The sequence below is a fragment of the Schistocerca gregaria genome, chromosome 4 (genome assembly GCF_023897955.1).
Source record: "Schistocerca gregaria isolate iqSchGreg1 chromosome 4, iqSchGreg1.2, whole genome shotgun sequence".
Taxonomy (NCBI): domain Eukaryota; kingdom Metazoa; phylum Arthropoda; class Insecta; order Orthoptera; family Acrididae; genus Schistocerca; species Schistocerca gregaria.
This window is the reverse complement of record NC_064923.1, coordinates 102373233-102497751: the sequence shown is the minus strand read 5'-3', so window position 1 is coordinate 102497751 and position 124519 is coordinate 102373233. Positions and strand designations below refer to the sequence as shown.

The 124519-nt window shown below is 45.3% G+C and overlaps 1 protein-coding gene across 1 annotated transcript; it reads left to right on the top strand.

Annotated features, from left to right (window-relative positions):
* The first annotated feature begins 46558 nt into the window (after positions 1-46558).
* Positions 46559-124091, top strand: LOC126267961 (uncharacterized). The gene is made up of 5 exons (XM_049973295.1): positions 46559-46686; positions 64853-64948; positions 84409-84695; positions 101921-102103; positions 123761-124091. The coding sequence occupies exons 1-5, from the start codon at positions 46621-46623 to the stop codon at positions 123777-123779; spliced, it is 651 nt and encodes a 216-aa protein (XP_049829252.1). The 5' UTR covers positions 46559-46620; the 3' UTR covers positions 123780-124091.
* Positions 124092-124519: the final 428 nt, after the last annotated feature.

Below are 124519 nucleotides of genomic sequence, written 5' to 3'. Positions count from 1 at the left end.
AGAGGATGTAGATGAAGACGAAATGGGAGATACGATACTGCGTGAAGAGTTTGACAGAGCAGTGAAAGACCTGAGTCGAAACAAGGCCCCCGGAGTAGACAACATTCCATTAGAACTACTGACGGCCTTGGGAGAACCAGTCCTGACAAAACTGTACCGTCTGGTGAGCAAGATGTATGAAACAGGCGAAATACCCTCAGACTTCAAGAAAAATATACTAATTCCAATCCCAAAGAAAGCAGGTGTTGACAGATGTGAAAATTACCGAACAATCAGTTTCATAAGCCACAGCTGCAAAACACTAACGCGAATTCTTTACAGACGAATGGAAAAACTGGTAGATGCAGACCTCGGGGAGGATCAGTTTGGATTCCGTCGAAATGTTGGAACACGTGAGGCAATACTGACCTTACGACTTATCTTAGAAGAAAGATTAAGAAAAGGCAAACCTACGTTTCTAGCATTTGTAGGCTTAGAGAAAGCTTTTGACAATGTTGACTGGAATACTCTTTTTCAAATTCTAAAGGTGGCAGGGGTAAAATACAGGGAGCGAAAGGCTATTTATAATTTGTACAGAAACCAGATGGCAGTAATAAGAGTCGAGGGGCATGAAAGGGAAGCAGTGGTTGGGAAAGGAGTGAGACAGGGTTGTAGCCTCTCCCCGATGTTATTCAATCTGTATATTGAGCAAGCAGTAAAGGAAACAAAAGAAAAATTTGGAGTAGGTATTAAAATTCATGGAGAGGAAGTAAAAACTTTGAGGTTCGCCGATGACATTGTAATTCTGTCAGAGACGGCAAAGGACTTGGAAGAGCAGTTGAACGGAATGGACAGTGTCTTGAAAGGAGGATATAAGATGAACATCAACAAAAGCAAAACGAGGATAATGGAATGTAGTCAAATTAAATCGGGTGATGCTGAGGGAATTAGATTAGGAAATGAGACATTTAAAGTAGTAAAGGAGTTTTGCTATTTAGGAAGTAAAATAACTGATGATGGTCGAAGTAGAGAGGATATAAAATGTAGACTGGCAATGGCAAGGAAAGCGTTTCTGAAGAAGAGAAATTTGTTAACATCGAATATAGATTTGCGTATCAGGAAGTCGTTTCTGAAAGTATTTGTTTGGAGTGTAGCCATGTATTGAAGTGAAACATGGACGATAAATAGCTTGGACAAGAAGAGAATAGAAGCTTTCGAAATGTGGTGCTACAGAAGAATACTGAAGATAAGGTGGATAGATCACGTAACTAATGAGGAGGTATTGAATAGGATTGGGGAGAAGAGAAGTTTGTGGCACAACTTGACTAGAAGAAGGGATCGGTTGGTAGGACATGTTTTGAGGCATCAAGGGATCACAAATTTAGCATTGGAGGGCAGCGTGGAGGGTAAAAATCGTAGAGGGAGACCGAGAGATGAGTACACTAAGCAGATTCAGAAGGATGTAGGTTGCAGTAGGTACTGGGAGATGAAGCAGCTTGCACAGGATAGAGTAGCATGGAGAGCTGCATCAAACCAGTCTCAGGACTGAAGACAACAACAACATGTCAAGGTATATGCCACGAGGTCGACGGGAGTGTCTTTTTATTGTGAATATTACGTACCAACAATTGCGAAGCGTCTCGCATGCTCCACAAACAATGCGTCGAATTGTACGTTCAAGAAATGGAAACATAAATCGATTGAATTTTCTGAAAATGTGTTCAGCCGGGTTAATTTATAACCTGGTAATACCGTCAAAGACGTGCTCAATACTACCGCACAGAATAAGAACTTACGCTAATACACAACACACACGATGAACTGAATCTACTGAACCGCTCAAAAACATTGTAAATAATTTATCTATTGACACAAAATCATGGATAGCTGCAGAATAACTTAATAACAATAAGGAAACCAACGACTGGATGAACCCATTGCTACCTCTGCAACTAGTGTATTTCCTTATATTTTCTTTCAGAGCAGGTTCTTCTTCAGGCAAACACTGATCAGGCCAGACGTAGAAAAAGAAAAGATACGACAAAATGTTAGCTCATGTACTCTACTACTCCAATCTCAACCAAAATATTGCTGTTACTGTTTCTCCAACCAAATTCTCTGCTTCACAAAAAGAAAATAGCAAATATCAGTTACGCTATACAGGATCGTACCGAATAGTCCACACCCAGCTAGTTATCTTTTGGCCTTTTCTAAAACTGATAAAACAAAGGTTGGTATATCTACTGCTTTCTCAGATCAGAGAACAGGGTCATTATTGTTACACATGTAGATGTGTTCTCAGATCCTGCTGACAGTAAGATGTTTTTATTTTTATTTATTTATTATTATTTTCTTTACAAATGACATGTATGAAAACTAAAGTAAAGAAGGAACTAAACCTATGCTTTTATACTGTGACTTTCAGATTAATCAAATATACGTAAGAAAAATAGAAAAGAATAGATCACTGCTTAAGATAATCCTGCTGTAATACGGACAGATTTTGTTGATTGGTTCCATAGTAATTCGTTCGGTAAATGAAAGCTATATTCGCTCCAGAGACCCTGTGAATCATTGCATGAAACACTATATTTGTAAAGAAATTACTTTACGACTCATCTTATCTTAGGTGCAGTGAACTTAAATGTGGCATTAACGGTAAACTTAGCTGACCTCAGAAGTTAAATCCCACAGTGCTCAGAGCCATCTGAACTTTCTAGCTTGACACTCAATATTGTTCATCAGTCCCCTAGAATTCAGAACTACTTAAACCTAACTAACCTAAGGATATTACACACATCCATTCCCGAGGCAGGATTCGAACCTGCGACCGTGGCGGTCGCGTGGTTCCAGACTGTAGCGCCTAGAACCGCTAGGCCACCCCTGCCGGGAAGCCAGAAAGTATGATTATGGAAGGATTCACATTTACTTCAGGCAAACTCCAGTAAGTAACCCTCACTTTTCACTTAAAGACTAATATGTGCACATAAATACTACTAAATCATTAGTGGAAAGTTAGTCTATGAACGTGCATCCATGTATAAAATTTTGTACTTACAGAGAGCGTGAATAGTTACAATTGAAAGGAAACAGCCCTCGGTCACTATTTTTAACGTATTAACCGGGTTTCAACACTACTAGGAGTGTCTTCCTCAGAATACATGTACACAGAATTATGACTAAAAACGGAAGTCCGTTTGCAACCTGTAACCACACAGGCAACGAGCAGCATTTAGTGGCTCGCCATTACGGGTTTTTATCTTAAATATCTTTGTGACAAATGTCCTTTTGGCTGACTGAAGCGCCTAGAACCGCTCGGCCACCGCGGCCGGCTGGACGGTGCGAAACTTACGACAATCCCAGTGATACATCGCAGACTTTATTGTCGATACCTACTGTTCCCTATGCAAGGACGTTATAAAAATTCAAACAGCATAAATAGAATGAATACAAAATGCAAACTTAAGATAGACAGAGACGGCGCTAATGTTAGTGTTCGTAAGATGTTAAATAAGCCCTGAATTAAACTGAGGGGATATTCTAAAATATTTCCAGTCTCTTACTTATTTATCAATATATGTTCATGTTGTATCAGGAATGGAAATCTTGTACCCATGGAATTCTAAAACGCTTTTGCACAACTCAAGACAGTGTTTTATAATTGTTCCATTACCCAGGCCTTTGTGGAAGATTTGAAGACTTCCTGGATATACGGTTGAGAAACTCACCTCTTAGTTCCACTAAGGGGGGATGGGATCCGTCCCCCAAGCTGTGCTGACTCCTGTCATCTGACTTGTCTCGGCGTGTCGTCTACCTTTTCACCAATCAGTGGTAAAACAAGCTACATCAGTTAATCTTATATTTACTTAGATGCCGCGCGGAGTGGCTGGCCATGACACGGACTGCAGGGCCCCTCCGCCGTAGGTTCGAGTCCTCCCTTTGGCACGGGTCTGTGAGTGCTGTACTTAGAGTAAGTTACGTTAAGTTAGGTCTAAAGAGCACAACAACAAACTGGTTGGTTGGTTTGTGGGGGTTAAAGGGACCAGACTACTTAGGTCATCGGTCCCTTGTTCCACGACCATAATAATACACGAAGAAAAGTCCAACAAGCAATAAACACATAACGGAGACGACAAGGGACGACACAGTACAAGAAAGACATAGACGAAGACCAGAGAAAAGAGATTAAAAGACACACAGAGTGCGACGGTCATTGGCCGACCATGAAAATAAAACTGGAAAGGCCAACAACCAAGGGACACATTAAAACACCACAAACTAAAACCCCAGGCCAAAAGCCACAGTCGACACTAAAAAAAATAAAAAGGGACTCTCATATTGAATGATAAAAACCCCCTGCTCGAATAAAACGGAGAACTAAGTCAGCCATAGTAGAGTCATCGGTTAAAAGAGCAGGGAGTGTATCAGGCAGCGCGAACGTCTGCCTGAGGGCAGTTAAAAGTGGGCAGTCGAGTAAGACGTGTACCACGGTCAGGGCCAATCCGCAGCGACAGAGAGGCGGGTCGTCACGGCACAAGAGATACGCGTGCGTGAGCCGGGTATGTCCTATGCGGAGCCGGCAGAGGACGACAGCGTCCTTGCGAGACCCCCGCATGGAGGAGCGCCACACACTGGTTGTCTCCTTGACTGCCCGAAGTTTGTTGGGAGAGGGCAGGGTGCGCCACTCATCACGCCAAGCAGCAAGGACCTTCTGCCGCAATACGGATCGGACGTCACTCTCTAAAAGACCGATCTCCATGGCCGGGGAACTGACCGCCTGTTTCGCCAGTTCGTCAACCCGCTCGTTACCCGGGATGCCGACGTGATCCGGGGACCAAACAAAGGTGACAGAGCGGCCGCAACGGACGAGAGTATGGAGGGACTCCTGGATGGCCATCACCAGACGGGAACGAGGGAAACACTGGTCAAGAGCTCGTAAACCGCTCAGGGAGTCACTACAGATGACAAAGGACTCACCTGAGCGGGAGCGGAGAAACTCTAGGGCACGATAGATGGCAACCAACTCGGCAGTGTATACACTGGAGCCAGCTGCCAATGACCGTTGCTCACAATAATCCCGTAGAGTGAGAGCGTAACCAGTGTGACCAGAGACCACCGAACCGTCGGTGTAGGCCACCGCCGCGTTCGGAAACTCGGCCAGGATGGAAAGAAAGCGGCGGCGGAGGGCCTCCGGAGGCACTGAGACCTTCGGACCCTGTGCCAAGTCGAGCCGAAGGCACGGTCGGGGCACACTCCACGGGGGCAGACGGAGATTGGCCCGGAAAACAGGCGGCAGAGGAAAAAAGTCAAGGCCACTGAGAAGGTCCCGGAGGCGAACCGCACCCACCCTGACCGGGGCCGCCTGTCTGGAACATGGACGATCGAGCGCGGGAACAGGAGACGGTAGTTTGGATGCCCTGGCATGCTATAAACGTGCGCGGCATAGGCGGCCAGAAGGCGGTCACGCCGGAACCGCAATGGAGGGACACCAGCCTCCACAAGTATGCTGTCGACGGGGCTTGTCCGGAACGCTCCCGTGGCGAGGCGGATCCCGCAGTGGTGTATGGGATCCAGCAATCGCAATGCTGAAGGCGAGGCAGAACCGTACGCCACACACCCATAATCAAGGCGGGACTGGATCAGCGCTTGATATAGGTGGAGGAGGGTGGACCGGTCGGCACCCCACCTGGTGTGGCTTAAGCAACGGAGAGCGTTTAAGTGCCGCCAGCATGTTTGCTTCAGCTGCCTAATATGGGGCAGCCAAGTCAACCGGGTATCGAACACCAGTCCCAAGAACCGATGCGTCGCGACCACAGCAAGAGGTTCACCGTCAAGGTAAAGGCGCGGCTCAGGGTGAACCGTGCGACGCCGGCAGAAATGCATAACGCAGGTCTTCGCGGCCGAAAACTGGAAGCCGTGCGCTACAGCCCATGACTGCGCCTTGCGGATGGCACCTTGCAGCTGCCGTTCAGCAGCGGCGATGCCACTGGAGCTGTAATATAGGCAGAAGTCGTCCGCATATAAAGAAGCCGCGACGGACGACCCCACCGCCTCAACGAGCCCATTGATGGCAATTAAAAACAGGGACACACTGAGGACAGACCCCTGTGGGACCCCGTTCTCCTGGACCCGGGAGGAACTATGCGACGCAGCTACTTGCACGCGGAAGGAACGATACGAAAGAAAATTCTGAATAAAAATTGGGAGCGGGCCCCTAAGGCCCCACCCATGAAGTGTGGCCAGGATGTGATGGCGCCAAGTCGTATCGTATGCCTTCCGCATGTCGAAGAAGACGGCAACCAGATGTTGGCGGCGCGCAAAGGCTGTACGGATGGCAGACTCCAGGGAGACCAGATTATCGACGGCAGAGCGGCCTTTACGGAACCCACCCTGAGACGGAGCCAGAAGGCCCCGAGACTCGAGGAGCCAACTCAACCTCCGGCTCACCATACGTTCCAGCAACTTGCAAGGAACGTTGGTGAGGCTTATGGGGCGATAGCTGTCCACCTCCAGCGGGTTCTTGCCAGGTTTCAATACGGGGAGGACTATGCTTTCCCGCCATTGAGACGGGAAAACACCCTCGACCCAGACGCGATTGAAAAGATCTAGGAGGCGTCGCTGGCAAGGCACTGAGAAGTGTTTCAGCATCTGGCTGTGAATGCGGTCTGGTCCAGGAGCCGTATCAGGGCAAGCAGAAAGTGCGCTCTGGAATTCCCATTCGCTGAAAGGAGCATTGTACGACTCCGCGTGGCGCGTGTGAAAGGAAAGCCTCCGACTTGCCAACCGCTCTTTCCGGGAGCGGAAGGCCAACGGGTAGTTCGTTGACGCGGAACACTGAGCAAAATGCTCTGCTAACCGGTCCGCAATCGTGTCGGAGTCGGTGCACACTGCTCCATTCAGCGAAAGCCCAGGGACAGAGACAGGTGGCCGATAGCCTTGGAGTCGCCGAATCTTGGCCCAAACCTGCGATGCAGAGGTACGGACGCCAATGGTGGAAACATAACGTTCCCAGCACTCCTGCTTCCGTTGGCGAATAAGGCGTCGGGCTCGGGCGCGGAACTGTTTAAAAGCAATGAGGGTCTCCAACGACGGGTGCCGCTTATGGCGCTGAAGAGCCCGCCGGCGATCTCGAATCGCCTCTGCGATCTCGGGCGACCACCACGGCACAGTCCTCCGCCGAGGTGACCTGGATGTACAGGGAATCGCAGATGCCGCCGCAGAAACGATGCTGGTGGTGACCGACTGAACCACCGCATCAATCGGATCAGTGGAAGGAGGTGCGATCACTGCGACAGATGTAAATAAGTCCCAATCAGCCTTATTCAGAGCCCATCTGGAGGGGCGTTCAGAAGAGTGACGCTGTGGCAGTGACAGAAAGATGGGGAAATGGTCACTACCACATAAGTCGTCATGGACCCTCCAGTGGATGGATGGTGAAAGTCCGGGGCTGCAAATAGAAAGGTCAATGGCCGAAAACGAGCCATGGACTGCACTAAAGTGGGTCGCCTCTCCCGTGTTTAAAAGGCAGAGGTCAAGCTGTGACAGAAGAGTCTCGACATCTCTGCCCCGGCCAGTAATCGCGGCGCTACCCCACAAGGGGTTATGGGCGTTAAAGTCGCCCAGCAACACAAAGGGAGGCGGCAGTTGTCCTATCAATGTAGCCAACACATGACGAGAGACATCACCATCTGGCGGAAGGTACAAACTGCAGACAGTAATAGGCTGAGGCGTCCACGTCCTTACAGCGACAGCCTCTAAGGGTGTATGAAGAGGCACACACTCGCTGTAGATAGAGTTAAGGACGTAGACGTAGACGCAGACGCAGACTCCACCAGACACCCTCTCATAAGCTGCCCGGTTCTTATAATAACCCCGATACCCTCGTAGGGCAGGGGTCCGCATTGCCGGAAACCACGTTTCCTGGAGGGCAATGCAGAAGAAAGGGTGACTGCTGACGAGTTGGCGGAGCTCAGCAAGGTGGTGGAAAAAACCGCTGCAGTTCCACTGGAGAATCACTTTGTCCATGGGCGAAATAGGCGTGAAGGGACCGAGGAGGCAGATCACGTCACTGGGTCACCTGCTGTCACCGATCGAGGACCAGTACAATCGGCGTCCTTGGCGTCTGAGGGTATGGCGAGATCCAGGTCCTCAGCGGACGCCAGGATCTCCACCTCATCCTCAGACGCAGAGCCTGTATGGAGCGGTGGGGTGGATGCCACCGCGCGTTCCTTGGCCTTAGAGGCCTTCTTCTTCTTCTTCGTCTTCTCTCTCTGCTCCTTGGGCTTTACTGGCTGGGAGGGCTCCACCGAGTCAGTCTCCGGGACGGAGGAGGAGCGGGAAGCCCTGCGACCAGCCGCTGGCCTGCTTTTCAGCCATTGGCTGACGTCACCCTTCCCAGAGGTGGAAACCTGGGAAGGGAGGGACCCGAGGGATCCCTTGCGAGAGAGAGTCGCCGAAGAAGTCGGACGCTTCTCCGGCTTAGAGTTGGGGACTTGTGTCCCCGATGGTTGTGGGGTCGTTGCTCCTGAGGTAGGTGGTGCAGGAGCAACAGATGGGGAAGTGCCCCCCACCATCAAGGGGGCAGGTGTAGTAGTCCGGCTCAGAGTGTTCAGTGGAATCGGTGCAGCAGATGACAAAACTACTGTTTTGGCAGCGGTGGCATAGGAGCTGGTCTGAGCCACAGGATGTAGCCTCTCGTATTTCCACTTAGCCTCAGTATAGGTCATGCGGTCCAGGGCCTTATATTCCATGATCCTTCGTTCTTTCAGTAGAACCTTGCAGTCTGGCGAGCAAGGGGAATGGTGTTCGCCGCAGTTCACACAGATGGGAGGCGGCGCACATGCAGTATTAGGATGTGAAGGGCGTCCACAATCTCTGCATGTCATGCTAGAAGTACACCGAGATGACATGTGGCCGAACTTCCAGCATTTGAAACACCTCATCAGGGGAGGGATATAGGGCTTCACATCACATCGGTAGACCATCACCTTGACCTTTTCGGGTAGGACGTCACCCTCGAAGGCCAAGATGAAGGCACCGGTGGCTACCTGATTATCCTTCGGACCCCGATGGACGCGCCGGACGAAGTGAACACCCTGCCGTTCTAAATTGGCGCGTAGCTCGTCGTCTGACTGCAAGAGTAGGTCCCTATGGAATATAATGCCCTGGACCATGTTGAGACTCTTATGGGGTGTGATCGTGACGGAAACATCCCCCAACTTGTCACAAGCGAGTAACCGCCGTGACTGTGCAGAGGATGCCGTTTTGATCAATACTGCCCCAGAGCGCATTTTGGACAAGCCCTCCACCTCCCCAAACTTGTCCTCCAAGTGCTCGACAAAAAACTGAGGCTTGGTCGCCATAAACGATTCCCCATCGACTAGTGTACAGACTAAATAGCGAGGTGAATAAGGTTCGCTGCCAACCGTAGCCTTTCGTTCCTCCCATGGTGTGGCCAGGGAGGGGAACGATCGTGGATCATATGCCTGAGCGTTGTATTGAGGCCGAGAACGCTTAGAGACTGCTGACGGCTGGCCGCCAGCAAGAGATGATGTACCACGCTTCATCGCGGGTCATCCGCCCTGATGCCACCTACTCCGACCAAGGGCCCTCCCCACGGGCGCCACCCAGCCTCAGCAACGACCACCTGGCGGGATGGCCATTGCCGGGAGTCCCGATGCCCCAAGGAGACAGGCATCTACTCCTTGGCATACGCGGGGAGTTAACGGCGCAGGCATCAGTAGAGCGATCCCTGTGTTGTCAGGGGGCTACAACCGACAGGGTACATGGCGGCCCCACCACAACGGACTGGCTACCGTGCTGGATTTCAGGTGAAATGTAGTCCATGATCGTCATTGGCGCATAAAGCGACACAGCAGAGCAGACTGCAAAAACCGCACCCAAGAACAAAGCCACGCCATAGAGATGGTGAGTGGGCGGGACAGCTATGCGACGACGACCAACCAAGCTAGAGATGGTAATGAGCGATGGACACATTGCACCTTGTAAGGCGCCCTTCCCCAATCAGCTCGCTCTTCGGAAGAATTTAGAAGATGGAGGTCAAACCCGGTAGGGGACCATCACATAAGGCCGAAACGTTTGAGACTCCTTTTAGTCGCCTCTTACGACAGGCAGGAATACCGTGGGCCTATTCTTACCCCCGAACCCACAGGGGGGACAACAAACTGGTTCGATGCAACTCTCCATGCTACTCTCACTCTATCCTGTGCAAGCTGCTTCATCTCCCAGTACCTACTGCAGCCTACAGCATCCTGAATCTGCTTAGTGTTTCATCTCTAGATCTCCTCCTACGATTTTTACCCTCCACGCTGCCCTCCAATACTAGATTGGTGATCTCATAATGACTAGTTATGTAATCTACCCATCTAATGAGGAGGTATTGAATAGGATTGGGGAGAAGAGAAGTTTGTGGCACAACTTGCCTCAGAGCATGTCCTACCAACCAATCCCTTCTTCTAATCTTCAGCATTGTTCTGTAGCACCACATAGCGAAAGCTATTCTCTTCTCGTCCAAACTATTTATCGTCCATGTTTCACTTCCATACACGGCTACACTCCATACAAATCTTTCAGAAACGACTCCCTGACACTTAACAAATTTCTCTTCTTCAGAAACGCTTAACATCGAATATAGATTTTCCTTTCCATTGCCAGTCTTTATTTGATATCCTCTCTACTTCGACCATCATCAGTTATTTTGCTCCCCAAATAGCAAAACTCCTTTACTACTTTAAGTGTCTCATTTCCTAATCTAATTCCTCAGCATCGCCCGACTTAATTTGACTACACTCCATTATCCTCGTTTTGCTTTTGTTGATCCTCCTTTCAAGACACTGTCCATGCCGTTCAACTGCTCTCCCAAGTCCTTTGCTGTCTGACAGAATTACGATGTCATGGGCGAACCTCAAAGTTTTTATTTCTTCTCCATGGATTTTAATACCTACTCCGAACTATTCTTTTGTTTCCTTTACTGCTTGCTCAATATACAGATTGAATAACATCGGAGAGAGGCTACAACCCTGTCTCACTCCCTTCCCAACCATTGCTTCCCGTTCATGTCCCTAAACTCTTATAACTGCCATTTGGTTTCTGTACAAATTGAATTTTACCCCTGCCACCTTCATATTTTGAAAGAGTCAACAGAGTATTCCAGAGATCGAAAGGCTATTTACATTGTCAAAAGCTTTCTCTAAGTCTACAAATGCTAGAAACGTCTTAGAAGCTAGATTAAGAAAAGGCAAACCTCCAAGTCGTAGGGTCAGTATTGCCTCACGTGTTCCATTATTTCTACGGAATCCAAACTGATCTTCCCCGAGGTCGGCATCTACAAGTTTTTCCATTCGTCTGTATAGAATTCGCGTTAGTATTTTGCAGCCGTGACTTATTAAAGTTAGTTTAAGCAGTGTGTAAGTCTAGAGAGCCATGACATCGGAAGTTTGGTTCCTTAGGAATCCACACACATACTAAAAGTTGTTCATACACAGAGCAAAAGGCTTTCGTCTTTCTTTTGAATGGATAGTTTTTCATTTTTTTCCCTTGCGATTCAGTATGAAGGTATAAAAAAATATTTAAATATTTGTTGGTTCATGTGTGCGATAAAAGTGCGGATTTCTTTTAGGCAGGTAAGTGTTATGTGAGTTCAGGAACCAAAGAAATTATTCATTCCGTTGTGTTAACTTACACTGCTAATTATGAATAATTAGACATTGTGTAGTGACTTGTTGAATAGCGTATCAAATTCATGGTGAAACATTTTGCCAACGCCTTTCAAGGGGGCTATGTAGTCCCGCAATTCATCATCACCACCACCACCACCACCACCACCACCACCACCACCACCACCACCACCACCACCACTTCCCAATCTCAGAGATAATTTCAGAGTGAAAAAGAAGTAATAGGACATCGTACAAGATGTCAAATACTCACTACTCTCTTCCACTCTTTTTATTCCATGCATTCACTGAGACAGCTACGACAAAAGTGCTGTCTAGTGATGTTCGTTTATCTAGGGCGAAATACACTATTCTGAAAATTTACTTTATTCATCTGCATTATTCAATTTACTCCTTGATGTCATATGATACTTTTTAACGCCTTTGAGCAAATATTCGTTGTTGGTCGTCTTAGTACGATGATGCAGTAGATCAGTCGCCATTGTCGCAGCCGTAAGTGCTCATGGTATCGTGCAACTGAATGAAGACAGGTTCGTTTTCTGGAACGTACTGACGTCTGATACCGATTTATAAGCGTCATTTTAGGCAAAATTAATTCAGTTTTCGTCTTTCGTCTCATCACTATAATAATCCTCTCCCCCTTTGTGATGATTATATAAGGACAATCAGTAGTATCAACTTACTAAACGGAAAGAGCGATTTAATACAATACAATACAATACAATCACATACACATACACATACACATACACATACACGCGCAAGGTCGTTGCCTGTATCGCCCCTTTATATTTGGCATGAATTATTCAGTTATTTGGATGGTTGTTTAATATTTTCTTGATGAACAGTTGACTTGCCTAACTCGCAAAACTCAACAGATCCACACAAAAAAATCAACCGTTTGTGCCCCATGTCAACCTGGTATTGTACATGTCCATGTTATTGAGAGAATATCTATCTGACTAGCTTTAATTCCTGATCAGTGAATTCAACATTTCCTTAGATGGAACATGTAACATACGTATGCATAAGAAACCCACAGGTTTGGTGTAACCATACTGTGCTTCCTGCCTGTCACTCCCATCGTCCTCCATCTACGAATGCCAACCTGAATTGCTATTCATGTACAATTTTGGCAACATAAATATTATATTCAACGTTTTCAGCGTGTAGCCAGATTGCACAAATGAGTGCAAAGATTACGCTGTATAATCTTGACAGAAAAGTAGGTTTGTTAAATTGGGAGGCTTCACGAATACTCATTCTCTCAGAGGTATCCACAATGGCTTCCTCCGAAATAATTTTGTTCTGCTATGTGTTCTTTGTACTCTGAAATAGTGCTTGTGTTTCGCTATATGTTCCTTGCACCTATAAGTAACTAGACAGCATGTTTGTTTACAAAGCGTGGTAATTTATATGTGATGTATTGGGACAGAGAAGAGAGACTGTCACCGCTGGTGGAATTCTGTTCTAGTTGTTTTATTTGAACATTTCTGAAATAGTGAATAGTTGCTCAAGCGATCTACGATAAATTACTGCTAGAAGGGGAACAAGTTCTTTGTCATAATCTTTGTAGAATCTTATAGATATCTCATCTGGTCCTGATATCTTTCCGTTACTAAACGATCGAAGCTGCTTTTCAGTATCGGAATCGGCCATTTCGACGTTCGCACGACGATTGAAAGGAGGGACAGTGGTCTTCCGAATTTCTTTCACCGTAAGATCGTAACAAATTCAGTATTTCGGCCTTCTCTCCGTTGTCTTCCATTTCGGTGCCGGTGTTGTCTCTGAGAGAATGAGTAGATGTTTTTGACCCACTAAACCGGTTTTACATACGACCAACGTCTCTTAGGGTTTTTACTCAGGTCGATTGACGACGTCTTTCTTTCAAAATCATTGAAGGGTTCTCTCATTGCTCTTCTTACGCTCATTTTCGCGTCGTTCAGCTTTTGTTTGTCAGCTAGGTTTTTACTTCTCTTGAATCTGAGAGTGCTCTTTGTTCACGCAGTGGTTATCAACACGGCTATTACACCATGATGGAAGATATTCTTCAATATTCCATGGACAAATGTTTGAAGGTATGGAAGAGTTCCAAGTAACGTGGAGAACAAATGGAAAAATTCAAAGACATCTTCATCCTCTTCGCCGAGTATTTGATGCTAACTGCTGCGATATTTTGAAATTTGTATCCTGTCACCCTTGCTGAGCAAATACATCTTCCTACCCTTCTTAACATTCCTTGTAGGACCGGTCGTCATAGATGCTGGCACTGCCTTATCGAAGCAGTTAACGTAGAACAACTCATCAGTGATCATAAGTTCAGGTCTGCTTGTTGCCAGGAAGTCTAAAGCGTTACCCTCACGAGTTGGTTCTCTGTCTATCTGCTTACCGTGTAAAAAGCTTAGATACAAAAAAGTTTTGCCTATAGCAACATATGGAAGCATGTGCCTGTCAACTGAAACTGAAGGAGGGCTCTTTTACACTCCTGGAAATGGAAAAAAGAACACATTGACACCGGTGTGTCAGACCCACCATACTTGCTCCGGACACTGCGAGAGGGCTGTACAAGCAATGATCACACGCACGGCACAGCGGACACACCAGGAACCGCGGTGTTGGCCGTCGAATGGCGCTAGCTACGCAGCATTTGTGCACCGCCGCCGTCAGTGTCAGCCAGTTTGCCGTGGCATACGGAGCTCCATCGCAGTCTTTAACACTGGTAGCATGCCGCGACAGCGTGGACGTGAACCGTATGTGCAGTTGACGGACTTTGAGCGAGGGCGTATAGTGGGCATGCGGGAGGCCGGGTGGACGTACCGCCGAATTGCTCAACACGTGGGGTTTGAGGTCTCCACAGTACATCGATGTTGTCGCCAGTGGTCGGCGGAAGGTGCACGTGCCCGTCGACCTGGGACCGGACCGCAGCGACGCACGGATGCACGCCAAGACCGTAGGATCCTACGCAGTGCCGTAGGGGACCGCACCGCCACTTCCCAGCAAATTAGGGACACTGTTGCTCCTGGGGTATCGGCGAGGACCATTCGCAACCGTCTCCATGAAGCTGGGCTACGGTCCCGCACACCGTTAGGCCGTCTTCCGCTCACGTCCCAACATCGTGCAGCCCGCCTCCAGTGGTGTCGCGACAGGCGTGAATGGAGGGACGGATGGAGACGTGTCGTCTTCAGCGATGAGAGTCGCTTCTGCCTTGGTGCCAATGATGGTCGTATGTGTGTTTGGCGCCGTGCAGGTGAGGGCCCTGTGCGCCACAATCAGGACTGCATACGACCGAGGCAAACACCCGGCATCATGGTGTGGGGAGCGATCTCCTACACTGGCCGTACACCTCTGGTGATCGTCGAGGGGACACTGAATAGTGCACGGTACATCCAAACCGTCATCGAACCCATCGTTCTACCATTCCTAGACCGGCAAGGGAACTTGCCGTTCCAACAGGACAATGCACGTCCGCATGTATCTCGTGCCACCCAACGTGCTCTAGAAGGTGTAAGTCAACTACCCTGGCCAGCAAGATCTCCGGATCTGTCCCCCATTGAGCATGTTTGGGACTGGATGCAGCGTTGTCTCACGCGGTCTGCACGTCCAGCACGAACGCTGGTACAACTGAGGCGCCAGGTGGAAATGGCATGGCAAGCTGTTCCACAGGACTACATCCAGCATCTCTACGATCGTCTCCATGGGAGAATAGCAGCCTGCATTGCTGCGAAAGGTGGATATACACTGTACTAGTGCCGACATTGTGCATGCTCTGTTGCCTGTGTCTATGTGCCTGTGGTGCTGCCAGTGTGATCATGTGATGTATCTGACCCCAGGAATGTGTCAATAAAGTTTCCCCTTCCTGGGACAATGAATTCACGGTGTTCTTATTTCAATTTCCAGGAGTGTATAATTGTAACGGTATACAGGTCCCCTTCAGGAAACTTTCATTTATTCCTGGAGAACTTGGATGCCATGTTGTGCTATCTGTCAGATAGAGGAAAGCAAATCATTATTTGTGTGGACTTCTAGGTCATTCTTCCTATTACCCTCTTTCAGGAAATCAACATTGAAGTCTTGCTCAGTTCTTTCAATTTCACATCTGTCAATTTTCCTACTCAGGTAGTAAAGGACCGCTCCCTGCCGCCGTTTGATAAGCAGCTGCCCGCAGAAAGTCGTATACTCCTAGCTCACGTATTTGAGATTTGTAGCATCGCGTTTTAGTACCTGAATAGTGTAAAATCGCGTATACTAAAATACGCCCGAAATTTATGAATTAAACAATGCAAGTACCAAAAACACGCAATGAAATTAAGAATTAAACTATGGAACAAAGTCTCCTTCCGCCGCGGAGCTGTGTGTCAGCAGTGCGCAAGTAGCAGCAGTACTGCATTTACTAGGCGATCTTGTATTTTAATAACCGTTTAAATTTTGTGTCGATTTGTTTGTGCTCTCTGTTGTGCAAAAAACGTCTGAATTAATCTACAGTGTTTAGCATGGATAGGGACTGCAACTGCTGTGTTCGGATGCAGGCTGAGTTGGCATCCCTTCGCTCCCAGCTTCACGCAGTGTTGGCTTCAGTTACACAGCTTGAGGCTCTTGCCAATGGACATCACTGTGGAGGTCCGGATGGGGGTTTGTCGGGGACGGCCAGCTCGTCCCACGCATCCCCCGATCGGACTACGACTGTGGCTGTCCGGGATACTGCCCACATTGAGGCTGATCCCTTATCTCTGGGAGGTCGTCTCGAGGTGTGGCAGGGGGCGAAAGACAAACTGGAGAGGCCTTTTGTTCAGCCCTCCGGAATATCTGACGAAACGGTTCTGTCTCAGGCTGATGCTGATACTGATCTTCGGCCGGACATGGCTGCTTGTCCTGTTCCACAGGTTACCCCTCAGTCTGCAAGATCTGGGCGGTCACAGAGGGTGGGCTAACTGGTAGCTGGGAGCTCCAACGTCAGGCGCGTAATGGGGCCCCTTTGGTTTTCTTCCCCTCTCTTGCTGCCATATACCTATGTGCACTCCGTGTCCATACCGGGAGGAGTCATTCCAGATGTGAAAAGAGTCCTTCCGGGTGCCATGAAGGGTAGAGGGTGCACCCATCTGCAGGAGGTCGCTCATGTCGGCACCAATGATATGTGTCGCTATGGATCGGAGGAAATCCTCTATGGCAGTCTTCACCAAATCAGATAGCCGCCGGAAGCCAGTCTCGCTAGCGGGATGAAAGCAGAGCTCACGATCTGCACCATCGTAAACAAGACTGCAGCAGACACGGTCGCAGAACCGTCTCAGCCTCTGACTGCGGACCTTTGGTACAGAGCCGAGTGGAGAGTCTGAATCAGATTCCTCGACTTGCGCCATAGAGTAGTGGGGTTTCGGGTTCCGATGGATAGGTCAGGAGTCCACTACACGCAGCAAGCGGCTACACGGGTAGCAGGGGCTGTGTGGCGTGGACTGGGCGGTTTTTTAGGTTAGATGGCCTGAGGCAAGTACAGAAAGGGCAGCAGCCTCAAAGGGTGCGGGGCAAAGTCAGGACATGTGGGGACCAAGCAGCAATCGGTATTGTAATTGTAAACTGTCGAAGCTGCATTGGTAAAGTACTGGAACTTCAAGCGCTGATAGATACCATCGCAGAGTTGTCTGGTTTGATTTACACCTTGCACTCTGCTCCAGAGACTCAGAGGACCGCGATCCACCCTGGGTATGAGGCTACAAGTAGACAGCTTAGCGTTGCTAGTTGCCTCCACCAAATGAGCTAGCCGCCGAAAGAAGCCGAGGATGGTCTCAAAATCCAATCGACAGGCGTCATTCGCGACGACATTATGCCACTACTTGCAGCCGGTGGCACCCAGTGCGCTGGATAGCCGCCGGCAGGGCCTCCTCCACATCACGAATGAGATCACCCAGAAAATATATCGAATGCACTTCGGGTATGCTTGTCATCAGGAGCTCCAAAGTTAGGCGGGGGATGGAGCCCCTCAGGGAGACAGCAGGCAAGGGGGGAAAGAATTCCACCCTCTCCACCTGTCCGGACTGGGCAGGAAAAATCTATCGCTGGCCCGACAGGAGAGGCATCCCTAGCCGTCTCGGAGTTTTCGTCAACACTGGGTAGCGCCTCGTACCTCCTGGTAAGACATAGGGAGCCAGCCGCACGGCCTGCTCCCCTTTTCGCCTTCCGCTCAGTGACACGCAAAATCCAACTAGGCCGTCCTCACTCCAGAGTGGATGGCAGACACTAATGGGTTCGCATATTAGAAGCCGCAGCGACTTCCGGGTCGCAAAGGGACTCCAGTGGTACCAAAAGTGCCGCAGGTCTCGTGACTGGCGCCCCGACGTCATTGCAATTTCGAGCATTAGCTAGAAGCTTGTCGACGGTAGCCAAAGCAGTTTCCAGCTCTTTACGGAGAGCAGCCAGCTCTCCTTGGGTCCGCTCACAGCAAGCACAGTCCCTGGCCTTATCGTTCTGTGTATAAAATAGACATAAGGTCTCAAATGGTGCAACTGAGTTTAATGTATTTTGTACACATTCCAAAGCAGAATAAATTCATTTCTGTTTAAAGTTGCTGTGCCGATTTCTCACTGTACTCTGAGACCGCAAGTTATTAGTGTTACTGCACTAAATAAATATACAATTTCAGTAGAGAAAGTAACTTTGCTGTAAAGAGGATTTCTAATAACAGGTATCTGTAAACACATCAAACTAGAATGCGCTGATCTAAACTGTATGCTATCTACTAGCACAAAATTCAAACTTCGTGGCGTGACGGTATATCTGGTGACGTGAATATTTTTGTTTAGGGCGGCTTCTTAGTGTAAATTTTCCCAAGACTTACGCAAAAACAAAAACTACGATTAGTTTTCGAATCACTAGTCCACACAATGATATACACACAGTTTACTGCTTTGCAAAGACACGTGAAAAAAAGACTAAATTATTCTACTGTTTATCAGACAAGTACTGCTGCTACTGCTGCTGCGCGTCCTCTCGGCTCGGCGGCTGCACACACCTTATTCAACACGTAAACGTCACTACAGATATAGGTTACGACATGCTCGATACGCCTGCCATTACTGGCGATTATGTGGCGCAGACGAATAGCGAAGTATTGCATGCTATTTTGTCAAAAGTTACATTTTGAGCCCGTGGCTATCTACAAAACATTGTTTGGCTGCTGTTATCTCCTATGTAAGAATCAAACACCTAAATAAAGAAACAGCACTGTAAAAAGTAACGCCGTTACCGGTTTCGGAACCGACAGGTTAATGGAAAACATAAAGTAGCCGTCTGAAGATGAGTTTTCGCCTGATGAATTGTCCTGGGCTGATGTTTTGGTTGTAGGGCACCAAGATTTGAGGGAATGCCTTTAATAATTTGTTTACATCCCTTAATATTGTTGTTGAGGACAATTGGGTATGCTTGTCATCAGGAGCTCCAAAGGTAGGCGGGCGATGGAGCCCCTCCGGGAGACAGCAGGCAAGGCGGGAAAGAATTCCACCCTCTGCACCTATCCGGACTGGGCAGGAAAAAACTCCGAGACGGCTAGGGATGCCTCTCCTGTCGGGCCAGCGATAGATATCATCAACACTGGGTAGCGCCTCGTACCTCCTGGTAAGACATAGGGAGCCAGCCGCACGGCCTGCTCCCCTTTTCGCCTTCCGCTCAGTGACATGCGAACCCATTAGTGTCTGCCATCCACTCTGGAGTGAGGACGGCCTAGTTGGATTTTGCGTATTAGAAGCCGCAGCGACGTCCGGGTCGCAAAGGGACTCCAGTGGTACCAAAGGTGCTGCAGGTCTCGTGACTGCTTTGGCTACCGTCGACAAGCTTCTAGCTAATGCTCGAAATTGCAATGACGTCGGGGCGCCAGTTTCCAGCTCTTTACGGAGAGCAGCCAGCTCTCATTGGGTCCGCTCACAGCAAGCACAGTCCCTGGCCTTAATAGCACCATTTGAGACCTTATGTCTATTTTATAAACAGAACGATGAGTTTGAGACCGCAAGTTATTTCTGTTTAAAGTTGCTGTGCAGATTTCTCACTGTACTCTGAAATGTATACAAAATACACCAAAGCAGAATAAAGCAACACTAATGAATTTCTCTACTGAAATTGTATTTATTTCGTGCAGTAACTTTGCTGTAAAGAGGATTTCTAATAACAGGTATCAGCATACAGTTTAGATCAGTGCATTCTAGTCTGATGTATTTACAGTCTACTAGCACAAAATTCAAACTTTGTGGCGTGACGGAATATCTGGTGACGGGAAAATTTACACTAAGAAGCCGCCCTAAACAAGGATATTCACTAGACTTAAACAGAATAATTTAGTCTTTTTTTTCACGTGTCAGACACACTTACAGTTCACTGCTTTGCAATGTCACTGTGTGGAAACCAAAAACTACGATTATTTTTGCGTATCAGACAAGTACTGCTGCTACTGCTGCTGTGCGTCCTCTCGGCTCGGCGGCTGCACACACCTTATTCAACACGTAAACGTCACTACAGATTTAGGTTACGACATGCTCGATAAGCCTGCCATTATTGGCGATTATGTGGCGCAGACGAATAGCGAAGTATTGCATGCTATTTTGTCAAAAGTTACATTTTGAGCCTGTGGCTATCTACAAAACGTTGGTTGATTCTTACATAGGAGATAAATAAAGAAGTAGCACTGTAAAAAGTGGTTGGCTGCTGTTATAAACTAGCCGTCAGAAGATGAACCTGTCGGTTCCGAAACCGGTAACGACGTTACTTGTTTAACTGTAATTGTCCTCAACAACGATATTAAGACATTTCCATTAGTTTTCGCCTGATGAATTGTCCTGGGGTGATGGTGCCCTACAACCAAAACAAGATTTGAGGCAAAGTGATGTAAACAAATTATTAAAGGGAAGATTGGATTGGATTGTTTGGTCTCTTCCCCCAAACAGCGAGGTCATCGGTCTCATCGGATTCGGGAAGGACGGGGAAGGAAGTTGACCGTGCCCTTTCAAAGGAACCATTCCGGCATTTGCCTAGAGTGATCTAGGGAAATCGCGGAGAACCTAAATCAGGATGGCCGGACGTGGGATTGAACCGTCGTCCTCCCGAATGGGAGTCCAGTGTGCCACCTCGCTTGGTCTAAACTAAAGGGAAGACGTTTCGGTTACTTACGACGAGAAATCCGCGCAATTACGTTCCAGTGCTGACTGCTTATTATCTCGCAGCAGAAAAAACTGTTGCTTCAAGTTATGTATGCGAAGACGGCGATATTACAAGCATACCTCCATGTGATGAATCTTCTAAGTGTGTGATTGTATTCTTCACTTTATCTCTGAAAGTGGAAGTCTTTGGCACTGTTATGTACATAAACACACATATTCCATTACATACATGTATGTGACTGCAACATTAGTTGGTTCTGAATTTCTTCTTTGTCCGCAGCTCGTGGTCTTGCGATAGCGTTCTCGCTTCCCGCGCACTGGGGTCCCGGGTTCGATTCCCGGCGGGGTCAGGGATTTTCTCTGCCTCGTGATGACTGGGTGTTGTGTTGTTCTTCATCCCCATTTCATCATCATTGACTCGCAAGTCGCCGAAATGGCGTCAACTAAAAAGGACTTGCAATACGGCGGCCGGACTTCCCCGCATGGGGCCTCCCGGCTAACAATGCCATACGATCATTTCATTTCATTTCAATGTGCACCTAAGTTTAAATATTCGTCTGTAGCACCACAAGTAATGCAACATCTCGAATGCTTCGATTCTCTTCTGTTCCGGTTTTCTCACAGTCCATGTTTCACTGCCATACAATGCTGTACTCCAGACGTACATTCTCAGAAATTTCTTCCTCAAATTAAGGCCGATATTTGATATTAGTAGACTTGTCTTGGCCAGGAATGCCCTTTTTGCCACTGCTTTTCTGCTTTTGATGTCCTCCTTGCTCCGTCCGTTATTGGTTATTTTACTACCTAGGTAGCAGAATTCCTTAACTTCATCTACTTCGTGACCATCAATCCTGATATTAAGTTTTGCCTTTCTTCGATTTGCTCTCAATCCATACTCTGAAGAAGAATTACATGATCCACTGTACTTATTATACTGTTCATTCCTTTCACTTTCACGCAGGATAGCAATGTCATCAGCGAATCGCTCCTGGACCTTTTTTATTTCCCCTCAATGCTTCCTGGATGTACAGATTAAACAGTAAGGTCAGTAGGTGCGAACGACTATATACTTGTCTTGCACTATTTTTAATACGAGCACTCCGTTCTTTGTCGTCCACTCTTATTATTCCTTTTGACTGTAGTACTTATTGTAGATGACCCGTTTCTCCCTATAGTTTACCAGTATTTTTCTCAGAATTTCGAAAATCTTACATCATTTTACATGGTTTTTTCTTTAGTCTTGCTTCCATTATTAACCGCAGCGTAGGAACTGCCTCTCTGGTCGCTTTACCTTTCGTAAAGCCAAACTGATTGGAAAAGAAAATTGAGGATGTGCTAGATGACATTCTTCTGTATATTATTCTTACCAGTAACTTGGATGCATGAGCTGTTAAACTGATAGTGCTATAGTTCTCGCACTTGTCACCCCTTAAATCTTCGGAATTGTGTGATGAAAGCAGGCATGGCAATGTTGAGGATTGTCCTCGCAGTGGCAGGCCTAGTACTGCACACACTCCAGACAATGTGCAGTGAGTTAACCGAATTGCTGACTGCTGACAGACGCATCATAGTGTACGAATAGTCACGCTACGCTGGGATGAGGGGAGGAAGTATTTGGAGGATACTGAAAGTGTTGTCAACGTCCTGGGAACCCATCTGGCCCAAACCTTTTTAACGCCAATGGCTTACAAGGAAAGAGGAAAAACTGCATGCAGCAAACTTTTGGAACAGTACGAGAATGGTGGAGATGAATTTCTTGGAAGAACTGTGACAGGTGATGAAACACGGCTCCATCCAAAGACGAAGAGGCAATCAATGGAGTGGCACCATGCAAATTCACCCAAGAAAAAAAAATCCAAAACCACACCACCTGCTGGAAAAGTTATGGCTATGGTGTTTTTCGATTGCGAAGGACTGTTGCTGTTGCACGACAATGCACGGCCACGACTCAGTCGAGCCTGAAGTTTCTTCAGTGTCGTCACATATGTATCAGAATTTATGGTAGTCCACTTGGCATGATGGCCACAAGCAAAACATCCTGCTTTTGCCGATGTGGTCGAACACATCTCAGACAAAAAACCATGGAATCAATCACATGGAGCCAGGTCAGGCCTGTAAGGCGGGTGTTTCAGTTTTGTCCATCCGAGTGTTGTGATTATCATCTCTTTAACTAAAAGACACTCTTCGTGGAACAAGGTTTGAAGATGATGACTCCCTTGTGCACGCTGCCAAACAGTGGCTCCAAATGGTTGGTCCAGAATTTTACCGTGCGGGTATACAGGCGCTGGTTCCATGATGGCGTAAGGCAGTTGAGAGTGATGGAAATTATGTGGAGAAATGAAAATATTGCTCCTAAATAATTTATTTCACATGTTTGGTCGTAAGTGTGTAGAAGTACGAAAAGGTGTCTTACGAGGGTCACTCCAAAAGAAATGCACACTATTTTTTTAAGTCGATCTTGTATCTACACACTGTAAAACTTTCAGTGTGTTCAGCTGCTCTGCACTTTGCTGATGACGCTGAACACAATTACGCACTGCACAGTTTTCTGGGCACTACAAAGTACCGTCGCTAAGGGACTCTAGGAGGATAAACATTGACATAAATTCAGTGTAAGTTTGGCAACTTGCTCTACACGTAGGAAAAAATATCTTTCATCACACCAAAGTTAAAGCAAATGAGTAGGAGACACAAGCCAATAACGTTGGACTAAAATATCAGTACTGTGATGCTCGATACAATCTACACGCACATGAGTAATCTGCAGTTCAAAATAAAGAACGTGGAAGAGGGCTCATTGACCCACCTTCACGCTCTTTCTTTCCGTTTCACTCACGAATAGCGCGCGCGATACACGAGCACTTCTGTCGTGCCGTACGAGCTCTCATTTTTTCTATGATCATCAATTCTCCCTATGTAGGTGGGTGCCAACAAAATATTTTCACACTAAGAGAAGACTTCTGCTGAAACTTTAATCACAAGATCTCACAGCATCGAAAAAGACCTTTGTTTTAATGATCGCCGCCCCAATCCGCCTATCATATCCGTGACAGTGTCTCCCCTACTTCGCGACAGTACAGAACGAGAGGCCCCTCTTTGAACTTACTGTTGTCCTCCGTCAGTCCTGCCTAATGCGGATCCCACAACTGGGCGGACAAGCTTCATGGAAGCACTTTTCTTTTGTAGACCTGTGGCACTCTCCGAGTGTTCTGCCAGAAAATCGTAGTCGTCGGTTTGGTTTCCTCACAACTATCTGTATGATCGTTCCAGTTTAGCTTACTGTATAAAAATTACAATTTCGGACGAATTAAATTGACAGCCTTTAGATCGACGCATTGTATCCGAAATTTAGCGGATACCTTTTCGTACACGTGTGGATGATCTCATTCCTCCTTATTGGGGGACAATCGCCACTCTTTGATTTAGACAAGATATCTGTATGGTACACTTTGCAATTCGTTTTCATCATCTGACGATTTCACACGACGCTAAATGACGGCATTATCTGCTAACAATATAAGAGGACTGCTCAGATTGTCTCCTAAATCGTTTTTGTAGAGCAGGAACAGCAGAGGGTCTATAAAACTCCCTTGGAGATCAGCAGATATTACTTCTGTTTTACTCGATGACTTTCCGTAAATTATTAAGATCTGTGACATCTCTGACATTTGTTCGCTGGATTCATGATTTCTTAAGACGATAATACATAGCCAAGCAATTTTCTTAGTGTTTGAATTCCAGGCTTTCGTCACTATTCCTCAGACGCAACTTCTAACACTCATTACTTCGTGCAACTAAAGCGCCAGTTGTGTTGCGTTGTTTCACAAGAAAGATTATTTGCCGACACACAGCACTGATTCAGAAATTGTTCGTACATCATGAATTAAATCGAGTAAAACACAGTAATAGGAGTAATTCGCTCAATTACAAACCTAACACAGTTTATGGTCAAAAATCCTGCTGCAAATCTGTTTCCTTTCTTGGGTATTGGAAAGATATACAACCGTTCGCTCTTGGTATGACTTGTGCAACTTTAAGTGTGTATGATCGCTATATATGAAGTTACTGCATCAGCATACTCTGAAACGAACCTGACTGGTATACAATCTGGACCGGTGGCCTTGCTTTTATTAAGTGATATAAGCTGCTTCTCAACACGGAGGATGCCTACTATTAAGTTGGTCAAGTAGGCAGTAGTTCTTGGTTTAAAAACGGCAATATAGTTTTCTTTTCTGAAAGAATTTCGGAAAAATGAAGTGCCACTAAAGACGAGTTACCAAACATTTAATTAATCAGGATCATCACCATTTTCATCGCGCATTGAAGGTTTTCATTCCTTGACGTTGTCCCGAAATCTGGCAAAGGGATTCTGGCCGTATTTAAGTACAGTTTAGTTGTAGAAGTTGGAGCTGAGTCCAAAGTTTCCAGCTTTTGTAATACTCTTTCGCCAGTGCTGGGATTTTACGTTATTTTACATTTGGTGTGCTTTCTTTCGTAGCTTCTGTAACAGTGTACAGACTTGCTTTGTGTATCATGTGCGATCTCTTACTAATTTATTTGGTATACAGGGTGTCCAGAAAAGGACTTCCTGATTTCAAAATTAAATCTCTCGAAAACAAAGATCGATAGAGGAATGCAGTAAACGGTATGTTTATTGTGAAAGCCGTAATAAGTTTATAAAATTTGAAATAATAGTTACAAAAGCTGCTAACAGATGGCGCTGTAATCGCCATACGTAAGGCCTAGTATAAATAGTGATCCTAAGCCCAGAGCGATCAGTTCCACTATTGAAACGTGAAAGGAGGTTAGCGTAACGAAGGAAGAGATTACTCCATAGAACATAGTGTTTTTCTGGTGCTACATGGTTTTAGAGTACCACAGGTAGAAGAGAGTTCTACGGCAACAAGGCGGAGTTTTCAAGCATGATTTAATGTTCCAAAAGGACCCGATGCGAAAACCATTCGTACGCCCTTCGCAAAATTTCAACGAACAGGCAGCGTAACTGATGATCTAGTGGGGCATGTTGGCCGCAAGCAGACCGCAGTTACGCTTGAAAATGTCGCCACAGTTCCTGGAATCATTCAGCGAAATCCAATGTCATCCGTCCGTAAAATTGCATCTGAGACATGTGTAGGCTCTTTCTCAGTAATTTCTGCATGCTGGGAGGCTTCAAACCAGTTTCCATACAAAATTCAAGCGCACCAGGCCATACCCGTACGCGCTGTACAACAAAGGGTTGCCTTGGCTAATAAGATGCTCACAATGATTGATAGTGAAGGATTTGATGTTGGCTGCATCTGGTTTACAGATGAGGCACACTTATCTGAATGGATACGTGAATACGCAGAACTGGCGATTTTGGGGTTCCGAAAAGCCATATTGGTGTGAAGCGAAACCACTGTACTCTCCTAAAGTTAATGCGTGGGCTCCAGTATGCAGCAGAGGCATTATTGTCCCTTTTTTCATTCGACAAACTGTCACTGGTGCACGTTACATTGCAATTTTGGTACAATTTGTCGCCACACAGCAAGCGTTAGAGGATCGACCAGGGACTGAATGGTTTATGTAAGATGGAGCCCGAATATTGGACCGAACAAGTGTTTCGCTTTCTTGAGGAATACTTTGCCCCCCCCCCCCCCCAAAAAAAAAAAAAACTTCACAGGAAGTCAAATCCGGCGAATATGGAGGCCAATCCATGCCTGCACCAGTAAATTTGGGTTATTAAAAAGCAATGACTCGATTCCCACAGTGAAAGACATGGTCTACCCGAAGCATCCCGCCACGCTGGACGAGCTTGCATCGGCGATATCTGTGGCATGTGAATCCATTTCGGTTGAGACACTACGAAATGCGATGGCGAATTTCATTCTTCGTTTGCGCCACGTCTGTAGTGCCAATGGCGAACATTTTGAAAACATTGTGATGTGATTGTTTGCATAGATTGTTTTCATACGATTATTTCACTTATGTATGCTGATATGAGTTGTACAGCGTAGAGCGCCATCTGCTAGCAGCTTTTGTAACTATATAGCAGTTCCAAATAATGAACTACTTACAGCTTTCACAATAAACAGATACCTTTTACTACATTCCTCTATCTGTTTTCGAGATATTTAATTTTGAAATCATGGAGTCCTCTTCTGGACACACTGTATATCCCTCAACTGCCGTCGATTCTATTTGTAAGCCTAGGTCCTTACGTCGTTTGGATTCATAGTCAGATCGGAAAGAGTGGACGCTGTTCCTTAGAAAAGCGCCAAGCGCGTTTTTATCTGCTTTTTTAAATACATATACTTTCCGTTTATTTTTGGTGGGCGTGAATGTTAAGATATTTAGACTTGCTACAATAAGCGTGTGGTCACTAACCCCTCTATCAGTCATAATGCTCCCAATTTGCTCAGGATTATTTGTTGCAAAGAGGCCAGCTACGTTTTCGCAACAATTTACGCTTGAAGTGAGTCCTTGAAATAGTAATTATTGTTCAAAATACTTATCTGAGAAAGTTGAGAACATTCAACAGTGCAACGAGTCATCAATCGCGATTACACTATTGGCCAATAAAATTGCTACACCACGAAAATGGCGTGTTACAGACGCGAAATTTGCCCGACAGGAAGATGATGATGTATGCAAATCATTAGCTTTTCAGAACATTCACGCAAGGTTGGCACCGGTGGCGACACGTACAACGTACTGACTTCGATAAAGGTCGGATTGTAGCCTATAGCGATTGCGGTTTATCGTATCGCGACATTGCTGCTCGCGTTGGTCGAGATCCAATGACTGTTAGCAGAATACGGAATCGGTGGGTTCAGGAGGGTAATACGGAACGCCGTGCTGGATCCCAACGGCCTCGTATCACTAGCAGTTTAGACGACAGGCACCTTATCTGCATGGCTGTAACGGATCGTGCAGCCACGTCTTGATCCCTGAGTCAACAGATGGGGCCATTTAAAAGACGACAATCTGCACGAACAGTTCATGCTGCTGCAAACGGCGTCGGACTATCAGCTCGGAGATCATGGCTGCGGTTACCCTTGACGCTGCATCACAGACAGGATCGCCTGCGATGGTGTACTCAACTACGAACCTGGGTGCACGAATGGCAAAACGTCATTTTTTCGGATGAATCCAGGTTCTGTTTACAGCATCATGATGGTCGCATCCGTCTTTGGTGACATCGCGGTGAACGCACATTGATAGCAACTATTCGTCATCGCCATACTGGCATATCACCCGGCATGACAGTATGGAGTGCCATTGGTTAGACGTATCGGTCACCTCTTGTTCGCATTGACGGCACTTTGAACAGTGAAGGATAGAGCCACGGATCGTAACACATCTGAAATAAACGTCCATTCTATCCATGCGAAACCCTACATTTCAGCAGGATAATGCACGGCCGCATGTTGCAGGTCCTCTACGGGCCTTTCTGGATACAGAAAATGTTCGACTGCTGCCCTGGCCAGCACATTCTCCAGATCTCTCACCAATTGAAAACGTGTGGTCAATGGTGGCCGAGCAACTGGCTCGTAACAATATGCCAGTCACTGCTCTTGATGAACTGTGGTATAGTGTTGAAGCTGCATGGGCAGCTGTACCTGTAGAAGCCATCCAAGCTATGTCATTTCCCATGCGTTTGAAGGTCGTTATTACGGCCAGAGGTGGTTGTTTTGGGAACCTATTTCTCAGGATCTATGCACCTAAATTGCGTGAAAATATGTAATCACATGTCAGTTCTAGTATAATATTTGTCTAATGAATGCTCGTTTATCATCTTCATTTCTTATTGGTGTAGCAATTTTAATTGTCAGTAGTGTAATTTAATGATTATAAAGAATCCGCCTCAATTGCAAATAGAAACCGGCTGTTGACCTAGGTTCGGCGCGGATTAATGTTGGACCATGCCTCTTTAGGCAGTTTGTAGTTTTAGTGTGTTCCGAAGAAGGCGTTGTTATCCGCTCCAAAACCTGGGTCAACATCCGGTTTGTATTTGCAATCGAGGCGGATTCTTTATAATCCTTATCTGAGAAAGCTTTCGGTACGATTTCGAATGACGTCATACGCGTACAACCGGGTTCATAAAAGTATTTTCGCCAACATTTGGACGGTCGACTGAAGTCGTCATCTGCAATTGTATGAGAGGGGTACCTGTCTGAAACACCTATACTCGTCTTTGAGCTGTTTGGCAAATCATTCAGGTAGTTGAACTCTTTGACAACTTCGTAAAACGATCCAATTTTTAAATACAAGGTATACAGAATGCCCGAGAACGCTTTAGTTCTTGTGCAATAAATAATTGAAACATTGTACAGATGTCATACATATTGCATTTTGAAGAGTAATTCTGGAAGGTTTTTTTTTATACAAAAGGTCGATATGTGAACTACGAGTGACCCGGCAGATGTCAATACGGTAATCGAATTCTTGCCATATCCGTCCCAGCATGGCATCGCCGACTGTGGCAGTCGCTTCCCGTACTCTATCACGTGATGTAGCAGAGCTCCGGGAGAGAGGCGGTACGTACACCAGATCTTATTCTGTGTGACTTTAACGCGTTCCCACAGAAAGAGATTTGGTGATTGGGGAGACGATTTCATGCAACAGCTGTCCGCTGCTGTAGCACGGCCGACCCATCGAGGCGGCAGATCCGTGTTCAGTGACGCAATCGGACTCCTCGTTCATCGTTCAGCAGGAGGGGGCTCCACCCCATTTTCATCGTGAAGTTCGTGTATTTGAGGCAGCAGACATTGCTGCAACTAGTCGTACGCACTGACGTTCACTCACACTGGAACGACCGCTTCTCTTTGCCGGGAAAGAGCAACCCGTCGTAACGAATTTGTTGTGCCAGTGGTAAATGGCCTTCCTTGTTGGTGGCTTCTTACCGTACTTTGTGCTACAGCTGTTCAACGGATGTTTAGAACCCTTGTTTTTGTCTAAGTCGAACAAACAGAAAGCTCGCTCCGCATCTGAACTCCTCGTGTTTGCGACTAGCACTGACTATCGGCAAATTACCAACTTACGCTGTGGCGGTATACATGAAAAAATAAAAAAGCTTTCAGGGTTTCTCTTCAAAATGACATGTATGATATCTGTACAACGTTTGGGTTTTGTGCAATAAATAATTGAAAGTGTTCCTGTACGAACTATAGATACTAACTCGCAGGAAATGTCTACTTAAATTTCACATAAAGATAAATTACTACTGACAGTAATAAACATTACACAAAAGCACTCTGTCTTCAGGACCAAGTGGCCCATCGGGACCGTCCGACCGCGATGTCATCCTCATTGGAGAATGCAGATAAGAGGAGCGTGTGGTCAGCACACCTCTTTCCCGGTCGTTATGATGAATTGCAGTGACTGCAGCCGCACCTATTCGGTCGAGTAGCTCCTCAATTAACAGCACGAGGCTCAGTGCACCCCGAAAATAGCCCACAGCGCACGGCGGCCTGGATGGTCAAATTCGAGTGCCGGCCACACCCGACAGCGCTGAACTTCAGTGATCTCACGGGAACCAGTGTATCCACTGCGGCAAAGCTGTTGCTCAAAGATTGCACACCAACGGTTTTTAATCTATCCTTTATGAAAGCGCTTCAGTCCCCAGTAAAAGTTTCGGCTGAATTTATTTATGGCTTTAGCCAGCTTTCCATACTTATTAACTATTTGAGCTTCAGTGCTTCCCATTAGCGGCTGGAGCTCTGGTTATTTCCCAACACAGCTACGACAATTTACAGTTAAAATACCGATTGTTGCTAGATCTACCTTTGTCCTGCACCCTTTTATACTGACGCCCTTTCTGTGGCTTACGAAGACCCTCTAACCTAAGAAGCCAGCCAGTCGCCCCCACACAGCCCCTGTTACCCTTGTAGTCGCCTCCTGTACGCAGTGGATCGCTGAAATATTAAGCATAACCCCAAGAAACCCACCACGCTATGGAGCAAGTCGAGGCATCGACAATGGCTTTCGGTTTTCCACTGACTTTTGTCTGTCTGTGGGAGAAACCATTTGCGCCGCCAGAAATTCAAAATTTCCTATCGAGCATGAGCCCCAGGAATTTCGTCGTTTCAGCGAATGGAAGGGCAACAGATCCAAGATTTAAACACTCTTGGTCCTGGCCTGCTGCTGTACGTGGCTCCTCAATGTCCTACATGGCCTTAATTGTAGTTCCTGGGGGTGCCGATCGAACCACTCACCTCCGTTTGTTCCAGTTCCTCGTCCGTTCGAAACTCGACTTTGGGTGCTTTCTTACGCCGTCTTAACACTATCCACCATAGTGGCATCCGTTTGGCCACGGGCGCCTTTTACACCAGCCCGGTAGTGTGTCTGTATGCTGAACCTGCTTAACTACCCCTGTCCTACCGCCGTGACTTGCTCTTCAGCAGGTATGCATGCCGTTTGTCTTCCATGCGTGGACCCCTCCTATGCCTCCTCATTCGATGATTCCCTTGATCGCCTGTATGGGCGTGTCCTCCTCCTGTTACCTCCTGTAATCTACTTTCGGCACTTGATATGGTAGCTTAACTTCACACCAGCTGCAACTTTCCCAGTGGGTGTGTTCACCACCTTGACTTCGTGAAGTAGCCCGTGTTAAGCTTGGCCTTCATTTGCTTCCTAAGGACACGACTCCAGCCTCGCTCTATCGCCTTCATTTTCACGAACTTCGCACAGAACTTCGCGATAGTACCATTGTGTACACTGATGGCACATCCGACCACACCTCAGTCAAAGGGCCTTCATCATTGGCACCCACGTCTTTAGATATCGGCTTCCGGCACACTGCTCGGTATTTACCACCGAGGTCTTCACCTTGTATCAGGCCACTGCAGACCGACATGACCAGGGACCCACAGAAACATCACACTTGGCTCCACCAAGTGAGTGCAGCGAGTCCAGGAAAACTGCCACCCCTCAAAGGGGGTGGACGGTGTACAGCGCACATCGACTTTGCTCACACACACTCAGTGCCCTTCAGAGAACACAATTGAAAACGCTGTGTTGCCAGACATGGGAATAAGCTCCGGATTATTAAGCCTCTCCCAGCGCCTTGGACAACCTCATTTCGGCCCTCCCGCCTGGAAGCAGTCATTTTAACTAGGCTGTGTATTGAGCACTGCCTTTTTAGCCATCATCATTTGCTAAGTGCACTTTGTACACATTGCATCCAAGTTTTAACTGTCCGCCACTTCCTGACGGAATGCATATTTCTTAACCATTTGTGTTCCCGCTAGGGTTTGCCGTTTGACTTATCGGCCGTTTTAGCAAATCACTCGCCGGCTGTCGACAGCGTTTTACTTTTTATCCGCCAAAACAATATGGCAAAGGCCATTTAATTTATAGTTTTGTACCTCCGTTCCTGTATGGTGTGTTTTTTAGCGCGTTCGCCACGTCCCTGTTTCTAGCTGTCTCCTATTATATCAACTCCCCTCTGGGTTCATACAAGCCCAAATCAAAAACTATAGAACACGAAGACAGTTTGTGAGTTGTTTTTTGCACCCTAAAGGACAAAAACATAGGGACCGCTACTGTCGTGTTGTCATCCTGGAGGGAGGTCAGTCGGCACGCGATTGGCTGAATTCTTCTCACACCCTTCTCTTTGTGAAGTCTGTGTGGGATCGTAGATTGTCGTTCCTGACTGACGCACTGGCACTTAGTGGCAGGACGGCTCGCATTACAGCGTAAAGAATTTTTTTACTGTTGTCTCGATTGAAGCATGATGTTTTGATCACCACCTTATTAAGAGCGTTTCTATAACAGAAAAATATTCACCACTAATTAAAGGCCGTACAGACCAGAATCTGCGTTGGATAGGACACAACTGCCACGAGCACTGATTCAATTGTCCCGATAGAGTTCACAGAGTTGAAGCACCCATTTGGTAGAACATGACGTGCTGCATGCCGCCTGAAGAAGTATGGAACTGCCTGTTTTGTCGGACAGCTTCACACGACACGAACTGCGCGCACGCTGCTGATGTCGGAGTGTCGGCATAGACCCCACACTTACTTCCGCCCTATGGATGGCGTCTCTCGTCGTATGGCTGTCCCGCCTTCGGTCCCTTAAGGGGGTGGGGGGTCGGTAGAACGTCGGCCGGCCGATTTTGTGCCGGAGATGCGCCACTGGACACTTTATTTGTAAAAGTATAGACAGTAGAAATTAAATTCATAAAACTATGTCAGCGCGACCAGGAAAGATTCAGGATTCACACTCATGGCAGTGTAAGTTGAATAACATAATAAATCAACTTTTTTACATGTGAAATTTACCTTTAGCAGCATATGCAGCCAGTAGCAAGTGACAGATGAATCTCTCTTATTTATGAAAAAACTATGAATTTTGCACAGCACACAAATCATACCTACAGGTGTACGAACCTCTACAATTTCGCAAATCTATTAATTAACTATAAGATACTTATTGAAAAGTGAATGGGCTGTTACATTTTAAATTTTAATTTATGTTAAGAACTATGGTAAAAATTGAGTTTTCTTTCGAAACATGAAGTTTATAGAGTTTCATAGCATATGTGAATCTTGAATCATTCCTGGTCGTACTGACATACTTTTACAAATAAATTCATGAAACTATAAGCAGTGGGAATTAAAATGTCCTGTGGCGCCACTCCGGCTCAAAGTCGGCCCGTTTGGGGCCCTTCTTGAGGGAGGGGGGGGGGGGGGGGGGGGGGGGGGGGGGGGAACACGTCAAAATGTAGACGACTACCCCCGGATCGCGGTGTGCGGCATCAGTTAGGAACTGCCTCACACAGCAGAACATGTTTCACGAGATGGGCACATCCAACCTGGTGCACTAGTGGGATCACTGCCTCAATGCTAGTGATGAGTTTGAGGGACGTACAGTCCAGAACGGGTATGCCAACTCAGCAAACAAACTTTATCTAATTTTATCCATATTTGCAGCTTCAGAGGTGACTGAAGGCGTTTTAAATTCATACTTCTAGTGTATTGAGTACAGCCACAATTTTTCGTGTTTTGGGGTTGGCTTGTTTGTTCCCTGTCCTTCCCTATTCCGATGACCTCGTAGTTTGGTCTCTTTACCAAATTCGGCTGTGCCCTTTCGAAGGAACCATTCCGGCATTTACCTGGAGCGATTTAGGGAAATCACGGAAAACCTGAATCAGGATGGCCGGACGCGGGATTGAACCGTCGTCCTCTCGAATGCGAGTCCAATGTGCTAACCACTGCGCCACCTCGCTCGGTTTTCGTGTTTTATTCAGTACAAGATGCATTTCGGACCCTGTGGGTCCATCTTCAGGTGTAATTCCTCTGAATACATGCTTTATTTGTTCTCTTGAATGAGATGAAATGCATATTGCTGTCACGAAAAGGTTTGACTTATGAAATTTGTAACCTAAAATCAGACGTGGAAAATATGTGCGAAGTAGTGGAAAAGATTAATAGTGTAAACTTGCCAAATAACCCAAGAAAAGCGTTTTTAACGTTTTAGCAACAGAATAAGTTTTTTCCTCCATTGTTTATGCTCTTCATGACAGGAATGTGCATTTCATCTCATTCAAGAACACAAATAAAATATGTATTAAGACGAATTACCTCTGAAAGCATTTCGGACCCTGTGTGTCTTATTCAGTATACGATGCAAATTTTGTGTCTGAAGATAAACAAGAAAAATTAATTCATACTTTTTTAATAACTCGTTTAGATGTATATGTATTTAAGTTAGCTGGTGTGCGTGTGCGTGTACAGAGGAAGCATTTAAATGTATTATTATTGACACACACACACACACACACACACACACACACACACACACACAGTATCCGCCATGACGGTACAAGGAAAGAGAAATGAAATTAAAAAGCATGCTCTAAATTATGATTTAAAGAGTGCTGTAAAGTTTAAAAATCCTAGTTTACTTATTTTTGAAACTTTTTTAACTCACTATTAGCTGATACATACAAGTTAACACGATTAGAAGACTGACCTTGCTTTGTACCCTGCCACCAAAAAGTGTGCATTGTTTTGTACCTGTTTTCGTTTGATAGAGGACACACTCTCATGGTGAAGATGCAACAAACAAAAGTGTACCCCCTTTCTGTCCTTCAGACACCAACAAATTTTGTCTAAAGCCTGTGCTATGACACTGAACGTATTCCAGACAAGATTTTTGTCTCTGAAAGAGCACTTTAGCAATCCTACACATCACATAAAGTTATGTCTGGTGAGACAGTGGATTGTGTAAAAAGGAATTGTATTGGCACTGACAACTTATTTTCAACAGTCAGTCATTTTCACTCCATCATTGCTACTTTCTGATGGACTGGTTCTGTCTCAGTACAGTGTACGACCTTGCCGTCACTCCTGCACAGGAGAGAGAGTCTACGGGTAGGAAGAGACCAGAGCGCTATCGTTCTCCGATCGCTCATGCTCCTGGAACTTCAGAAATCGAGGTACTTTTTCACCTCGGTGCCGTGCTAGCTTCCTTTTTTGTGATAATGAATGCGACCCTCAACATTGGAAACGTCACTTATCGCAAGTGAGTCTGGTCTCTGGTGTGTACGAAATGCAGCGCGAATAGTTTCTGTGAGAAATCCGAGAGTACCATTTTAACTTTTTCAGCAAACGTGTGGCAGACACTTGAACAACAACGCCAAGAGCCTGTGAAAGCTTGCTTACAAAATTTAAAGAGCCATTCCCCGCATATCGCTCCCATAGGGACCCGGCACACAAAATGTACTAATTACAGGGCATACACAGGAGTTCAAGAAGTCATTTTTCCCACATTCTACATGCAAGCAGAACAGAAAACCCTAAAACATGTTTCAATTTGAAATATCCTCTGCCACACACGCCAGCAGTTCACATTCAGAGCCGCACTTTGAGCAGCGATGTATGTCTTCCAAAAAGTTAATTCGTGACTGCAGTTACCCCTCTGTCATCCTGTATGACAGACATTTTATCGAGTAGCTCTCATGTAAACATAGTCAACAGCAGCACGTTTTCCAATGCCGTCATGTTTTTGATCCTTGTCTTTGCGTCCTCTCCACTAGAGGCACACAAACAATCTGCACACCTAGTGAATGAATGGGAAATTTAAGGACATAATGAATGACTTTCACTGAAGGTGTTCTGTGTCTCGCTGTCAAAGATTACCACACGTTACCGTAACATTCCTACTGGTAGGCTCAATTCACTGGTAAACATACAGACCACAAAGTGTATGGCAAGAAAGGAAGAATGAATTGATTGTTAGTGTCAATAACGATCATCCTCCTTTAGCTCATCTCCATTACTGCAGATGACTTGTCACTGAGCGCATTTGTTCTGTGCACGCAGAACACGTGAGGCGCCTAGTTGTTTCCACTGCACTGTGTGGAATACGAAGGTTCTGTTATAGTTCACTGGCCTGCTGTCTTCTCAAGCTGATGTCCCCAGCGCAGAAAACAGTTTCAGCCTCAAGATACAGGACCTACGACCTGCGTGCTGACTTTTGGCGAGGTTCTGTTCTGAAATAATGCATCACTTCTTTGGGATGCCGCTCGCGTATTTTAATATAGCAACACGGGAAGACTACATGATCTTAATACAACACCTTCTGGTATAGCAAAGTACATGATGAAGCAAAATGTTAACGAAAATGTATTTTTACACTATTTGTGGTACGTGTCTATGCCTCATGACTAACGGAGTGAATCTTTTAATACTGAATACTAGCAAACACATCATGCCACAGACAACATGACTGTACAGCTCGACTTCCTAGTCCACAGAGACGAACAGGAACTTATATTGTCTGTCGTAGGACGTGTTTCCAATTTTTATTTGTCTGTTCTTCTCTAGTGCCTAATCCAGAGTGAGGAACAGCCCGAAACATTCGCGCGCCATACCAGAAAAGGCGTGACCCGAACGCTTCCAAAGAGCTTCGTTTGCAATTTCGTCAGTCTTTTGTTTTTGATTTAAATTGTTTTGAATAATTGTAAAATGACTGATTGATAGTCAGCTGTTGATAGATATTTATATTAAACTACTCATTATCATTAGTTAAAAAGTGACGTCATTCCAATAACTATACTTTAACGATTTGGCGCCCTTGCTACGAACACAGCAGCCAATCACAGAGAAGTAGCATTATACAGGCGGTTTTCTCACGAGACTGGTACTGAATCTAATATCTGTCACAGGCACCTCGCACCACATTTCGTCATCTATATACCTCTTGCATCTCCACTGTTCTTGGAACAGCTTCTTGGAGCCTAATATGATGGCTGACTAAGCCTGAAATATTGCAAGTAGTGTACTTTCTTAGCGAATGACGTGAAACCTCAGTGTCCCCAGTCATTGGAAAAAAAAAGGCAGGCGACACTAGTCTCCGTCTCGAGGAAATTGATTACTTTTGAATCTAGAATGTGTTGGAGAATTCTGCAGCAGACTAATGTTACAGACATTAGTCCGTAATTTTCTGTATCCGTTTCTTTTATCCTTTTTATAAAGCTCGCGTCCACAAATTGGCACCGAGTTAGAGGCCGTCACTCGTGCAAAACCCTGCCCGCCATTTTCTTACACAGTACCCTTTAGACAGCGGACGAAGGGCAACCGGCACATTCCGTATTCGTAGATTTCCAGAAGAACTCGTCAGGGAGATCCCTCGCAGACTTAATGCCCGGCCAGACAGAATGCGGCCCGCCACCCGCCGCACCCGGTCCGTACTGAGGAAACGTTCGCTAGGGCGCAAACCAGCCGCACGGAGCGGGCGCGACGCACCGGTGCTCGGTGCCCCGAGGGGTAGTATTCATTTCACGCTAAGGGAGGAGAGCCCTACGTCATAGTGCCGTAGGCATGCGTCATTGAATGAAGGAATGATAAACATGACGAAAGTTAGATATTCGCTGTGTTCACGAAACACAAGCTGCAATCCAAAGAAACTGGGATTTTATTTTAATACACTCCTGGAAATTGAATTCACGGTGTTCTTATTTCATTGTCCCAGGAAGGGGAAACTTTATTGACACATTCCTAGGATCAGATACATCACATGATCACACTGACAGAACCACAGGCACATAGACACAGGCAACAGAGCATGCACAATGTCGGCACTAGTACAGTGTGTATCCACCTTTCGCAGCAATGCAGGCTGCTATTCTCCCATGGAGACGATCGTAGAGATGCTGGATGTAGTCCTGTGGAACGGCTTGCCATGCCATTTCCACCTGGCGCCTCAGTTGGACCAGCGCTCGTGCTGGACGTGCAGACCACGTGAGACGACGCTTCATCCAGTCCCAAACATGCTCAATGGGGGACTGATCCGGAGATCTTGTTGGCCAGGGTAGTTGACTTACACCTTCTAGAGCACGTTGGGTGCCACGGGATACATGCGGACGTGCACTGTCCTGTTGGAACAGCAAGTTCCCTTGCCGGTCTAGGAATGGTTGAATAGTGCACGGTACATCCAAACCGTCATCGAACCCATCGTTCTGTGTCCCCTCGACGATCACCAGAGGTGTACGGCCAGTGTAGGAGATCGCTCCCCACACCATGATGCCGGCTGTTGGCCCTGTGTGCCTCGGTCGTATGCAGTCCTGATTGTGGCGCTCACCTGCACGGCGCCAAACACGCATACGACCATCATTGGCACCAAGGCAGAAGCGACTCTCATCGCTGAAGACGACACGTCTCCATTCGTCCCTCCATTCACGCCTGTCGCGACACCACTGGAGGCGGGCTGCACGATGTTGGGGCGTGAGCGGAAGACGGCCTAACGGTGTGCGGGACCGTAGCCCAGTTTCATGGAGACGGTTGCGAATGGTCCTCGCCGATACCCCAGGAGCAACAGTGCCCCTAATTTGCTGGGAAGTGGCGGTGCGGTCCCCTACGGCACTGCGTAGGATCCTACAGTATTGGCGTGCACCCATGCGTCGCTGCGGTCCGGTCCCAGGTCGACGGGCACGTGCACCTTCTGCCGACCACTGGCGACAACATCGATGTACTGTGGAGACCTCACGCCCCACGTGTTGAGCAATTCGGCGATACGTCCACCCGGCCTCCCGCATGCCCACTATACGCCCTCGCTCAAAGTCCGTCAACTGCACATACGGTTCACGTCCACGCTGTCGCGGCATGCTACCAGTGTTAAAGACTGCGATGGTGCTCCGTATGCCACGGCAAACTGGCTGACACTGACGGCGGCGGTGCACAAATGCTGCGCAGCTAGCGCCATTCGACGGCCAACACCGCGGTTCCTGGTGTGTCCGCTGTGCCGTGCGTGTGATCATTGCTTGTACAGCCCTCTCGCAGTGTCCGGAGCAAGTATGGTGGGTCTGACACACCGGTGTCAATGTGTTCTTTTTTCCATTTCCAGGAGTGTAATTAATTATTTCACGTTTCTCTCAACACGATATATTTTTTAATCCGATGAAATGTGCGTAAGTTTTTTTTACGTTATGGTTCCTTCCTTCAGACATTCATTATGTTCATGGAACACACACGTTTCTGCCCATACGATTTTTATACTTTCGATATGGTTCCTTCATTCACACAGGAGTGCTGTGGGATGCTCCTCCTAGTTAAATGACTGTCACTTCGATTGTACACATGTGCCGATAACGTCAAAGGTAAATGTAAATACAACTGGAAAGATCGTTATAGGTACTCATGTAGTCGATTTAGGTTATTTACGTCACCATGTCGCGAACATACGTCACTATGACCCATGGCTCTCGTCACCTAGCGTGAAATCACTGCTAGCCGGTGCCGAGTCGCCCCGGGACACGCAGGCGTGCCACATGCCGGCGGGCTGCAACTGGCCAGGTTCCGGCCGCTTTCCCAGTGCGACGCCGACAGAGAGAGCCGCTCTCGCCGGCGAGCACCCCAGCCGCCCCGCACACACCGTTCTGCCACGTTCCAACCGTCCGGGCCCCTGACAGGCAGTAGTGTACGGAATACGTCCTCAGGTACGTGAGGCCACGAGACTTCTCGAGTCGTACCACGCAGTACGTCGTCCCAGATTGCGGGTCTCCATCCGAGACGAGGGCATCTCCAGGAGTGCCCCAGGGAAAGTGCGATAGGGTGTCCCCTGCTTTCTATGCGCGTATACAAGGTGGTCCACTGATAGTGACCGGGCCAAATATCTCACGAAATCAGCGTCAAACGGATGAGTTTCGTTCTTTGTAGTTTTTTCGTTTGACCCATGGCAAGGCCATCTAGCGGGCAACCGTAGCCCCATCTGGTTTCCCCCTTTCAAGCTAGACAACTTTTTTTTAACAATAAGAACCCCCATTTTTATTACATATTCGTGTAGTACGTAAATAAATATGAATGTTTCAGTTGGACCACTTTTTTCGCTTTGTAAGATATACGTTTGTGACTATTACAGCGCCATCTAAGTACGTGGTATCACGTAACATTCCGCCCGTGCGAACGGTATTTGCTTCGTGATACATTACCCGTGTTAAAATGGACCGTTTACCAATTGCGGGAAATGTCGATATCATGTTGATGTATGACTATTGTGATCAAAATGCACAACGGGCGTGTGCTATGTATGCTGCTCGGTATCCTGGACATCATCCAAGCATCCGGACCGTTCGCCGGATTCTTACGTTATTTAAGTAAACAGGAAGAGTTCAGCCACATGTCAACCACGACCTGCAACAAATGATGCGCAACAGGTGTTTCCGGTGTCTCGCGCAGTTTGTCTGCTACTGATGTGCAGATTAGCCGCGACAGCAGCTGAATCTCAAAAACATCGATGTTGATGTAGCATTCTCAACACCGACTACACCCGTACCATATTTATATACACCAGGAATTGCATGGCGACGACTTTGAACGTCATGTACAGTTCTGCCACTGGGCAGAAGAGAAGTTACGGGACGATGAGAGATTTTTTTGCACGCGTTCTATTTAGCGACGAAGCGTCATTCACCAACAGCGGTAACGTAAACTGGCATAATATGCACTATTGGGCAACGGAAAATCTACGATGGCTGCGCAAGTGGAACATCAGCGACCTTGGCGGATTAATGTATGGTGCGGCATTATGGGAGGAAGGATAATTGCACCATTTATATTGCCATCAATAGAATGGGGGCCAATGTATGCTGATTTCCCACGTAATGTTCTACCGATGTTACTACAAGATGTGGCGATGTACTTCCAACATGGTTGATGTCCGGTACATAGCTCGCGTGCGGTTGAAGCGGTATTGAATAGCATATTTCATGACAGGTGGATTGGTCGTCGAAGCACCATACCATGTCCCGCACGTTCACCGGATCTGACGTCCCCGGATTTCTTTCTGGTGGGGAAAGTTGAAGGATATTTGCTATCGTCATCCACCGACAACGCCTGACAACATACGTCAGTGCCCATGTGGTGTATCGTCTCAGTTGTGTGACTGGATTCGTGATTTCCTCTCAGAGAGGTCACAGTTCGTAGTGATCGACGGTAAATAATCAAGTAGAAGCGATATCTGGCGTTCCGCAAGGTAGTGTCATGGGCCCTCTACTGTTCCTGATTTACATAAATGATCTAGGTGATAATATGAGCAGCCCCCTTAGATTGTTTATAGATAACGCTGTAATTTACCGTCTAGTAAAATCATCAGATGATCAATTCCAATTACAAAATGGTGTAGAGAATTTCTGACTAGTGCGAAAAGTGGCAATTGTCACTAAACAAAGGAAAGTACGAGGTCATCCACAGGCGTAACAAAAGAAATCCTTTAAATTTTTCGTGATGACTGGGTGTTGTGTGATGTCCTTATGTTACTTAGGTTTAAGTAGTTCTAAATTATAGGGGAATGATGACCATAGACGTTAAGTCCCATAGTTATGTGCGATTTATCGTATACCCAAAATTTAAAGGTTCAAATGGCTCTGAGCACTAAGGGCTGTCAATTCGACCAAATACGTAGGAAGTAGCAATTTAGGTTGCTTGTAATTGTAAGACCAAGTAGATAACATTGTGGGGAGGGCGAAACAGACTGCGCTTAGTTGGCAGAACACTTAGAAGATGAGAATAATCCACTAAATAGACAGCCTACATTACAGTTGGCCGTCCTTGCTGGAATACTGCTGGGTGGTGTGGTATCTTTAACAGGTAGGATTGACGGAGGACACCGATACAGTGCAAAGAAGGGCAGCTCGTTTCGTGTTATATCAGTGACCCTCTCGCCCCTATTGAGCTATGATACGCATCTTGAGAAATCTCGTGCGCTTGGTCGGTTGCAGATTAATTTTACCCTGTCATTGACAAACCAGCCCTGCAGTACCGTTAGCGAATTAAAGACTGAAAGACCCTCTTCACACTAAGACAGCGGGAATGCTCTGTGACTGACACACACACACACACACACACACACACACACACACACACACACACACACACACACACACACACAGAGAGAGAGAGAGAGAGAGAGAGAGAGAGAGAGAGAGAGAGAGCGCTCAACACATTTCTCTCTGTTTGGTATACTTTGCGAGTATCATTGTGAACATGGATAGATGACTGCGTAGTACGTACATTCAGTGATTACTTGTGTGTTCGAGAATTAACGAAGTGGAAAGGGACTGGTTTAGCTATGATATGTTATAGCAAGTTTCCTCAATTTAAATGATTAAAGGTCTTCGCGCTATGAAATGTGATGTTTATATTTACAGTAACTTCAACACCGGCCAGAGTACATCGATGGTGTCTTCTCCATCGCATCCGTGCACTGGTACCACATAGTGATTGATGGATATCGCTTGTTTGAGTTGGGGGAACAGGTTATGGTGGATGGGGAGCAACTTCGGGGGAGGGGGGGGGGGGGGGATGCTAGCAGCGAAACAGTGATCACGTACGTAAGTGCAATATGAGGAATCAGCCGAAAGGGAATAGCTACGACTCGTCTCACACTGACGGAAAGCAGAGAGCATAGTCTAAATGTACAGGTCGCGAATCAACTTCTGACTGTTGTTTGATGACCTACGCCAACAGTTTACTTAAGTTGAAACTGTCTTATTTAAAACCATCCAGTGTTATTCTTACGGCAGATAGCATATGATTTACACCGTGCAACGTCTAGTTTCCTGTGAGTGGTGGTGGTGGTGGTGGTGGTGGTGGTGGTGGTGGTTAGTGTTTAATGACCTCGTTGTCGACGGGACGTTAGAGACGGAGCGCAAGCTCGAGGTAGGGAAGGAAATCGGCAGTGTCCTTTCAAAGGAGCCATCCCGGCATTTGCCTGAAACGATTTAGGGAAATGACGGAAAACCTAAATCAGGATGGCCGGAGACGGGATTGAACCGTCGTCCTCCCGAATGCGAGTCCAGTGTGCGACCACTGCGCCACCTCGCTCGGTAGAGAATAAGGATGATCGCATCCATTCAAAACAATCAGTACATTGCGCGCATTTCCGTCGAATGGACAAAACTACATACAAGTACTACTGATTAGCATGTTCGGCTAAGTCCCCAAACACGGTCCTGTTGCTCTAACTGAAGTAATTCTGTTTCTACACGGGTTGCAGAAGGTGGTGAGTATGGTTTTCTCCAACTTCTGCTCAGTTCCAACTCAAAATGGAACGATCACATGCGCGAAGCTGTAGAAATGGGATCAGGTGCAAGATGCTTAGGGGCTGGCTAAAATCAGGTTGGAATTTTACTGTAGCGGCTAGGTTCAAGGAAGGTGGCACATTTCTACATATGATTCACTTGTGGGTGTGATCACACTCCCATATTTCTCAGATGCAGGTATGTGATTGAACAGACAGACTTTATTCGGAATTATTGACATTTCTAGCGGATAGCGTAACACTAGAGATCTAAGAAGCTGGTGTACATTTTTCTTCTTACGACTTCAATCGACACATCATCAACTACTAATGTTTGAAATTGTGTTCGTTCTAAATCAGCCGAATAAGAGATTCGGCGATATATCGACTAAGGAACTTCATATGTAAGCGGTATTTGCGACTCCCTCACACCGCCCAACTAGATTATGGTATCGGGAGAGAATGCGCTACAAATACTATATCAATGTTCAGTGATTTTATTACGAGGTTGCATGTTGAACGGATAATACGCTTTCGTACTATCACCGTGACGGTATTCGTCTGAATGAGGGTTTTTTTTCTTTTTTTTCTCAGAGGTGATGTCGTACCTCGGTTTGTAAAGTGGGTACAGCTTTTAACATGGTACGATCGATCTTGGTTCTACAGGTGCACACAAGTATCCAACTACTGTATGTTAATTGACTGCATACGATAGGAAATGAGAGGCGTAATTCGCTAGATGTTAAAGAAAAAAATTGCTTGTGACAGTAAGTTTCTAAGACACACTGGTAGGACTCGCAAGGGAAAAATATTGAACGAAAATCTGTCATTTCCTTCCCACAAACACTTTATAAAGCCTCATGCTCAAATGCGAACTTATACTTAGTAGTAACGGATGCGTCATAATACTCTGTACCTTCCTTTCAACTGGACATTGACTATTGTGATAAGCAATGGGAAAAGTAAGTCAAATCCATACCCTCTATAGGACTGTAAATAGTTATTGACATATTTCCATGCATGGCCGGTGGTGGTAATGATTCACGTTTCCCATTAACTATAGCACCCGTCCGAATGCATATGCCTGTTGGAGTGTAGGAATGCATGTGAGTTAACTTTGCAGTCCTGTAGACCACCGAATAGTGAACTAACACTTAGTACAACGCGAACGCACCATCTTCTCAAATTTCCATTTGATCACGAAAGCCACCCAACACATACTGTTATTCCGTCCAATGTAAATTGTTCGGTTGACAGCTTAATAAATGCACGAAATGTGCAGAATCAGAGAGAAGATCGATTGTGGTGTGTGGAAGACACGTTCGTCTGTTCTCTAGACATGGGAAAGACCTTAGAAATTATTTTCACTCTCGAATACCGATGTCTGTGATGTAACAGTTGCCCTGTAAATTATGGGTCTGATCTGGGATCTTTTATGTGTTTGTAGTTACTCAGTAGTTCACAGCACGCTGCACCTCGCTAAATTTTGGAGTTTGTAGAGAAATAATTTCGAGTCTATATCCTGGGAAATACCTGTATGTTGCGCTATCGATCGGTAGGATGCCGCCTAATGCTTGATATCGGGAAGTACGGTGGAAATGGTATAATATTATGCAGAAAATGTGTGAGTTCTTGTAATCCAGGAGTATGGAGAAGTGTGTAGAAAAGCGAGCGAGCGAGCAAGCAAGGAGCAGAAAAAGTAAAGCGTTGATGTCGAGCGGAAACAATCTCCAATTTGAAGAATAGTTCTGACATCCACTTCGGTCCGCTGAGGGTGCTCTGATGTAAAAGGGATGATTTTGTATGGCGCTGAATGTCGCGTCTGCAGAAAGAAAGAAAAAAGGCTGACCGTGCTTCCCTAGGACTGGGGAGCATGGTGACATAGCCTGTGAGAGTGGAGGCATGGTATAATTTTTATCGGGTGCTATACAGGTATAAAAGGTAATTTCACTGTTTGTGTAAAATGTGTATATATATTATATTGTAAAGTAACTGTGGCTTACGATGTGTATACAATGCAATATATACACGTTAAAGTTATTATGGCTTATGCTATGGCCTGACTAGGGAGGATGACTGTGTCCTATAGTAAGCGTCTTTTCATACTTGACGATATGTGTGGTAGTTTGTCAGTGCAATATGGCGATCTGTGTAAAATAACCCCTGAAAGTCTGGTCACCAGAAGGTAACAAGGCGGACAATGCTTCAGTATTGGAGGTATCGAATTTACCCATCCAAATTACTGATAAGAGCGAATCATAATGGTCGATTGATTGACATCGTTTGTGTGGGATATAGGAGGCTCTACATAACGTTGAGGACGCTTGCGTGTGTTGAGTGCAGGAAGGGTGTCACATTAGGTGCGCTGGGACAAGGGAATTAGAACCTGTTAACGAAAGTAACATCCGTTGCATGGTGCTAATTATCCTGAGTGTGCATGACAGTCGTTCCCTGAGTAAGATTTTATTGAAATAATTGGATTTTGTCAGATGTTATGAAGTAGCTTTCTTCCTCGCTTTTACGTGACTGACTTACAAAAAGCAGTCAGGCCGGATCATCCTGTACAGCTTCCGTAATATCACATTCCATGATTCTTCCCGCTCAACCTAGTTAGATATATACTTCTTTGTGTAATCTTTGCACGTACGGTGAGCGATGATATTGACACATAGGCAGTCGTGATGGGAAGCTTTTCTTCCTTTACGCTTGAGAGATCTCTGTAACCAATGAAAATCCATGTTGTATGGTGAAAGATGGGGCTACATTAGCAGAGTAGTAGAATGGTACAAAGAGTAGAAAGCACTCTTTTCGATCCCAAGCTTGGGTTTTATCAGATGCTAGTAAGTAGCTTCAGGACGATCAATAATATCGGCTTCGAAAAATAACCTAGAACGGTGTGTAGCCTTTCTTATGAAAGTTAACTACTTCTGTCAGGTTTACTTGTTGTTATAAAGTTCACGTGTTAATCTCAGAGGTCTACTTTCCCGGGAGGCCGCATTAAGTGTTTCCGTCTTTCATTAACTAAATAGGCTTAAATAGAAAATTAATTAAAAATATCTCTTTCTTAAGAGAAAGTGAAAGGCAAAACGAGTATGTGACAGCGTCTAGAAGATGCCTGTGGCATACGTCGATTGACGCTCTGATAAAGCACCAGAGGTGAAATGCTTCGACTGTTGGCCGTACGAACTTATCTTTCGGAGGGGAATAGTTTATCACGAGGTAAGGTGACCAAACATAGATAACACTTTGAGAGACATGTTACGCTCTGTAACAGATGAGTGCTGCGTAGCTAAAGATTAAAGGCAATGTTTCACGTAGTACACAAAATGCTCTGTATTTTTTACGTTGGAATCAGTTTCTTCTTGTATTCGGTAAGTAGAAATGCTCCAATTATTAACTTATTGGACTGATTTATCCGATTAATATACGATGTGTATATATTTCTAAAGTGGATTTTAGTGCAGTGTAATTTTCGTGGTATTATGTGCTCGTTTTTATTTCAGTAAGTAGTAATACTGTTTTCTGTGCAGCGATGATATCTACAGGGTGTTTCATAGTACCTACAGAGTTGTAAAGTCCTTTTTGAATTAATTTGTATGAATTTTCAAAGGTGATTGTAGTGTCGAATTGTAAGGAAATACATCAAGTTTTGTCTCACGTAGTCGCTAGTGCCGAATCACACTGTAAGGAGCGCTAGCGGCAGTTGTGTTAAAAATGGCTGCCTTCATTGGACCCGAGCGTTTTAACTGTTTTCTGGTTAGAAGAATCAAAGTCGGCGACAACAGTTCAGCGTTCTTGGTAAGGAAATTACGCTGAAGATCCTCCTACTAGGCCTACAATTTATGAGTGGCATAAATTATCGCAGGAACTTTTGTGCGCTTATGTTAAATAAATTACATGAGGATTAAAATTTCTTGGGCAAAATCATCTTTTCTGGCAAGTCGACTTTTCACTTAAGTGGCAATGTTAACTGTAGGATTTGGGGCAGCGAAAATCCACAATAAACATTGCACAAAAAACGTTCCGTTTAGGGCTATCACGAAGATGTTGCATTGAGCAAGAACAAAGTGTCATCGTCACCGAACTGTGGAATTAAAGTTTTTTGTAACATAACCAGGTACACTATCCCATTAATGGTTCTCTCGCAGAAAAAGAGAGACTGTACAAAGAACAAAATATTTTCTTCATGCAAGATGATGCACCACCCCACCACATGGCCGTGATGTGCCGTCAGTGACCGCTTTCCAGGCCAATGAATTAGCTGAGAAAATCGTGGACAACTGCATGGCCACACGTTCCCTAGACCTGACATGACTATATTTTTGTATGGGGATTCATCAAAGATACCGTGTTTGTGCCTCCTGTATCGGCTTCTCTACTTACAGCAAGAATTTACGCCGCCACTGAGCAAGTTATACCTGCTATGCTACATCGAGTTTGGAAAGAAACTGACTTCCGATGAGAAATGTCTGTGGGATAAGCAACCGGAGTCAAAAACATCATTTACCGTAAACTAAAGATGAACTTTGATCTGCTTCCCTACCAAATAACACTACAACTGTAAACCCAGCTCTACATCATTCAATAAATTTATATGAATTTTTAAAGTCCTTTTTGAAACAGCCTGTGTATTCGTGGACATCGTTTAGTACGACACTATCAATCTGTTCTATTGAAGTGCTTTAGGTGTGGAAAGATACGGTTGCAGTTTCACTTCTCTCTTGTTTAGAAGGTATCCCTGCGTGTCATTTTATATCCAAAGAAGTTTTAATAATAGAAATCCGTAGTTTCGGAGATATCTTTCCAAAATATTCAAACTAATTATTACTATCTTTTGACATGGTTAATGCATTGCGATTTAACACCGTACGAATGTGCTCTACTACTTGGGTCAGTGACGCCCTGCAATTCGAGTTCCGGTTTCAGAGATATCGAATGGCACTTCCCGTTATCTACATCTGGACTGAGTACACGAGCTCTCCCTCTCCCTCATACTTACACTGGCTGTCTGTCCTTTACTGCGGTATCTACTTTCGGCAAGACCAGAACTTTTGTGGCTTTAACGTGCACAAGGCTAAATGATTTGCTACAGGCTATCAGGAGTCTTCAGTCCACAGCGTCACGTTTTCTTAGATACTACATTGTCAAGTTTTCCGGTGCACGATATTTTGAGACAACCACACGGATAAAGACTATTTCTGGTCCGGCATCGTATCACCAGCAGTCGAGACGACAGGCATCTTAGCTGTAACGGATCGTGCAGCCACTTCTCGATCCCTATGTGGATAAGTCAATAGATGGGGATGTTTGCAAGACGACAACCATCTGCACGAACAGTTGGGCGACGTTTGCAGCAGCGTGGACTATCAGCTCGGAGACCAGGGCTGCGGTTACCCTTGACGCTGCATCACAGACTGGATACCCGAAAATTTGCGATTCGTGCTCCCAGCTTCGTCGCTGAGTACACCATCGCAGGCGCTCCTGATTCTGTTTACAGCATCATGATGGTCGCATCCGTGTTTGGCGGCATCGCGGTGAGCGCACATTGAAAGTGTGTATTCGTCATCGCCATACTGGCATATCACCTGCGTGATGGTATGGGGTGCCAGTGGTTACACGTCTCTGGTTACACGTCTCTGTCACCACTTGTTCGCATTGACAGCACTTTGGTCGTAACACATCTCAACAATAAACGTTACATTTAAGTGGCTCTACCCTTCATTCCATCCCTGCGAAGCCCTTCATTTCAGCAGGATAATGTACGATCGCATGTTGCAGGTCCTGTACGGGCCTTTCTGGATACAGAAAATGTGCTGGCCACGGCAGCAGTGGAACATTCTCCAGATCTCTCTCCAACTGAAATCGTCTGGTCAATGGTGGCCGAGCAACTGGCTCGTCACAGTACGCCACTCAGTACTCTTGATGAACTGTGCTATAGTGTTGAAGCTGCACGGTGAGCTGTACCTGTATACGCCATCCAAGCTATGTTTGGCCGTAATAACGGCCTTGATACGCCTCGACACTGAGTCAGAGGTGGTTGTTCTGGGTACTGATTTCTCAGAATCTATGCACCCAAATTGCGTTAAAATGTAATCACACGTCAGGTCTAGTATAATTTATTTGTCGAATGAATACCCATTCATCATCTGCATCTCTTCTTGGTGTAGCAATTTTAATGGCCAGTAGTGTATTTTCGTTTTTTTTAATTACTCCTCGTCCTCATCGTCGGTCATCTTGATATAAAGTTATTTAATGAGTATTTATTGAGAAACGTTTGATGATGCAATGGATTGGTCGCCACTGTTGCAGCCTTAAGTGCTCGCAGCACGTTCCAGAAAACGAACCTATCTTGGTTCATTTACATGACAACGAAGTCCGATGCCGTTTTGTAAGCGTTACTTTATTACAGAGTTAATTCCGACGCATAAAACTGTTTACTTATCTTTCCACTGTTCCTATGGGATGAAACATCGGTCCCTAGGCTTACACACTACTTAATCTAACTTAAATTAACTTGCTCTAAAGACAAAACACACACACACACACACACACACACACACACACACACACACACACACACAGACACAGACAGACACACAGACACCCAGACACCAGAGGGAGAATATCCGACGAACCTTGGCACCGTGCCTTAGACAGCGCGACTACCCCGTGCGGCTGATAAGTGGCCTCGTATTGCCAAGTTATTTCTCAGTTATGTTGTTTAAGTTATTACAAAACCGAGTCACAGACCCTCTCAATCTATGGATCACCTAGCGGGGAAGGAGGAAACTAAACATAATCTGCCTGTCAAAAAATAGTAAAAATTTCTTCCATCTACACCAGATGTGTTGAAGAATTGTACATCGCGATTGTTAAAAGTTGCTGATCTTCAACAGTCTACGAAGCATCTTAGTTTCAATCAAGTAAAGCTCCTCCAACAAACGCGCTCTCAAGCTCTCTGTGGTTTATCGCTGAGTAATACAGGTCTTTCATCGGAAGTGCGTCACCGGAAGCTTGAGATAACAGCAAACAAATAGCTGCTCGCTGCCTTCTTCTCAAAGCTCGAAAATAGTTTGACGGCAAATTTTGCGAATTTTAATGTTGGTAAGAGAGTGTCTTTAATTTTGCGCTTTATGGTCGGGAGGTGAAACTGCAACGAGTACTTAACACAGAGAAAACCAAAGTCGCGCACACCGTGAGAACGAGTAATGAATCGCACCTTTAGTCTGTTCAAAATTGCCTTCGGATTACGTGTACGAAGGAAGTAGTGGAGTGAGTTACCTGCTGCGTAGCCGATCTAAATATTACACACAGCCAATTCAGCTACACTTACGGCTTTCGTCTTACGCAACCCGGAATGTTGTTGATGGCCTTTATTAAAATCTTGCGCGTGGCGTATATTCTTTCGCTCGGTACGCGCGAACTGCGAGGGTTGTCCATAGAGTAAGTTCCGATAGGTCGATAAATTGAAACCACAGTGAAAACCAGAAACGTTTTATTTTCAACAGTTATGTACACCTTCCACCTACTTCTCTATACAGTCACCGCTCCAACTTCGAGTGTCGTAGTGTTGTATCAACTTCGAGTGTCGTAGTGTTGTATCAACTATCCAATATGCTCGTCATAGAAAGCAGCCGCCTGTGCTTTCGGCCAGTTATCTGTACTGGTCTGCAAATCTTTTCCTGTGGAAAAAAATTGTCTTCACAGCCAGCGGTTCCTGTGAGCAGAGATGAGATTCAGTGGGAACCAATTACGAACTGTATTGTGGGTGATCAAACACTTCTCATCGAAAAATGCTGCAGGAGCGTCTTCATTGCCCCTGCAGTGTGCGGCCGACAATTGGCATGAAGAAGGAACTGCTCGACAGTTGTGTTATGTGGGCTGCGTGACACAGGCGAAATCTTTAACCGCCTCGTACTTGGCAGTAGACGCTATTCCCTAAACATCTTTACGTGCTCACTGTTCACTCAGTGTCGCGTCCCTCTTTTCAGCTCTATCAGTCTCTCCTGTATGCCCGTCGATAAAGCTTTGGGAAAATCTGCCCAGCAGATCTATGCAGTGGTTTCCATTTAGAGACCGATCGGAACTTTTTTTTCTGAATGACTAATACGAGGGTTGTCCAGAAAATGAGGTCCTTTTCGTAGAAAATTTGTACTGGGATATGTATCCCCTAGAGGCCGTAGTCTTAGAGTTATACTCACCCTCACAACCATACTAAATTTTGTTCGTTTTTCGTGAATAAGGTCAGATTCCACAGGTCTGGATTTCTAGTATGCTTGTGATTTCGGAAAGATATGCTCTGGCCTGACAGTGAAAGTGCGCTGGAGCACCATATCACACCCATCTAAATCTGGATGTGGATGTAGACGTAGATGCATACTCCGCAAACGGTGCGTTGCAGAAGGTAGCTATACAACTAACAGTCGTTTCGTATCAGAACTTATTACGCGTACTTTATCTTCCTGTTCCCTACATCAAACACATACACATCAAAAAAAGTTTAACTTCCAGAGTTCTGGTTAACAGGGTGATTTAAGATGTTGTCTGTGGATATTTTATCACGGACGCAGTCCGTTTGGGCGGGTTTAGTGACATCTCTGAACAGACAAAGATGGAAACAACCATGCATGAGCAGCACCTATTAGACTGAGGAAGTCAGACAGCTGATCATTTCCAATCATTCCACCAGGAAGGAGGTACACGGCTTTTATTGTCTGTAATCCAACAATGTCTAGACGGTCAATACCACGGTTCGATCATATCCACGTTGTTACTTTATGCAAGGAAGAGCTCTCAACAAGGGAAGTGTCCAGGCGTCTCGGAGTGAACCAAAACGATGTTGCTCGGACATGGAGGAGATACATAGACACAGGAAGCGTCGATGACATGCCTCCCTCAGGCCGCCCAAGTGTTACTACTGCAGTGGATGACCGCTACCTACGGATTAGGACTCGATGGCGTTGCTGTCAGGGTTCCTCCATGTTGAATAACGCTTTTCGAGCAGCTACAGGAAGTCATGGTACGACTCAAACTGTCGCGCAATAGGCTGCATGATGCGTAATTTCACTCCATGCAGTCGGTACAGAGATAGAAATCGCCATGGATGTCTGGTTTCATGGTTGTAGATGGGCCCGACAACATGCTGAATGGACCGATCCGGATTGTCATCAATTTCTTTTCACCTGATGAGTAGTTGAAGGCGTGTGCAACAGAATCGTCGGAGACGTGTTTGTTTAAGGCGTTCAGCCTAACTGGGTTGACTCCACACTGTAGCGAGTGCAGCAAGGCGGAGGTTCATTCCTGTTTTGGGGTGGTATTGTGTGGGGCCGACGTACGCCACTGGTAATGACGGAAGGCCCCATAATGGCTGTGCGATACGTGAATGCCATCCTCCGACTGGTAGTGCAACCATTTTGGCAGCATATTGGTGAGGCACTCGTCTTCATGAACGACAATTCGCGCTCCCGTCGTGCACATCTTGTGAATGACAGGATAACGACATAGCTCGAGTAGAATGGCCAGCAAGTTCTCCAGACATGAACCCTATCGAACATGGCTGAGGCAGACAGATCTACGCCGAATCGCCATTGAGGGGTGGGACAGAGTGGTTGAAAACGGCTGTCCTTGGAAAATGCGACCCAACAATCTGGACCGACAGTGCCTTAACTTGAGGATAGAATGCCACGACGAATACAGGCATGCGTGAATGAATGCAAGAAGACGTGGTACTTGGTATGATAACGCTCGGCTGAGGTGGTGGTCCAGATTGCTGTACACACCAGTACCTCTAAGGCGCTGCAGTCATGGACTGTGCTGCTGGTCTCGGCGGAGGTTCGAGTCCTCCCGCGGGCATGAGTGTGTGTTTGTTTGTCCCATGTCAAGTAGTGTGCAAGCTTAGGGACTGATGGCCTTAGCAGTTAAGTCCCATAAGATTTCACACACATCTGAACATTTTGAACCACCACCTCTGAAGGTCTCGCTGTATGGTGGTTTTCATGACCAATGATGTGTATCTCTATTCCAATTTTCTGTACAGCTTTCGAAACTCTCGGAACCGAGGTGATGGAAAACCTTTTTTGATGTGTGTATTAGCCCTACATATGGACATGGGATACTTTAACTACATAAGGAAAATCGGTGAGTAGAATCTATTATTTATTCCACAACTGACGTATTAACTCTTGAATGCTTAATCGATTCACTACTGACAGTGTCGATGCAAGTATTACATTCAAGTTAATTCAGCTGCGCCTTTCGCTTTTGCTTTATGCAATGACGAATGTTGTTGCTGGCCTTCATACACCACGCGCGAGATTTTGATATCCTTTTGCTCGGTATGCGCAAACTATTAGTCATACAGAAGAAAATTCCACTAGAGACCGTAGTTTTCGAGTTACTCCCGAGAAACGAACAAATTTTCTACGAAAAGGTCATTGTAATCATATGCCAGTGCAAAACTGAGTGTGGGTGTGACGGTGAGTTTCAGGGCCAGATTCCACAGGTCAGAATTTCTAGTATGTTTGTGATTTCAGAACGATGGTGCTCCAGTGCACTTTGAGAGATATTCCCTGGCCCGACAGTGAGACATCTACATCAACATCTACATCCATACTCTGCACTACCTGCGAGTAGAACAAGAAAAGAAACGACAATTAATGGTACAGGTACCTTCCGCGACGCAGCGTATGATGGTTTGCAAAGGAGAAACGACAGCCTGTATACCTCCGTATGAGCACTAATGTTTCGTATCTTCCTGGCCCTTACTCCCAAATGTTTAAACGACGAGACTGAGTCTACCAGGACAATCACAGTGCCGTATCCGAACACTGTAGGATTATACAAGATGACTTAGACAAAATTTATAGTTTGTGTGTTGAATGGCAGCTAGCTGCAAATGAAGAACAATCTAAGTTGATAAGAATGAGTAGGAAAAACACTCCCGTAGTCACCTTCCCGTACACCACAGCATCATCAACAAAGTTGAGTGTCAAACTAATGCAAACTAAAGCAGACTTGGTCTTGTACAAATCCCTGGGACTCTCCTGACGATACCCTCCTCTATATGAGCACTCTCCATCGACGACTACATACTGGGTTTTACTACTTGAGAAATCTTCGAGCCACGCACATATGTGGGAAGCTATTCCGTATGCTCGTACCTTTGTGGACATTCTACAGTGAGGTACCTAGTCAAATGCTGTTCGGGGCTCTGGAAGTATGGTATCTCCCCGTTACCCTTCATCCTTAGCTTGCCTTTTTCTCACGGAATACACTGCAAACTGAGATCCACAACAGCGATGCTTTTTAAAACCGTGCTGATTTTCGATACAAGCTTTTCTTTCTCCAGGAAATACCTGCGCTGACTTTGGATCCACGGGAGACATATTATATTCAGTCTTTTACCCTTCTTATTTATAGAACTATATAACATATTCTATTTTCGAGTCGCTTGTGACTTTGGGTTGGGCGAGAAATTCGCGAAAAATGCAAGCGAAGTAAGGGGCCAGTGCCGGGAAGTGGAACCGAATTGAGATTCCCTCAGGACCTGGCTACTTATTTGTTTTTAAGTGTTTCATCTGTTCCTCTATGCCGGGGATGCTAATTACTACGTCAGCCATAACAGACTGTGTGATGGTCAAAAGACGTCATGTTTGTGAGATTCTTCTACATGAACGACTTCTTAAGCGTAAAATTTAAAACGTCAGGTTTCATTTTGTGTCTTCAACTGCCACACCAGACGGGTTAACGCGTGACTGGATGGAAAGACCCACGCCTTGTCCGATCTTTTGTCAACCGATAATGCAAAAGCCTTTACTTCCTCCTGAATTTCCACATTTCGTTGCCACGGTAGGCAGATAGCAATCGGAAGGCCCAGTTCCTTGCCCTATGCGCTCCCCTGGCCTCACCCCTCCGGAATTTTTCCTCTGTGAATATATACAGCTGTTTATATACTGAATGCCAGTAATAATTGTGCGAGAGCTTATTGAGCTCTTCTTGACACCGCCTAACATCAGAAAGGAGTGTGGAATTTTACAAACAATCACATTATAGAAAGTGCTGCATAATAAAATACTGCAGACCAAATCTGTAGCTACACTATTGCAGACTACAAGTGCTATGTGCCAACCATTTAATTCGATGAATAAACGGGCAACGGCCTTGCCGCAGTGGATACACCGGTTCCCGTCAGATCACCGAAGTTAAGCGCTGTCGGACGTGGCCGGCTCTTGGCCCGGATGATAACACAGCCCCGTGATGCCAACAGCTCATGACGGATAAGTGCACCCCGAAAAAATTGCAATTGAGGACCTACTCGACCGAACAGTAGCGGCTCCGGTCAAAGAAAACCATTACAACGACTGGGAGAGCGGTGTGCTGACCACAAGCCCCTCCTATCCACGTCCTCATTGAGGATGATACGGCGGTCGGATGGTCCCGATGGGTCACTTGTGGCCTGAAGACAGTGCAATATTGCAAACGTTTATTGACAGTATAGCACTCTATCCTTGCGTTTCATTTTGTCTATGGAATGCGTGGAGGAAGATGTATATGTAATATAAGGAACCTTGCATAATAGAGTACAATCTCCCATTTTTGAAACGTCGTTATGTTGTAACGTTTTGACATAATTTATAAAGGATGAAATTTTGAGACACCATGTATACAGTATAAAATCTTTAGCATCAAAATTGAAACAGATGTGAGTGGGCCCACATTCGATTATATTGAGAAAGGTGAGCAGTAGTGGGCACGTTACCGTCACTGGTGTCAGTCGTACACTGCATCAGACAACTTGTGATGTGTCCATGGTGAGATGTGTTACCGTGTACAGTGCACGATGCGTTGGCGAAGATGCAACGTTTCTCGTCCCGCGGGTTGGTAGACATGCATTTAATGTATGGTATGGCAGAATGCAGTACCCGTAAATCATCACTAAGGATGGCACCTGTTGGGAAAGCGTTCTCTGTACTAACTGGAAGACACATTTAGCTGCGTGGATACCAAACTAGGAGAGACGCCACAGAGTCAGCCGAGATTCCCGGCAGAGCCATGTCCGAAAACGAGACTGATGGGTGCTTATTGCTTGCTGAGTGGTCGGCCATGCGATCCACCACCATCTCCTCAACTTGTCTGGAAAATGCATACTTTGCAGGACATAGGACTGTAATATCTGTTCCACTACTACTCACTGACATGAACTTGATCACGCACTGGGACTAAAGAATTTTGAGCGCCACGTTCACTTGTGACAGTGGATAATCCACCACAGTGCAGTGGAGCCGAACTTTGAGGCCACATCCGTGAATAATACAAACTGTACATTCACCCTTGGTGCTTTTACACTCCTGGAAATGGAAAAAAGAACACATTGACACCGGTGTGTCAGACCCACCATACTTGCTCCGGACACTGCGAGAGGGCTGTACAAGCAATGATCACACGCACGGCACAGCGGACACAACAGGAACCGCGGTGTTGGCCGTCGAATGGCGCTAGCTGCGCAGCATTTGTGCACCGCCGCCGTCAGTGTCAGCCAGTTTGCCGTGGCATACGGAGCTCCATCGCAGTCTTTAACACTGGTAGCATGCCGCGACAGCGTGGACGTGAACCGTATGTGCAGTTGACGGACTTTGAGCGAGGGCGTATAGTGGGCATGCGGGAGGCCGGGTGGACGTACCGCCGAATTGCTCAACACGTGGGGCGTGAGGTCTCCACAGTACATCGATATTGTCAACAGTGGTCAGCGGAAGGTGCACGTGCCCGTCGACCTGGGACCAGACCGCAGCGACGCATGGGTGCACGCCAATACCGTAGGATCCTACGCAGTGCCGTAGGGGACCGCACCGCCACTTCCCAGCAAATTAGGGGCACTGTTGCTCCTGGGGTATCGGCGAGGACCATTCGCAACCGTCTCCATGAAGCTGGGCTACGGTCCCGCACACCGTTAGGCCGTCTTCCGCTCACGCCCCAACATCGTGCAGCCCGCCTCCAGTGGTGTCGCGACAGGCGTGAATGGAGGGACGAATGGAGACGTGTCGTCTTCAGCGATGAGAGTCGCTTCTGCCTTGGTGCCAATGATCGTCGTATGCGTGTTTGGCGCCGTGCAGGTGAGCGCCACAATCAGGACTGCATACGACCGAGGCACACAGGGCCAACACCCGGCATCATGGTGTGGGGAGCGATCTCCTACACTGGCCGTACACCTCTGGTGATCGTCGAGGGGACACTGAATAGTGCACAGTACATCCAAACCGTCATCGAACCCATCGTTCTACCATTCCTAGACCGGCAAGGGAACTTGCTGTTCCAACAGGACAGTGCACGTCCGCATGTATCCCGTGGCACCCAACGTGCTCTAGAAGGTGTAAGTCAACTACCCTGGCCAGCAAGATCTCCGGATCTCTCCCCCATTGAGCATGTTTGGGACTGGATGAAGCGTCGTCTCACGCGGTCTGCACGTCCAGCACAAACGCTGGTCCAACTGAGGCGCCAGGTGGAAATGGCATGGCAAGCCGTTCCACAGGACTACATTCAGCATCTCTACGATCGTCTCAGTGGGAGAATAGCAGCCTGCATTGCTGCAAAGTGTGGATATACACTGTACTAGGGCCGACATTGTGCATGCTTTGTTGCCTGTGTCTATGACACATTCCTGTGGTCAGATACATCACATGATCGCACTGACAGAACCACAGGCACAAAGTTTCCCCTTCCTGGGACAATGAATTCACGGTGTTCTTATTTCAATTTCCAGGAGCGTATTAGCCGCAATACCCTTGTCCGGAGTGAGGACGTTGGCAGAGAATCGTTGCTGGTGGCTACCAGTGTAAGTGGCGTGGGCAATGTATGGGTGTGCATTGTTTAAGACGGCATAACAGAACCTTATTTGCAGCCTCCACGTTTGACTGTGTGGCAGCGATCTCGCAGGAAAACCAGGTATCGTGGAGCAGTTCTTTGAGACTGTACCGCTTGTTTTCCGCAAAAGGTGGTGGTTTCAGCATGACAGTGCAACAATCCACTTTGCATGTCTTCTGGCAACTGACACCAGGTGACCACCTGAACAACAAATTGAACTGCAGCAAGCATGTCTGCATCCGTTTCCACGAGGGTTACAGGCATCTTTGGCGCATTCTGTCATAGCTTCGTGTGCCATTGCCGTGCATGCACCCAGACATCATAAGGTTTTTGATTTTGATGAACACAAAATATTGTTCCAGAAATTGTTACCTACTACCTGTATTCTGTAATGGTCCAACTGGTTCACCTCTTACTTCAACAGGAGACAGCGAAATATCATTATTCACAGTGAGAGTGGCTGTGATGATGTGGGGTCTAGATGGGATAGGTTCAAATGGGGGTGGGGGGGGGGTGCTACAGGGATCCGTGTTCAGGCCACTCTAGTTCCTCATTTATATAAATAATATGCCTTCTAGTATTACAGGCAACTTTAAAATGTTTCTGTTTGCTGGTGACACTGGCCTGGTAGTAAACGATGTGTGCAACACTGCCTTGGTTTCAAATAGTGCAGTTCATGAAATAAGTTCATGGCTTACAGAAAGCAAACGCTGAATCACAGTAAGACTCAGAAACTTGTAAAAACTAACACACAATTCAATAAAACCCGACGTTTTAATTCCAGAGTATGAACTGTTCAGTTTCACTAATCGTATGCCTGAATTTCTAGGTGTTCAGATGGTAAACTGAACATATATAGGATTTCAATGACACTGTTCGAATAGTAAAAATGGCAGCATTAAATCTTTGAACAAGATCCTGAAGTAAGTAATTTTTCGAGATGAAAAATTAGTCTACTTTAATACCATACGACATAAGCGAATGAAAAGTAGCATATTTTGGTTTAACTATTCCAATTCTGAAAGGATATTTTTGCCTCGTAAGCAGGCGGTTCGGCCAATAAGCGGTGTAAGTTAGCGAACTTCTTGTCAATCCCTGTTTTGAACTTCTTGTGATAGCTTACTGAGAATGAAGTATTAGCAGTAATTCGCTCGCTTTCGAATCGAAACTGAAGAATTTCCTCATAGGGTCACTCCTATTTTGTTGAGGAGTTCCTTGAAAAATTAAGCTGATTTTTGTTGTGGATTACGTTTACTTATAAGTAATAACAGACAAAATAAAATGTTTATGAACCCAAAAAAGTCAAGACATGAGTTTATGTTGTAATTTTCTGTATTGATACGTTGCATGACCTCTGAGGTTTGCTCCTCAATTTGATCCTACGGAACTTTATTTACGTCTAAATAAATAAACTAGAAGTCGTCACTTTGAACAATTACTACGAACAATACTTTTGTTATGCGGTGCTCGCTGCGTATATGCATAACATAACCCATTATGTTGAGATGGACTGAGTCCACAAACATTCGTTTCCGATCATCCGTTCCCTATGTGCAAACAGGTAATACTGTCTCAAATCTTTTGGGTCAAATTCATTTATTACGTTATACTGTCGCACTTAAGATCATTACGTTTGTTTTAAAGGAATATGATATCCACAATCGATTGATCGTACTCGATAGCTACAGAGCAGGATATTTAGCAGTGAACTCCCAAAATGATAGAGCACAGCTGTCAGTCGTCTTTTTCTTTCAGGTTTTATTAGTGCATTGATGATGACTGGGCACTAGCCGAAATCTCCATTTGATAGAAGGGGAATTCACGTACTAGGAGATGCACTGGTACTGTGAAATAGGCAAAGTTCGTTCGTTATTGGGAGAACTATGACAGTATCAATGCATGTTCTGGCATGGCAGTCCCCATTTGTTCGAGCTTCTATGAAACAGTGCATTGATAATGGCTGGGCACTAGCCGAAATTTTCAACAATCGTCTTAGCACCACATCTCAAATGCTTCGATTCTCTTCTGTTCCGGGTTTCCCACAGTCAACGTTTCACTACCATAAAATTCTGTGCTCCAAACGTACATTCTCAGAAATGTCTTCCTCATATTAAAGCCTATGTTTGACACTGGTAGACTTCCGCCAGCAATGCTCCTTTTGCCAGTGCTTGTCTGCTTTAGATGTACTCGCAGTTGCGTCTATCATTGGTTGTTTTGCTGCCTAGGTAGAAGATTTCCTTAACTTCATCTGGTTCGGGACCATTAAGCCTGATGTTAACTTCCTCGCTGTTCTCATTTCTGCTACTTCTCATTGCTTTTGTCTTTGTTCGATTTACATTCAGTCTATATTCTGCATCATTAGACTTTTCATTCCGTTGAGCAGATCATAAAATTCAAGGTGAAAGGGTATCAATGATACGATTCGCTAATAACATTGCTATTCTGAGTGAAAGTGAAGAATTACAATTCCACTCCTGAATTTTCCCCTTATTTCCATCATTGATTAAAAAGGGTGGGGGACAGGGATGTAGTCTTTCACCCCTACTGTTCAATCTGTACATCGAAGAAGCAGAGGACATCGTTCTAGGTCGTCCACTCCTTGTTCCCTCTTGCCTCTTGTTTATGTTATATGGGTAAGCTATAGGGAAAGTCGGGTAATATATTTTTCCTAGAATTTCGAACACCTTGCACCGTTTTACAGTGTCGAACGCCTTTTACGGGTCTATAAAGAAAAATCAAGACACGTTAGTAGGATTTAGTCTTGTTTTCATTATCAACTGCAGTGTCAGAATTGCCTCTATTCCCTTAACGTTCCGTAAAGCCAAACTGATCGGCATTTAACACATCCTCAATTTCCTTTTCTATTCTTCTGTATATTATTCTTGTCAGCAACTAGGAGCTGTTATGCTGATTGTGCGATTATTCTCGCACATGTCAGCTCTTGCAGTATTTGGAATTGTGTGGATGATATTTTTCCGAAAGTCAGATGGTTTGCCGCCAGACTCATATATTCTACACACCAACGTGAACAGTCGTTTTGTTGCCACTTCCTCCCAAGGACTTCAGAAAACCTCCTACCTTATTTGATTTTCAGTCGTCCAAAGCTCTCTCATATTATGATTCTTATGCTGGATCCCCTGTCTCCTTTAAATCGACTACTGTTTCTTCTTCTATCACATCGAACAAATCGTCGTCCTCACAGAGGTTCTCGATGTACTCTTTCCACCTATCTCCTTCTCCTCTGAATTTAAGTGGAATTCCCGTTGCACTCTTAATGTTAACGCTTTTGCTATTAATTTCACCGACGGTTGTTTCGTCTTTCCTATATGCTGAGTCAGTTCTTCCGACAATCATTTCTTTTCTGATTTCTTCACATTTTTCAAGCGGTTATTTCGTCTTAGCTATTTATTCCATTCCTCAGCAACTTTGATGAAAGAAGTACAAAAATGTTCAGGAAAATTCAAGAATACAGAAATACATCAACTGAAGTATTTCTTCTGTCACCCATGGTTTCTTCGCAGTTACCTTCTTCGTTCCTGTTTTTCTGTTCAACTTCCCTGATCACAATCTCTAGAGATGTCAATTCCTCGTCAAGCTATTCCTTATTGGTGTATTTATAGCCTTAGTAATGGCAAGATACACTTTGTCACAGAGCATTTCGCTCAGCTTAAAGTCCGGATGGGTAACGACAACAACACGTACAGAAATTCCTGCAACGCCAGTGGGAGGACAATGGGCGAAACTCAGGTTAATTTTTGGCCAGACTTGTGAAGAGGGGGTGTGCGGTCCTATGACAGATACGGATTTGCTGGGAATGATATGTGGCTGAGATACACGGAATCGTTTAAGACGAGAAGGAGGGAAACAGAAGGGTGCTGCTTGAAGTGCTGAAGACCATGGCGACAGCAATTTCCAGAGCCCACCAAGGGACCATCTTCCGACAGGGGGAACCGAGGAAGAAGGGATGGGTGAAACAGCAGTATTGATGAGTCTACACAGACTCCGACTGCCGGCATTCATTCCATATCTGTGTGACAGTGCAAGGCGGATGTTAGCATAGGAGAAGGCTCCCTTATCAGCTTTAGAGAAGGCCCACCTGGGAGGGTGACAGCGAAACACATGACAGCAATCATTACCTGATTGTTTTGACCTTCCATCAGTGTAAGTCATCATGGACACCCCACTGAATGGATGGATGAAGTCCAAGACTGCAGATGGAGAGGTCAATGGCAGAGAAAGTGCTGTGTGCCATATGTGGGAGAGCCAGTGTTTAGTAGACAGAGGTCAAGACCTGCCAGAACAGCTATAACTCCCTCCTTTCCTGCTTCTAAGGGACTTTACCCCAAAGAAGGTTGTGGGCATTAGTCACACGACTACTGCCCTGGGCAGAACAGTTGTTGCTGAAGGTTGGTTAGGGCAAGGGATGCGGGTGGCCTGTCAGGCGGGAGGTAGAGATTACATATTGTTAGTAAATGAGTTGCCCTACATACCACTCTGGAAGGGGAAGGAGAGTGGGAGGGTGAGGAGGAAGGTGTGGGGTAGATGGGGTGGGTTTGGGAAGAGGAGGGGGTAGGAGGGGGAATGGACATAACTGAAGCAAAATTAGAAGTTATTTTCGCAGGATGGAGCGAGTCAGACTGACTTGTCAAAAGTATAAGGTCTTGTACCCTTGAATCCGTCGTTCTTTCACATACACTGGGCATGCTGGCGAGCGTGGAGAATGCCTGTGCTTCCCTGCCAGTGTGCTTTGCATTACAGTTTATACACTCCCCTCATGGAGGGGGAGGGGCGATCACAGTCACTGCAGAGGGGATCATGGGTGCAGCATAAGCATGTAAAGGCGGACAAATCGAACTACTCGCTGCTCGAGGTTTGCACAGAGCTCCTCGTCGGTCTGTAGAAGATGATACCAGTGGGAAATGATGCCATGTACCAGTTTCAAAGATTGGTGAGGTGCGACAGAAACTAGGATGTCACCGAGACGGTCACAAGCATGCAGGGCTTCAGATTGGGCAGCAGAAGATGTCTATCAGCTAAGAACCAGACCGCATTTTACTCAAGGATTCCGTTTCGTCTCCACGAAAAACAAAGGCTTGGTCGTTGCAAAACTTTCCCTCGGTAGCTGGTTTGTACCAGGACAGATGGCTAAAGGTCTCAACCAAAGCCAGCGAGTTTGAGCCTCTTCCCAGAGGGTGGCCAGGGAGGGGAAGGCCGAAGGATCAGAAGGAGTGTCATGTCTTCTATCACTCTTAGAGACGGCCACAGAATGGTACTAGGGCAGACGTCTTGCACATGAAGCGACACTCACTCTAACCCATGGGCGCCACCCAGCCATAGCAAGGGCCGTCTGGCATGGCGGCCATTGCCCGGGTTCTGGTGTCCCAAAGTGTTGATGCCTCATGTATGCCCAGGCGTCTATGCTCAACAGCTCAGGCACTAGCAGTGTGATCCCTGTGGTTTCAGGGGGCGCAGCCAAGTGGGTACTTAACAGCCACACCACACGGACTGGCTACCGTGTGGGTGACGTAGTAGGAATGCGGCAGGGTCCAAGTGGAAAAGGGAGGGGAGGGGAGGGGGAGAGGAGTCTGTGGATGAACTCCAAATCTAGTTTCCATGGTGCAAATGGCTCACATTGAACGGGGCAAAGTGCGCGCTACACATGTACCCACAGAATGGACTGTGGGCCTCCTGGGAGGACAATGGACCTACACCTGGAGCCATGGTCACGGGTGTGATTTCGTACGAGAGCAGCAGCACACTCGTGGTTATATCACACACTCTGACCACACAAATGTGGACCTCATGCTGGTGATTCAGCCTGCTGTCTGCCATACACTGTAGAGCGGTATCCTGTTCGGAAACACTGCCTGGAATGTTCTTCCTGAGTGTACATATTGCCTTGTCCTGCTCCATCACCAGATCTGTCTCCAATAAAGCATGCATGGAACATGCTAACTCCTGTCTCATCCACAATCAACATTGACTGACCATGTACTAACCGATTAAGTGGAACAGGCGTGGAGATCCATTCCACAAACTGCGTGCATTGCGTCGTACAGGTGTGGGATGTCACTTTTTCATGCTTGCGCTCAACATTCTGCCGGTTAGACCGGTTAGCAATGTACCAGCATTTCACATTTGTCTAGGTAACACATTTAAATGATAACGTCGCACCATTACGAGCTCATGTAAGCGTGAGAAAAATCATTGCAAAAGTATTCCTGAAATCCAGTTACTCTGTATTGATTATTTCTTTGTGTTGGGATTCTTTTCCCGTCAGTGTAGATTAAGCGTATATAATATGTGAACGTTTTAGTGACCTTTAACCTGAATTTCCTCTCCTTCACCTGCGGGTGACCTGACATTGTTCGCTTCGTTTATAACGCCACAACCGGTTTCCTTCGTACCTGAAATACATATGAGGTAGTTTCTGTCAACATTTACATTATTACGCAGTGGAACACAAAATGATCAATATTGCAGCTTAGATTGGAGAGAGATTACTAACGTCTTAATTTACGAGAAATAAAACCTGTTATCGTTAATGAGACAAAGCTTTCCCACATTAATTCTCTCATCTAACAACTGTGCTCATCAGAGCTCTGATATTAAAGAAGATAACTCAATCATATTTTGATCAGAGTGCCTCTAGTGATGTGACGTTTCTGCTACATGTTGCAGGTGACAGCGTCTTCATGGAACAGTCGAGTGATGGAGGAGACGAATCGGGGCTGCACCAAAGTTGGGCAGATCATCTGCACGGATAGCTGCTCCAAGGTAGCAAAAAATACTGCACGTTCCTGATGCGGAAGACATTCTTAAGTACTTTCAGTTCGTACAGAAGCTGCCTTTGTAACAACCACAGCTTTTAGAAGCATGTCGCTAGGTTAGTGGTTTTGACAACCACAGTGAACAACCCTTAATGCACACTTGCCTCTGTGTGAATAAAAATTCTACAACCATTCATGGCTTGTGATTATATGTCCACTATTTCTTTAAAGATAAGAAACTAAGTGAAATGGCTAACGAAGTCACGTTCTGTCAATTTAGTACTAACACCTTCATAAGTTGGTGAGAATTTCAAATGGATAATTAGGCAAAGAATGACAAACAGGGGGAAAGGAATAGAACACCAATAACAAATGTAACACTATTATTTCCTCATCAACAGAATGGAAACTCCAAAATCCTTGTGTGTCCATATTGATGAGATTTTAGACTGTACAAAGCATATTTTGGAACTACGAAAACAACTCAGTTTAGCCACATTTGCACTTAACTTACTGATTTGTCTCTACCCTAGATTTGCAATGATTCTGTCATGTTTTGCACATCTTCATTCAACAATGTGATATGGAATAATTTTCTGGGGACAACTTATCTTTGAGCAATGAAGCTTTCTTTAACACCGGCTTTCTGAAGAATGTGTCTTACTCATCCACGATCATTTTGCAGACGTCTGTTTAAGAAGCTGAGCAATCTGACTACTCCTTCGCAGTATATTTACACAAAAAACTTCATGAGGGAATAAATAATCCACTACAGTCCAAAAGGAACAATTATGTATATAATTACAGCACTAGAAGGAAAAATTACATTCATAACTATCCATAATTTACATACTGCATCCGACCTCTTAACACTAACATTAACATGAATTCAAGGAATGAACATCTTCAAACCACAGCCTTCTAGATCGAATAGTTCCGGCGATAGAGGGAGTCAGTTTGAAAGTAAATGGTGAAGAAAGACTAGATTTTTTTTACACAAATCATAGAAACTACACTTTATTATCTCTTAATACAGTTAGAATTATTCGACAAATGATGCATCAAATTGTTTAGGAGAGATCAATCTGAAAATGTCATTTTCGACCAATTTCACGAAAAGAGAACGCTTGCAGTCGGTGACTACTATGAGGACGATGCGCTGGCGGCCGTGGCACAGTTGAACGACGTCAACATATCCGAATATTAGTGCACACGTAACTGGAATTGGAGTTCTGACTGCGCTTTTGCGTTCCTGGCCCCATTGTCAAATGTTCCTTCCCACAAAGAAAGATCCAGGAGAGCTGCCTAGTTCAATTCTCGCAGCACTGGGAAGACGAGTTCATACGGACATTGTCAGCGGCATTGAGAAAAGGGTTCCTGCAGCTTTATTTAGGCATGCCATTGGCAAAATCGCTAATATTGAACAAACGCCTGTTTAACGATAATGTACCGTAGAAGTCTCAATCAAAAAAAGAATGTCCGCTGTACTTTGTCGGTAGTTTAGCGGAGCACTCCTGCTTCCTTCTGGCAGATGGACACGATCTGTGCTTTCTTCAATTGTCCTTCACATCCGTCTGTTTTATAAACTTAGGACGTATTCTCGGTCGTCAGGAGAGGAATTTGTGGCGGTCCACATCAAACCAGCCAGACGCCTGTGTTAACCTTTTCATCTCAGAGTAGCACTTGCAACCGACGTCCTCAGTTATTTGCTGCATGTACCCCAATTTCTGTCTTTCTCTATAGTTTTTGCTCTCTGCAGCTCCTAGTAGCACGGAACTTATAAGATCTGCTAAAACATCAGAGAATATCATCCTCTCCCGTCTTTTTGTTAGAGTTTTCCCATTTATTCCTTTTCTCGGCAATTCTGCACAGAATCTCCTCATTCCTTACCTTACCAGCCCACCTAATTTTCAACATTCTTCCCTAGCACCACATCGCAAATTCTTCCATTCTATTCCGGTTTTCCCACATCCCATGTCTCACTGTGAGAATCTACGTTTGGACCACAGCCGTATATGCTAAATTTCTTCCTGAGATAATGGCCAGAGTTTGTACTCTTGGTCAAGAGATGTCTGTCAGTATCACTTTTTGCCATTGCTAGTCTGCTTTTTATGTCTTCCCTGTTCCGTTCGTTGTGGGTTATTTTTAACTTTGTCTACTTGGTAATCACCAATTCTGGTATTAAGTTTCTCGCTGTTCTCTTTTCTGACAGTTCTCATTACTGTGATCCTCCTTCGATTTACTCTCCGACCATTTTCTGTACTCATTAGAATGTTCATTCCACGCAACAGGTCCAGTAATGCTTAGGTCATACCTAATCGAAATGGCGTATCTCCAAGGGAATTACCTCCTGGACGCCATCCAGCACGGATTCAAAATAAAACCATGTGTGACCTAGCTTGCGCTTCTCTCACACGAGATCCTGAAAGCCATGGATCAAACTGCCTCAGGCAGATACAGTGCTTCTTGACTTTCGGAAAGCACCTGACTCGGTGTCATATCTACGCCCAATACCGGAAGAATGATCGTATTATGGTACGAAGTGAAATTTGTCGCGTGACTGCGTCCTCGCCACCAAAAAATCCTCAGAGTATCTTCAATGGAGAGTCATCGAAGTAACTGCATGTGCGTCCTCGCGAAATGTCTTGGGGCACTACTGTTAATATCGTCTGTAGCGCCTAGTACCGCTCGGCCACCCTGACCGGCTGTTACTGAAGTGGCAGTCTGGAACCGCGCTGCTGCTACGGTCGCAGGTTCGAATCCTGCCTCGGGCATGGATGTGTGTGATGTCCTTAGGTTAGTAAGGTTTAAGTAGTTCTAAGTTCTAGGGGACTGATGACCTCAGGAGTTAAGTCCCACAGTGCTCAGAGCCATTTGAACCTTCAGTAACATACAAATACAGCTTATCTCAGACTTGTCGTAGATGGTACTTTGAGATTATACTTTTATCAATAAGGAAAAATAATTTTATACAACATGGTAAAACGGTGACAGCGATTGGTTCTTTATGATCATTTGGAAAAAAAAGTTAAGATCGCAGAATCTCACTTATTAAAATGACCGTATAAATGTGTTAAAACCGGTCATCATCTCATTATGAGCACTGTGAAGATATTAAAAGGCTGACATCTGTAATCAATAAGCATTTTCATAACATGGACAAAGATCAAAATAACTGTGGCGTGATATTTCGCGGGAGCTCTGCTTAACGTTTACAAAAGCTGAGAGACACTACAGTGTGGTATTTACCCATTTGACTGGAGATGGTGGCGTGCTCCTCCCCCCATGAACCATGGACCTTGCCGTTGGTGGGGAGGCTTGCGTGCCTCAGCGATACAGATACCCCTCCGTTGTGGTTGCACCTACGGTACGGCTATCTGACTGTTGAGAGGCCAGACAAACGTGTGGTTCCTGAAGAGGGGCAGCAACCTTTTCAGTAGTTGCAAGGCCAGATCAATCATCCAGACTGTTGCCCCTGCAACATTAACCAAAACGGCCTTGCTGTGCTGGTACTGCGAACGGCTGAAAGCAAGGGGAAACTACGGCCGTAATTTTTCCCGAGGGCATGCAGTACTGTATCATTAAATGATGGTGTCCTCTTGGGTAAAATATTCCGGAGGTAAAATAGTCCCCCATTCGGATCTCCGGGCCGGGACTACTCAAGAGGATGTCGTTATCAGGAGAAAGAAAACTGGTGTTCTACGGATCGGAGCGTGGAATGTCAGATCCCTTAATCGGGCAGGTAGGTTAGAAAATTTAACCTATCCATTTCCCTTTTTAAATTTAGATATAGGGGGAATTAGTGAAGTTCGGTGGCAGGAGGAACAAGACTTTTGGTCAGGTGAATACAGGGTTATAAATACAAAATCAAATAGGGGTGAGTAGGTTTAATAATGAATAAAAAAATAAGAGGGCGGGTAAGATACTACAAACAGCATAGTGAACGCATTACTGTGGCCAAGATGTAATACTGTAGTAGGCATGGGCTTTGTGTCTAAGTTTTTTATGCCAACTACCTCTGCAGATGATGATGAAATTGAAGAAATGTATGATGAAATAAAAGAAATTATTCAGGTAGTGAAGGGAGACGAAAATTTAATAGTCATGGGCGACTGGAATTCGAGAGTAGGAAAAGGGAGAGAAGGAAACGTAGTAGGTGAATATGGACTGGGGCTAAGAAATGAAAGAGGAAGCCGCCTGGTAGAATTTTGCACAGAGCACAACTTATTCATAGCTAACACTTGGTTCAAGAATCATAAAAGAAGGTTGTATACATGGAAGAAGCCTGGAAATACTGACAGGTTTCAGATAGATTATATAATGGTACAATTTAAAACCTGGTTCCTAAATCTCTGTCGTAAGACATTTCCAGGGGCAGATGTGGACTCTGACCACAATCTGTTGGTTATGACGTGTAGATTAAATCTGAAGAAACTGCAAAAAGGTGGGACTTTAAGGAGATGGGACCTGGATAAACTAAAAGAACCAGAGGTTGTACGAAGTTTCAAGGAGAGCATAAGGGAGCAATTGACAGGAATGGGGGAAAGTAATACAGTAGAAGATGAATGGGTAGCTTTGAGGAATGAAGTAGTGAAGGCAGCAGAGGATCAAGTAGGTAAAAAGATGAAGGCTAGTAGAAATCCTTGGGTAACAGAAGAAATATTGAATTTAATTGATGAAAGGAGAAAATATAAAAATGCAGTAAATTAAGCAGGCAAAAAGGAAAACAAACGTCTCAAAAATGACATCGACAGGAAGTGCAAAATGGCTAAGGAGGGATGGCTAGAGGACAAATGTAAGGATGTAGAGGCTTATCTCACTAGGGGTAAGATAGATACTGCCTACAGGAAAATTAAGGAGACCTTTGGAGAAAAGAGAGCCACTTGTATGAATATCAAGAGCTCAGATGGAAACCCAGTTCTAAGCAAAGAAGGGAAAGCAGAAAGGTGGAAGGAGTATATACTGTACAAGGGCGATGTACTTGAGGACAGTATTATGGAAATGGAAGAGGATGTAGATGAAGATGAAATGGGAGATAGGTTTGACAGAGAACTGAAAGACCTTTCATGCACTATCGTGAGTCGAAACCCCCCCGGAGTAGACAACATTCTATTGGAACTACTGACGGCCTTGGGAGAGCCAGTCAGCCAGTCCTGACAAAGATCTTCCATCTGGTGAGCAAGATGTACGAGACAGGTGAAATACCCTGAAACTTCAAGAAGAATTTAATAATTGCAATCCCAAAGAAAGCAGGTGTTGACAGATGTGAAAATTATCCAACTATCAGTTTAATAGGCCACAGCTGCAAAATACTAACGCGAATTCTTTGCAGACGAATGGAAAAACTAGTAACTAGTAGAAGCCGACCTCGGGGAAGATCAGTTTGGATTCCGTAGAAATGTTCAAACACATGAGGCAATACTGACCCTACGACGTATCTTAAAAGCTAGATTAAGGAAAGGCAAACGTACGTTTCTAGTATTTGCAGACTTAGAGTATTCCAGTCAATATTGTCAAAAGCTTTCTCTCTTCCAAATTCTGTAGGAGGCAGGGGTAAAATACAGAGAGCGAAAGACTATTTACAATTTGTACAGAAACCAGATGGCAGTTTTAAGAGTCGATGGACGTGAAAGGGAAGCAGTGGTTGGGAAGGGAGTAAGACAGGGTTGTAGTCTCTCCCCGATGTTATTCAATCTGTATATTGAGCAAGCAGTAAAGGAAAACAAAAGAAAAATTCGGAGTAGGTATTAAAATCCATGGAGAAGAAAGAACTACAATGTCATCGGCGAACCTCAAAGTTTTTATGACAGCAAAGGACCTGGAAGAGCAGTTGAATGGAATGGACAGTGTCTTGAAAGGAGGATATAAGATGAACATCAACAAAAGCAAAACGAGGATAATGGAATGTAGTCGAATTAAGTCGGGCGATACTGAGGGAATTAGATTAGGAAATGATACACTTAAAGTAGTAAAGGAGTTTTGCTATTTGGGAAGCAAAATAAATGATGATGGTCGAAGTAGAGAGGATATAAAATGTAGACTGGCAATGGCAAGGAAAGCGTTTCTGAAGAAGAGAAATTTGTTAACATCGAACTACTCCTAACACTTAAATCTATATTCGGAGAGCTGCATCAAACCAGTCTCGGGACTGACGACGACGACGACGACGACGACGACGACGACGACGACGACGACGACGACGACAACAACAACAACAACAACAACCGCCATACTAGTGGCTCTGTAGTATTTTTATAGAAGCACCAAACGCACGTGACCAGCTGGCTTTCAACTATACTATCACTCTTTCTGTTGGTGTTCCTATTTGAAATTCTTTCATGAGTTTATAGCAAGAATATTAAAGACTTGCATTATTAAAACAGTCATTTATGTATAATGTTATACATACAATTATCCTACTGTTTTTAAAATTCATTCAAAAGTTACACTGCTTTTTCACGTAAGTTAAGTTCCCAGTGGCTGCAGCTCACGTAATGTAGGAAATGCACGCGTTAAATTGTGTACATAAACTCTTGGCACAGGAGCCACTGTTATGCAGCACGTACCGTCGCGATTACATGCAGCTGTTCACCAAGTCGGCAACTAAAGGCAAATGGATAAACACCACTCAACATGATCTGTACTAAAGACCAGTAATACATTAAAGCTCCAGCCAAGTATCAAGCTCCAGCATTTCTAATTCTTTGTCAGATGGTATATGTTTTGTAAAGGCTAACTTCCCTAACTAATTTTTTTTTTCAGCGTTCGTAATTTGAAGATAGTCGGTTTCGACTCGTTTACGCGACCATTTCAACAAATGAGAGACTCTTCGATCTTGACTGCTTCTCCTAATTGATTCTCTGAAAATAGATGCAGATTTAGATCTAAATATCAAGATTTGGAAGCACATTTGGGCAGCTATGTCGATACTCCGCAATCCATCTGACGGTGAGTGGCGGAGGGTACCCCGTACGACTACTAGTCATTTCTTCTATTCCATTCGCATATAGAACGAGTGAAAAAACAACTATCTATCTGCCATCATATGAGCCCTAATTTCTCTTATCTTCGTGGTCCTTACGCGCAGTGTACGTTAAAAATGAAATGTCGTGTGGCTAGGACCTCCCGTCGGGTAGACCGTTCACCTGGTGCAAGTTTTGAGTTGACGCCATTTTGGGCTACTTGTGCTGTAATCCCCACCGACGCTTAACTTCCAGTCCCTGGGCTGAGAAAATCTCCGACCCAGGAGGAAATAGAACTTGGGCCGCTTTTCACAGCATTCGGCCGCGCTGACCATTCAGCTACCCAAGTGGGTTGGTTCAAATGGCTCTGAGCACTATGGGACTTCTAAGTTCTAGGGGACTGATGACCACAGAACTACTTAAACCTAACTAACCTAAGGAGATCACACACATCCATGCCCGAGCCAGGATTCGAACCTGCGACCGTAGCAGTCGCGGTTCTAGGCGCGCAGTCTGGAACCGTGCGAGACCACCGCGGCCTGCTATCCAAGTGGACCGCAATGTATGTTGGAGGCAACAGAATCGTTTTTCATTCAGCTCCAAATGCCTGTTCTCTAAATTTTCTCAGTAGTGTTTTCCTCGGAAAGAACGTCGCCTTCCTCCAGGGATTCCCGTGTGAGTAGGTGACGCGTTTCCTTTAACACTTGCGTGTTGTCCGAACCTACCAGTAACAAATCTAGCAGCCCACCTGTGAATTGCGTTTCAATAGCGCTAAGCAAAACCGGCGTCGAGGCAACGGTGGTCCATCACAGCGCATGGGTGAACGGCAGACACGGGGATGTGTACGGGCGACTCTGCGTTCCACCGACCGCCCATATGAATCAAGGGGCTGCCAACCATCTCTCGTCAACGACTGTTCAGTGTATCCAGAATGAGATTTTCACTCTGCAGCGGAGTGTGCGCTGATATGAAACTTGCTGACAGATTAAAACTGTGTGCCCGACCGAGACTCGAACTCGGGACCTTTGCCTTTCGCGGGCAAGTGCTCTACCAACTGAGCTACCGAAGCACGACTCACGCCCGGTACTCACAGGTGTTCAGTGTATGTTGCTGCACAGGAGCCCCCGCAGCAGGCGCCTATTTCGTGCAACCATTCTGACTGCTGTTCATCCACGATGAACGCCGAAATCTGCACGGCAATACCACATCTGAACATGGCCTGCTGTCGCCATTTCAGATGAACAAGTTCCATGCTCCACCCGACAGATGGCGGTTGGCGTGCATGTCCCTGGAACAACCGTCGGCAGGTTCTAGACTGCAGCGAGAAGCATTATAGTCTGAAGAACGTCATCGTGGCATTTTCAGGGTGATCTCTACTCTCTGGAAGGCGCAAAGGATCAACCGAAGTACGCATCTCTACTTCGGGAACATGCCCACTACTCCGTGCACTTTGTTATTCCTCGGCGCCATGGCGTTTTCGAGTACGACGATACACCCAGTTTGCAGTGTAAATGCGTAGCTGGAGAAGCACTGTGATGAGTTTACTGTACTCCCACATATTCTCTCCGGGGACGTTGGTGGGAGAGGGAGCACTTCGATCGGGCTGTCCGTGCCGTGGATTCTAAACTGAGAAACCCAGCTGGCCACGGAGTTTGTGTGGGCGTGGCTCCTGCCGGTACCTTCCAGAACTTCACGGAATCTTTAACTGCACGTCCGCGCTACAAAACGTGGTTATTGAGGCTTTGGACATGTGGCCATACTAACGTGGCTGGGCACTGTAGTACTGTTTCCTTCACCCTGGAGCTCCGCCAGACAACGTTCGTGACGTCACAATATCAGTGGGACAGCTCGCACCAACGGTTCCCTAAAATCCCGGAGGTAGCCTTCGTCCTATCCTGTAGATGAGGCCCAGCTCCAGTAACCCACTCCGTTTCGGATGGAATATTTTGACGCCTTGTGAGAGAAAACCAGTTGCTTCAGCCAAGAGGCTCGTATTACATGCAGCGACGAAAATGGATAGTTCAGTGCCACGAACCGTTGACCAAACTCTGCAACAAATATTCTATTTTCATGCCTGTAGGACATGTGTATTAACATTTCATCCTTATGCTATCTTATTTTGAGAATTTTGGATAGAGAAAAAGCAATTCACACAGACAAAGAATGGTGTGAGATTATGTTGGTTACTGAGTGTATCGAACATTACTGGAACTTTTCTGGCGTATGTCGCCCGCGTACATTCACCCTACCGCCATCATTAGGACTGAGGAAGGTCGACTCCTTGCGTGAGTGTGTTTTGGCAACTGTCTGTACAATCTGATTCAATGACTGCTGAAAGAGGGGTCAGGGCAACTGAGTATCAAGAACAGTAGGCGAAGGTGTCGCCACGAACCGCTAGTAACAGTTAACCGGAAGCTGAGGTGAAACCTCGAGCTACTATGGGTCATAACGGCTGGCACCATACCAGAGGCAGTAGTGATTTCCGAAACTGTGTTCTGCGGAACACTGCTGCCCCATGGGGAGTGAGTAGGTGCTCGGCGAAAAACTATTAATAACATGTTATTACACATGGTTGGAAAATAAAATACTATGAAAATCATAATAAAATTTAAAAAATTCGTATAGTCAGAATGAGCAAAACAAAATGCTAAGACGAATTATTTGCAAAAAAAAAAAAAACACAACAAAATTATATAGAAAAACTAGGAGAAGTCTACCTCCGGGAAAAATAATTTGGACTGTGAAGGCATGTATGAACAAGTGAGATAATACTGATCCTACGATTTACCTTATAAGATAGGTTGCGGAAAGGCAATCCTACGTTTATAGCGTTTGTAGACTCGGACAGCTTTTGACAATGTTGACTGGAATACTCCCTTTAAAATTCTGACGGTAGCAAGAGCAAAACACAGGGAGAGAAAGGCTATTTTCAACTTGTATATAAACCAGGCGACAGTTATAAAGAGTCGACAGGCATGAAAGGGAAACAGTGGTTGGAAAGGGAAACAGTGGTTGAAAAGGGATTGAGACAGGGCTGTAGCCTATCGCCGATGTTATTCAGTCTGTGCCCTTACCAAGCAGCAATGGCAACAATAGAAAATTTGGAACAGGAATTAAAGTTCAGGAAGAAGAAATAGAATTACGATGTCATCGGCAAACCTCGTGGTTTTTGTCAGAGACAGCAAAAACTTACAAGGGCAGTTTAACGGAATAGACAGTGTTCCGAAAGGAAGATATAATACAAACATCAATAAATGCAGGACAGGGGTAACGCGATGGTATCGAATTAAATCAGATGATACTGAAGCAATTAGATGATACTGAAGCAATTAGATCCGGAAACAATACACTTAAAACAGTGGATAGGTTTTGCTGTTTGGGCAACGAAAACTGTCCCCCCTATTTGGGCAGTTATGAAAATATAAACTGGCAATGGCAAGAAGAGAGTTTCTGAAGAAGAGAAATTTGGTACATCGAATATAAACTGAAGTGTTGGGAAGTCTTTTCTGAAAGTATTTGTATGGGGTGTAGCCATATATGGAAATGAAACTTGGACGATAAACAGATAAGACAAGAAGAGAATAGAAGCTCTTGAAATGTGGTGCTACAGAAGACTGCTGAAGATTTAGACGGGTGGAACACTCAATGAGAAGGTACTGAACAGAACTGCGGACGAACGAAATTTGGTGCACAACCTCACTTAAAGGAGGGCACGTTCTGAGACATCAAGGGATCCAGTTTAGTACTGGAGGGAAGTCTGGGGGGGGGGGGGGGGGGGGGGGAATTGTAGAGCGACCAAGAAATGAATACAGTTAACAGATTCAGAAGGATGTAGGCTGCAGTATTAGCCAGTCTTCGAACTGAAAACTAACAACAGCTTTTATTTATAAAGTTGTAGCTATCACTGAATACAACAGTTTCCTCGTTTTTTAAAATTGTATTGACATTCAAAATAAACAAGGTGTCTCGTCAATGCACCAGGATTCATGAAATGTTTAATGAGAGGGAAATTTTGAGAACCCTTGGCAGCTAGACTCAACTGGGCACTGTGTGGCATTCTGTGGAATTTATAGTTGGAGACTGACGTGTCCACGTCCTGATCTGCATATCTGTGTACGGTATGTCTTGTCATCGCATCCCAATCACTAATCCGTTTTTAGCGTGAATTGTCGTATGGGATCTCATTTGGTATCCGTGTTCCTTCAGCAATTATGAAATCAGTCCTGTTATGTATAATGGCTGCTGTCTCTGAATTCAAAATGGTTCAAATGGCTCTGAGCACTATGGGACTTAACATCTGAGGTCATCAGTCCCCTCGAACGCAGAACTACTTAAACCTAACTAATCTAAGGACATCACACACATCCATGCCCGAGGGAGGATTCGAACGTGCAACCGTAACACTCGCTCGGTTCCGGACTAAAGCGCCTAGAACCGCACGGCCACCGTGGCCGGCTGTCTCTGCATTGTGCAGAACCTCACCTCATATATTTGATTCGCACAAACTCTGAGGCGAAGATCATAATGCATTGCAAGAAAAGATGAAGTGTAGAGGCAAGCAAGACAGTCACTACAAATCCACCATTAATAAGACACGAAACAGCGTCTACTGTTCTACACTCTGCGCTTGTGGATAGAAATTAATATCACCACCAGATCATACAAATTGTTTTGGATTTACACCAACCATTTCCTTCTTTACTGTAATTTTCCAATCATAACTAACCTTACGTATGTCGAACTGAATTTGCGGTAGTGGCATTATTATTAACATAGTTGACTGGATTTTAGAAAACGTGGCTAGTCGCAAAGAAACAGGAATTAGTTGTCATTTGGAATAAATGCACCAAAACATGTTTCGGCCTCTGCCCTTCATCAGATTTCCTGCTGTAAACAATATAACAATTTGTTACAGATATTTTTTAAACACCAAATGTTAACAAGAATGCGCAAAATGGAACTAAGTATCAGAACCAATACATACCATCCATAGCAAAAATAACTTTGTCATGTTTTAGTTCGTGAATGTGACAGCTTGTTCTTTACTCATAGATTTTTATTTTTCATGTTTAAATTATGTTAGTCGTGAGGAGGACTACGCAAAACTGCTACTCTAGTGTGCTCCTACTTGCTAGTTAAGCACGCGGTGCAAGAGGGCACCACATTACGGCAACGCGGCTGTGCAAATCCCGACATGTTTACTAAGAATTAAAACCGTAACCAACAACAAGTAGAAGTATATAGGTACATTAAAAAACAGGTATCTAATGTACTTGTTCTCTGTACTACTGCGAATTGCGTAAAAATGTCTTGTCTTGGAAAGGCACCATTTGTCGAAGATTAAAGAAGTGTAATTGCAAATCTAAACAGATCCTTCTGTACTGTTCATCAGATATAAAATCTTAAGACAATTGTCCCATACTGTGGTTCATTATTGCGGCTATCGGTGTGCCACCAAACTGTTTATGCCCGTTGAAATAGTAAAAAACAAAAAAAAAAACGAAAACATACGTAGCGTGCCTGCACGTAAAAAGTGGTTAAGGCAAAGGAGATTGCCCGCCTGCACTTAAACACAATAAAAGAAGCAGCACTGCAGTATACGGGCACGAAATTGTACCTTTCAACATATTATAATACTTATTTATCTTAAAATTAGCGTATCAGAATTACAGAAAATTTTTTGTCTTGATTCACTGAAATGTGAATAGTTCTCTGATGAACGTTCAGAACTTTTCCTTTTTCTATTTAAAAGATAACATAATTACAAACGAACTTTTCTTGATTGGTCGTTTAGTCAGACAGTTCAATGACAAACGTTGAAATTGGTTCAAGAGGAAAATTTATTCACTGATCAACCTATTAATTTTTTGTGCATTATCAAGATTAGTGAACACAACGTTGAAGGGAGAGGTGGCTGTCTATACACCAATTTCAGAAAAGTAGTTGCGACAGTTATGATGGTTTTTTAGTCGTCCTGACGATTTGTTGAGAGAGGCACGTAAAAGCTATTTCCTACCACTACCGATTTTCTCGTTTAATAGCTGTTCTGGATCCACTTGACTGAATTCATGTATTTCCAATCGCTCCAAAATGTTCAGATTGTTTCCCTTCCTCTCTGTGTGCAGAATAGTCATGCTATTTTCTGATTCTGCCAGCGTACGGCTTTTATCTTCTACATGAATGCCTAATGCGCAACTGTTGATCGTATACCCATGTTCTTTAAATCTCGTTTTGGATTCTCGCCCTGTTATTCCATGTAAAAATATTCTCATGATCCTCTATTTTATTCAGTCCAGTTTTACAAAACTTGTCTAGCACGGGTTCCAGAATGAGCCTGAACAGGTTCCCCAAACTGAAGATGGTCCGAAAAAAAAACTTTTTTTAACACAAAAAGGACTGCAAATTTGCACGAAATGTTCAACGTTCTGGTAGGATTCCAAACTGTTAACACAACGTGTTTTACTTCTCTATGCTCCATTATGCCTTCGGCGACTTTAGTGCTGAAGATTAGAGGAGTAGATCACATAATTAATGAGGAGGTACTGAATAGAACTGGGGAGGAGTTTGTGGCACAAGTTGACTAGAAGAAGGGATCGGTTGGTAGGACACGTTCTGAGGCATCAAGGGATGACCAATTTAGTATTGGAGGGCAGTGTGGAGGATAAAAATCGTAGAGGGAGACCAAGAGATGAATACACTAAGTAGATTCAGAAGGATGTAGGTTGCAGTAGGTACTGGGAGATGAAGCGTTTCTCCATGCTACTCTATCATGTGCAAGCTTCATCAAACCAGTCTCAGGACTGACGACGACTTTTTTTTTTTTTTTTTTTTTTTTTTACACCTGGCAGGTTAGATTAAGTAGTGTGCAAGCTTAGGGACCGATGACCTCAGCAGTTTGGTCCCATAAGACCTTACTTTGCTAACCTATACACATAAAACTCACATCGCAGTACCACAAAAGTAGAAGAAAGTACATTACAAAATTGTGTAAAAAATACTTAGCCCAGATATTAAATTCCATGCATGAAAGTATTAAGCTAACAACTGAATTTAAAAATAGTAAGGGTCCCTTCCTTTTCAAATAGTACTTGGGAAACATGTTTATGTTCAGCTCCTTGAAGTCTATGAATTGCTCAGATAGTCTCCACTTCCAGACAATGATCGGTTCAGTTGGATCAGAGCGCGCAGTCCATTGCGTATGAAGTCCACACCATTTTGGAGCCACCACCAGCTTGCACGAACCTTGCTGACAACTCTTAGCAACTGAAGACTCCACGAAGCCATCGACCTGTTGGTCAGATTGTCGACTGCAGCCCACTCGAACCCTACCAAGCCATGGTTCTCCAGCCGTGTATGGTCCAACCTATACGATCACGAGCCCAGGAGAGGGCCATGAAGGCGATGCCGTGCTGTCAGCAAAGACACTCGCATTGTTGTTCGCTGCCATAGTCCATTAATATGGAATTTCACCGCACTGTCCTAACGGATACGTGCGTCATACGTGCCTTATCGATTTCTGCAGTTATTTCACACAGTGTTCCTTGTCTGTTAGCACTGACAAATCCACTCAAACAACGCTGCTCTAGGTCGTTAAGGGAAAGCAGGCGGCCACTGCGTTATCCGTGCTGAATGGTAATCAAATTCGCATTCTCAGCACACTTTTCACACTGTGGATCTCGGAATACTGGATTCTGTAACGATTTCCGAAATAAAATGTCCCATGCGTATAGCTGCAACCACCATTCCGCGTTCAACCTGTGTTAGTTCCTGTCGTGCGTTCATAACCACATCGGAAACCTTACCACATGAATTACCAGAGTACAAATGACAGCTCCGCCAATGCATTGTCCTTTTATACCTTGGGTACGCCACCTACTGCCATCTGTATATGTGCGTATCACTGTCACATCACATTTGTCACTGATGTTTACAGCACTGGATACCCCACATATTGTCTACCATGGAACCACAATATTCGCTCCTAATGGCAACAGGGGGCGGGACTAAAACAACACTCTGAAGTCTCATGCTGTATTCAGCAATGGATACCTTAACTGTTTAGTCGACGAGTAACTCACAAAACAGAGCAATTGTCCAACTGTTGCATCAACACTATTAGCACTTTGACGATACATAAAGGAAACGTTGCATTATACCTACAACTACAGCTGCTAGATAACTTTCCAGCCAATTTAACACCCACATTAACAGCTATTGTGCTGCGAGAAGTTGGAGGTGCTCTGCCCCCTACAAATCTTTCTTGCTGTGACGAAAATATTTCCCACTGCCCTTGCAAGACCACGTCAATGAGAGGGGGAGAGAGAGAGAGAGAGAGAGAGAGAGAGAGAGAGAGAGAGAGAGAGAGAGAGAGAGAGAGAGAGAGAGAGAGAAAATGTGCGTAAGGGAACTGCAGTTATGGTATGAGCACTGCTTTTGGCCAATAACTGGTCAAAAACCTTGCTTTTGCTCGATTCCTTGTCTGCTCGAAAGGAGTAGGTTCTTACACACAAACTATCCCTCCTGAAAAGTGTGTCACATTGCAGTTATTACCACCTGCAACCATTGGACCAATTGACTGGATGTTTGTTGTCCCCTAGAACCGCTCGGCCACTCCGGCCGGCACGGGAAAAAGTCTGGAACCGCGCGAGCGCTACGGTCGCAGGTTCGAATCCTGCCTCGAGCTTGGATGTGTGTGATGCCCTTAGGTTGGTTAGAAGTTATCAGTCCCCTAGAACGTAGAACTACTTTAACCTGAGGTCAAGACCGATAGTGCCCAGAGCCATTTGAACCATTTTTTTTTCCCGCGCCTACGAAACGTATTATCACGCTATCTGCAGTACGCCTTAAAGAATAGCCAGTTTCATGATAAGCTCCACAGGACTGACTCGCATTCAGCTGCATGCCATCACATTCCATCGTTGCTTATCACCCCGTCAACCAATACTATTTAACAGTGAATACGAACTCCTTAGAAGTAACAAATCAAGCCAGACGTTCAGCTAGATACCCAATCTTGATGTGCAAACTTTTCTGATCACTGTATAACACTTTACAAAATGGACTTGACGGGCCACATATACCTCATAGAAAGTAAGTGGTCTCTGCATCTCCCGGACAATCTTCTGTCGCCCGTCTGATGAAAATTGTTGTATCAGCAGTTATGACATGAAAAATATTAACTGCCAATGACCCACCCTTACAGACTATCAACAGTCTGTGTGATGGATTACCAATTTTCAGCTACGAAGACAATCCTCTAATCAGCCTGACTCCAGTTTTCGCGGTCTTCTGCATCTCTACTCTGCTATTCACAATAATCACGTAGATGTATAGTGCCTGGCAGAGGGTTCAATGAACCACCTTCAAGCTGTCTCTCTACCGTTCCACTCTCTAACGGCACGCGGGAAAATACGAGCACTTAATTTTTTCAGTGCGAGCCCTGATTTCTCTTGTTTAATAGTGATGATTATTTCTCCCTATGTAGGTGGGTGCCAACAGAATGTTTTAATCACCAGTTTCCTCCTCCGATTGCGAAAACAAAGGCGCTTTTCATTGCGACGGGATCTTCACGTGAAATTTCAATGATCGCCACTCCAGTTCACGTATCATATCTGTGACACTGCCTCTCCTATTTCGCGATAATACAAAACGAGCTGTCTTTCTTTGTACTTTTTCGATGTCATCCGTAAGTCCCACCTGGTACAAGTCCCACACAGCACAGCAGTACTCCAGAATAGGGTGGACAAGCGTGGTGAAGCTGTCTCTTTAGTATACCTTTTGCACCTTCTAGGTGTTCTGCCAATGAATCACAGTCTTTGGTTTGCTCTACACATGATATTATATGTGAGATCGTTCCAGTTTAGGTTATTTGTAATTTTATTCCCTAAGTATTTGGTTGAATTTACAGCTTTCGGATGTGTCTTACTTATGTGAGTAATCAGCTAAATTTCGATTACGCGATGAGTACTAAAAGGAAATTCACATTTTTCCCTACTCAGGGTGAATTGCCACTTTTTGCACCATACAGTTATCTTATCTAAATTATTTTGCAAGTCGTTCTGATCAACTGATGACTTTACAAAACGGTAAATGACAGCATCATCTACAAACAATCTAAGATAGCTACTCAGATTGTCTCCTACGTCTTTATTGTTACTGATCCATATTAGAGGGCCTACACCACTTCCTCGTGGAACGCCGGATATTACTTCTGCTTTACCCGATGACTTTCCGTTTGTTACTACGCACTGTGACAATTTCTGACAAGAAATCACGAACCCAGCCGCACAACTGAGGCGATACTCCGTAGGCACGCAGTTTGGTTAGAAGACGCTTGTGAGGTACGGTGTCTGATTCCATATTTTTAGATTTCCAGAAGGCATTAATTTTACAAGAACGATAAGTACTATCGACAGGGGATGTCAAACACAACTAGCCAGCACGGTTTTTTGAAAATATTACTTCATGAGTATAAAGAGCTGTGTGTAAATATACACTGTATTCGAACATTATGAAGTACGTCGAAGAAAAAGAGTGCATGGATAGGTCAGATAAAGAAGACACACCAGACATGTGGCAAGTTACTGTATACATCTGTGGTCTCCCCTGCAATTTTTCCTTTCTACTTTGCCTTGAACGATCGTATTTTCCAAGTTATCCTCCTGCTGCCGAATTATGTGACCAAAGATTCTGGATAACCTCTTCTACATGCTGTTTCCGTCAAATCCTGACGTTCTAAGTTCTAAAGGATTGATTTTTTGTTATATTTTTCAAGCCATGATATTCTCAGCAACCACCTATATGCGCATATTTCAGAAGCATGTATTCTTTTTCAGTGCCCTTCATTACCCTTGTTTCAGCGCCTTAAAGGAAAACATTAAAATGAGATGGCTGGAATCTTAGTTTGGAAAGACTGAACCTAACGCGCACGCACACCACACACACACACACACACACACACACACACACACACTCACTCACAATCACGCGCGCAGAGAGAGAGAGAGAGAGAGAGAGAGAGAGACTGCTGTGTCTCAGGCAACAAACCACACTACGAGCAACAAATGACGAGAGTGGCGACCGGGTGGGGGTGAAGAGGAGGCTGGGGTAGAGGGGGGGAGGGATAGTGTGGTCGGGGTGGCGGACAGCGAAGTGCTGCGTTAAGAGGGCGGGCAGGGGATATCACAATTATGTGATCAGAAGTATCCAGACACCCCCAGAACCATACGTTGTTCATATTAGGTGCATTGTGCTGCCACCTACAGCCAGGTACTCCCCATCAGCAACCTCAGTAGTCATCAGACATCATGAGTTCTGCGGAGCGCCCCTTTCTGCTCTCCTACAGACTTCGATGTTGTTCAGGTGGTTGGGTGTCACTTGTGTCATACGTCTGTACGCGAGATTTCCACACTCGCGAACATCCCTAGGTCCACTGTTTCCGATATATAGTGAAGTGGAAACGTGAAATGACACGCACAGCACAAAAGCGACTTCAACTTTCGGCGGTCTCTGCCTATTACGACCCTATTCGTCTGTTATTTGATGGTCAGGATAGACGTCTATCGGTCAAGAATTCCAAACTGCATCAGGATCCACTGCAAGTACTATGACAGTTAGGCGGGAGGTGTACAAACTTTGATTTCATGGTCGAGCAGCTGCTCATATGCCACACATCACGAAATGCCAAACGACGCTTCGCTTGGCGTATGGAGCGTAAACATTGGACGATTGAACAGTGGAAAAACGTTGCGTGGAGTGATTAATCACAGTACACAATATAGCGATCCGGTGGCAGGGTGTGGGCATGGCGAATGCCGGGTGAACGCCATCTGCCAGCGTGTGTAGTGCCAACAGTAAAATTCGGAGGCAGTGGTGGTATGGTGTGGTGTGGTCGAGGTTTAATGGCTTGGGCTTCCACCTCTTGTTTTGCGTGGCACTATCGCAGCACAGGCCTAAACTGATGTTTTAAGCAAGCACTTCAGGGATGGCGACTGATGGAGCACCTGTTCATAATGCCATGGCCTTGGAGGAGTGGTGGTGCAGGCCAGTCCATTACAGGGATATGATTGCGTTCCAAAACGTCCCAAAGGGGTTCTGTACGATTCAGGTCAGGACTCTACACAAACTTCGTGCCAGGTCTCACCGACCGTCATTGATACCTGTCCTCAGTGCAGCACTCCGTGAAGAATGGGCTGCCATTCTCCAAGAAACCTTCCAGCACCTGACTGAAGGTATGCCTGCGACAGGGTGGGCCAACACCATGCTGAGTTCCAGCATTACCAATTGAGGACGCAACGAACTTTTAGGTCATTTTCAGCCAGGTGTCCGGATACTTTTGATCACATAGTTTAATTTGGATTCGTGACAGACAGAATCGAGTCGCTGGGTTTTTGTTACACACATTTTACCCCTACGGGGATAATTACCTCCCCCTCCTCTGCCTCCGGTTGGGAACCACTGGCGTGGAAGCTCGTGTACTGTCCTCCAGCAGCACGCGCTGTGACAGGTTTCACTGTGCGTGGGCGACGGCGCCGGAGGGCTGGCCACCTCGACGCTGGAGACTTGCACAGACGGTCTGAGGTGCAGCGCCGGCGACGAGGCGTGCACACAGCCGGAGCTGTCAGAGTGCCGCAGCGGCAGCGCCAACGACTTCGAGTGCCGGGCCGCTGGCTACTTCCCGGACCCGTACAACTGCAGCATCTACCATCTCTGTCCCAGCGTCGGGGACCCCAACTACGTCACTGGCACCTGCGCCGGCGCCTGGGCTTACAACCCGCTAACCACCGACTGCAGGTGAGCTGCCACCGTGGTCGAGAGATTTTACACAGCAAATGGATGTAGTGTCGAGATGTGACAGTGGAATAGCAGTACCCTCCAATACATTGCAACACACGACACGTCAAATTTGACAAGCAAATCGTAGAAAAAGTTAATACATTTAAATATACAGGGTGTAAAAATTCTAGGGATTGATCGATGAGAGGATACGGAACAAAACAGGTCTAGTCTCTAGCCTGGGAACCATACATTTGTGGAGATAAGTTGATTAATTACTCAGTCACACATTGTTACACAGCCTGCAGTCTAACACATGCTGTACCATGCAGCCACAGTTACAGCATTTGCTGAAAATGGTTCCCATGTGCCTCAACACATGCACGTGTGTGTTGTACCATGTTTTGTCACCTAAGCTGTATCTCAACGGTGTCAAAAGCACCGTAAATACGCTGCTCCGTTGCTTCCACATCTGGAATGGGCTCTGCATATACAATACACTTGAGGTGGTCCCATAACTAGAAATTGCACGGTTTGAGATCCCATGAACGATGATTGCCTTGCAACTGGACCCCCTGGTTCGATCTATTAACCAAGGAAGACACGACTGAGATTGGTCCGGATGTTGATGTTGCTCCGGCTCATTTTACCATTAAGTAGCAGCGACGTAACCCTTCCAAACATCAATTTAGCAGTTAAGCACATGTGTGTGTATTTACGTTATTCCAAAACAAATATTTCAGTGTTGACACCTAAAATAGAGCCAAGCGTACTGTATGTACAGAACAGTACTGATCCATTACAATAGTGCTTTCATATGGCGACCACCAACGTTGTTACAGACATTGTACTTCAGAAGCATGTTCCGGTATACATTCTCCATCCCACCTCGTCTCTCTTCAGTTTCTACTGCATGGCCGGAACTCGTGCGGGAAAATGCCTGCCTCTACAGCAAGCTCACAAATTTATAGTTGCTTGTACTAGTATGCAGTACGGCAGACAGGATGACCGAAAAATCTCAGCATAAGACGTAGTACCGCTTTTCCTTAGGAGACGTGAACGAGTTACACATCTGAATTGAAACCGTTGTCGGACGGAAATGGTACGTTTCCGGACACGGATTCCTATTCAAAATACGAGGGTTGGAACTTTGAAAGTCAGTAAAACATTGATACGTGTTTGTACGAGCTGTAAATAAATAGTTTGCCACTATTAAAGTTCAAAGTAGCCACCAGTATTGTGTATAACCCGTTGCCAGCCGTATAGAAGTCGTAGGATACTCTTGGCAGTGCCAGTTGTGTTGACGGTTCGAGTGGCGCTTTCTATTGCCCGACGAATTTGAAGCAGTTCTGAAGCAAATGCCGTTTAGAAATAGAGGAACTCACGAGGGCTTAAGGGGAGCCGGAGGTGGTCAAATCCAAAAAATTACGATTTTTTGCTACCGAAAATTAATTCAAAGTTTACATTAAAGAGGAATGTTCCAATTTAAATTATTGTTCTACTCGCCCTAGAAGTGGAGTTATTACCATTTTCCCTCACGCCTGCATAGGTGCATTCAGCGGCCGCCCATTTCCTAACACCCTCTCGTGACTTCCTGGCGAACTGTTTGGGATCTTCTCTGCACACTCGCTGTATGCGTAACAGGCCAAGGTTGGCTATATTGTTTTCTGTGACAAATGAAGCGCTAAGAGGCTCAAACAAACTTTGGGTTCAAGTAAGCTCAGTGATGGAAAGACAATAGGAGGGAGAGGCAGGCTTCCTAATGAGATGATTGCTTTTCGCATGTCACTAACATTGCTAGTATTTTGCCTTATAGCATACCCATAGTATCTCTGTAGACGTTCAGTGTGGGCATTGTTTCTTCATACTGCCTCTTCCAATGAATACCCTCAACACAGCCTGTGCCCAAAAGATTCCTGGTGCAAATATAATGTAAAAAAGGACTATGATCACAAACATGGTTTGCCAGCAGCTGTGATAAATGCAATAAAACCAATTTTCCATGACTTGTGTAACCATTCTGGCTGTGCTAAATGTCTACGCGTCTTTCTGTGTAAACAATTTGATTTGGAAAGTGATTCCTAAAAGGGTGTTTGTAAGCATAAAAACACTGCACTTTGGCATTTATGATGCAATAGCAACCTACAACCAAGGGAACAGTGTGAAGTGTGAAGTTCTGAAGGCATTAGGATTTACAGCTGGGGTGAAGACTTATCCTTTCTCTGTACGAGCACTGAGAAATATTAAGAGGAGCAGAAAGAAGAGAAAGGCATATGAAGTATGATGGAACAATAGGTCAGAAAAGAAGACAGAAGAGGAAGCTTTTAGAGGAAGAGGAAGAAGAAGAAGACCCTGATAATCCATCCTATAGTGCAGAAATGAATAGAGAAACTTTGATAGGTATTTCCCGTAAATTAGAATTTTTCGAATATTAGGAACATTTTCTCAAAATCCACTCAAGCAAACAATTGTTTGTAAAAAAAATTTGGGTCATTAATAAAAATAATTGGAAGGAAACTAGAAAAGATACTCCAAAAATCCCTCTGTCGTAACTGCAGTACTAAACCATTCTATATGTAAAAAAAATTCAATTTTTTCTATTTGGTAGTTTATTCACAAATGTTCCTCAAGCCTAGTGATTTTAACATGGGCAGCATAGGCACCTCCGGCTCCCCTTATGTCATGGGGCTGCTGAGTGCTGTATCACCTACGACGCTCCCCTAAGTCAAACAAATCAGTTACACCTTGCACTGCACGTGCTTGAGCATTGTCCTGCAAAATGAAGGTCAGGTCCTGCAGGACGAACAGCATAGTGACAAACTTTGAAACACGTACAAAATATAGTTGCCACTAATAGATACAAGTTGTAAATAAAAAGTTCCAACCCTCGTATTATGTACTAACTCCTCTCTTCAAGTCCTAGGAGTTTGTATTTCATTGTAGCAGGAATTTCCGAATATCCTGTACAAAGGAAGTTACTACTTCAGTGGAACTATACGCAACGTTGGCAAAGGAAGTGCAGAGAGATACTCACCTGAACTACACTATGTGATCAAAAGTACCCGGACACCCCCAGAAACATACGTTTTTCACATTAGGTACATTGTGCTGCCACCTACTGCCAGGCACTGCATATCAGGGACCTCAATGGTTATTATACGTCGTGAGAGCAGAATGGGGCGCTCCGCGGGACTCACGGACTTCAAACTTGGTCAGGTGACTGGGTGTCACTTGTGTCATACATCTGTACGCGAAATTTCCACCCTCCTAAACATCCCTAGATCCACCGTCTCCGACGAGATAGTCAACAGACGTGGCCAGCAGGTAAGCTTTTGTGCTGTATGTGTCCCTCCACGTTTCCCCTTCACTGACAGATCGCTGAAGAGGGTCGTAAGGTGTAAGAGGCAGACATACATCCCGACCATCACACAGGAATTCCAAACCGTCATACTAGTTGCAGTGGATCCTGATGCAGTTAGGCGAGAGGTGAAGAAACTTTGGCTTATGAGCAGCCGCTCCACCATGAAATCACACGTCACAAAATGCCGAACGACGCTTCTCTTGGTGTGTGGGGCGTAAACATTGGAGGATTGAACAGTGGAAAAACGATGTGTGGAGTGACGAATCACGGTACACAATGTTCACTGGGCATTCGCCATTCCACACTCTGCCGTCGCATCGCCACCTCATGTGTCAGCATGTGTAGTGCCAACAGTAAATTTCGGAGATGGTGGTGTCATGGTATGGTAGTGTTATTCATGGACAAGGCCTGCACCCCTTGTTTTGCGTGGCACTCTCACAACACAGGCCTACATTGATGCTTTAAGCACTTTCTTGCTTCCCAGTATTGAAGAGCAATACGAGAAAGTGATTGCATCTTTCAACACGATCGAGCACCTGTTCATAAGGCACAGCCTGTGGCGGAGTGGTTACATGACAGTAACATCCCTGTAATGAACTGGCCTGCAGAGTCCCAACCTGAATCCTACAGAAAACCTTTGTGATGTTTTGAAACGGCGACTTCGGGCCAGGCCCCACCGACCGACATAGATATCTCCTTCAGTGCAGCACTCCGTGAAAAATGAGCTGTCATTCCCCAAGAAACCTTCCAGCACCTGATTGAACGTATGCTTGCGAGAGTGGAAGCTGCCATGAAGGCTAAGGGAAGGACAATACCATATTGAATTCCAGAATTACCGATTGAGGGCACCACGGACATTTAAGTCATTTTCAGCCGGATACTTTTGATCACATATTGTATCTCTACACTGATACTGCCCTATGGATGCGAAAATTGGAACCTTTAGAAAACTCACGAAAAAATAGGAGCACAATAAATGAACTTTTTATAGAGGTATTGTCAGATTCTATCTGAACGGAATGGGTAAAACGTAATCGACAGAATAAAATAATGTCGGTTGAGAGGAATCGAGCGTATGTCAGATGCAAAATAACCTTTCGTTGGTCTTCCTAAATGTGTTGGTTTATATTGTTATGTTGTTATGTTGTTTAAGTTCTCTCGACAAATCTTGAAGGAAATGGGACGGACCAAAATATCTACACCTGATGTAGACGATGCAATTTTAAGGTTATCATATCCTTGGACACCTCAGATTTCACTTTCCAGTTTTACTGGTACATTCGCATCACATTTTAACACGTAAATTTTCACGTGAATTGGCAGTTGAAGTGAGTGTCCCTTTGATTTATTTCATTGGTTTTAGAAATACCGTGAAACAATCGTTCAGAAGCGTCTTGAGCTCCTCAGACTACCATGTGAGTAACACACGTTTTGCTCCTGTGAATACTCGCGTCGTGATCACGTGATCAAAGGGCGAGAGGCAGGTGATGCCGGCGTAGCAGCCGGAAGACCACTCCATTGACGAAATTAAACAACCGTGAAATTCATGTGGTGGGTGCACCGAATATGGGAACATCAATTCATAACGGGAGAGTGTTTATTCGAATGTTCGCTGAAGTGTGTAATGTGACAGACAAATTTGGTGCCGTCGATTCCAGCGCACTGAGTCAACAAATGGTGCCTAGAACTTAGGTCTTTGAGTTACTACTATCGAACACCTGACAATTACGTTCAAGTTTTTAACACTGTCACTCACCCACGAACACATTCGCCAAAAATACATGGTGATGTCATCGCGATGTCTGTGACGCACTGACCGCCATTATACACACAAAACAGTGGACTAGATAGAACTCTGACTTTTGTAGATACTTTTTGAAAAGCCCTGAGTAAGTTAAAACGAAAAACGAAATTCTTCGGAAACTTTTTTTGTAAGTCTTGGGGAGCTACACTGATGTGACAAAACTCGTGGGATAGCGATATGAACATCTGCAGGTCGCAATAGCACCGCGAATGCAAGGTCTAAAAGGGAATTTTACTGGCTCAGCTGTCGTTTGCACACAGGTGAGTCATGTGAAAAGGTGTCGGGCTTGGTTTGGAGAGACAAGGGCCATTAACAGACTTTCGAATGCGGAATGGTAGTTGGAGATAGACGCGTGGTACATTTCATTCCGAAAATCGTTAGGGGAATTTAACATTTCGAGGTGCAAAGTGTTAAGAGTGCGCCGAGAAAACCGAATTTCAGGGATTACGCACCTTTCGCCACGAACAACGAAGTGGTCAACGGCCTTCAGTTAAAGTTCGAAAGCAATTGCATCTGCATAGAGTTGTCTGTGCTGACAGACAAGCAACATTGTCGTACGTCCCACATCGGTTTATGCGGCATCTTCAAGCTTTTACGTTAGCACAGTGCGGCGAAGTTGAGCGTTATTGGGCTACGGCAGCATACGACCCACGCGAGTGTCTTAACAGCACGTCGTCACCTACGGCGCCTCTCCTGGGCTGGTGACCGAATGGGCTGGACCAGAGACGGCTGGAAAACGGTGGTCTTGTCGCATGGCTCCAGATTTCAGCTGGTAAGAGCTGCTGATAGTGTAGCGAAGACCCCATGAAGCTAACTTGTCAACGAGGAATGGTGCAAGCTGGTGGTGGCTATTATGGAGTGGGCTGTGTTTACATGGGATAGATTCACCTGGACCAGAGGACACAATAGATTATTATTGACTGGTCTCCGAGTAGCCGAAAATAAATTCCATTCTCAGGCATTTATGGACTTAATTTTTCCAAACAAAATGCGCAATGTCACTGGGGCACAATTATACGCGATTAGTCTGAAGAACATTTTGAGCAATTCGATACGATTCATCTCGGGTGATATGTCCCATAAATGTTCGAGCGAATTATTTGCCACCCATAATAGAGGGGTCAGATCGTGCACAGAATGCTGATCCGGCAACACTTTCGTAAGTATGGTTCAATAATTCCGCAGCGGACTTCCAGTGACTTCTTGTGTCGATGCTACGTAGAGTTGCTGCACTATGCTCCTAATATCGTGTAGGATCCTCTTCTGTCTGGCAATCTGTTGAAATTTGGGCGTTACACTGAGGTGACAAAAGTCAGGCTGAACCCTGGCACACCCTGTTCCGAAAACTGTTGCTCGACCTGGAATAATAATACTTACACTAATAAGATAGACGTGCCACACAGTCAGGAAGCAATAAGGTCTTTGCCCTCCGAAAACATTGCCTGTTCTCAACAGTATCCCAGCTCCAGCTCTAAGAGGATAAGAAGCGCTCTTGAAGGTCTGATACAACGTTAAGAAGAATCCTCAGCTACCCATTACGCGTTGGTGTTCTGCTTCCGCAAAACCTAGTTAAAAGTAAAAGAAACCATCGTGGCGCACAGCAAGCAACCTTGTTGATTCCTCTTATAGCTTCAAAGATTGATGGAAATTTCAAGGGGAGCAGTCATGCATACTCAAACAAACATCTATTACAGAGCCCTTTCTTATGCACACACTGATCTGATCCTCACAGACGTCTTTCGTGGCTCAAGAACCGTATTTTAACCGGACATAGCCACGCGTGCTATCTACCGCACAAATTAGACTCGGCTGGTTCTGGAGTACTGCGACTGTGGTGCCTCCTTACAGTCAGTCCCCCATATTGTTGATGACTCCTCTCTGAGCGGTAAAGACATAAACCACGTATCAACCAACTGACTGCATCAAGTGACTACAGTGCGCAAGAAAACTAATGGATCACATTCTCCCGTTCCAGCGCATGTGTTTGAAATTTTGCTCAAAGGATCCTACGACCTTCCTCTGTAATGGTGCAAAAGCGAGACGCTGTGTGGCGTCATCCTCTGGCTCCGCGACGCTTCAGACTGCGAGGAGTCGAGACGTGCGAAAAAATTGCCACAGCTCTGGACTTTATTATGGCCTTAGAATGCGGGTTAATGGTGTCAGATTGGCAAGAAATTCTGCCATTATTCTGCCCAACGCCACTGTGGGTGTGTCACACTGTGGAAACGTCGTCACACTCCCTCTTACCCACATTCCATCCGCTCTACTTCCGCCTCTGCGATGGAGGTCAGAACCGCGGCACCCCACGACGAAGTCGCGCGGTTTTGTTGTGCGTGCACGAGGAAAGCTTCTCAAACACCGCTCTTCAGAATCAACATAAATAGTGTCATAGAGCGGCATAAGGTGTCAATAAAACCGAGAGCCAGTTTGCAGTGGCATGACCACCAGGCTGACGGTCGTGGCAGCGCTCGACACTGCTGCCAACTCCTGGGCGTTTCGACACTGGCCTAAGGGCATAGTGAAGATGGAACCGCACTGCACGTGATATGGCCTCTTCAGTGTGTTGCACGACCGTAGTTTTTGCTCTGGTCTGCAAGGTGGAACCACTAGGAATCGTTTTAAACGATTCGACGGCATTTGAAAGTGATCCGAAACAGCTAAAGGGAGTGGTTGTACGCCTTCTGAGAGTTTTCGTTTCGCGCCCTCGAGTGGCGTGGTCACGGGGAGAGGAGGGGAGGAGGGGAGAGGGGCTGTGCTCTACTAACGTGTGCTCGAATAAAGTGGGAAAGGGTCGCTCTAAGACCCACGGTTCGGTGACGCCTGCCTTGCCACCCACGCACCTCCGTTGGACACGTTAAACCTATCACAAACTTCGACAACGATTGTGCTTTGTGGCTGCTTTATGACGTGAGGATTAGGCAACCCCTTGGACACACCTCCGGTGTCGTTTGCCTACCTTCCGGCGCTAGTGCAACCACGAGGCTATATAGTGTCGAAGTTTCCGACACGTTTATTTTTTAACCGCTCCATAAACGTGGGTAGGCGGAACCGACGGTGTTGCGGAACTGGGAGCCCTTAGAGGGTTGCTGCATTACTGTGTGCGTTAGTAAATCCCACTGTGATTACGCTGCAGTTGGGCGCGAAACAGAAGCTCCGAAAAACTCCTTTGCTATCTCGGATCTCTCAAATTTCGTCGAGTAACTACCGTGTACTTCACATCTCCTCTGCAGCAAGCTCAGTAAGAGAGATTGCCTTTCTTAGAAGTTTTAGTACGACAGGCGGACGCGCGTCTTGGCCACTTTGTGCTTTTAGGTATAAATCAGTATGCGTCGGCATACGGTATACAGAGCAAAAACTGTTTCTGACGAGAACCACTTAAGGTCCGAGATTAACCATCTGAAGTCCGTGTTCAGAAAGATTACCTTGGGTGCACGCGAGATAAAGACAGCGTTCTCCACACAAAGAAGGGTAGTAAAAATGCTGCACACACTCAGGATGAAACACCGATTGCGGTTCTTCCTTTTTGTGGAGCTATTTCCAGTAAAATAGGAAGAGTCCTTCGTAGACGGGGTATAAGACCATTTTCTTAGGAGAATGAAAAATCGAAGATGATGCGCCCTGTTAAGGATAATCTCGGCCTCAGGGTAACTGCAGTTTACAGTATCTCCTGCGAGAATTTAAACAATTATACAGGTCAGACCATTCGTACCATTTCCTACCTCTATGCAAAACACCAACGCCATACTAAAAATATAGAACTGGAGAAATCGCCAATTGCGGAGCACAGCCTCATGAGCAAACATGAAATATTGTTCGATGAAACAAAAATCCTGTCCCATGCCTCCACGTACTGGGATTCTGTTGTTAAGGAGTCTGGCGATTTATGTTTTTTTTTTTGCTCATTCTTATTTCAACATACTGGAAACCATCAGTGCTGTTTCTCTGTACAAGCGCTCGTTTCCATGCAGAGACGTTCCTTCCAAGGTTTACGTTCCAGCGGAAGCTGTGGCGCCACCAGCGCACACATTGAAACCATCTGCGACAGCAGTACGTAAGCGCCGAGCAATCAGAAGCAGACTATGGACTATAAAAAAAAAGGCTACCACAGGAGCAGAGAAGACAGTTGCTCCTGACGAAGATGATGATGATGCAGGTTATCGTTGAAAGCTTGAGATTTTATCCCGAATTGACCAGAACTGTTTGAAACAATTAACGCAGGAAAGGCAAACAGCGATCATAAAGAGATTACAGCATCGGTGATTTCAGCCGTAAATAGAAAATCATCCCACCTTTTTTAATATTTCTGTTTAGCAAGGGTGACAAAGAGCAGATTTCAGAGTACTTGACGGCTCAACATAAAAGTTTTGTCTCAAGTACAGACAGTGTTGATCAGTGGACAAAGTTCAAAAGAATCGTACAATATGCATTAAATGAGTATGTGCCACGTAAGACCGTAAGAGATGGAAAAGAGCCACTGTGGTACAACAACCGAGTTAGAAAACTGTTTGCTGTGAAGTTCCCTTTGAAAGGCTTTGGCTATTTTTGTTTGCTACAGAAGCAGACAAACAATAATTACACGAAGCGAAATGTAGTGTGTTGAGGGCTATGCGAGAGGCGTTCAATGAATTCGAAAGTAAAGTTCTATGTACTGACTTAAGACCAAAATTTCTTAAGATTTTCTGTTATGTCAAAGAGGTAGAGTGTGGGGACATTTTGTTTTGATCTACCTGTGACCACAATGGTACTGAAACAGAGGTTGACAGACTAAACGCCGAAATACTAAATGTCTTTTTCCAAAGCTGTTTCACAGAGGAAAGCTGCACTGCAGATCCTTCTCTAGATTGTCGCACAAATGACAAAATGGTAGATATCGAAATAGATGACACAGGGATAGAAAAACAATCTAACTGGTATCCCATCAGGTCCAGCGGCGTTTCCTCTTTTCAGGAATTTTGATTTTACACAGAATACGCGAAGGAACTTGCCCCCTTCTTACAGCGGTGTACCGTAGGTCTCTAGAAGAGCGTAGTGTTCTAAAAGGTTGGGAAAGGGCACAGGTCATCCCCGTTTTCAAGAAGGGACGTCGAATAGATGTACATAATACGTGTTCCAAAATTCTAAAACTGATCGACGTAAGAGATATAGGTCTATTAGTTCTGCACGAGTATAATGACTTTTCTGGAGACTAGAAATCTACTCTGTAGAAATCAGCATGGGTTTCGAAAAAGACGATTGGGTGAAACCCAGCTCGCGCTATTCGTCCACGAGACTCAGAGGGACATAGACACGGGTTCCCAGGTAGATGTCTTGTTTCTTGATTTCCGCAAGGCGTTTGATACAGTTCCCCACAGCCGTGTAATGAAAACAGTAGGAGCATATGGACTAACAGACCAATTGTATGATTGGATTGAGGAGTTCCTAGATAACAGAACGCCGCCTGTCATTCTCAATGGAGAGAAGTCTTCCGAAGTGAGAGTGACACTCTTTCCTGCGGCACACCTGAAATCATAGGACCATTCACAATATACATAAATGACTTTGTGGATAACATCGGACGTTTACTGAGGCTTTTTGCGGATGATGCTGTGGTATATCGCGAGGTTGTAACAATGGGAAATTGTACTGAAATGCATGACGGTGTGCAATGAATTGACGCATGGCGCAGGGAATGGGAACTGAATTTCTATGTATTCACAGCACATTACACTAATCTACATTGAGAGACAGATCTGTTATGAATTAGCTACAATATAGTAGGACAGCAACTGGAAGCATTTAATTCCATAAATTATCTGGGAGTAGGCATTACGAGTGATTTGAAATGGAATGATCACATAAAATTGTCTAGCATCTGCTTTACCGACAATTAGATTCATTGGAAGAATCCTAAGGAAATGCAGTCCGAAAACAAAGGAAGTATGTTACAGTACACTTTTTCGCCCACTGCTTGAATGCTGCTCTCCAGTGTGGGATCCGTAACAGATAGGGTTGATAGAAGAGAAGGTCCAACGTAGAGCAGGGCGCTTCGTTACAGGATCATTTAGTAATTGCGAAAGCGTTACGGAAATGATGCATAAACTCCAGTAGAAGACCCTGCAGAAAGACTCAGTAGCTCGGTAGGGGCTTTTGTTGAAGTTTCGAGAACATACCTTCACCGAGGAGTCAAGCAGTATATTGCTCCCTCCTACGTATATCTCGCGAAGAGACCACGAGGATAAAATCGGAAAGATTAGAGCCCACACAGAGGCATACCGACAATCTTTCTTTTCACGAACAATACGATACTGGAATAGAAGGGAGAACCGATAGAGGTACTCAGGGTACCCTGCGCCACACACCGTCAGGTGGCTTGCGCAGTAGGGATGTAGATGTAGAATGGGTTTGAACGGTTCCTACTGGTTCCACCTTGTACACCAGAGCAGAGACTTGTCTTACTACACACCAAAGGAGTCGGATCACGTCCAGTGGGCTTGCAGCAGCACTGTATCCTCAGAGTAGGATTTAGATCACGGGGTCCCGGGTTCGACCGCAGCCTAGTTGGGATTTTCTCTGCCTGGGGACTGGGTGTTTGTTTTGTCATGATTTCTTTCTCTTCATCGTCATTCCTGACTGGCTAGGCTGCATTGTGTAAAAATTGGACTGTGGGAAAACTGGGACTTTGTATGGGCGCTGATGACCGCGCAGTTGAGGGGCCCCACTAACCAAATATAACCATCAGAGTAGGGTTGAAACGCCCAGTGTCGACCTGATGGCAGCAGGGTCGAACGTTGTCAACAATACAAACCCTTCCTGGCAGATTAAAACTGTGCGGACCGAGACTCCAACTCGGGTAGCTGAGTTGTTAGAGCACTTGCCTTCGAAAGGCAAACGTCCCAAGCTCGACTCACGCCCCGTCCCCACAGCTTTATTTCTGCCAGTACCTCGTTTCCTACCTTCCAAATTTAACAGTTGGTAGAGCACTCTAACTCGGGACCTCTGCCTTTCGCGGTTGAGTCTCGGTTCGGTACACAGTTTTAAACTGCCAGGAAGTTTCGTATCAGCGCCAGTAAAACCACCTACTCCCTTGGGACGTTGTTCATACGACCCTATGAGGCATTTCGCGTCATTTCAGGCATATCGCCTCTCAGAATTCCTTCCCCAATCCACTGATAACAAAACCGCGTGGTTTCATCACTGGGTGCCGCTGTTCTGACCTCCATCGCAGAAGCGGCAAACGAAGCGGCGAAATGTATGTGAGAGAGGTGCCAATGTGAGCCTGCAACTCAAAATTCCACCGCAATTCTGGTCAACACCACTGAGGAAGTGATGACCTTCCCATAGTTTGTAACACGTCTACAAATGCGAAAAAAAGGCCACAGTTCAGAAATGATTGGACGTGTCATAGACCAAGAGTGACGTCTAAGGGCGACACGCTTTTGCACTGTTACACAGGAACTACAGAATTTATGATAAACTAAATGAGCTGTTACATTTTAAACCTCATTTTCAGGAAAAACTCAAATTTTATAGTTAATTATGTCAATTTTTACCACAGATTTGGAAAATTCTAGACTTCCACACAGCTGTAAGTATGGTTTGCATGCTGTGCAAAATTCATTTAAGAATCCCTCTTACTTATGGATAAAAGTATCTAAAAACAAATGCAGCGAACAGTGAAAAAATTATTTTTTTTGTACATGTGAAATTTCATATTTTGTTCTCTTTTTGCACTTCCTATGAGCATGAATCCTGAATCCTCGCTGTTCATACTGACGAAGTTATGTGAACTTATTTTTAAAAGTATGGAGAGTGGAAATTAAAATGTCCTGTGGTCCCTCTCCTGCTCAAAGTCGTCCCGCTTGACGTCCTACCCCCATCAATTTTGTTGCATAGTGGAGATGTAAGATTATACGGGCTTGTGATTGTGCTCATTTGAATGCAAATTTTGCATGTGTGTACTTGTTTTCACCATACGAGAAATAAACATAAGAGACGATTAAAAAGTTTCTTTTCGAAGGCCACACAGCCACAATCCGTACGTTAATTACACAAAATCGTCCTGAGCATTGAGGCAACCATCCCACTGTCGCACCAGGCTGAAGACATGCCTGCTGCACCTCCTCATGCGACAACTACGGTTTTGATCACGTAGCACGACGCGCGGTTATAACAGACGAATGACTCGTCGAATCTTCAAGGCCCTGGTTCAAGAACTAAAGGCGTAATAATCGGGCGGGCAGAGATCAGGACTATAGGGTGGGTGCTAGAGTGCATCCCATCTCACTTGGCGTATCTCCTAGTTGAGGCTGGGCTTTTCAGATCGACCAGTTTCTTGTGCTGAATCGTGACCAGTACGGAATCTGGTGCACCATTCCATAATGGTTTTCTACAGACATGCTGACTCTTACACATTCTTCATTCTCCGATGGATGTCCACTGGTGATAGGCTTTTCTTAACTGCCGAAGGACAATGCATTTGAGAATAACATTGGCAAGGTTCACGTTTCCGCGTTTACCGCTCACACCCTGGAACGACACGAATGCCACACTAATCCCTTACTTACATTCGGTGCGCATATGTTCACATTGAAGTCGCCGTTCAGAGTACTACATACACTGAAGCAGTAGCCTACTCCCCAACTGAAACTTTTTATTGTCCCTGTTCATCACAAGAATAAACCTGATGTAAACATTCGTCATGTATTCTTGGTTGAATCTCATTGGATTTCGTTTCACGTGAAGTGGAAGCTAAATTGTACACTTATAATCGTACTTGACAGTACTGGTCACGTTTTAAGCTGTGTTACACGAATATAGATTGAGCGATAATGTGCGGGACAACAGCTTTACCGGCGCATTGAACTTTGAACTGCAACTGCTCACATTGGCCGACTAGCGGTCCAAGTAGCCTGCAACAGTGTTGTCAGACGTAAAAAGAGACGGGCATAGGAACAATATAGCTTCAAGTGTCATTGAATTTTTAGAAAGAATGAAATAATATTCGGAACAACTCCAGCACGACCGCGCGCTTCTTAGATGAGAACGAGAGCATTTTATGCTTTCCGTCTGGTCACCTGACACAGTATTATATCACAAAGAAGAGTGCCGGCCGGAGTGGCTGAGCGGTTCTATGCGCTTCAGTCTGGAACCGCATGACCGCTGCGGTCGCAGGTTCGAATCCTGCCTCGGGCATGGATGTGTGAATTGTACTTAGGTTGGTTAGGTTTAAGTGTTTCTAAGTTCTAGGGGACTGATGGCTTTGTTCTAATGACCTCAGATGTTCAGTCCCATAGTGCTCTAAGACGAGTGATGTAAATGCCTAACGTAACGACAGCGTAAAGTTCCTGAGCGAGCGGTGTGTGTTGAAAAAGTATACTGCACGGATTTATCTGTACGGTTGAAATTACACTTCCAGTGGCTTCAGTATTCAAGTCAGTCGCCTGGTGATCTCTTACCTCCTCCGTTATTCGAATCCGAGAAATACATTTCAGTACTGGAACTGTCGTCTGCTACGTTGATAAGAAGACGATCAACAATAGAATCCACGAAGCCCCACCCAGGCGCCGCATTTTCTCCTCTTATTTTACGACGTACCGTTCTATATCCCGCCAACGTTCGGCAATGACATGTGAAAAACCTGGTTGCGTTTGTTCCAATACGTCTGGGAGCTTAACAGTCTTTTTAACTTGACTCCACATCCACAACAGTGCTATTGGGTCCATTATGTAATGGCACAGTGACAAATGTAAAAATGATTCATTTATATGGTGTGCTTGGTGTTGTGAAAAGGATTGTTTTTCGTGTTTCTACGACGGATACCTATATCTGTGGTATAAAACAATGGAGATTGTTTAGTTTTTCATTTTTGCTTTGAAAAAATTTAAAATTTGTGCTTTCTTAATTTAAGCAACCTTTATTAAGTCTTTATTTGAACTCTCATTTATCGATATTTTTTGAATTTATATTTGAAATGAAAACACGACTTTCACGTGCAATATGTAATTAAAAAACACTAATACTTGCATTGTTCATAAAAAATGATGAACTTTCAATTTTTTCTCGTCCAGTTTGAATTATCTACATCTCAAGAAATGTACTCAGGCGAGAGTTGACCCAGAGAACCATGTGCTGCAGTAAGTGACCCAGATAATACGCTACCGATTCCGCTGTAGATTAACTTACATTTGGATTGCAACTGAAGATTTCCGAGGGATTGTGTTAGATACAAAGCCGATTATCTCCGTAAATTTATGAGAAACATTAAAACAGCCTATTTCTCGGCACTTTTGAACCGTGTTCCACACGAACAGGAACCAGAACCAGCCATTTTTATACTACGCATTAACAGGGCGACAATCAGAGCACAACAGTGCAGAGGCTGTGAATGTACACTGGTTGTGTAGTTTTTGCTTTGGTTGTGTAGTTTTCATTTCAAAAACGAAGCGTATTTATGAAAAACGTTGATGGCTATTAAGACATGATGGCTATTAAGACATTTGAATATCTTTGATTTTCATTTACCGTAACTTATATATTAGATATCTTATTACTAAGTAGGACCTACTTCCAAGAGCGCAACAACATTAGTGTATGTGTGCTACGTCTTCTGAAGAATCATCTTGTTTGTGTTTGTTTACATCAGGTTCATTGTTATGACGAACGGAGTATATACAAGCTCCGCCCACGGGAATGCTATTCCGGTTTCTGTTGGGCATCCCCTCGTATATGTTTTAGTTGTAAACAAGGTGCGTAATAAACATACAGGATAGGATATTAGGTGATTATTTGTCATATATCTGTAAGAAAAGAGTTCCAAGTTAATTGTTTCCTTCCTACTGAATGTAAAAACCTAATTGAAGGATACATACGGTGATGCTTTTTGCTAGTGTAAAATAATGGTATTTTTGGGGTCAGCTGTTTCATATTAATACTTCTCTTCATTTCTACATCTACATGATTACTCTGCAATTCACATTTAAGTGTTTGTGGTTCGATGAACCTTCTGCCAATCAAACTATCTCTCTACCATTCCACTCCCGAACAGCGCGCGGGAAAAACGAACACCTAAACCTTTCTGTTCGAGCTCTGATTTCTCTTATTTTATTTTGATGATCATTCCTACCTAAGTAGGTGTTGGGCTCAACAATATTTTCGCATTCGGAAGAGAAAGTTGGTGACAAATGCCGTAAATAGATCTCGCCGCGACGCAAAACGTCTTTGCTTTAATGACTTCCATCCCAACTCGCGTATCATATCTGCCACACTCTCTCACCTATTACGTGATAATACAAAACGAGCTGCCCTTTTTTGCACTCTTTCGATGTCTTCCGTCAATCCCAACTTTAAGTATCCCACACCGCGCACCAATATTCTAACAGAGGACAAACGAGTGTAGTGTAAGCTGTCTCTTTAGTAGATTTGTTGCATCTTCTAAGTGTCCTGATGATGAAACGCAACCTTTGGCTCGCCTTCCCGACAATATTATCAATGTGGTCTTTCCAACTGAAGTTGTTCGTGATATTAACACCCAGGTACTTAGTTGAATTGACAGCCTTGAGAATTGTACTATTTATCGAGTAATCGAATTCCACCGGATTTCTTTTGGAACTCATGTGGATCACCTCACACTTTTCGTTATATAGCGTCAACCGCCACCTGCCACACCATACAGCAATCTTTTCTAAATCGCTTTGCAACTGATACTGGTCTTCGGATTACCTTACTAGACGGTGAATTACAGCATCATTTGCTAACAACCTAAGAACTGCTCAGATTGTCACCCAGGTCATTTATGCAGCGTGTTAAATAAAGAAAACGTGTGTGTGAGGAATGTTTCCTGAAAGTTTGGCCGTACCTTTTTGTAGCACCCTGTATAGATCAGGAATATCAGAGGTCTCAGGACGGTTCCCTGGGGAACACCTGATATCACTTCAGTTTTACTCGATTTGCCGTCTATTACTTCCTAAACTAAGCCTTCATAAATGACCAATTCCGTTTATGGAAACCAATTTTTATTTTTTATTTTTTATTTTTTTACTGTGTGTGTGTGTGTGTGTGTGTGTGTCCTGTAGTGCAACGTGAGGTATTGCCTGCCCCCAGCCTGGAGCGGACGGAGCGGGCCTGCACCGAGGGCCCGGTGCCGCGCTGCCTCCGGCTGGGACAGACGGGCGCCCTGCCGGAGAACGCCGCCATCCACTACGTGTGCGCGCGCGTCGGCGGGCGGCTGGTGCCGCAGCTGTACAGGTGCCCGCAGGGGCTCGTCTGGGACGAAGCGCGCTACGAGTGAGTACACACACACACACACACACACACACACACACACACACACGAAACCACTCGCTGCCAGTCTACACCGAGCTGACGTGATAGCGGTAAGCACACGTACAGATGGCGGTAGCATCGCGTATGCCAGGTATAAAGTGGCAGCGCCTTGGCCGAACTCTCATTTGTACTCAAGTGATTCATATGAACAAGTTTCCGACGGCACTACGGACGTACGACGGGAATCAACAGACACTGAACGCGGAATGTCCCTTGCGTTTGGACCCTACCACCATTTTATTTCGGAAATCGTTAGAGAATTCAATAATACGAGAGCCACAACGTCAAGAATACGCTGAGAAAATAAGATTTCAGTCAGTACTGCAGGCGGTCCGGTGGCCCCGGTCGCCTACGGTGGACTGGATGGCCGAGCGGTGACCTCTCCAGTTGTCAGGAAGAATGTCCTTACTTCGTACTTCGGCCGCGCGTCGCTGGTGGCGCCTGGCTGGCCGGCCGGCTCTGCTGCGGAGGCTCCGGGTTGGAGTTCCGGCACTTTCGGCACGAAAGGCATTCTCGTAATGCGGAGTGTACTCAACCCCACCCCGTCTTTTTCCCTGCTCCTCCTGGCGGCTCGTCCGTGCTGTGGACGGGCGGAACGGGCTGTAGTAGTCCCCCAGCGTCGTCGGCTCACCCGGTTGTGACGGCGGATGCACAGGGCCTAGGCCCCGCACGATCTCGACGACAGCTCAGATTTATTTTGTGGGGTTTAAGGGTGCTCAACTATTGAGGTCATTAGCGCCCAGTCACAATTGTAAAAGCACATAGAATGTAGTAAAACTCAAGGAGGAGGGGGGGGGGACACCAGAAAGTTGTTACAAAGATGCAGATAAAGTAAGTGACAGATGTCTTTGGACAAGCCAGTCAAACTAAGTAATAAAACGAAGAACACGAGCAGCTGCTCGAGCGCCATCAGCTAAAATATCCTGTAAAGTAGATGGCAGACACAGGACAACACGAGATTGACTAAAGCGAGGACACGACAATAAAACATAGCGCACTGTCAATGCATGGCCACAAGGGCACTGCGGGGCTGGGTCACTGGAGAGCAGGTAGCAGTGGCTAAACCGGCAATGCCCAATCCGCAACCTGGTCAGAAGGAGCTCTTCTCGCCGAGATGGTCGGGAGGAGGTTGTCCAAGCAGTTGGGAACGGTTTTATGGTTCGGAGCTTGTTTCCTTGAAGTGATAACCAAGTATCCCACCACAATGACAAGTCTCTTACAAACAACCCCACTAATGTCAGATGATGGGACACAATGGGAGGCTTGTCGAGGCAGGAGGACCGCAGCCTTGGCTGCAGCATCAGCAGCCTCATTCCCAGGCACTCCTACATAGCCGGGAACCCACAGAAAGCTGACAGGAGAGCCATCATCAGCAAAAGAATGGAGGGACTGCTGGATCCGTTGCACCAAGGGATGGACCGGATATGGAGCTCAAAGGCTCTGAAGAGCACTGAGTGAATCAGAGCTTAGTACATACGATGAATGGCGGTGGCAGCGGGCATACTGAACGGCCTGATGGAGAGCAAAAAGCTCGGCCGTAAAGCTGGAACACTGTCGTCGGGGCCGTCACCTTTAAATACCGGCTCCTCGACCAAAGGCACAGCCGACACCATCGTCAGTTTTGGAGCCATCAGTGTAAATAAAGTCGCGCACGAAGTTCGGCTGCAGTGTATTGCTCACGGTTTGTCGGAGTACCCTCCTTCGGGAGCGAGCTGAGGTCGAGATGAATATGAACCGGAGCCTTGAGCCAAGGTGGTGTCGGGCTCTCACCCTCTCTGAAGGTGGTAGGGAGGGCAAAATCCAATTGTCGAAGAAGGCGACGAAAGCTGACTCCAGGGGGCAGCAGGGCAAACATACAACCAATACTGGCGGTCGAGAGAATCGGCGAAGGAGGACTGATAAGAGGGGTGGTCGAGCATTGACAACAGCCAGCAGGCATACCGACAAAGCAGTACGCCGCGCCGGTAGGTCAATGGTAATTCGGCAGCTTAAGCATAAAGACTCTCGACGGGACTAGTGTAGAATGCTCCGGTCGCAAGACGTAACCCCCGATGGTGGATGGAGTTGAGACGCCGTAAGAGGGATGGCCGAGCAGATGTGTAGACGAGGCTCCCAGAATCCAGCTTTGATCAGACTATGGACCGATACAAGCGAAGCAGGACAGTGTGATCCGCTCCCCAAGATGAACCACTAAGAACTCTGAGGACATTAAGTGAACGTGTACAACGGGCAACCAAATAAGAGACGTGCGGAGACCAACAAAGTTTCCTCTCCAGTGTGAGCCCTAGAAACTTAGTTGTTTCTACGAATGGGAGAACAACGGGACCGAGATGTAAGGATGGCGGAAGGAACGCTTTATATCGCCAAAAGTTGATGCAAACCGTCTTCTCTTCAGAGAACCAGAAGCCATTAGCCACACTCCATGAGTATAGGTTGTCAAGACAGCGCTGAAGGCAGCGCTCCAGGAGGCATGTTCTCTGGGCACTGCAGTAGATCGCGAAGTCATCGACAAAAAGAGAGCCGGAGACATTAGGTGGAATGCAATCCATAATTGGATTGATCGCTATGGCAAAAAGGTCTACGCTCAAGACGGAGCCCTGAGGCACTCCGTTCTCTTGGAGGAAGATGTCGGACAATACGGAACCCACACGTACCCTGAACTTTCGATCTGTTAAAAAGGAATCAATAAAAAGGGGCAGGCGATCGCGTAGACCCCTACCTGTGCATAGTACCGAGGATACCTCCTCTCCAACAGGTATGATAAGCCTTCTCCAAATCGAAGAACACTGCTACCGTTTGGCGCTTTCGGAAAAAGTTGGTCATGATGAATGTCGACAAGGTCACGAGGTGGTCAACAGCGGAGCGGCGGCGACGAAAGCCGCATTGAACATTGTTAAGTAGCCGTCGAGATTCAAGAATCCAAACTAACCGAGCGTTAACCATGCGCTCCACCTCACAGACACAGCTTTTAAGAGAAATGGAGCGGTAACTAGAAGGAAGGTGTCTATCCTTCCCGGGTTTGGGTATAGGACAACGACGGCGTCACGCCAACACATGGGGACTTGCCATTCACGTACAGATGCTGACACACCTTTCTCCGGCAGGCAAAAGCTTATTTCTCCGTACCTACAATCGCGTCTGAACGGAAGGTCATCAGGCCCCGGAGCAGAGCACCAGGACAGTGCAAGTGCACGTTCGAGTTCCCGCATAATAAAGGCGGCATTATAATTTTCCATATTCAGCGAGTGGTAGGAAGGTCGCCGAGCATCTCCTGCCTCTTTCCCGGGAAGGAAGGCAGGGTGGTAATGGGAGGAGCTTGAAACCTCCGCGAAAAAGCGGCCGAAGGCGTTGGAGACATCCACAGGATCAACAAGTCATGCCAGGTACCGAGGAGTGGGCCTTAATGCCCAACAGCCGGCGCAGGCCATCCAAGACGACAGAAGAGGGAGTAAAACTGTTAAAGGAGCTGGTGAAGGAGGGCCAACAAGCTTTTTGCTGTCTTTGATCGACCTGATACATGTTGACGTTCCATCTGCAAAACATCCGCCCCGATACCACCCACTTCGAACCGACGGGCAAGACTGGTAGAACAGATCGAGAGGTCCAAGTGGGAGCAGATATGAGCAGAGTCCGAGAAGAAAGTCGGGGCGCCAGTATTGAGGCAGACAAGATGGAGATGGTTGAAGACATCCGCCAGGAGGGAGCCTCTCTGATAGGATGCAGGAGAACCCCAAAGGGGATGATGGGCATTGAAGTCGCCAAACAATAAAACCGGCGGAGGAAGCTGAACAATCAGGTGCATCATGTCAGCCCGACTAACTGCGGATGACAATGGAGTGTAGACAGTACAAACAGAAAAAGTAAAGGCAGAAAGAGTAATACGGACAGCTTTGCTTGGAGTGGGGTGGTCAATGGGATGGGATGGTGAAAGACATCGTCCCGAACGAGCAACATGATCCCACCATAAGCTGGAATACCGTCCACAGGGGTGAGGTCAGACCGCTCCGAGGTATAGTGGGTAAAAGCAATACGGTCAGTTGGGCGCACCTTGGTTTCCTGGAGGCCAAGGACGAGCAGACAGTGCAGGCGGAGGATCAGTTGTAATTCCTCCCGATTAGATCGAATACCTCTTATGTTCCAATGTAAAAAAAGCCATGGCTAGTCAGAAAAAAGGGGGAACGAAACGGGTGAAGAGCTGGTCACCTCGACGGCCGCAGAGGGCCAGGTTTCGAGGGAACAACGTGTAGACCGGCGGGAGACGGATCCTGTTCCATCGATTCGTCGCCAGCTGCGGCCACATTCCTGGGTTGCGTATGAGGGGCAGCATCATTCGCCGACGACAGGCTAGCTGAGCGCCTGGCAGCAGAGCGTCTCGGCGAAACTGAGGACGGCCGGGAGCAGCGCCTCACGGATGGAGCGTCAGACGAAACGCGCCAGGGTGGAGAGGGGGATAAAGACTTTCTTCTTGGAGGCCTTCTTCGGGTCCAGCCCACCATCCCCGTGCCTCATTGGACTTCCAAGAAGGTCCTCACGCGCAGGGTCCGTTTTGGAACGCCGGACCTCGGAAGCCGGGGTCCGGAACGTTTCCCCGATGGACGTCTGAGAAGAGGATCGCTTCTCAGGCGGCGGAGGGGGAGGGGGAGGGGGAGGCGAAGGCGGAGTGGCCCCTGAGGCAGAGGGGACAGGGGCCGCGAGGGAGAAGGATTTGGAGGGGAGGGATTTCGGAGGCGGAGGCATAGACCACGGATGGGGTGAAGAGGTGGAGGGGGGACAGGATAGGGTTGAGGATACTGTGGAAGGAGCGGACACGACTGAGGCAAACGAAGTTGTCAACGTCACGGGATGGAGGCGGTCATACTTCTTCCTGGCCTCAGAGTAAGAGACGGTCCAAATTTATAATTCTTGAATCTTCTTCTCCTACCGATACGCAGGGCAGTCTAAAGATCTAGGCGAGTGGAGGCCAGGACAACTGACGCACCAAGGTGGTGGGGTGCATATATGTTCCTCACGAAGAGGACGTCCAGAATCACCACAAAGGGGCTCACAGCCTCACACTGTGACGACATGTGCCCGAAGCGCAAACACCGAAAGCAGCGCATAGGAGGTGGGACGTAAGGTCGCACGTCGCACTGGTAGCACATCACCTTTACCTTCTCTAGGAGAACGTCCCCCTCGAAGGCGATGATAAAGGCCCCGGTGTCGATGCGACGGTCTTTGGGGCCGCGCTGGACTCGCCGGACGAAATGCACGCCTCGGCGCTCCAGGTTGGTCCTGAGCTCATCAGATTGCAGCAGGAGGTCCCGACGAAAAATAACCCTCTGCGTCCTATTCAGTGCCAGATGCGGGACAATGGACAATGGGATGTCCCCTAGTCGGTCGCACGCCTGGAACGCCGCCGATTGTGTGGCGGAGGTGGTCTTTGTAAGAACGGACCCCCAAACGCATTTTACTGAGAGCCTAAATTACCCCGAAAATGTCCTCGATGTGCTGGACAAAGAACATGGGCTTGGAGGTGGCGAACGGCCCCCTATCGGTCCGAGGACTAAATAGCGGGGGAAGCACTTCGCCCCAAGCCGGCGGGCCTGTCCTTCCTCCCACGGAGAGGCCAAGGGGGAAAGGGCAGGAGAACGAGAACCAGAACCAGACACAGTACCTTTCTTTTTAAAAGACTCGGCGGCAGATCGACCTGATACATGTTGACGTTTCATCTGCAAAACGTCCGTCCCGATACCACCCACTTCGACCAGGGGCTCTCCCCACGGGCGCCACCCAGCTTCAGCAAAGGCCACCTGGCAGGATGACCATTGCTGGGAGTCCTGATGCCCCAAGGGGACGGGCATCTCTTTGGCCGACGTGGTGAGGGTGCAGCTCAGTTATCGGCAGTACGATCCCTGTGTTGTCACGGGGCTACAACCTAGAGGGTACATGACGACCCCACCACAACGGGCTGGCTACCGTGCTGGATTTAGGGTGCCATGGAAAGTCCATCATGATCGTAGGTGCACATGGGGACGCACTATGGGCGTAACTTGTGCAACCCATCAGGCGTTTAGGCCCAATTTGAGGAATAGTGGGTGCGGTTACAACGCCGTTACAATACTGAGTGCCAAGGCCGGAGTGCACTGAGGACCAGTGATACACCATGTAATGCGTCCTTCCCCAAAAGGCTCGTACTTCTGTAGAATTTTGAAAAATGGAGGTCAAACCCCAAGGGGAACCATTACATGGAAGGCCGAAACGGTTGAAACTCCTTTTAGTCGCCTCTTACGACAGGTATGAATACCTCGGGCCTATTCTAACCCGGACCCGCAGGGGGGGGGGGGCCGACAGCTCACTAATGTCGTCAGCATTGGCGGCGAGCGAGTCTGCCGCGATTTCTGCTAATTCTGGGTTGATTACCAGCTCTGGTCTTCTCTGCTGCCACTGTCACTGTCCCCTGATGTTGCAGTGAGGGCGGCCCATCCAGCAGCAAACATCTCCTTAATAAATATTAACATGTCGACCACCAAAGTGAGCGCTACGCAGCGACCCAGTACACATCTAACTTCAAGTCTAACTGCGAGTGCCTTGTTGCTACAAAAGCTGGCGTATTTAAAGGAAGCACGAGTGACGTCCTGACGTCATGCTCGTTTGTAATGAACGCATTCGTTTCACTTTCACTGCTGATTCATCTGTCGTACTCGCCCTTAGGTGTTCTTGCGACAGAGCTACGTGTTGTTACGGCAGACTTACGCGAAGTTGTGAAATGCAGAACAGCTGACGCTATACCCCTGTCTTGCACTCTACGAAAGTCTCCGTCTAACACAAACCCGCGTGCTAAACAATTCTCTATCGCCTGTTGTGCTAACCAGGTCATTGCCCCTGCCTGACGACACATTCCATACATGTGCCCTCCTCTTACCTCTTGGCTAACTTACAACCTCTGGCTATCGGCATAGCCAACGAAACCTTGACAATATTCCACGTTTTCAACTCCTTACTATTCCGCGACGCTACAGTACCTCTTGCTGCGGACGAGACAGTGGCCGAGGACCTTCACTTAACGACCGAGGGCAGCGGCGTTCGCGTAGAGCTGTTACAGCTAAAGCAGTCAGAACGTGCCTCCGAACACTGACGTGTACCAAGTTTCTGACGCCATAGCGTGGAGTGGCACGTTCGGTAGCCTTTCCTATCGTGCACAGCAATGTCTAGCATGTCAGATATTCTGAGCGTGTGTCTAACCGTTAACCAATCAGATGGCCCAACGCCATCTACGTTACATGCACGCTGTCTCTCTTCAGCATACAGCTGTAAGGCGCTATATTGGCATCGAGTTTAAGCCTATACGTATACAGGGTGGGCCATTGATAGGGACTGGGCCAAATATCTCACGAAATAAGCATCAAACGAAACAACTACAAAGAAAGAAACTCGTCTAGCTTGAAGGAGGACACCAGATGGCGCTATGGTTCCGCTAGATGGCGCTGCCGTAGGTCAAACGGATATCAAATGCGTTTTTTTAAATAGGAACCCCCATTATTTATTACATATTCGTGTAGTATGTAAAGAAATATAAATGTTTTAGTTGGACCACGTTTTTCGCTTCGTGACAGATGGCGCTGTAATAGTCACAAACGCATAAGTACGTGGTATCACGTGACATTCCGCCAGTGCGGGCGTGATTTGCTTCATGATAAATTACCCGTCTTAAATTGGAACGTTTACCAATTGCGGAAAAGGTCGATATCGTCTTGATGTATGGCTATTGTGATCAAAATGCCGAACGGGCGTGTGCTACGTATGCTGCTCGGTATCCTGGACGACATCATCCAAGTGTCCGGACCTTTCGCCAGATAGTTGCGTTAGTAAAGGAAACAGTAAGTTTTCAGCCACATGTGCGGATTAGCCGAGGTCCTGGTTGACGTTTCACATCAGTAGCAGACAAACTGCGCGGTAATCTCAAAAACGTCAGTGTTGAGAATGCTACATCAACATCGATTGCACCCATACCATATTTCTATGCACCAGGAATTGCATGGCGGCGACTTTGAACGTCGTGTACAGTTCTGACTATGGGCACAAGAGAAATAACGGGACGATGACAGATTTTATGCACGCGTTTTATTTAGCGTCATTCACCAAAAGCGGTAACGTAAACCGGCATAATATGCACTATTGGGCAACGGAAAATCGACGATGGCGGCGACAAGTCTAACATCAGCGACCTTGGCGGGTTGCGCCATTATGGGAAGGAAGGATAATTTGCCCCTCATTTTATCGATGGCAATCTAAATGTTGCAATGTATACTGATTTCATACGTAATGTTCTACCGAAGTTACTGCATCACAAAATGGCGATGTACTTCCACCATGATGGATGTCCGGTACATAGCTCTAGTGCGGTTCAAGTTGTATTGAACAGCATACTTCATGACAGGTAGATTGGTCGTCGAAGCACCATACCATGGCCCGCACGTTCACCGGATCTGTCCCCGGGTTTCTTTCTGTGGGGAAAGTTTAAGGGTATTCACTATCGTGAGCCACCGACAACGCCTGACAACATGCGTCAGTGCATTGTCAATGCACATGCGAAGATCACGGATGGCGAACTACTCGCTGTTGAGAGGAATGTCGTTACACGTATTGCTAGATGCATTGAGGTTGACGGACATCATTTTGAGCATTTATTGCATTAATGTGGTATTTACAGGTAATCACACTGGAACAGCATGCGTTCTCAGAAATGGTAAGTTCACAAAGGTACATATATCACACTGGAACAACCGAAATAAAATGTTCAAACGTACCTACGTTCTGTATTGTAATTTAAAAAACGTTTCTGTTTCCTAATTGTCTGTCACAAACATATGGCCTACAATTTTAGACGTAGGGTGCTGTAATAGTCAAAGCGAAAAAAGGGGTCCAACTAAAACATTCATATTCATTTATGTACTACACGAATATTTAATAGGAACCCCCCATTTTTGTTTAAAAAGCGCAGTTGATATCCGTTTGACCTATGACAGCGCCATCTGGTTTCCCCTTTCAAGCTAGACAAGAATCGTTCTTTGTAGTTATTTCTTTTGACGCTATTTCGTGAGATACTTGGCCCGGTCACGATCATTGGACCACCCTGTATATGCCATTTCTGAGCACCAGCAAATTGAGAATCACTCGAAAACCCGTTGTTAACTGTATGATGTTTCGTTATTTTATTGCAACGAATCACATTCGTGGCAAAAGATCTCTTAACTTGCGTATTATCGGACTATGCCATTTGAAGGCAGCGACACACTGAGGATCCACCAAAAAACACATTTTTCTTGCTAATATTTGCTATAATTAAATTTCAGTTACTAACATAGCTACGATTAAAGCTTTTAGCAAGTGGCAACATGTTAGGATTGGCAGTAGATGACGTGTTGTCTGTTTAACGTAATGATTTCCTGACATTCCGTTTTTAGTAGGCTCTGGTGCTTTATTGTAAGTTTATGTCAGTATATACTACAATATCTAGAATGCAATTTTCACTCTGCAGCGGAGTGTGCGCTAATATGAAACTTCCTGGCAGATTAAAACTGTGTGCCCGACCGAGACTCGAACTCGGGACCTTTGCCTTCCGCGGGCAAGTGCTCTACCATGCTGAACTAGCACTCCTGAAAGAAAGGATATTGCGGAGACAGTTTTAATCTGCCACGAAGTTTCATATCAGGGCACACACTGCTGCAGAGTGAAAATCTCATTCTGGAAACATCCCCCAGGCTGTGGCTAAGCCATGTCTCCGCAATATCCTTTCTTTCAGGAGTGCTAGTTCTGCAAGGTTCGCAGGAGAGCTTCTGTAACGTTTGGAAGGTAGGAGACGAGGTACTGGCAGAAGTAAAGCCGTGACTACCGGGCGTGAGTCGTGCTTCGGTAGCTCAGATGGTAGCCTTCTTGCCCACGAAAGGCAAAGGTCCCGAGTTCGAGTCTCGGTCGGGCACACAGTTTTAATCTGCCAGGAAGTTTCACTACAATATCTGATGTTACGTAAATGTAAGTTCACCGATTTTTGAGGAGTGAGTTTAAGCCAATCGAAGAATGTGCAGGACGGCTTGCGCTGCTCGTATAAAGATAATTTATTCCTTTTTCTTTTAAGTTTCGTCCCACATGTTGTAAATATTCTGCTACTGGGTACGAACAGTAATCAAGTTAGAATGGCCTTATGGTTTTACTAAAATGTGGGAATGATCACTTAAGATAAATTAGCAATAGTTCTCAAAATAATTGTTTGTGTCGCTCTGTTTGTAATGGAACTTTTATTATCATGTGTCATTGATTGGACATGGTACTTTCCTCCCTTGTCTTAAGACATACACAAATAACTTTAACTTAAATGTCACTAGCTCTATTAAAACGCACATTTCCCACATTGTCCTTATTCTAATGTCGGAATTTTACGCGTGCTCGTTTCTTAAACAGCGTGATTCACGAACTAGAAACATCCAGCGACTGCCGCTGGAGTGCGTTGCGATCGCATTTGCTACGTTGGGGCCCACGTACCGTATGCACAAGTCGCACCGTTCCTGAGCGTTCAGCAGCACACTGAAAGCACGTTCAACGTAGACGTTCGACAGCACGGTCCGTGTGCCAAAGGCGTAACGGACAAACAACACTGCGTGAAATAACCGCGGAAACAAACACTCCCATAACTAAACCCACTGTTACTGACTAGTGGATTGTAGCCTAACAGTTAAAAATATTTTGAATGTGTGCAGCTGACAAAGGCTGATCGTTAATATTTACACGCAGTTGTTTCGTACCGAATACAAAGCTAACTAGAATGTCAAGTACCAATAATTGACGCATACTTTGCGTCGTTCGTGCTGATATTGAACATTAACAACAGTTACTCCCTTCGTCTGACGAAGTAACAACTGTTTTTTCATCACAGGTCGCCTATTAACGTCACCACACGCCAGTATTCTTCATGTGGCACTGAGTGTACAATCCTCACCGCAATCCAAATCGTGGGAATCCAGCGCGTTTGTCGCGTAGTCACGGTGCACGAATTAACATTTAAATACATCAGACAAATCACTCAAGTAACTCCATTTACGTATTTCCTGGAGGTCAGGCCTACGGATTTGGGAGGCCCACACAACCGTTGAACAATTGTAAACACGGTCGGCCGTCCTGCCGAAATCCACTCCAGAGTTGTTTTAAAGAAACAGACTCCCTCTGGCGCAGTGGGCGCTCAACTATCGGCAGTGCCTCACGCAGGTCGCAGTAGGTAAAAATATATTGTTCTCAATACGTAAGGGGTATTTGGCCACTTACAAAATCGATGTGGGACGTACGACGAATGTACCCGTTAGGACAGTGTGGTGATAACTGGCGTTAATGGGCAATGGCAGCAGACGGACGACATCGCCTGCAGCGCCTATCCTGGGCTCTCTTTACACTATCGGTTGGAAACTAGACGACTAGACAACCGCGACCTGGTCGGATGAATCCCGATTTAAATTGGTAATATTAGATTTAGAGTTCCATTATGGTAGAGACTCCGCAAAGCCATGGATCCAAGTTGTCAACAAGCTGGTGGTGGCTCAATAATGGTGTGGCCTTTGTTCCCATGGAATTAACTGTGTTCTCTGATGTAAGTGAACCAATCACTGCCCGATGAAGCAGACGTATTCCACAATAGCGAAGATGAACAAGTGCTCACAGCTCCTCAGGTATGCATTTTAGAGCCCATATTTACCGGACGTTTTTTCCTTGTTTTGGCCCATACTACCACCTCTAAAAGTTGCGTAGCCTAATTTCTTACGGAGGACACTAACAGCATATGTATTCCAGTGTCAGTGGCATCAGAACGATTTTCGCTTGTAACTTTCGACTCGTTGGCTTCCGAAGCAGGGATCAGGGCCTCAAATGGATACATTTATCAACCTCCATCACCCTAGAAAGTTTGTATCATCATCATATCACGCTCTATATTCGTAAATTTAAATGCTCCTTCGCCTGTAAATACGACACTCAGTAGCGTCGTTTAATGACATTGCCGGACATGGGCTCCTATTCAAAATATTATATACTCACTCCCCTCTACAAGCCCGGAAATTCCCGATACGAACTTCTAGAACACCCCGTGTAGCAGTCAGACAGCGCGATTTGGGCCTGGCTGCCAGACGTTTCGTCGGACCTCTTTCTGTCTCACTTCGTGTGCCAAAGAATAACGGGCCTACAAGGCGAAGCTGGACGCTGGCTCAACCACCGAAGCTTCGCACCCCACCGCTGCCTACATCCGTCCGCAGCCTGTAAAACTACCGTTCCGTAATATTTTCTTGGTAGGTTTCACAAATTTTGTAATATTATAAGTAGATTTAATAGAAATAAAGCGTTATTTAAAATTTTTGCTTAAATGAACTATATTTAGGTAAAAACTGCACAGAATAAAGAAATAATTCATTTAATTTAAGTTTTGCAATGAAAACCGGATGACGAGGGCATCTTGTTACGATATTTCGGCTGACAAGCACTCATACCTATTCAGGTGAGCGACTTTTATTACAGACTCCTGGGACAGAAAGCTCTGTTGATTACCGAAAGTTGCGATTCCACACGTCTTCTTTGACCCGAGACGTCAGAAAGATGGCGGATATCCATTTCTCACGTGCATATTTTATCGGCATTGTGCGACATCCCGGTATTCTGTAGAATGCCTAAGTAATGTATAGAATTCCTGATGTTTATAAGCAGACTATGAAACTTGAGTTTTTTGTGAAAGTATTACATACTTTTCTTAGGCATTCTATACAACGAATCAATGGTACTGGCTGTTCTGTATAACGCCTACGTAAAGTGTTAAAGGCTTCTCATCTTGTGCCTTTTATTAATTAATAAGCATTTGAAACAAAGAACAAACCTACGAAACAAAAAAGCACAGAATATGAAGATGTTTGATGGATGAAACATGCGTGTTCGAGGAAATATAACACGTGTTCTTTGGTCGTAAGTGTGCCAAAGTGCAGTGCCTCGCCTCCTCACACAACATTTTTCTATCGCACATCACTGTACTTCGCTTTGCGGAACTGAAACGTGTATGTTTTGTAATAGATGCCATGAAACCATGTTCAGGACAGTGGAAATTAAAATGTCCTGTGGTCTCTTTCCTGCTTACAGTCGGCCGGTTCGACATTGTCTTTTTTTAAAAAAAGCTCTTCAGAAAATTTGCATTCTTTATTCCCTATCAGTTAACTTGCTGCTGTTTGTGAAAATTAAATATAGGATACATAAACCCATTAAAGACATGACAAGCAAGACAATACAAATTTCTTCAATCCTTAGCTCCTACAATTTGTTCTCTCTAATCTTGCTACAACTTTACATGGCGTGCTTTCCTTTCTGCGAAAGAATCCATTACCTGTAAGTTCGTCAAACATCTTGCTACATGAAAAGTCGAAATGTCGTTGTCTAATACTGAAAAGCAGTTATTTCAGCTACAAAACATCTGCAGTTAGGTACTACGAATAAAGAAATGGAAATACAATCTTTTTCATTGGTCAGCTTTTGAAGCAACCTTTTGCACGTCGTGGTCGCGAACTGTTTCGCAACACTGCATCTACTAAAGCTGACCAAGGACAACGATTGTATTTCCATTTCTGTATTCGTAGTAGGTAACTGCAAATGATTTGCAGAAGACCTACTGTAATCGCTGTCTGACGATTAACATGCCAGGTATCGTATCACGCAGACTACTTTTTTCAAAGAAAAACAAAAAACCTTGAATCGAACCCTCCACCTCGTGTATGTAACACGCAACGCTATCTGCTGCACAACTGCAGAGCACTACTGCTATATCCTGATAGTGGTAATTATTGTGCACTTGATTACAGCGTTGCCACATTGCCAATCTTTAACGTCCATTTACTGCCCGAAATTTTGGGAGATACTTTTTGTATTGCTAGTATGCATGAAATCACACACTGACTTCTCAGTGCGATTCCTCAGACAGTACTGACAACATTGGATCACAACTACAATCTACTTCAGAGCGCCACTCTACCAGGGATCAAGATCTACGGAATTGAGCGCAGGCTGACGATCATTATCTACTGACACCAACTACGTCATCTTGTATTTTTAACCCCGTTCATCCGTTCTCCCTTAACACAAACGTCACTGTGGAAAAGGGGGCCGGGGGGGGGGGGGGGGGGGGGGAGGACAGAAAATCAGATTTTATTGAGTACCCTAAAACCATACTTAATGATTTGAATATATTAGAAATTTACGTAAAATCTGGCTACACCAACAACGTCGATCGCAGTTCGACACACAATTTAGAGATGCAGCCTCCAGACACTAACAGCTGAGGAAATAAGAATGTCAACTGAAAGACTGAACACAATCAAAGACAAGCGTGTCTGAGAGGTTTATTATTTACGACGTCTCGTGTCGCTTTCACAGAAATAATTCGCTCGTTGCTCACAGATGCGCGAAAAATTTACGTTTTACAATTCAGTAAAGCGTATATATCTACATTTCTCTTTTTTATTCGAAGGTCACACTTAACAACAATGATCCCACGTAAACATAACTGATGCAGAACCACCTTATGCCGAGGATGTGCACTCGCTCACAGGCGATTATTAATGAAAGAAATACATTTCCATTATCAGTCTGCGGCCATCTTGAGTATTTTGACAATGAAACCGTCTAGATCAGTTAATATACTTCTTTAGTCATCCCGCCGTTTCTGCTACTGTCCACTATCAAAGATTATAAACATACCAGTTAGGCACATGTTTTGATTCTGCATTTTCTAAAATGTGATGTAAGTTTTCATATGATGACGGCAATGGCCGATACGAAAAATACGTAAAGAAATTGATTACCGACTCCAGAAGGATCTATTCGCAGAAGTAACAGGCGACGTTAGGGATCTTTTAATGTGTAGCTGCAGCTATTCTGATGTGGCGCGTCCCATTAGCTTTAAAGGAACAGTTTTAACAGAGAACTTACTCGGAATGAAGCCAGAGGAAGATCTACGCACCGTCCACGCGCTCGCTCTTCGTTCCTTACACAAATATCTCTCCAGCATTTGCACGTTCAACTCCTTATAGTATAATAGAAATACGAGAAATGACAGATTTATAACAGTGTAGAAAAAATAAACACACAAAATTACAGTGTCCTACCGCACGTCCAAAATATTCCTAACCGTAAGTGTCGAAGATGCGCGTTTCGTCGGTCTACATTTAATTCTCTCATCCATCCTTGACAGCTCACCGCTCTTTATTCTACTGCTGTAAATCTTATCCGTAGACGGGTACGAATATAATCTATTTTGGTACATTTTACCCCAGAACACAACGCTTTTTCACGCTATGACTGGACCGTAATACTACCATGAAAATTTTTAAAAAGGGCAAAGTAGGAAGGAGCAAGTTACTTCATGTACCTTATCTCCACATTATGGAAACAACGAGTGCGATTCATAGTCTTCCTACAATCTGAGTTTCGTATAGTCCAGTCTTTATTGTATTTTTGGCAGTAAATGTGATGTTCTTTAATATTTGTCATGATACATTTCGTCTGTTATCCATCGATATTGGAGGAACATTCTCTCTGGCATTTTAATGCTTTCCGATATTAAATACAAACAGATTCGATTTATCAGTTATTTCGTCACTGAAGCCTACTTTTTTTTATTATGTATGGCTTAGTATATTTTGCAGAGAGAATGGGTCTTATTACAGATCACTTATTGTGGCATCTCATTAACTAGCACAGCTTATAAATTGTTCTCCATATTCTCTGGGAAAGACGGAAACTACAAGTAAAAAGGGGAATATATGAGAAGCAAGTGGATTTAGGAAAAATCCCATCCACCACTGATTAGGTGTTTGCACTGGAAGAAGCCATATCAGAATACTTTTAATACAACAAAACAACATTTGCTAACGTGAAGAAAACCTACGATAGTATAAACAGAAGTAATGGGAGAACTTGACATAAGAGCAGCAGTCAGGCGAGGTGACTCAGTATCATAGCTCTTGTTTAAAGATAATCATACAGGAAGTAGTTGATACAGCAAGCAAACCAGGAGAGGGTATAAACAGAGGAATAAAATTGAAAATCCTTGTTTTCGCAGATGAAGCAGTAGGTGCCTACTCGCTGAAAATGTAGATGAAAATGTAGGTTAAAACTATTTTAACAAATCACGGGGCTCGTATTACAGGAAAATGAAGAGAAAATGAACTTCATGAGGACGGAGAGAAATTACAAGACAAAAATGGTGGGATGCACTGCAGGTCGATAACCATGTTTCTGATGAGTCTGGAAGACTTAATCTGCACCCAGAGCGTCATATTCACTCAACGAATTACTGACCTCCAAAAAATTTTCCAGAGGGACCAAAAGAAGGATAAACAAAAATTTAGGCGGAGCAGTGTTATTAAACACGGCAGAATCAGAACAGGTAAGAGTACAGAAAGAAATATGTTTAAGTAAAATGCTGTGGAAGATATTTGCATCAATTTGTGAGGGAAGAGAACGGCGAAGAAGAAAGAACAGAGGGGTCACGGCGATTCACAGGCTTATTCTAGGTGGCGGTAGTTAGCGACTAACTCCGAAAGTATGACAGTAGCTGAAAAGTTTGTGGGACAACTGTTGCTTGGGACAACGGGGACCATAATATGACGTTGGTTTTTGTTGCTATGTGGAGTCATTTCAGAGATATGGTCAACTTTTTAAATGGGATGCTGTAGTTTGGTACTCATTTTCTCATAATGGCTATCGAAACGGATCCAGTGGCGTTTAACAATAAGGTCCTGGAAGGTCAACGAAAGTTACAGAGGTGGCATGAGTACCCAATTACAGAATGTGTTCGAAGTGATGACCATTGGTATAAATGCAGTGCTGCTGCATGGACTGAGTGGTATTCCTGATCACTTCGGCACTTATCGAAGCACATGCTCTGACAACTCTCTCTCGTATATCCTGCAAATAGTAAATATTCGCCGAATACGGCGTATCCATCTAATGTGCCATTGACACGTAAACACTATTCGACGGTTTCGCAATCCATCACTAACAGTAACGGCAAGACTAGTATCGTCGGATCAAGCGAATGTGTATGATGTACTCCTTCGAAGAACAAATCGACATGCTTCTCATTTACGGAGGAGGATGCCAACGAAATTCAGTCAGAGCTAGAGACTTGTGTGCTGAAAGATATCCAAAACATGCTCACCCTACACGTCGTTCATTTAAATATGTACATGACAAATTGGGAACAACTGGATCTTTAACGCATCGGAAACATAACCGACAAAGAAAAGTTACTAACGAGAAAACGGAAATTTGTATTCTTGCTACTGTTTGAGATCCTTGTGTTAGCTCGCGTCAAATCTCAAGAGAATCTGGCATGAGCCAGAGTAGTGTTGTTCTATGACATTTTTATTTTATTTACTGACGAGGGTACATTCACGAACCATGGAAATGTCACTTTGCATAACACGCATTATTGGGCAACGTTGGCTGCGGCAAGTTGCACACCAAAAACCGTGGCCGGTTAATGTTGTGGGATTTTGGAGGACAGAAATATAGCCTCCATTTTATCAAAGGAAATCTTAATGGTAGGAAGTACACCACATTCCCGCAAGAAACATTACGTCTGTTGTTGGAAGAAATGCCTTCAGGAATAAGGAACAAAATGTGTTAACATAATGTGTGTGTGCGGCACATTTTTCGGTGATGACTATAAATGAGTTTTAGAGAATTCCGAAATCGTTGTATTGGACACGGAGGAAATGTGGCGTGGCCGGCTCGTTCGGCCGACTTTACGCCTCTGGTATTTTTCTGCGGGGATTCGTAAGAGACATTGTTTATAAAGACGTTCCAACTACACCTGAAGATGTCTAAGTACATGCTCTGACAATTCTCTCTCGCCAAAGTGCCGAAGTGATAAGGAATACCACTCAGTCCATGATAAGATTGCAGCACTGCATTGATATCAATGGTCATCACTTTGAAGGTCAACGAAGGTCACAACGTTGGCATGAACGTCCATTTACAGGATATTTTCGAAGACCTTACTGTTACATATCATTGGATTCGTCCCTATAGCCGCCATCATAAAATAAGTACCAAACTATAGCATCCCATTTAAGAAGTTGACAGTCTTTGAACCGAGCTCACCTAGTAACAAAACACCGTCGTATTATGGCCCACGTTGTCCCATGCAACTTTCGTCCCACAAACTGTTTAACTCCTATCGTACTTTCGGAGTTATTCTTGGTGCCAATAATTAGTGACTCATCCTGTATAATGAACAGATTATTATGCGGAAGCGAGGGCAGGGAGGCTGAGATTGGCCGTGCACATCTGTAGAAAAGAGCAGGGAGCAAAACCGAGGGAAGTGTCAGATGAAACCAGGAGAATGTAGGCCAAAAGAAAATGGACAGACCAGGTGGCCAAGGACCTTCAGACATTTGGAACGAGGGAAGAAGGTGGCAAGAGGGGAGTTGGGTTGATTTGGGGGAGAAGACCAAATACTGAGGTCACCAGTCTCTTCGAATTACGGAAGTAAGTCGGTTTTGTCCTTTCAAAGGAACCATCCTGGTACTTGCCTAAAGCAATTTAGGGAAATCATGGAGAACCTAAATCAGCATGATCGGATGCGGGATGCACACTGGACTCTCATTCGGGAGGACGGCAGTTCAGACCACTGCGCCACCTCGATCGGTGAAGGTGTCAAGAACTGAATACTTTGTGGCCAGGCTACTTGACGAGGCCAAAAGCCGACTGCAGTTTGTGGTGTCAGGACAGTTTGTTGAGAACACGAATCACTGTGTGAAAATTATGAATACGCCATTGGCGAATAAACAAAACTGTGAGCGGAGTTGTGCTTCCACATCTTTGAACAAGGCCTTGCTTGGCGTGGTCACTGTGTAGTGCATATAACCTGTTGCAGAAACACCGGCAAGGAAGATCCGAAACACGAACGAACTGCGGGGACACCACTGTGGAAATGGTATCAGTAACTGGGATATAAAAAAAACTTAATTCCCATATATGTCGTAGCTCATATATATTTACACTTGACACTGCGTCAGTACAGAATGAAGTATAGCAAACAACTGACTAAAGTTAAGATGGAGGCTCGACTGAGCACTTACTTTAGAGTTCACAGGTATGAAGTTCCGTGGTCAATACAAACTATCAATGCCAGAAGGTACACCGGTTCCGTTGGAGGTTCGAGTCCTCCCCCGGGCATGGGGGTGTGTGTTGTTTAAGTAATGTGTAATACTGAGGAACTGTATATCTAGCTCCAAACTGTACAGCTAATAGTGCTTGGTGCAGAAGAACAAAGTCATGGATCACTATCTTCTCCAGTGTATTTCAGTTCCCACTGCAGTATACGTTACGTTATCACAGTATCATCCATTCTTTTTACACGAGCATAACACAGCTATTTTCTTCTACACAACACAACACATTCTTCCATTCAGTTCCGTTTTCCTTTACACTTCAGTGTTTTAGTATGCTTCTCATTAGTTATCGAAGTATCTGCTTCATACAATACTATAATATCTAATATCAATTTCATTATGGTAGTTTTAGCTCTTTTCATCAATTTGTGTTCCATAAAATTCAGTTGAGTAAGCCAATGGCATTCCGTCGATCACTACTACTTTTATTAATTTCTAAATCTTATTTTCCCTCTTTTTCTACAACAGATCTACAGTAGCAAGAATTTCTTATCTTTCAGATTTTCTTCCTCTATATGAACTGTTCATCTAGAAAAATAATGGATTGTGTGTCTTTATTATTGATCTTCAGACCACAGCTTTTTATTCTACTGTAGATTGCATATGTAAATTGTATACTGTCCTGTGGCTACTTCATCATCAACAAATAGAAATAAGAATGAACAAATATACATAATTTACTAATTCCATTCCCTACTTTTTTGAGACCGTTCCCTTATAGTAATATGTTGGTGACATGGGCATTCGTGTTCCTTTTAAAGTGAGCAGTGCATTTACACAGACATTTAGGAGTATTTCTAATACTTTTTCCAATGAACAGGTCTCTATTCACCAAATTTAATGTTTTCCAACACAGATTCCTCAGAACAGTATCAAATGCTGCTACTAAATCAATGAAAACTAATCCAGTTTTCTTTTGTTGTTTATGTACTTTTCAGAATTTGCCGTAATGTGAAAATGTGATATGTTTATGATCCACCAGCTCACTGACCATCTTGCATTCCAAAATTAGCTTTCTTTTATTGCTTTCTCAGAAATCTTCACGAATAAATTCCTGACTCATAATTTGAACAAATTTTACAATCAAGAATGAGATTTTCACTCTGCAGCGGAGTGTGCGCTGATATGAAACTTCCTGGCAGATTAAAACTGTGTGCCCGACCGAGACTCGAACTCGGGACCTTTGCCTTTCGCGGGCAAGTGCTCTACCATCTGAGCTACCGAAGCACGACTCACGCCCGGCCCTCACAGCTTTACTTCTGCCAGTATCTCGTCTCCTACCTTCCATACTTTACAGAAGCTCTCCTGCGAACCTTGCAGAACTAGCACTCCTGAAAGAAAGGATACTGCGGAGACATGGCTTAGCCACAGCCTGTGCTAGTTCTGCAAGGTTCGCAGGAGAGCTTCTGTAAAGTTTGGAAGGTAGGAGACGAGATACTGGCAGAAGTAAAGCTGTGAGGGCCGGGCGTGAGTCGTGCTTCGGTAGCTCAGATGGTAGAGCACTTGCCCGCGAAAGGCAAAGGTCCCGAGTTCGAGTCTCGGTCGGGCACACAGTTTTAATCTGCCAGGAAGTTTCAAATTTTACAATGTTTTTTTTGGTAATACGGCAATAATAGAACCTAAACTCATTTCTGAGATTGTACATCACCGTGCGATGTTTGGTTGACTAGTCATGCTCTTAGTTACATGAATCAATATTTAGGTTTTGAAGTATGTTGGCAACTGAGCCTGTTCAATGTTTCAGTTTTTTGTATTTGAGAAAACGGGGTGGTTCAACTGCTACGAATTCTGATCTTATGATTGTGTGTTCAATTCCTTCCATGATTTCTGCTCTGAATATTATTGTGAACTGAACAAGTTTTGAATTTGTTCTTCACTTTTTTTGTACTGTCAGTTGCAGACTTGCATTGGATTTTATTTCTTGGAATGAAACATACCAATAAATGATGCAGAGTTCAATAAGTATACAAAACAAACATGTTTTAAATTATGCTAATCATCTGAAAAAATTTTATACATTGCAGAAATAGCCGATGAGTATTTGTAGCTTATACAGGTTGGCGAAAATGAAATTAGATCAGAAAATGTTTCAAGCATCTTAAGAAAGGCCATGCCGATTACACTTGCCAGTGTACACTGTGCCGGTCGGATTGCCTGTCTTAAGGCCATGAAATATTTTGTGGACCAGTTTTGTTTTACCTGGAAAGCATTAAACACTGTGTGAAAATTACAACAGCTCTTATATGAATAAAACTTGTGCATATTTATGTATAGTATTACACATGAAAATGGTACCAGCAAGTGACCAGTCTCAGTCTTTAACCAATAATTAAATGTGATTTCACATTGTTTTGCCTTGTGTAAGTAATAATGTTTTCTTTCACAGATGTGGTCTCCAGTTTTAGTGTTGTCTGGAAATAACTGACGACTGATTGGCGCCATTGGCAAGAAATGTACAAAGCTACATCATTCATCATAATATCTTTCTTCTAGAAAGTAGAATTCGTTTAGAACGTTTATATGTGCATTAACACTGCCAGTAACTCATGTAAGAAGATACATGGACATAAAATAAGACTTTCATCGCAGAATGGTCCTCGCTTTACAAAACAAATATGACTCAGTTTCCTGTCATCTCAAACATATATCAGAAGAAACAATACAACTGCAAACTTGTGTTATAACTATAATCAACACTTCTGATAAAATAGAGCAAGATATACCAATTTACTGATTTAAAAAGTGACATTTGTGTGTCTGCCGTAAAAAAGTTCTAGAAACATTCAGTGCCCCACAGGGATGAGGTCCCATTTATGACTATACTCATCAGCAGTTGAATTAGATGTATTTGCTGTGTTAGATGAAGTGTGCTCTCTCTACCACAGCGAATGGCACAGATTGGTTTGTCACAGAACTGCGGAAGTTCTGACTGCATACCAATTAGTCAGTGTGACAGTATACAGGATGGGTAAGACAAGCAATTGTACAGAGGCGTATCTGATCATGGTCAGAAGATGGCTCCCTTAAGCAGAGCTCACTGTTTTTCCATGGTCATCCAGTCACTCCGGTACTTGCATGTACCTTGTAAAAGATATGCTCTTAGTACTTTGGCACTGAGAAAACCACAGCCAACAGATTCAACTGC

Bases quoted from the DNA above. Each gene is read 5' to 3' on its own strand.
- LOC126267961 (XM_049973295.1), top strand. From the start codon at position 46,621: ATGTTTCACGTAGTACACAAAATGCTCTGTATTTTTTACGTTGGAATC. The intron at 64,949-84,408 runs GTAGCAAAAAAT...GCGCTGTGACAG, and splicing joins GCACGGATAGCTGCTCCAAG to GTTTCACTGTGCGTGGGCGA. The intron at 84,696-101,920 runs GTGAGCTGCCAC...GCCTGCCCCCAG, and splicing joins CCGCTAACCACCGACTGCAG to CCTGGAGCGGACGGAGCGGG.